The 144,179-nt window shown below is 45.4% G+C and overlaps 4 protein-coding genes across 10 annotated transcripts; 1 reads left to right on the forward strand and 3 right to left on the reverse strand.

Moving 5' to 3' along the window:
* Positions 1 to 7,860: 7,860 nt before the first annotated feature.
* On the reverse strand, positions 7,861 to 81,259 carry LOC114857317 (NACHT, LRR and PYD domains-containing protein 12-like). Its single transcript, XM_055509826.1, is given in 11 exon segments — positions 7,861 to 7,873; positions 8,490 to 8,663; positions 8,906 to 9,079; positions 9,377 to 9,547; positions 30,172 to 30,345; positions 30,867 to 31,043; positions 61,139 to 61,568; positions 61,609 to 62,967; positions 63,130 to 63,314; positions 63,316 to 63,363; positions 81,171 to 81,259. Coding segments are annotated over 11 exon segments (2,994 nt in total).
* Positions 81,260 to 90,131: 8,872 nt separating this feature from the next.
* On the reverse strand, positions 90,132 to 100,356 carry LOC114857917 (NACHT, LRR and PYD domains-containing protein 12-like). Of its 7 annotated transcripts, XM_055509932.1 has the most exons (12): positions 100,303 to 100,345; positions 99,925 to 100,120; positions 99,743 to 99,836; positions 98,717 to 98,952; positions 96,666 to 98,592; positions 96,164 to 96,334; positions 95,161 to 95,334; positions 94,501 to 94,674; positions 93,141 to 93,314; positions 92,237 to 92,410; positions 91,329 to 91,499; positions 90,132 to 90,706 (listed from the first exon to the last, which is right to left on the reverse strand). In XM_055509932.1, exons 3-12 carry the CDS (start codon positions 99,769 to 99,771, stop codon positions 90,694 to 90,696), a joined length of 3,243 nt encoding a protein of 1,080 aa, XP_055365907.1. In that variant the 5' UTR covers positions 99,772 to 99,836; positions 99,925 to 100,120; positions 100,303 to 100,345; the 3' UTR covers positions 90,132 to 90,693. The 7 variants fall into 7 exon arrangements, with proteins under 7 accessions (XP_055365907.1, XP_055365909.1, XP_055365910.1 ...); XM_055509934.1 differs by lacking the exon at positions 99,925 to 100,120 and having other exon boundaries at positions 100,303 to 100,356; XM_055509935.1 differs by lacking the exon at positions 100,303 to 100,345 and having other exon boundaries at positions 96,666 to 98,589; positions 99,925 to 100,216.
* A 10,875-nt stretch (positions 100,357 to 111,231) lies between these two features.
* Positions 111,232 to 123,751, reverse strand: LOC114857916 (NACHT, LRR and PYD domains-containing protein 14-like). The gene is given in 13 exon segments (XM_055509940.1): positions 111,232 to 113,061; positions 113,321 to 113,494; positions 114,762 to 114,935; positions 115,694 to 115,867; positions 116,596 to 116,769; positions 118,175 to 118,345; positions 118,691 to 118,752; positions 118,754 to 119,169; positions 119,252 to 120,568; positions 120,731 to 120,966; positions 121,749 to 121,868; positions 122,269 to 122,399; positions 123,667 to 123,751. Coding segments are annotated over 12 exon segments (3,156 nt in total). The 5' UTR covers positions 122,397 to 122,399; positions 123,667 to 123,751; the 3' UTR covers positions 111,232 to 113,051.
* A 2,572-nt stretch (positions 123,752 to 126,323) lies between these two features.
* Positions 126,324 to 140,124, forward strand: LOC129604247 (uncharacterized). Its single transcript, XM_055509777.1, has 2 exons — positions 126,324 to 128,580; positions 139,547 to 140,124. The coding sequence occupies exon 1, from the start codon at positions 127,617 to 127,619 to the stop codon at positions 128,529 to 128,531; it is 915 nt and encodes a 304-aa protein (XP_055365752.1). The 5' UTR covers positions 126,324 to 127,616; the 3' UTR covers positions 128,532 to 128,580; positions 139,547 to 140,124.
* The last annotated feature ends 4,055 nt before the right edge of the window (positions 140,125 to 144,179 follow it).

Below are 144,179 nucleotides of genomic sequence, written 5' to 3' on the forward strand. Positions count from 1 at the left end.
ATGACTTTGGTGCTCTGTGGAAGCACAGAAAGGTTTTAAAGTCTGATAGCAGACCTATCTTACATCATGATAAGGTTGCTGATTTGCTGGACGCTACTCTGTTACCTACAGCTATTGCTGTTTGTAAGCGCCCTGCACACACGGGGGGCACTGACCCCATTGCAGCTTAGAACGCGGGCGCAGATGCGGCCGCAAAGGCAGCTTCCTTGCTTCCCCTCCCCTCTGATCCCTGTCTTTTATCCTCCCTCCAACCCTCCCTCCCTCTCCTCCCTCATCTCTTCCTGATCTTCAGACATTCTCCACCCCACAGGAACGCAGGCTCTGGCTGACGACCACCAGTAGCCATGGCGTTTGGTGAGGGCCCAATGGCAAACCATGCCTACCGAAACACTTCTTCCCTCACTTTGCGAAGCTGACGCACGGTCTAGACCATGCGTTGAAAGGGGGGATGTTAGAAGCTCTCACAAAAAATTGGTACACAAAGGGATTTTCAATTTATGTGCAAAAATACTGTGGATCATGCATGACATGTGCTCAGCACAATCCAGGTAAGATGGTTGCCAAACCACTGGCAGCTCAAAGTATTGTTTAGTGATTGTTGATATGGTCAAAATGGGTGGAGGCCTTCCCAGCTAAACATGCTAACAGCCATGTAGTCACTAAAGCACTCTTGACAGAGATAATTCCCAAGTGGGGAATTCCAGCTCAAATCAGCAGTGACAATGGCTCACATTTTGCACACCAAGTCCTAGAGGAAGTAGGAAAATTTCTGGACATCGACATCAGAAAGCACTGCTCTTATCACCCCCAGAGCGGAAGGGGGGTTGAGAGAGAGAATGGCACTGGAATGGAAAAACAAACTGGCCAAGTGCTGCTCAGAGACTGGTCTTAAATGGACTCAGGATCCTCCCATCATGCTCTCGTACATGAGAATGAGAAGAAGGGCGAGAACAAACCTCAGCCAATGTGAAATCTTGTTTGGTAGACCTCATATGTTGGGACTCCACCCTGAAATTGAGACTAGAATTTTGATGACCCACACGGCTGTGAAGGTCACAGAGAGAGCGACTTGGATCCACTACTGGGTCCAAGTCGCAGTTGGGTCGACCCAACAGACGACCCTTCGTCTACACTGCAAAAAAAACTTCACCAGAAGTGAAGAGGAGTGAGAAGGACGATACTCGCTGTGCTCACACACACACGCACTGAGGCGAGGCTGCGTTGACCGTTCAGCTAAAGGTGTGAGCCAAGCACCGCCTGAAGCTGCGCCGGTGATTTAAAGACCAATCAGACCAACATCTACACATACGCTCCTGGGAAAACACACACACGAGCAGCCTTGAGTTGCAGACAATGAACGACGTGTAGACTCTTCACATCACGGGAGTGACAGTGACACAGACGACATTGGGAGGAAACCTGGTGGTGATAACAAATCCCAAGTGTCTCTGTGATCAGCTGATCACAACCTGAAGAACTCCAACGAACTGTCAATGCATCAACACACAGGTTGGAAACAATCTAACGCTACTGTTCAACAGGATGAAGCAGATTGTTACGAGACATCGATTGTGACACTGTCGTGTTGGGCTTCAACTTTTCTTACTCTTGTTATCACTTTGATTGTATTAATATACATGCATGTTTTTATTTAATTTTATACACTACTTTTGATAAGAAAATTGTTTTGCTTATAATTACTTTATTCACAGCTGCACCCATAGCAGCAATGTGTGCTGTCACTCTGGCATTTTGGTCAGCCCACTATACTTTTTTCGATACAGACCTAAACGTGAAATTAGAGATCTGAAGGCATGGCAGCTTGCCCAAAATGACCTGAAGCAGAACCGTACAGGAAACTTATGGCTAGCATACATCAGGTACATCTAAGTCCCTCATAAACCAGTCGTGCGTAGCATGTGCAGTCGCTAGACCCGATCTTACAGCTGTGCCCATTCCTTTCAATAGCAGTGAATGTTACAACGAACGGCAGTTAAGGAATCAATACTGTAGACCCCAGTGTTCCAAGATGCAATCCAACTTGCTGCATGCGAGCCGTACACACTTTAGGCAGTGGGATGAAGATGTTCAATCCGATAACACACGAGAGAATTGAGGTAACTGGCATCAAGGTGATGGAGAAGGAGCCTGACGCTCCCTCGTACTACACCGTATGCACTACGTGTCTGTTTGAGTGTTTCACTTCTAGCCTCAGTGGAGGAATAGACATAGGTCATTTTCCCAATTGTCATCTAACGTGGGACATCTCCAACGCACATGGGCTTGATCCCTAGAATATCGTGTTCCAGTTTGCTGTTCCAACTGATCCTGACACTGTGCCTTTACCCTCTTACACATATTACATAGGTAATGCCTCATGTTGCTCCGTTCTCCACCTCCTTAGCCCGACAGGAAAAGGTTTTGTCTGATGTGTGGTGGCTTTGCGGGGACCGTCCCAGGCCTAATTTACCATCTAACTGTTTTTTTTAATCTTAATGAGTTAATACACTTATCTTAATCACTTAATACACTTAGGTCTACAAATTTCCACAACAAGGCTCCTGGACATCCTGGGGTCGTGGAAATGCTGGAGTCAGGAGACAAGGCTCACCCTGGACAGGTCACCAGCAAACACACATTCTATCAAAGCTTGTGGCTCACAAAGAGTGAATATTAATGCATTCCTTCCTTACTAATACTGTCACTGATCACAATCTGTCTGTCTTAAGTGTAAATCCACAGTATTTTTATTGTTAAGTTGCCATTTTAAGTCATAACTCATAGTTCTAGGAGTCACAGGATGGAACTTATTGAAGTTTTAATTAGTTCAGTTCAATTCAATTTTAATTATATAGCACCGACTATATGAAATTCTGTTTGTCCTGTTGCCAAACTGAATTAAAATGTGTTTGTTTTGGGGTTTATTACTGCAAATAATTAAAGAACAGGGCTTTGGGTGTATCATACAATGAATTACTGTCATGACAGAAGAATGGCCTTCTCCATGTTCGTCCAGGCAAAAAGCGCCTCACTAGACAGGAATGAGACTTTGCTCTTACTGTACAGATAATGGCATTCAGAGAAGGAGCCTGGGGCAGTTTGCTCACGAGGAGTAAAACACCTGCTGGCCGGTGCAGTAATGCTCTTAATGACAATAAAATATGAAGTTAAGAAACCATCATTTCAGTCAAGGCCCGTTTCATTAGTTTGTTTTTTAAATTGATTCTCTCAAGCCACAATTTAAAAGAGGTCTAATTTTCAGCAAACTTTGACTTATTATTACTTTTCTCAGTTTCAGGTTTTTTCCAGGAGCTGTGAAGCTCCGTCCTGTGTCCTCTGATCACAGCTTTGACTTTGCCCTCCACTACCGTTATGCGTTCCACACGCCGCTGGAGCAGGTGGGTGCAGGTCGGTGCTCGGCCTGCGGCCGTAGCTCCACGCAGCCCAATGACACAGCGCCAGGCTGAGCAGCTCGTCCTACCGTTGTGTCCGGACTCCCGCCGGAGCGCCACGGCTCCGTCCCTGCGCAGGAGGATGGACGACGGCTCCTCCACCCGGCGGAGCGTCCCGGCCGGCGGGCGGGGCGGCCTCAGCCCGCTGCAGCACTGGTGGCACACCGCCCACGCCTGCTCCTCGTTGATGGGCTGCTCGTAGGACTTCAGCACCTCCTCCAGAGACAGTTCCCGGGGTTCGGCCAGGTCCCGCGCTTCTCCGCGGTCCGTGGGGGCGGTGACCCGCGAGTCGCCGTCCTTGGCGCTTCTGTTAGTGGATCTGGCCATGGCTGCGATGCTCTGGAGCCCATTCTTTACTCCGTGAGCAACTGGGCCATTAATGATATCCTGACTCCGGTTCGGCCCGGTCTTCCGTCCGCTTCGTCATGTCGGTCTCTTCTAACTACAGAACCGCAGCTGCACCTCTTCACCACAACGGTGTCCAAGTTACCCTCCGAAGATGTAGCACTTCCGGTCCCGACTTTTAAACCCGTTTCTTTTCCACATGTTGCCTCAGTCTGTACCTGCGCCCAATTTATAATTATATGAACGTACTGCTGCCGCTGGGCTCTGAGGCTCGAAGTGGAGCCGTCACCTGGTAGAATCTCACAGAACCGTCGGCTTAACTCGCTGTGCTTTTATTTCGAAGGTGAGCTCGCGACCGTTCCGTCATCAAGGTGACTGTCACGCGCTTTGGACGCGGCAGCTGAGAGCGACGGGCGGCTACGTCCACCTGCTGTTCACCTACCGGGGACAAAGTTGTTGGACACGAGTCGCTTCTGTAAAGAAGCAATGTTGTGTAACGTCACTAATTAAACTTCTGCGACATTTGGACACAATTTAAAACATATTGATTACTTTGGCAAAACTTTGTATTTTTGTTTGATCTTTCTTGCAGTAAGTTAAAAACACCAAGTTTTTACATTCAGGACCTCAAACCATTGAAGCCCATAAAAACTTTATTTAAAAAATCTTAAAAGAAATTGTGGGCGTGTGCTCAAAATTACAGTTTAAAGAAACTAGATTCCACTCAGTCTTCATCATCACTATTCCAACAAAGCAGAAGACACATCCAGAAAATGTGTAAACCCATTCTCATTAGATTGAGACATTTTCTCCTCCCTTTTGCAAGTCAGTTACCACTGATGTCATTGAAAAGGTCTAAACTCCATAGTTGTAGCTTTGGTGAAGAAACAGAAACTAAATATTAGAAACTAGCAAGACCTGTATGAAATCACCATGGCTGTTTCCACTTCACACAAATCTTCAGTTCACAACTGTCAGTTGTTCACTCTTCCTTGAATTTCCCCCCAAGGATAAATAAAGTTTTTTTGATTTGATTTGATTTAAACTCCACTTGTTTAAACAGTTAACAGAGGCCTAAACAGCAGCTCCAATGCCTAAGTGACACATTGTGTTTGCTAAAGGCTCTAACTGTGTCAAACTACACAACTTGCAAACAAGTACATGAACACGACTAATCAGGCATAACACAGTGGACATCAAACACTGATCTCATTGTGAATCAGTGCATCATTGATTGTCATTGTAGCCTGTTGCTATTTGTTATCTTTATATAGAAGTTTTGTCAAACTTTCCTTTTTGCAAAGAATTAGATCCAGACGAAGAAATGCTTCGATACACTTCTTACTGAATCCACGACATTCATTTTTCAAAGTGTGGCTGAAATAGTGTATGTTACAGAAATTACAAATACATTCAAATTTATTTAGTATAAGACATAGCCACTATTGATACACAGTCTCCATGTTTATCCATGCTGACAGAGAACAACACAGACCTGGCACGGTTTTTAAGGCCTAAAAACCGATGCTAATTGAAGATTTGTGTGGAGGAGTGTCAAACAGGCGCTTCAGTGATTTTATTCTGATGTGGATAGTTTCCAATATATTTAGGAATAGATTGTTTCTGTTTGGTTATTAAAGCTAAAACTATGGAGTTTGGACAGCTCTAATATGGTATTTACCAGGTTTTCTGAACAAAATATTAAAATAAGTTGTTATAATAATGTTGCATTCTGGATTGTGGACAAAACACAATGTTATGAGAGATCCGTAGTCTAAAGCACAGGACCAGACAACTAGTTAGACAGTGGCGTTCCAACAAAATAAATGTAAACTGCATTGCATTGAAGGACAGTCTAATAAAATATAAAAAAGCACTTTGTCCTGCTAGAAAATCATATTATTCCTCAATAATTGAGGAAAACAAAAACAACCCCAGGTTTCTTTTCAGCACTGCAGCCAGGCTGACCAAGAGTCATAGCTGTGTTGAGTCTACTATCCCCTTAAATCTCAGCAGCAATGACTTTATGAACTACTTTACTAATAAAATTATCACCATTAGTAAAGACATTCAGCAGCAACTTCTTCCAAATGACAGAAACTACTGTCTAGATCCATCAACTTTAAATTTAACAAATCTTCTGTCTTACCTAGACAGCTTCTTCCCCATAACTCATATGGAGTTAACCTCAATAATCAACTCTTCCAAGTCGTCCACTTGTCTTTTAGATCCAATCCCAACCAGATTACTTAAAGAAGTTCTACCTTTAATCTGCTCTTCCATATTAAATCAAATCAACCAATCTTTACAATTAGGCTATGTACCACAGGCTTTTAAGTTGGCTGTGGTCAAACCTCCATTGAAAAGAACAACCCTGGACCCTGGAGAACTAGCCAACTATAGGCCCATTTCAAATTTACCCTTTATTTCCAAGATTCTTAAAAAAATGGTGGCTAAACAATTATCTGACCACCTGATTGGGAATAACCCGTACGAAGATTTTCAATCAGGATTTAGAAAACATCATAGCACAGAAACAGCTCTGGTTAGAGTCACTAATGATCTTCTCTTAGCTTCGGACAATGGTCTAGTTTCTGTCCTTGTCCTGTTAGATCTTAGTGCTGCATTTGATACAATTGATCATAACATTCTATTACAGACACTAGAACAACCAAATGAAACAGGTCAACTAGTCAAAATTCAGGGTTGTTTAAAATACATCAAATCCTGGATGTCCCAAAACGTCCTTCAACTAAATTCAAATAAAACTGAAATTCTTATTGTTGGGCCTATAAATCTGAGAGAGGCACTACTGAGTCAGATAGCCACCCTGGATGGCATAACATTAGCTTCAGATTCTACTGTGAGGAACCTTGGTGTCATCTTTGACCAGGATCTCTCTTTTACATCATACATTAAACAAATCTCCAGAACCGCCTACTTTCATCTTAGAAATATAGCTAAAAGCAGAAGCATCCTCTCTCAGAGCGATGCAGAGAAACTGATCCATGCATTTGTTAAGCTACCAAGCTCATCTCCTCTGGAACCAGCTCCCTCTTCAGGTTCGAGAAGCTGACACACTCGCCACCTTTCAGATTAGGCTTAAAAACTTCCTTTTTGACAAATCTTATAATTAGAGATGGTTCAGGTCACTGGCAATGATTGTTAGTCACAGGAACCATATCTTAGTTAAGCTGCAATAGACATAGACTGCTGGGGGACTTAATTTATACACTGAGCTCCTCTGTTTCCTTCTACCTCTTCTGTCCAATAACCTCCCATCATTGTTCTATGTTCAACTAACCTTGTTGTTGATGTGCTTTTCTCTCTCTCTCCCCTCACCCCAACCGGTCGAGGCAGATGGCCGCCCACATCCAGTCTGGTTCTGCTGGAGGTTTCTTCCTCGTTAGAGAGGGAGTTTTTCCTCTCCACTGTTGCTGTCAAATTAAATGTTTGCTGTATGTGGTATTTGTTGGGTTTAGTTGTGTGAGGTCTTAAACCTTACTTTGTAAAGTGCCTTAAGATAACTTTGTTGTGATTTGGCGCTATATAAATAAAATTAAATTGAATTGAATGGGCATGTGGCGCCCTCTTGTGGCGAAAGCAGCAGTGACACTACATCACCAGAAACTGGACCTCAAGTTCCCACATACATGAATGAAGGAAACAGAACCAGTGATTGGAGAAGTCCACCCAGAACCAGACCACACATTCTGTATTCTGACAGAATGGTTTGGAAATTAGTTCATTATATGAAACAACAGCTTTTTATCGTTGGTCCTAAAGGAAGGATGTTAAAAAGCAGAAAGATCCAAGTTGTATTCAAACACTACATGTCACTGTCCTCGATATCGACTGTAACTAATGCACCACACACTTCATTTCCCACATGATCCTGAAGGACTGAACCACAGAGCAACTGGTTTCAGATCAGTTCACACAGAGTTGTTTCCACTGGTTCTGGTTCCTCAGTCAGTCAGTTGTGGATGAAGCTCTGCTCCCAGTAACATGGATCAGTCAGAACCTCTACACACACACTGCTGCTGCTTCTACATCAATATCATCACCACCTCCAACTGCAGAGAGAATGAGAGAGCAGAGAGCAGATCAGTGAGTGTCTACAGAGACTCCCTTCATCATCTGTCACATCCAGGACAAAGAGCAGCAGGACTTCAGTCGTGTTCAGAGCAGAAGTGGAGCAGCTTCCTTTCACCTCATCTTAACGTCTTGGACTGAAGCATCAAGTGTGCTGACTCTACACATTTCACTCCAGTCCACAGTGAAACAAACTGCTGAGTCATGGCTTTAGAGACGACTTCCTGTTGGTCCATTACAGACAGAGTCGCTGTGTGGTGACCAACATCTTCTCTGCTTTGAAACATCAGCTGACACAGAAACATGAGAAGCTTTGGAGCAAACTAATGACAGAAGGACACAGACAAAGATGTGATGACTGGACTTCAGCAGAGGTTCTGCTTTGGACCAGCACCACATGGTCACTACATGGAACCAATCAGCCAGACTGATCTCAGAGCTGTGACACATGAAATTGATCAGTAGTTAGTGTTGATGCTACGACACTTTGATGAGTGACGACCACTGTCTCACTGGAGCTTTACTGGGAACACTGGATCTCTGCTGTGACACTAACTGGGTTTTGTCCAATACAGACTGACTCCAACCTCTACTGACCATAGAATATACAGTCGACAGTCTGGACTCTGCTCCAGGTCACGAAGAGGCTTCACTCCTGAATCCTGTAGCTTGTTCTCACTCAGGTCCAAATATTTCAGATGTGACGGGTTGGACTTCAGAGCTGAGACCAGAGAATCACAGCTGATCTCTGATAAACTGCAGCTCCTCAATCTGAATAAAGAATCAAAGATGTGGATCAAAGCATTAATAATGAGTCAGATTTGTCCTGATCACTGATCACTGATCTATTTTAAACCATCGTCAAAACTTAATGATGTTTTGACTTCCTTCCTTTCAGTTATTGAACAATTACTGTAAATGTGATCAGTCCTGAAGGGGATCTGACCTCATGATAAACCTGCTACAGTTCACGTCACATTAAACTCAGACTGAACTAAAACATGGAGTCTGACCCCAGAGTCTCCAGTCGACAGTGACGACTCTCCAGAAAACCACACATATGCTTCACTCCTGAATCCTGGAGTGTGTTCCAGCTCAGGTCCAGTTCTTTCAGATGTGATGGGTTGGACTTCAGAGCTGAGGCCAGAGAATCACAGCTGATCTCTGACAAACTGCAGTAACTCAATCTGAATGAAGATGAAACAGTAGAAAACAAAAGTCAGTTGGATCCGTTCAGTGTCTCATGGTATCGTCATGATTTCCTCTCAGGTTCTTTAACATCTTTGTCTCTTTATTGTGATACATTGGTTTGTTCCATGTGGTCTTGATGGAGACAGAACCAACAACATGATCCTGACTGAAATGTTTCTGTCTAAACTAACAGTTCGAATGTGATCAGTCCTGAAGGTAATTTGACCTCATGATTAACCTGCTACAGTTCACATCATATTAAGCTCACACTGAACTAAAACATAGAGTCTGACCTCAGAGTCCCCAGTCGACAGTGAGGACTCTCCAGTCCAGCACACAGAACCTTCACTGAGTCCTGCAGGTTGTTGTGACTCAGGTCCAGATATGTCAGATGAGACAGGTTGGATTTCAGAGCTGACGCCACAACTTCACAGTGAGTCTTTGTGAGTCCACAGCCAGAAAGTCTGAGATGAAAGAAAATATAAAGTCTATAAATGTGAACTGACTTTATGATTGTTGACGCTGAAGCAGCTGTAGCTCAGTTGGTCTCATCCATCACAAAGTGTGTGGTGTGAACCGTGTGTCAACGTGATGAATGTGATGAAGAGCAGATAGTTTGGACAGAAGCGTCTGTCACATCACTGGAATGTCAACGTGTCCAAATGTGGTGACAGGAAGCTCTGATGTGTGTTTAATGTGATGAGGCTGTAGCTGCTCTCATATCAACTGGATGTGTTGCTCTGTGTGACAACGTAGGTGAGAGCTCCACTCGTCCACAGCTGTTTAGCTTCACATTAACGTTGGACTTACTGAGCCTTTCTGCAGTTCCTCACAGCTGGGATCAGTCTCCATTGTCCCTCCAGTGATGTGTTGTACTTCTTCAGGTCCAACTCATCCAGAACCTCCTCTAACATCTGCAGCATGTAGGCCAGAGCTGAGCACTGGAACAGAGAGAGTTGCTTCTCTGATCTGTTCTTTGACTTCAGGAACTCTTGGATCTGCTGATGGACTGAGTGGTCTTTCATCTCCATCAGACAGTGGAAGATGTTGATGCTTCTGTCTGGAGAGATTTTATCACTCTTCATCTCCTTCAGGTTGTTGATGATTGTCTGGATGGTTCCTGGACTGTTCTCTGTGTGACCCAGCAAACCTCCTAAGATTCTCTGGTTGGACTTCAGACAGAGGCCATGAAGGAAGCGAACAAACAGGTCCAGGTGGCCACTTGGACTTTGGAGGGATTTCTTCATGGTGCCTTTTAGAAATTCATATAGAGATAAGAAGGTTTTAGGATGAAGCTCATCACTGTGTTGTTGTTTTTTACTTACAAACAACTTGATCTTTGTAAATATTGATTTTCTGTGTTTGGATTCTTTCAGGAAGTTTTTCAGTTCCTTCTTCTTTCCCCTAATGTAACAGTGCATCATGTAAACAGCAGCCAGAAACTCCTGAACGCTCAGATGAACAAAGCAGTAGACTGTTTTCTGGAAGATCACACTCTCTCTCCTGAAGATCTCTGTACAGACTCCTGAGTGAACCAAGGCCTCTGTGACGTCTAGACCACACTGCTCCAGGTCTTCTTGGTAGAACATGATGGTTCCTTCCTCCAGATGTTTGAACGCCAGCCTCCCCAGCTTCAGGAGAACTTCCTTGTCAGCCTCCGTCAGCTCCTGTGGACTGGTCTCATGTCCCTCATGGTACTTGTTCCTCTTCCTCTGGGTCAGGACCAGCAGGTTGTGTGAGTACAGGTCCGTCAGGGTCTTGGGCAGCTCTCCTCTCTGCTCTGTAGTCAACATGTGCTCCAGAACCGTAGCAGTGATCCAGCAGAACACTGGGATCTGACACATGATGTGGAGGCTCCTGTACGTCCTGACGTGTGAGATGATTCTGCTGGACAGCTGCTCGTGGCTGGATCTCCTCCTGAAGTACTCGTCCTTCTGGGCGTCGGTGAAGCCTCGTACTTCTGTGACCCTGTCCACAAACGTAGGAGGGATCTGATGGGTCGCTGCGGGTCGGGAAGTGATCCAGACCAGAGCCGAGGGTAGCAGGTTCCCCTGGATGAGGTTGGTCAGCAGCACGTTGACCAATGACGTGTGTGTGACGTCAGACACAACCTTCCTGTGGCTGAAGTCCAGTGAGAGTCTGCTTTCATCCAGGCCGTCAAAGATGAACAGAAGCTTCAGGACAGCGAGCTGCTCTGCTGGGACCTTCTGGAGCATTGGATGGAAAACATGGAGCAGCGTGAGAAGACTGTGCTGCTGATCTCTGATCAGGTTCAGCTCCCTAAACGACAGCAGAACCAGCACACCGAGGTCTGGGTTTTCCCGGCCCTCGGCCCAGTCCAGAGTGAACTTCTGCACCGAGAAGGTTTTTCCAACGCCAGCGACGCCGTTGGTCAGAACCAGTCTGATGGGTCTGTGTGGGTCAGAGGAGGCTTTAAAGATGTCGTGGACCTTGATGGGAGCCTCATGGAGGGTCTTCTTCTTGGAAGCTGTCTCCAGCTGCCTCACCTCATGTTGGGTGTTCACCTCTTCACTCTGTCCCTCTGTGATGTAGAGCTCAGTGTAGATGCTGGTGAGGAGGACTCCACTTCCTGTTTCACCTCCTTCAGTCACTCGTTCACATCTGCTCCTCAAACTGAACTTATGTTCATCTAAAGCCTCCTGCAGAGCAACATCTGCTGAAAGAAGAAGAAACAACAGAAACCCACTTGTTCTATTTTTGACCCACAAATGATTTAGTTATTTAGAAAATGTTCAGTCTCACTTTGGACGGTGCTGGTCTGTTTCATACACTGAGGACAGGAAGAGTCTCCTGATGGACCAGACTGGTTCCAGTATGAGGTGAAGCACTGTCTGCAGAACCAGTGTCCACAGCTGCTAGAGACTGGATCCTTCAGAACCTCTTGACACACATCACAGCAAGATGGCTGCTCCTCCTCAGGAACACAATGCTTGTTCTCTCTGTCAACACATTAGTACAGAACCAAACTGATGAGTCCAACACTGTAGAAGCTCAGATGGTCCAGAGACCAGGAAACGTGACCCACTGCTCTGTCTGGACTCAGCATCAGTCTGGTCCCTCTGGCTTCAACTCTCCTGCTGCACAAACACTAATCAGCTGCTTTTCCTGTCTCACATTTACTGATCTGCTGGGGTTCATACACACTTAGCACTTCCTGCAGCTCCTTCACAATCAAAGCCTCCACTACAGACAACAGCTTCTGGCCTGTACTGTTCTTCAGTTGAGCACGGATCAGTCGGGTCTGAACTGAAGTAATAATAGCTCTAAAGACTGTGGTAGAGCAGCATCTCACACATGGAACATTGGTGTCACAAGTTCTACACCAGACGGTTCCTTCCTTTATGTTTTCTGTCCGTCTCTACTGTCGTCTGTCAAATGAAGGAGAACATATAGAACAATCATTGTGGAGAAGGGAAGTGGTCTAAATCTACACTGACCAGTTTCTGTCCCTGTTTGTCCACACAGAACGTTTCCATCAGAACCATCCATAGATGTTTGTTCTGGACCTTTAGGAACAACATGTGGTGGAGAGAACCTGATCTCAAAGCTCCACTTACTAATGAGTCAGAGCTTTCAGACGCTGAACAGTTCAAATGTTCCTAGTGACGTGAGCATCAGGACAAAGAGATGTGAAGATTCTGTTGAAGTGTAATTCTAACATGGAGGTTCTGAAGTGTTTCACTACAGAACCAACATCAGTAGTTGGAGGATAGAAAACCCAGACCAAGATCCATTTCAGTCTGAAACAGTCTCTACATCATAAATAGAAATCTATGAACAGAACATTTTGTCTTCATCCTCCATCAGGTCAGTTCAGTAGAAACTGTCTCTTACTTTGTGTCTGAGGCTCCAGGTTCATTACTGAAGGTTAGAGGCTCATGTCTGGACCAGTCACTTTTCATAGACAGACAGCTGGGTCCTGGAGGTTCTGCTCTTTGTCTGTGGTTCTGAACTCTGTAAACACAAACATTTTTTCAATCATCACATCAGTCACTGATCAGTTCTCTGATCAAAGTCATTTCTGTGGCTCTAAACACAAACTACTGCTGCTGCAAATCATCAGGACGTTTCACACTTTGGATCAGATCTCAGATCAGATTCCAGCTGTTCTGTGATTGACAGCTGACACTGAGACCCAACAAATCATCAGTCGTTTTTCATGATTTGATCACGTCTACACACGTGAAGTTCATCCAGACGAATGCGAGCATCCTGGATGATCACTGTCAGGTTCATATAGAAACACAGTCAGTTTATAAGATCAGAGGTGAAACTACTAGACACAGAGAATAAACTAACAATGATTCATATCAGTGAGTTTGGATCAGTTCTTACTTTGTGTCTGAGGGTCCAGGTTCAGGACTGAATGATGGAGCCTCACATCTGGACCAGTCATTCTTCATAGATACACATCTGGATCCTGGAGCCTCTGCCCCATCCTCTTCCTCCACACAAACACTCATCTTCTGAAAAAGCCAAAGATCCAGAGCTAAACACCTGCTGTGACTTGTATTAAAGTGAATCTGAACCCAGAGTCTCACACACTTTGTGCCTTTGTTCAATAGGACTCTGATGTCAAACGGATCTGAAACCTGAGTTTCATGTTGTGGTTCTAAAGTCACTGGGCTGTTTAGATCCTGTAGTGAAGGAGAAGCCAACGAGCTGCTTCCTGCTTCCAACAGCTGAACGACGAGCAACCAGTCAGTCACCAGTTTACGTGTTATCTGGAAAACTCAGAACACTGACAGGGAAGAAGAAAAACAGCCCATTTCTGGACCTCAGCCAGTCTAAATAGTCAGTACCACCGACTGTGAGCTCAGAACCAGAACCAGGACAAATAACAACCTAGCCAGACCCTGAACACCATCAACTCCTCACATCCAGTTCCTGTCAGTGTTAGTTTGGCAGAGGTCGTGTCTCTTTTTGCTCTACATTAACACTAACAGTAATGTTGTTAAACACTCACCTCCTCAACTTTTCCTCCTTTTGCTCTGTTCTCTCAAAATTGATTCACTCACTGAACACCTTCAGTGTTTGCTCCTAGATCACCTAGGTCCTAGGCCCTGCCCCCTCTCTGTTTAGAGCAAACCAGATGAGTTTAGGGGAAATATTTCGTCTGATGCAGCACATAAACAGGGAACATTCCATAAAACCTGTTAAAGCAGTTTTAAAGCAGCAGCAGTTTTTCTGTGTCTCCAGCTGCTTGTTTCAGTATGTAGACTAGTAGTAGTAGTACTGTAGTTATCAAGCTGTAATTTCCCTCCACTGATCTGCCTAATGAGCTGTGATTTATACGTTCTGAGCAGAAACAAAGGTCAACTAAAGATCTGTCACTAGTCGTTTACTCATTCATCCTCTATTTATTCTGTTCTTTAATGTGATTTCTATTCTTTAAGGCACTGAGTCCTTTGTTTTAGTGTATATACTCACACATGACATTTCAGACACTGCAGCCCCAAAAAATAACATGAGACCTAAATGCTACATGAGACCTGAGGAGAAACTTTAGCAGAGCCCTTTAGCAGCTTGATGGAGAGCAGAAGTGACTCAAACAGAGCTGAACTCAGTGTCAGGGAACATGTGTCTGTGGCAGTGTTACGCCCGGGCGATCTACTACTAAAACTGGTACCCAAAAGCAGGACAAGAGGCTGAGCACAGTTGAGCGGATTTAATAGACACATTCAGCAAGACAACAAAAAACTCTGCAACAACACTGGCAGGAATCACGTAGCATATAACGGTTGCTCATAAGACAGGACAAATGTAAAATAGAAATAAATAATATAGGAATAGCAGCACGCTCCTCTAACGGCGGTATGGGAATAACCAAAACACCGCTTTAACGGCAGGACCGATGTAAACATAAACACTGCTTAATAGCAGGACATATGTAAACAAAAATGCTGCTTTGACGGCAGGATAGATGTAAACAAAACCGCTACTTTAACGGCAGGATAGATGTAAACAAACCGCTGCTTCAACGGCAGGAGGGTGGGTGGGTGTACGCGTCTGTGTTTGTGTGAGTTTGTATGCGTGTGGTGCGGTTGGAGTGTGGGGGGTCTGGTTTTCCGCCCGGGGTACGATGATCGTCTGCCTGGGTGGTCTCTTTTCTGCTGACCCCCACCAATTGCTGGCCTTGTGCTGCAGGCCGGTGTGGTGCCAGGGGATGAGGTCGGGCCGATGGGGTAGGCCCCGCTTCTCTCGTGTGGGGGTGGTGGACTGGGGGCGGGTCCCACTCTGGGCACGGGGGCATCTCCTAGCGGGCTCCCTATGGACCGTGGGTCCCCGGGCTCCACTCTTTCAGGCTGACCCTCTCACCGGGGGGAGTGTTTGCCCCTGGTTCTCATGGGGCGAACAGCGTTGACCCACGGTGGCCCACTCTGACCTCGGGTGCTGTCTCTGTGGCTGCTGCAGCTCTGCCTGGGGGGCTCTGTGTGGGGGGCTTGGGTCGCAACACCTGCCCTCCTGGAACTGAAGGTGTGTGGGCTCCCTGGCTGCTAGGATTCTTTCCTTTGCTTGCTGGATAGGCGTAGTGGCCGAGCCCCTCACATCACCCTGGCTTCCACAAGTGGCTTAGAAGTGGCCAGCTTAGAGCCTATAAGACAAGGAGAAATTAAAGCGAACAAGGCCCACCGGGACTGTCGAGCGTTTAACCTGTGAGCTGTTCTGATGTGCTCCAGGTTACGGTGATCAGTCCAAACTATGAAAGGTTGCTGGGCTCCCTTCAGCCAGTGACGCCACTCCTCTAACGCCATCTTGACAGCTAAAAGTTCCCGGTTGCCAACATCATAATTCCTCTCGGACAGTGAGAGGCGCCGAGAGAGGAAGGCACAGGGATGAACCTTCCCATCACCCCTCTGTTGCTGTGACAGTACGGCCCCCACTCCGGTACAGGATGTGTCCTCAGAACAGTTATCGTAACTGCTGGAAAGCGGCCCTCGCTTCCTCAGTCCAGAGAAAGCGAGTGTTGGTGGACGTGAGCCCGTGTAAGGGAGCAGCCACCTTACTAAAACCCCGGATGAACTGTCTATAGAAGTTAGCAAACCCTAGAAATTGTTGCAGCTGCTTACGGTCCCTGGGTTCTGGCCACTCTGCGACAGCCGTCACCTTAGCGGGGTCCATTGCCAGGTGACCGGGCTGAAGGAGGAACGCGAGAAACGAAGTCTTAACCGTATGGAACTCGCACTTCTCTGTCTTAATAAACAGTCGGTTCTCTAACAGTCTTTGTAGTACCTCCCGCACATGGGACACGTGTTCTCTCATATCCCTCGAAAAAAAACAGGATGTCCTCCAGGTAAACAAACACGAACCTGTTGACCATATCCCGCAATACATCATTAACCATTCCCTGGAATATTGCGGGGGCGTTAGTGAGGCCAAAAGACATGGCTAGATACTCATAATGGCCTGTGGGAGTGTTGAAAGCAGTCTTCCATTCATCGCCCTCTCGGATGCGCACCAAATGGTATGCATTTCGTAGGTCCAACTTTGTGAATATAGTAGCCCCCTGCAGCAGTTCAAAGGCCAAGGACATTAAGGGTAATGGGTATTTGTTCCGCACCATCACACTGTTCAAACCCCTATAGTCTATGCACGGTCTCAACCCTCCGTCCTTCTTTGGGACAAAGAAGAACCCCGCCCTGGCTGGTGAGGAGGAAGGCCGTATGATACCAGCCTTCAGGGACTCCGCAATGTAATTCTCCATAACCTCCCTCTCCGGTTGCGACAACGGGAAAATCCGACCGCTAGGTGGTGATGCCCCAGAGAGAAGATTGATCGGGCAGTCGTAGGGTTCCAACGAAGCATGGAGGAGATGTTAGGGCCTCTAAGGGATGAATGTTGCATCCCATATCTGGACGATGTGCTTTGCTATGCAAAGACCTTCGATGATCATGTTTGGACTCTACGAAAAGTTCTTTAGATGCTCCAACAACATGGACTAAAGCTCTTGTGGTGGAAATTTTCCATAAAGAAGCAGATGAGAGAGTTGTCCTTTTGTGCGATTTTCTGTGGTGGAAATTTTCCATAAAGAAGTAGATGAGAGAGAGTTGTCCTTTTGTGCGATTTATTGAAATAATAAAGAAAATAAAAATAATGGGGAAAGCAAATAAAAAGCATGGATGTTGATCGTGCACATCAACAAACCAAAAACCAGCTGGGGAGATCAGTGCACACACCACGGAGGTGTGATGCAAAGAGCCCACGATCCTCAAGTTGCTTCTGCCTTTTAGCTTCTCTGTCCGACTAGGGTGGAATGTCTTTCTAACCCAATCAAATTACATGCACCATCTCCTCCCTGTCACAGTGTGTGTGAAGATATTTACATTCTCACACCTGAATCGCTGACGTCCAACTATCTGTGAGAAAGGAGCACCAAGTCTCAACAGACAGAGACACAACTCCCCGACCTTGGGTTTGGGAGCTAGAGTTGAGAGTCTATCAGGCAGAGACAACCATTGAACAATGTAGGTCAAATGTCAAATGCATACAGTAAGACAAAACATAAGATATTAATTGCAGAACATAAGTCATAAATCGTATAATAACTGCATAGAAATGCATAGAAATAAGGAAGACACATAGAAATAAGGAAGAGACAATTTTTCCCATAACACTCCCCCCTTTTGATTACACATTAATCAAACCATAAAGGAATAAAAATTGTCAACATCACATTCTGTAATAATAAAAGATCCTTGCAAATGAAACAATAAGGGTATTAACTCATCAAGATTCAAAATACACCTTCACATAAAATGCAAGTAACTTAGGGACAAAAGGTTGGGAGCTGTTTTTGGTGGGTAGTTATACAAGAATAACTTCTGTATTGGCATGTGAAGAAAATAAGCTCATAATCATATTTGTATCATATTATATTCTGTGATCCAATAGCCTAAGATCATCGTCAAAGTCATTAAGTGAATTAGAGTTGGGGTTTTTGAACATTGACATTGTGTCATTTGATACAAGAGTGTTGCTGAGGTCGCACGCATGATGAGACCTCTAACCAGTGGGATAACGCAAAAACCAAACAAGAGAATCACAGCCATCTCAATGATAAAGGAAACAGCTGCGGACATGAGAACAGATTTCCATTTTCCAGACATTTCGTCTAGCCAATTCCAAGGGAAAGAACCTATACCAGAGTTAGCTGAGATTCTGAAGGCCGTGGAGCGCCTTCGCCACACTACCATTAGAATCAGTGTTATTCAGGCTGTAAGTACAACATGCGTCTCCAAACATAAAACAAACGCCTCTTTTCTCTGCTAACAACATGTCTACGGCCATTCGATTGTAATGTAATAAAGACAATTAATGTATGATAGCCATAGGTTTCCGATGGGGTTCTGTATCATATACTCTTAAGATAGATTTCATGCTTTCGGATCTTTAATTGTACATTTGCGTCTAGAGCGAATAGGAGATTCAGGGATTTAACCAGAATGATGATGCGTTTTGTCTCATAACCTCTGTCATCTGTAGATGAAGGATAAAAACTAATTGTAGCAGTGAATAAGTGATTGTGAGCAAATTAAACACCAAATCAACTTTAGGATATTTAAACTCAGTGTTGTGAATTATGTGAAATTTTCTCATTCAAAAGTAGTGTGTAAAGTTACATAGAAACATCATGTGATAAAGGCAATAATCAGAGTAACATAAAATGTCTAACGCATCGAGGTTACAATTGATGTCTTGTAACAATCTGCTTCTTCCTGTTGAACAGTAGCGTTAGATTGTTTTCAACCTGTGTGTTGATGTATTGACAGTTCGTTGGAGTTCTTCAGGTTGTGATCAGCTGATCACAGAGACACTTGGGATTCGTTATCACCGCCAGGTTTCCTCCCAATGTCGTCTGAGTCACTGTCACTCCCGTGATGTGAAGAGTCTACACGTCGTCCAGCGTCGGCAACTCAAGGCTGCTCGTGTGTGTGTTTTCTCAGGAGCGTGTGTGTAGATGTATGGTCTGATAGTGTGATTCACCGGTGCAGCTTCAGGCGGCGCTTGGCTCACACCTTTAGCTGAACGGTCAACGCAGCCTCGCCTCAGTGCGTGTGTGAGCACAGCAGGGGTCGTCCTTCTCAGTTCTTTTCGTTAGTGGTGGTTTTCTCCGTGGGATGTAGATGGAGGGTCGTCTGTTGGATCCAGGACCTTCCTGGATGGAGTGGATCCAAGTCGCTCTCTCTGCGATCTTTACAGCCGTGTTGGTCGTCAGAAGGACTTGGAAGGGGCCTCGCCACTGTTTGGAGGTCCAGTGCTTCCTCCTGAAGTCCTTAACGATCGCCCAGTCCCCTGGTTGGATGGTGTGATGGTTCTGTCGACTGTTTTCACCTGTTGGGAAATCTGAATTATGGGGAAAAGGTGTTTGGGCGGCACGGCTGCCATCAGGCACAAACCAGACTCCATGGCTACAGGTGGAACCATTCGTCTGCCAGAGTCTGCATTCCTGTGAGGTAGAAAATGTTTAAAGCACAGGGAGAGAGGAAGAAAAGGATAGAGAGAGTTGGAGAAAGGGAACAAGGATCAGGAGAGGAAACGAGGATCAGGAGAGGGAGGGGTTGTTGGGCAGCGACCTTCGCAGCAGTGTCTGCAGCTGCATGTTGGCAGAAACAAAGTCGTCACTGATATTGTGAGTCGGACAGTTACAAACAGCATTAGCTGTAGGCAGCAGGACAGCGTCCAGCAAAGCAGAACCTAATCATGATGTGAGATAGGTTTGCAATCAGACTTCAAAAGCTTCCTATGCTTCCACAGAGAACCAACATGTGGAGTCTGTGTAGATGGTAACAGACTCTCCTTCTGCTAGTTAACCAGCTTCAGTCAATACGATCAACTCTGCAGCCTGAGCAGAGCAGTGTCTTAGCAAAGAGCCAGACTTCAAAGCAGCCTCTTGATAGTAACGTTCAGCATGTTGAGCAAGGTGGTGTTGCATCTAAGCCGTCGGGCTGTAGAAAGATGTGATCTATTCCAAAAGAATCAAAGACAGTATGAGGACAAAAGAACAGAAGTCGTACAACCTGATTTCTCATCCACTGTTTAAGTGAAAGGTCGCGTAGGGTCAGATCAGGGAGACCCAAAATAGGAGCCGATTGAAGAGCAAGCTTGAGGTAAGTGAACGCTGTTCAGCCTCAGACGTCCACGTGAGACAAGAAGTGGACGATGAAGACGTCTGCATCAGAACCCTGAGTGGGGCCTCAAAGACAGTAAAGTTAGGAATGAAGTTCCTACAATAAGAACAAAGACCTAGAAAAGACATCAGCTGTTTTTACGTGCACGGTTTAGGCAGGTCTCAAATTGCTTTAACTCTGTTGGGTGAGATGGATTTGCCATCAGCTGTAATTACAATGACCCAGAAAATAACCTTTGTCTGAACAAACTGTAATTCAGACAGGCTCTTTGTGGCCTGTAGCATCCAATGATTCAGTAGCTTAGTGGTGTCTGCAGTAACACCATGTGGCTTCCTTTAAGAGGGTGTTGTTGTTTACATGGTCTGTGGTCAGATTTAGGTGTAATGACCACTGGTTCACATCCTCTGATCAAACCTACGTCATGTCTGTGTGTGAGCCACAGGGAAGCAGGGCTTCCTGTGAGGCTGAGTGTTGGTCAGAGCGTCCTCTGAAAAATGAAAATAAAAACAAAAGCATGTAGTGTGTCATTAGAATGTGGAGGTACCCAGTTCACTGTTTGCTGCACATGACGGCAGAATAAAAAAAAAAGTTTTCTAAAAGTATGCAAAGTAGGTGAATACGTCACATGGGGTCAGAAGTCGTTCACCAGTCTCCACCTCGTTGACATCTGTTCACAAAAGGATCCACGTCCTGTCATCTGTCTCCATTATGTTTTCACAGAGGGACGTGTGGAACTGTAGAATAAACATCAAAAATCTTTTTGTTCGTTAGTAAAAGAAATCGCAAGCGCAGACCTGTGTTCATCCCAAAAGAGGGAAGTTGAGGTCAGTTTGTTTGTGTGTGTGTGTGTGAAATCATTAACAAGCTGTGATGCAGCCTGTGTGAGGGCCTCAGTTACAGCCCCCCCTCAGCAGCCAATGATAAGAGCACAGCTGAGCTGAAGTTAACACCAACAAAAGAGGGATTATTTAGAATGTCTGTAGATGTGACCTGCACTCCGTCTGGAGTGGAAATACATCAAATACCTAATTTACACATGAGATCTCTTCCTAAAAATTTCACTGGGCATAAGTTTGAAAGCAAAAATGAATGTTAAGGTGTCTTGCTGCAGATGTTGCACAAGACAGTGAAACAGTAAGTTTTTCTTAATAGTCTGGTACGTACAGTCATTATTATTACTTCTCTCTAATAGTCGTCTTCCCTTTAATAGTCATTAATAGTCGGTTTCAGTCGGTTTCAGTCTTCCTATGGTCTGGTTTTGTTTTTGTTTTTCTACAGTCTGTTTTGTTTTTCTATAGTCTGGCCAGACAAACCTATATTGTGCACAAGTATTTTTAGAAACATGAAGGATTTTATTACTGAATCTGTTGCAAGTTAAAATAGTTTAAACCCATCAGACTGCAAAGTCATGCAGCAGTTTTCATTTAGCTATTTGTCATCATTTTAAAATCACTCTGTGGCTTTTTTTTCGAGCAAAAAGCGATTCTTCATTGCGAGCAGATAAGCATGAACATGAATTTGAGCGTGTATCAGCTGTAAGCGTGTTTCTTCATTGCGTGTATGAATGTGTGTGTGTATGTTTGCGGTACCGTCTTGTACGTCACGTGAAAAGGAACCGTCACCTTCCTCCTTCCCCAACCATCAGTCTGATGTGAGCGCCAGTGGGTGAAGCCTTTCAATGGGACAGTTGTTCCTCGATGACAGACCTTTCCTGGATCCTCGGATGCAGCTCTTTTGGGCCGATCACGTCTGAAGCCTCTCCTGTTGTTTCAACCAGTGTCTGTGTCAGAGCACGTCTTCTCTGCTGTTGCTCTGTCCTTGTTTTCCTTTGCTAATTGTCATAAGCAGGTGTCTGTCAGACACACACGCTTGTAGTAGCTGGTTCATCTGATGAGCCCAGAACGTGATGGCTGCAGACGTTGTGGGAGTCAGTGAGGCGTCCATGCTGTGGTCTGTGTCCTCCAGCGGCTGTGGTGTCAGAGCTTCCACCCTGTTCTGGTTGTTGGTTGGCGCTTCTTCTCCTTCGGTTCTTCTGCTGACGGTGGGAAAGGAGTCCAGATCCGGATTTACCCTCATCGCGCTCAGTTTTGCATTAGAATAGAGAGCAGAAACAATGGGAGCATTTGCTCTTGGCATGATATGTGTGTGTGTGGTGTATGTGTGGCAGAGTGCAAACAATTCTTCCCCAGAGTTGTTATCTCCTTTTTTCCTGTTACTCTCATCTCTCTTTTGTTTCTTTTAGGGCTTTAGTTTTGATAGTTATGCTTTTTCAGATCTTTTCTTTTGTCTCTAATTTTTTTCTTTTAAGGTGCGTATGTCCTTTTACACTAAGCGATTCTCCTTTGAACCCATAACCAGTTTCCCACTCATGGAAACATGAAACGCACTAATAACCATATTTACTTTTTACTTTTAATTACCTTTAGTTTTGTACGGTTGCTGTCTGGTGGTGGAGACTCAAATTGCCCCGAACCCGTCTTTAAGAGTCCAGCGGTTTCCTGCCTTAGATTTTTTTGTGTGTTCCGGCCGGAACCTTCCCAAAAAGCCTTTTTATCGGACGTCTCCGTAAAAAGGGAACCAACCTGATCTGGCGACAGAGTCTTTCACGAAGTATTTCCTCAACGTTAGGCCCCTCTAGGCCCGGGTCCCTCGTATCTTGAAAAATACTTCACTCTGCAAACGCACTCCATCTTTCAGAAGCCGTCTTTTATACTCAGTCCCCCACATGTGGACCACGCACAGATCAAAAAACATGTCTGTATCCTCAGTACAGACGGAAGCTCGGTTCCACGAGCCAACCCTTAGCAACCGACGTCTCACCACCCAGAGCAGACTTTCACCTAATTAATAACATGTATTATTGGGATTTTTTTCTCTCGATCTAATTAATTTTCCTAATCAAATTTAATGTTTCAACCAAATAGAATATTTCTTTTCTTTTTTTCTTTTACCAATTGAAATGTTTCAGCTAAATAAAAAAAAAAAGTTCCAATCTTTTTGTTTTTTCCCAAATCAAAGGAATCTCTCTCACCGAGCCGAGCCAAATTAGGATTTGAGTTTGAATCTGAGTTCGTGGATCTCGTCAGAGGCGACCCAGACGGGTGAGCAGTCCTCCCAGCTCTGAATGTCTGTAGAGGTTTGGAGGCTGAGCGACCCTAGTCCTCAGGACTATCGTCCCTGGTCACACCGTCCAGACGACCTGCCGCGGGATCCTGCCGACAACGCCAGTTTCTGTGGTGGAAATTTTCCATAAAGAAGTAGATGAGAGAGAGTTGTCCTTTTGTGCGATTTATTGAAATAATAAAGAAAATAAAAATAATGGGGAAAGCAAATAAAAAGCACGGATGTTGATCATGCACATCAACAAACCAAAAACCAGCTGGGGAGATCAGTGCACACACCACGGAGGTGTGATGCAAAGAGCCCACGATCCTCAAGTTGCTTCTGCCTTTTAGCTTCTCTGTCCGACTAGGGTGGAATGTCTTTCTAACCCAATCAAATTACATGCACCATCTCCTCCCTGTCGCAGTGTGTGTGAAGATATTTACATTCTCACACCTGAAACGCTGACGTCCAACTATCTGTGAGAAAGGAGCACCAAGTCTCAACAGACAGAGACACAACTCCCCGACCTTGGGTTTGGGAGCTAGAGTTGAGAGTCTATCAGGCAGAGACAACCATTGAACAATGTAGGTCAAATGTCAAATGCATACAGTAAGACAAAACATAAGATATTAATTGCAGAACATAAGTCATAAATCGTATAATAACTGCATAGAAATGCATAGAAATAAGGAAGACACATAGAAATAAGGAAGAGACAATTTTTCCCATAACACTCTGACCTGAAAAATGTGAACTTTTTTAACAGGAAGTTACAGTAGGTACGTAGGTTGCATTGTTTCAGCTGAAGGGGTCAGAATAGATTCACAGGCTCTTGAAGTTGTACAAGCCTAGGCTAGAAAGACACCACAGACAGTTGTTGATGTGAGGAAGCTGACGGGCTTCCTGGGCTACTACCGCACGTAAACCCATTTATGAGTTGCTGCAGGCTAAGCCAGGTAGAGACCAGCCTACCATGCAGAGAAAGAAAACAAAAATGTCCACAACTACCATCTAGAGAGCCTGTTGACTAGACTGTTGAACATCAGAGAGCAATGGAACAGCTTGTCACCCTTCTGACAAACCCACCGATATTGGCATACCCATATTTCAACCTACCTTTTACACTACACATTGATAAAAGACATCTCCTAGGCCATGATCTGATGCGTCAATGTCAGAATGGCAAATTGAGAGTCATTGGCTATGGTTCAAGGACGTTGACACCACCTGAGCGCAATTACCATCTGCACAGTGAAAAACCGGAGTTACTTGCATTGAAATGGGCTGTTCGTGAAAAGTTCCGGGATTACCTATATTATGCCCCTCACTTTACCATCTATACCGACAACAACCAATTGACCTATGTCATGAGTACAGCAAAGCTTAACACTGTGGGCCATCAAGAGGTTGGGAAACTCTCAGATTTTCGATTTGATGTGAAGTACAGGCCTGGAAAATCTAATGTCTATCTCGTCTCCCCTTGAATATGGAGAAATCTGAAATGACATGTACGGAGGAGTTTTCAGATGAGGCAGTTCGTGCTACATGGGATTGAAGCCAGGCTGCAAAGGTGAAAGACGTAGACTGGGTGGCAGCATTGAACATTGTTTCTCCAGCTCCAGATCCCCTTCAGCAGTCACACCCTCACCTACTGTACCAACTCTCAGTCATCATGAACTCGTACAGGCCCAGAGAGAGGATGAAGCTATAAGCAAGATAAGCAATCAGACAAAAAACTAACAGAAGATACTTGTGAAATGGTAAAAGGAGCTGCTTGCAAGCTATTTCTTGAGTGGAGCAAATTACAAGCTAACGATGATCTCCTTTACAGACACACAAATGAATACAAACAACTAGTCCTCCCTGTCAAGTATAGAATGCTTGCCTTGAAACATCTCGACAATGAAATGGGTCATGTTGGCACAGAATGGGTGCTCCGTCTTGTGAGAGAGAGATTTTACTGGCCCGATATGGGTAAAGAAGTGTCAGAGTGCGGCAATGAACGGACCCACATGCACAGCGATGAGACGATAGACAAGGAGATGCGGTCAAACTGATATTTAATCCAAAAATTCAGGTCACAACGGTCCGGGGTCATACACAGGTAACAGCAGTTCTTAGGTACAAGACAGGGATCAGCTTACTCGGGTCCAGACAGGCAGAAGGTAATAACCGGGAAAAGGCTCAGGTCTCAGAATCCCAATCGACAGGCTTAGACAGGTCATAAAACAGGCAGTGGTCAATAACGGAACGAAGACTTACAGGATCGGTAAGGAGCTGCGGGAACGTGAGAGTCAGGAATCAGTAAACAACGATCTGGCAGAGAACTGATGTGACAGGTGGTGGTTAAATACACGGAGTAGATCACTGATACAAAACAGGTGTGACTAATGGGGACCGGAAGTAAAGCTGGAGCCGAAAACAGAAACCGGGAGACTACCAAAATAAAGACAGTCATATCATCAAACATGATGATATGACAGAAAAACAAGGTGCCTTCAAAATAAACCTGATAACAGAGCCAGAACCTGACAAAGAAGTAGAGGATTACGTTACCCGAAGATGCCCATGCCTCAAGTCCAAAAACCTGCAACACACAACCGAGCCCCTATGGGAAGCATCACAACTACTGTAGTTGCACCACCTCTGGCCAAAGCAGACATTTGTGCCTGTCTGATCCTAATACAACAGTAAGATTGTACAGTACAGTAAGAGATGTTGGTACTGTGTGTTTTCATGTCTCCATGAGAGGGAAGTCCTTCAAGGAAAGAAAAATGCTGAAACTCCTAGTGGTAACAACACTTTACTTCACAGGTTGGGTCTTTTGTGGTCTCCTAATCCTTTCTTCATGTCTAACAGTTCAGATGTTATTTACTACAGGTGAAGGAGCTGTTTAGTTCTCATTTGCAGCTTAAATATCCTGCTGCTCAGACAACCATGCTGGTTTGTTGTAGTGCTGGTCACTGCTCTGTGACTGAACACTCATCTGGTGTTCTGTCAGGCATGACACATGAGCATTAGTGGAATAGGTTTGCCTCAGATGCTCTCTTCTCTCTGTCAAAGGTTTTTACACCAATAATATTGCAAAATCACCTATTTGGGCGTCATATGCAACATCGCGGCGTCTCCCTCACATCTACCTGCCATCATCTGAAAAAGTAGCTTGACACTCACGTTGCCCTTTTTTTCCTTTTTCTCTTGTCGTATATTTCTCTTCTTTTCAATCACGGCAGAGAATTCACACAAACTCAACTTTGAAGTTTAAATCAATAGCATACAAATTTATTATACATGACAAATTAAATAATAATAATTACAAAAGAGTAATAACAAGAGAGGCAGAGACCGAATTCACCTGCTTGTTCCTCTGCAGAGAGAACTGAGAGGTCGGAAAAGGTCCGCTGTGTGCTACCAGCGGACCCTCTGCGAAGCGCTCTGAAAACCCTAGCCTGTGCAGGCCTGCTTTTAACCACCACCTAAAATCTTTCCACATGTCCAAATAAGGACGTGTAGATGTTTTTCTCGGCTACTCGGAAAGTCCTGGCGCTGGGCCGTGTTATCTGTCCAGCTCCCGGATCCATCTGGCCCACCATCAACCTCTTAGTTCTTTTCCCAGGTCGGCGTGACATTTTGTCTATTTCCTTAAGAACAGCTTGGATAAACATTGTTAGGCAGATTCTGCGAACACAGATTCTGCGAACCCAGTTTAAGCAACTCTCTAACCCCAGTCACTGAGGACAGTTTAAGCAAACTCTCTAACCCCAGTCACTGAGGATACACGAACCCATCTACTCTCTGTATTTCTCTCATAAGCAATGATCAATTTTACTACTAAAGTAATTGTAAATGTCTGTTTCCTGGAGTCTATCCCAAATGCTCCACAGACAACGACCCTGCCAACCTACAAGGGTTGCGGAACAGTCACTGCATCTTAACCTGACCTCACTACCTATATAATAATATGATATGATACATACATATACTACAAATAATATATGATATGATACATAAATACACTACACTCTTTTTCGTTCAGTTTCTCCACATCATTTCTTCAGAAAGTGTCTTTTCTGATGAAATGACATCATTGTTTCAAAATGCAGCTGGGGTATTACAAAACCCTCATTGAACTTGTAAATTCAGCATCTATTTTAAAATCATACTTTCACTCATTTGTGATGTAACATTGTCAAGCTTCGGCAGATGTCGGACCCACATGCACAGTACACTCGAGGGCTTGATGAGTAAACAGTGTTTTTTATATTGGCGTAGTCAGGCAGTCCGGGTCATACACAGTGTATCTCAGTTCTTCAGGTACAAAGAGGGACAGGCAAGATCAGATCCAATAGACAGAAAGAGATTCGGTTCACCGATAGGCTCGGCAAAGGTACAGGCAAGGGCTAGGCAAAACTCAATGGTCAGACGGTCAGACAATTTACCACAATCCAAGGCGACGGTACAGACAAGGGTCAGGCAGGAATCGGAGGTCTATGACAGGCGAGATCAGCAAACAAGGTACTGTAACTATACAAGAAGGCTGGAATGTGGTGCTAGGACTCAACAATCTAGCAGCTAGAGTGTGTAAGAGGTGGAGACTATATACTGGTGTGGATTACTAATTGCAGACAGGTGTGGATAATGGGAATCGGTAATGACAGAGAAACAGCTGAGATGAGATGTGAACAGGAAGTCCTTTCAAAGTAAAACAGGAACTGACATAGAACGTGACAAACGTACTGTATGAATCGGAAACCTCCAAGAAAGTCTGATCAAAAGGTCTTATTACTGTTTTCCCTAGAACATTTCTTTACATCTACCTGTTGTTGTTTATATCAACATTTACACTAAGGAGGGAGTTTAACATTTAGATATAGATTTGTCTGTTAATGAGTATTTATGTTGCATTAGTTATTGTAAGGATCCTAAAGGACTAATAAAATGTTTTAAGTTCTTTCCCATCGCTGCGTCACCCTGTTAGCAGATGTGATGGGTTGGACTTCAGAGCTGAGGCCAGAGAATCACAGCTTATCTCTGACAAACTGCAGCTCATCAATCTGAATAAAGAATCAAAGATGTGGATCAAAGCATTAATAATGAGTCAGATTTGTCCTGATCACTGATGTTTTGTCTAAAATGAGCAGAGTGACTTTGTGTTTGTGTTGTTGTGTCGTCATGATCTCAGCTTCTACACATCATCCACATGTCAGCACAACATTCATACACTGTCAGCACTGATTCACAAGCTGCTGTTGACCTCAGCCACATCTAGAATCAGTAGAAAAGCTGATGGTTGGTTTCAATTCATCATTTTATCACAAGAATCAAAGAAAACCATGACAACTAATACAGTATTCGGCTTTAACTAAGTTTCAGTCCAACACTGGACCTTTTCACCAGCTGCAGACGACATGACCGTTGTTGTGCTCATCCAGGACGGTGATGAGTCTGCATACAGACGGGAGGTGGAGCAGCTGGTCCAGTGGTGCAGTCAGAACCAGCTGGAGCTCAACATGCTCAAGACTGTGGAGATGACGGTGGACTTCAGGAAGAACCACCTGCCCCCCTCCCCCTCACCATCCACAACAGGGTCCACAATCTCAGAGGACCTGAAGTGGGCCCCCACATAGACACTGTCCACAGAAAGTCCCGGCAGAGGTTTTACTTCCTGAGACAATGCTTCTGTCTAAACTCTGATAAACACCACTGAACTTCAGGCTTCATCACCAGCAGAGAACAGAGAAACTGACTCCACACATGCTTTAGTGTGGACCAAAGTGTCTCCATAGGATCCAAGCTGTCAGTGACCTTTGACCTTCTTCACTCCTCTGGAACAGCTGTGCTTCCTGCTGCAGGTGATGGTGGTTCTGTGATGTTGCTAGGATTCATTTCCTCTTCTCTGCTCCTCCTCCAATCAAACACCATCTACTGTCTGTGGTGTTTGATGATCATTAATGAGCTTCAATCAACTATTTAGTTCTGTGTCCTGTTTGGAAACTGCTGCTAATTCTCTACTGCTTCTATTTGCTTTAAGCAGATTCTCTGTAGCTGCTTTATACACGTGTCTTCATTTAGTCTCAGTCAGTTTAGTCACAATCAAACATTTAAATCACATTTTCTCTTTTAAACCATTGTTTCACTTACTGACTTTCTTCCTTCCTTCCTTTCAGTCATTGAACAGTTGATTGTGATCAGTCCTGTGTCATGTTTGTATCTGTTGTCACAGTTTTGTTATCATTTCCAGTGTTATTGTGTAGTACTTCTAATTCTGTTCAGCCCATGCTCAGTGCTAACATTACTTCCAGTCTTAATTACATCAGCTGTTGGTAATCAGTAATCAAGATAGGTATTTAACATCCAGTACTCACCATTGACCTCAGCCAGATTGTGGTAGATTCATTTCCGCTTTCCAGCACGTGTCCTAGTTGCCAGTCCTGTCTGTTCCTGACCTCGCTTGTAGCCTAGCGCTTCTTGTACATCAGCCGAGCTTGATTTGTTGCTGACTTTGCCTGAACCTTGACCCTGATACATGCTAGTCCTTTTGTACTGTTACCGAGCCATCCTGTTGCCGACCTCACTTGTCTTGCCACCGCTGTTTGTCTGCTCTTCTAATGGAGACCTGTACTTGAGTCAAGCCTGTCCTGTACCTGCAACTGAAGCCTTGTGAACATTAAAGCTCTTTTGTACTAACCTGCTGGTCTCAGTTGCCATGCATGTGGGTCCGCTTTGTCAAACCATGCGCCAACCCTGACATCCTGGAGCTGATTTGACCTCATGATAAACCTGCCACAGTTCACATCACATTAAGCTCACAGAACTAAAACATGGAGTCTGACCTCAGAGTCTCCAGTCGACAGTGACGACTCTCCAGAAAACCACACAGAGGCTTCACTCCGAAATCCTGCAGCTTGTTGTTCCTCAGGTCCAGTTCTGTCAGATGTGACGGATTGGACTTTAGAGCTGAGGCCAGAGAATCACAGCTGATCTCTGACAAACTGCAGTGTATCAATCTGGATAAAGACGAAGCAGTAAAAAACAAAGAGTCAGTTGAAACCATTCAGTGTCTCATTGTGTGTTTGGACCTGAAGATGCTTCAGAAAGTAGAAGTTTAGAACCCAGAAGGTCCAAACATCAGTAGTAACAAACAGTAACAAAGACTCATTAATGTTAATGACAACATGCTGCTGCTTCAGCTCAGACGTCGTGACTTTAGCTCTTCAACTCTACATTTCCACCACTGGCTCCATCTGGACTCACTGATGTTGTGCTAACACATTTATCTGAGCTTCTACTAAAGATCCTTATGAGTCCGACTCAGGTTCTGGACGCATGCCACATTTATAGAAATGCACTGAAAATGTTTTATTAACAAAAAAACTTCACCACAGAAACATTTTATACTGAGCATTTAATGGAGTCAAACTGATGGAAAGAGTCAAACAAGCAGATCAGAACGTCTCATTACGGAATCTTGGGTTCGCAACGTTCACATCACATTAAGCTCAAACAGAACTAAAACATGGAGTCTGACCTCAGAGTCTCCAGTCGACAGTGACGACTCTCCAGAAAACCACACAGATGCTTCACTCCTGAATCTTGCAGCTCGTTCTTATTCAGGTCCAGTTCTGTCAGATGTGACGGGTTGGACTTCAGAGCTGAACTCAGAGAATCACAGCTGATTTCTGACAAACTGCACCAACTCAATCTGAATAAAGAATCAAAGATGTGAATCAAAGCATTAATAATGAGTCAGATTTGTCCTGATCACTGCTTGTGTTGATGTGTCGTCATGATCTCAGCTTCTACACATCATCCACATGTCAGCACAACATTCATACACCTGTTGATGTCAGCACTGATTCATAACCTGCTGCTGGAACTACTAGAAACCCAAACTTTTTTTTTTTTCGTTCTGTCCAGCAGTTCATCAAGCAGCATGTATTAGGCTAAATGCCATATTGTGATGGACAGCTTTGCTCTTACAAGGGGAGTACTGTACTATATCCCCCCAACACACACACTTTAGCACCTACACATGTTGGACATTGCTGTGTTGGTGGACAGGTTGAGTTTTTGCTTTGGGGTGTGTGCAGGAGGGGGTAGGTGTGCAACCAACTGCTGAAACCAAGAAAATCAGTTAAGCAAATAATCGGTGCAAAATAAATAAGCAGGGATGTACCTTAGGCTAACACATTCATAACTAAACAACTGCTGTACGATGGTTTACCTTTGAGATTAATACTAATACCAATAATAGTGTTAAGGTATGTGCACATACTTATACATATATCACATACATACACGTACGCATAGTTCTACATAATGTTATACTACTTAATAATAGACATGATGTACAATATCACAATTTCCATATTCACACATTATTGATATTGGTAGTGATAAGTATCAGTACTACTTACAGCTACTGTAAGTTTAGAAAGCCTGTTTATCAGCTCAGGTGTTGAGTGTCCCACTACAAGGTTAGTAAAGCTGTAGCTTAACATTGTTCACCCAAAGGGTGAGGCAGAAGTTGGTGCATGAACAATGCCACTTGTAAAAGCCAGGGTGATCGGAGGAGCTCAGCTGCTACACCCAGCCAAACGAGTGGAGGAGAGGAACCCACATCTGGTTCCTTTCATTCATCGTCTTCTCTCTAAACCTGAACTATTCTGTGTTGTCTGACGGAAAATGTTCAGACTAATGTTTGGATCAAACTCCAAACTGACCATTATTGATGAAGTGAATCATCTTTAGAACTGATCCCAGTCAGATAGATGTTCTCTCCTCTGGTCCTAGATGGAACCTAGAACCTTCTGTAGCAACATGTCTGCAGCCTCATACTCATGCTCCTGTTTGCTGCTTGTGTCTCTACAAAGTGACATCATTGTCTGACAGGAAGCATCACACACAGGTTGAAGTGTCGCCTGTTGATGGACACGAATCAGACGCCACTAAACATCCTTCAAACATGTGGAGACATGATTTACTCTGAGTCTCTGCTGCTGTGTCAAATTTAAAGTGTGACTTTGGTAGAAAACACGTCACAAACTTCTGTTCATGAGCTTCATAGACTTTATAGAGTCACAACAAACAGTCAATCATTCCTGCAGGTTTCTGACACGAGTCTCTTTTCATTCTAGATTCAAGTGGAGACATTTGAAGTGACAGGGTGAAAAAATGCTGCTGAGACATGAACCAGGAAAAACACTGACCTCAGAGTCTCCAGTCGACAGTGAGGACTCTCCAGCCAGCACACAGAACCTCCACTGAGTCCTGCAGGTCGTTGTTACTGTTATGGGAAAAATTGTCTCTTCCTTATTTCTATGTGTCTTCCTTACTTCTATGCAGTTATTATATGATTTATGACTTATGTTCTGCAATTAATATCTTATGTTTTGTCTTACTGTATGCATTTGACATTTCACCTAGATTGTTCAATGGTTGTCTCTGCCTGATAGACTCTCAACTCTAGCTCCCAAACCCAAGGTCGGGGAGTTGTGTCTCTGTCTGTTGAGACTTGGTGCTCCTTTCTCACAGATAGTTGGACGTCAGCGATGCAGGTGTGAGAATGTAAATATCTTCACACACACTGCGAAAAGGAGGAGATGGTGCATGTAATTTGATTGGGTTAGAAAGACATTCCACCCTAGTCGGACAGAGAAGCTAAAAGGCAGAAGCAACTTGAGGAACGTGGGCTCTTTGCATCACACCTTCGTGGTGTGTGCACTGATCTCCCCAGCTGGTTTTTGGTTTGTTGATGTGCACGATCAACATCCATGCTTTTTATTTGCTTTCCCCATTATTTTTATTTTCTTTATTATTTCAATAAATCGCACAAAAGGACAACTCTCTCTCATCTACTTCTTTATGGAAAATTTCCACCACAGAAAATCGCACAAAAGGACAACTCTCTCATCTGCTTCTTTATGGAAAATTTCCACCACAAGAGCTTTAGTCCATGTTGTTGGAGCATCTAAAGAACTTTTCGTAGAGTCCAAACATGATCATCGAAGGTCTTTGCATAGCATAGCAACTCTCTCATCTGCTTCTTTATGGAAAATTTCCACCATAGAAATTGGCGTCTACGCACAGGATCCGCTGCAGGTCGTCTGGACGATGTGACCAGGGACGATAGTCCTGAGGACTAGGGTCGCTCAGCCTCCAAACCTCTACAGACATTCAGAGCTGGGAGGACTGCTCACCCGTCTGGATCGTCTCTGACGAGATCCACGAACTCAGATTCAAACTCAAATCCTAATTTGGCTCGGCTCGGTGAGAGAGATTCCTTTTGATTCGGGAAAAAACAAAAAGATTGGAACTTTTTTTTTAATTTAGCTGAAACGTTTCAATTGGTTGAAAAGAAAAAAAAAAGAAAATAAATATTCTATTAGGTTGAAACACTAAATTTGATTAGGAAAATTAATTAGATTGAGAAAAAAAAAAATCCCAATATTACATGTTCTTAATTAGGTCAAAGTCTGCTCTGGGTGGTGAGACGTCGGTTGCTAAGGGTTGGCTCGTGGAACCGAGCTTCCGTCTGTACTGAGGATACAGACATGTTTTTTGATCTGTGCGTGGTCCACATGTGGGGGACTGAGTATAAAAGACGGCTTCTGAAAGAGGGAGCGCGTTCGCAGAGTGAAGTATTTTCAAGATACGAGGGACCCGGGCCTAGAGGGGCCTAACGTTGAGGAAATACTTCGTGAAAGGCTCTGTCGCCAGATCAGGTTGGTTCCCTTTTTACGGAGACGTCCGATAAAAAGGCATTTTGGGAAGGTTCCGGCCGGAACACACAAAAAATCTAAGGCAGGAATCCGCTGGACTCTGAAAGACGGGTTCGGGGCAATTTGAGTCTTCACCACCAGACAGCAACCGTACAAAACTAAAGGTAATTAAAAGTAAAAGTAAATATGGTTATTAGTGCGTTTCATGTTTCCATGAGTGGGAAACTGGTTATGGGTTCAAAAGGAGAATTACTTAGTGTAAAAGACATATGCACCTTTAAAAGAAAAGTTAGATACAAAAGAAAAGATCTGAAAAAGCAAAACTATCAAAACTAAAGCCCTAAAAGAAACAAAAGAGTGATGAGAGTAACAGAAACAAAGTAGATAACAACTCTGGGGAAGAATTGTTTGCACTCTGCCACACACCACACACACACACACACCACACACACACTTATCATGTCAAGAGCAAATGCTCCCATTGTTTCTGCTCTCTGTCCTAATGCAGAACCGAGCGCGATGAGGGTAAATCCGGATCTGGACTCCTTTCCCACCATCAGCAGAAGAACCGAAGGAGAAGAAGCGCCTGAGCAACAACCAGAACAGGGTGGAAGCTCTGACACCACAGCAGCTGGAGGACACAGACCACAGCATGGACGCCTCACTGACTCACACAACGTCTGCAGCCATCACGTTCTGGGCTCATCAGATGAACCAGCTACTACAAGCGTGTGTGTCTGACACAGACACCTGCTTATGACAATCAGCAAAGGAAAACAAGGACAGAGCAACAGCAGAGAAGACGTGTTCTGACACAGACACTGGTTGAAAGAACAGGAGAGGCTTCAGACGTGATCGGCCCAAAAGAGCTGCATCTGAGGATCCAGGAAAGGTCTGTCATCGAGGAACAACTGTCCCATCGAAAGGCTTCACCCACTGGCGCTCACATCAGACTGATGGTTGGGGAAGGAGGAAGGTGACGGTTCCTTTTCACGTGACGTAGAAGACGGTACCGCAAACATACACACACACATTCATACACGCAATGAAGAAACACGCTTACAGCTGATACACGCTCAAATTCATGTTAATGCTTATCTGCTTATTGCAATGAAGAATCGCTTTCTGCTCAAAAAAAAAAAAAAAAATCCCACAGAGTGATTTTAAAAATATGACAGCTAAATGACAACTGCTGCATGACTTTACAGTCTGATGGGTTTAAACTATTTTAACTTGCAACAAATTCAGTAATAAAATCCTTCATGTTTCTAAAAAGATGTGCACACTATAGGTTCGTCTGGCCAGACTGTAGAAAAACAAAACAGACTGTAGAAAAACAAAACAGACTATAGGAAGACTGAGACTGACTGAAACCGACTATTAATGACTATTAAAGGGAAGACGACTATTAGAGAGAAGTAATAATAATGACTGTACGTACCAGACTATTAAAGAACAACTTATTTTTTCACTGTCTTGTGCAACATCTGACAGAAAGACACCTTGAGATTTATTTTTGCTTTCAAACTTGTGCCCAGTTAATTTTTAGGAAGAGATCTCATGTGTAGTTTAGGTATTTGATTGGTTTCCACTCCAGACGGAGTGCAGGTTACATCTACAGACATTCTAAATAATCCCTCTTTTGTTGCTGTTAACTTCAGCTCAGCTGTGCTCTTATCATTGGCTGCTGAGGGGGGGGCTGTAACTGAGGCCCTCACACAGCCTGCATCACAGCTTGTTTCCATGTGATACGACCTCCAGAGACGCATCTGACCTGTCCTGTACAGCACATGTGTCTTCTGGTCCTGATGAGTTTGAAGAGTTATGATTTCACACACACACTGACAAACTGACCTCAACTTCCCTCTTTTGGGATGAACACAGGTCTGCGCTTGCGATTTCTTTTACTAACGAACAAAAAAGATTTTTGATGTTTATTTTACAGTTCCACACGTCCCTCTGTGAAAACATGATGGAGACAGACGCAGGACGTGGGTCCTTTCGTGAACAGATGTCAACGGGGTGGAGACTGGTGAACGACTTCCGACCCCATGTGACGTATTCACCTACTTTGCATACTTTTAGAAAACTTTTTTTATTCTGCCCGTCATGTGCAGCAAACAGTGAACTTGATCCCCCCACATTCTAATGACACACTACATGCTTTTGTTTTTATTTTTATTTTTCAGAGGACGCTCTGACCCAACACTCAGCCTTACAGGAAGCCCTGCTTCCCTGTGGCTCACACAGACATGATGTAGGTTCGATCAGAGGATGTGAATCAGTGGTCATCACACCTAAATCTGACCACAGACCATGTAAACAACAACACCCTCTTAAAGGAAGCCATAGATGGTGTTACTGCAGACACCACTAATCTACTGAAACATTGGATGCAACAGGCCACAAAGAGAGCCTGTCTAAATTACAGTTTGTTCAGACAAAGGTTATTTTCTGGGTCATTGTAATTACAGCTGATGGCAAATCCATCTCACCCAACAGAGTTGAAGCATTTTTAAACCTGCCTAAATCGTGCACGTAAAAACAGCTGATATCTTTTCTAGGTCTTTGTTCTTATTGTAGGAATTTCAGTCCTAACTTTACTGTCTCTGAGGCCCCACTCAGGGTTCTGATGCAGACGTCTTCATCGTCCACTCACGTGGACGTCTGAGGCTGAACAACGTTCACTGACCTCATGCTTGCTCTTCAGTCGGCTCCTACTTTGGGTCTCCCTGATCTGACCCTACGCGACCTTTCACTCAAACAGTGAATGAGAAATCAGGTTGTACGACGTCTGTTCTTTTGTCCTCATACTTTGATTCTTTTGGAATAGATCACATCTTTCTACAGCTCGATGGTTTAGATACAACACCACCTTACTCAACATGCTGAACATTACTATCAAGAGGTCGTCTTGAAGTCTGGCTCTTTGCTAAGACACTACTCTGCTCAGGCTGCAGAGTTGAGCGCGTTGACTGAAGCTGGTAAACTAGCAGAAGGAGAGTCTGTTACCATCTACAGACTCCACAGACGCTCTGTGGAAGCATAGGAAGCTTTTGAAGTCTAATTGCAAACCTATCTCACTTCATGATTAGGTTCTGCTTTGCTGGACGCTGTCCTGCCACCTACAGCTAATGCTGTTTGTAACCGTCCGACTCACACCATCAGTGACAACTTTGTTTCTGCCGACATGCAGCTGCAGACGCTGCTGCGAAGGTCGCTGCCCAACAACCCCTTCCTCTCCTGATCCTTGTTCCCTCTCTCCAACTCTCTCTATCCTTTCCTTCCTCTCTCCCTGTGCTTTAAACATTTTGTACCTCACAGGAACGCAGACTCTAGCAGACGAATGGTTCCACCTGTATCCATGGAGTCTGGTTTGGGCCTGATGACAAGCAGTGCCGCCCAAACACTTTTTCCGCACAATTCATATTTACTAACAGGTGAAAACAGGCGACAGGACCATCACACCATCCAACCAGGGTACTGGGCGGTCGTTAAGGACTTCAGGAGGAAGCATTGGGACTCCAAACGGTGGCGAGGCCCCTTCCAGGTCCTTCTGACGACCAACACGGCTGTAAAGATCGCAGAGAGAGCGACTTGGATCCACTCCATCCAGGAAGCTCCTGGACAACAGACGACCCTACATCTACATCCCACGAAGAAAACCACCACTGACGAAAAGAACTGAGAAGGACGACCCTCGCTGTGCTCACACACGCACTGAGGCGAGGCTGCGTTGACCGTTCAGCTAAAGGTGTGAGCCAAGCGCCGCCTGAAGCTGCGCCGATGAATCACACTACCTGACCATACATCTACACACACGCTCCTGAGAAAACACACACACGAGCAGCCTTGAGTTGCGGACGCTAGACGACGTGTAGACTCTTCACATCACGGGAGTGACAGTGACTCAGACGACATTGGGAGGAAACCTGGCGGTGATAACGAATCCCAAGTGTCTCTGTGATCAGCTGATCACAACCTGAAGAACCCCAACGGACAATCAATACATCAACACACAGGTTGGAAACAATCTAACGCTACTGTTCAACAGGAAGAAGCAGAATGTTACAAGAAATCAATTGTGACCTTGTTGCGTTAGACATTTTATGTTACTCTGATTATTGCCTTTATCATATGATGTTTCCTTGTAACTTTACACACTATTTTTGAATGAGAAAATTCACAACAACAACAACACTGAGTTTAAATATCCTGAAGTTGACTTGGTGTTTAATTTGCTCACAATCACTTTATTCACTGCTACAATTAGTTCTATCCTTCATCTACAGATGAAAGACAACACAAGCGGAAATATGCATCATCATTCTGGTTAAATCCCTGAATCTCCTATTCGCTCTAGACGCAAATGTACAATTAAAGATCCGAAAGTTATCCCACTGGTTAGAGGTCTCATCATGCGTGCGACCTCAGCAACACTCTCGTATCAAATGACACAATGCACTATGTTCAAAAACCCCAACTCTAACTCACTTAATGACTTTGACGATGGTATGGGCTCAATTTCTTCACATGCCGATAGAGAGGTTATTCTTGTATAACTACCCACCAAAAACAGCTCCCAACCTTTTATCCCTAAGTTACTTGCATTTTATGTGAAGGTGTATTTTTGAATTTTGACTTAATACACTTATTGTTTCATTTGCAAGGATCTTATATTATTACAGAATGTGATGTTGACAATTTTTATCCTTTTATGGTTTGATTAATGTGTAATCAAAAGGGGGGAGTGTTATGGGAAAAATTGTCTCTTCCTTATTTCTATGTGTCTTCCTTACTTCTATGCAGTTATTATATGATTTATGACTTATGTTCTGCAATTAATATCTTATGTTTTGTCTTACTGTATGCATTTGACATTTCACCTAGATTGTTCAATGGTTGTCTCTGCCTGATAGACTCTCAACTCTAGTTCCCAAACCCAAGGTCGGGGAGTTGTGTCTCTGTCTGTTGAGACTTGGTGCTCCTTTCTCACAGATAGTTGGACGTCAGCGATGCAGGTGTGAGAATGTAAATATCTTCACACACACTGCGACAAGGAGGAGATGGTGCATGTAATTTGATTGGGTTAGAAAGACATTCCACCCTAGTCGGACAGAGAAGCTAAAAGGCAGAAGCAACTTGAGGATCGTGGGCTCTTTGCATCCACCACAGTTACTCAGGTTCAGTTGTGTCAGATGTGACGGGCTGGACTTTAGAGCTGAGGCCACAACTTCACAGTGAGTCTTTGTGAGTGCGTATTCAAGAAGTCTGTGATGACAGAAAATATGAAGTCTATAAATGTGAACTGACTTCATGAATGTTGATGTTGAAGCAGCTGTAGCTCAGTTGGTCTCGTCCATCACAAAGCGTGTGGTGTGAACCTTGTGTGGATGTGTTGCTCTGTGTGACAACGTAGGTGAGAGCTCCACTCGTCCCCAGCTGTTTAGCTTCCTTCCGGGAACATCATTAACTGAGGGACTATTTAAGTGGAGGATGGAGACTCCTCCAGTTGTCAGTGTGTTATGGTGGACTCTCAGTTTGCATCTGGCTTCCTGTATGACGGTTGGTTTTTGAGTTTAGTTTGGATCGTGAACAGCCCTGTTACTCCTAATTTGGCTACTCAGTGCAGCGACCTTGGGCAAAACACGGCCGAACTGGAGGCTGGGCAGCGCGCGGCTGAACTGGAGGCTGGGCAGCGCGCGGCTGAACTGGAGGCTGGGCAGCGCGCGGCTGGACTGGAGGCTGGGCAGCGCGCGACTGGACTGGAGGCTGGGCAGCGCGCGACTGGACTGGAGGCTGAACAGCGCGCGTCTGGACTGGAGGCTGAACAGCGCGCGTCTGGACTGGAGGCTGAACAGCGCGCGGCTGGACTGGAGGCTGAACAGCGCGCGGCTGGACTGGAGGCTGACCAGCGCGCGGCTGGACTGGAGGCTGACCAGCGCGCGGCTGGACTGGAGGCTGGACTGGAGGCTGACCAGCGCGCGGCTGGACTGGAGGCTGACCAGCGCGCGGCTGGACTGGAGGCTGACCAGCGCGCGGCTGGACTGGAGGCTGAACATGGCTTGACTGACCTGACTGAGATGTGGGACATGGTGTAGATGCTGGCTGCAGGCCTGGAAGTTGCAGGACCTCACGCAGGGCAGGTTCCCTCAGGACGAGAGCGGCAGCCTCCTCAAACAATTGTTCTCTCGTGCCCTGGTCTGCTGCCGACTCGGCGGTGTTCATGAAGTGGGCGAAGAGGAACGTAACCGGAGGAGAACAGTAGAGGTGGATCTGCCGTGCGACGCCCTCTGGGATGCCTGCTATAAACGGAACACAGTCAGTCGGAAAACCAAGGGACTCTTCCGCCGGAGAGGAGGGCTGCTCGGTTCCCGCGACCGAGATCTCGGGACCCGGGGTTCTGGAACCGCGCCGTCGCCGACGTCGTCCGGAGCGGCTGCGACTGACCGTCGTTAGAGATGCTGGGAGCGGCGGGGCCCGGATCTCTGTACCGGGGTCCGCGTGGTGAACCGAGCCGGCGGCGTCTGGAGCTTGGGCTGGAGCCGCCGGCGCGGCGACGGAAACGGAAACCGCCAGAGCGGCGACAGGAACGGGAACCGCCGGGACGGCGACAGGAACGGGAACCGCCGGGACGGCGACAGGAACGGGAACCGCCGGAGCGGCGACGGAGGCGCGGCCAGGCGATACGCGCAGAGCACGTATCAAGTCCCTCCGCGTTAGTCGGAGCCCATCGAAATACGCTTGCACTCCGGGGTACTCACGCCACCAGTATTCGTCCTCCAGTATCTCGATGGCCAGTTCTACCACGGAGAGCCGAACCTGGGGGCTGGGTGCTTCCACATATTTCCTGGCTAAGCCCTGGAGATCGCCACGGATGTCCTCCGGTAAACTTAGGCAAACGAGATCCATTGCTCCGGTGAGCGGCTTGTACACGGAGCCGAGCAGAGAGGGAAAAAAAAGGAGAGACAGCGGCGACTGACCGGGGTGAAGGCTGGGCGCTGGCTGGGTCCATGTCTGGCCAGATTGTTCTGTCAGGCTTGGGGCAGGCGGCGGACCCACATGCACAGCGCAGAGGCAAGGTGACGATTAACACAGGTTTATTTTAGAAAACAGAGTCAGACGGTCCAGGTCATACACGAAAGGGTCCAGTGAAGTAGTACACAAGGGAGCAGGCAATCTCTAATCCAATATCCAGGCAGGGTTCGCTACACAGGCAGTCTCGGCAAAGGTACAGGCAGGGATAAGACAAACTCACGGTCAGATAATCAGTCACGGTTCTCTCACAGGCAGCGGTACACACGAGGTTCAGGCAGGAAGCAATGGTCAAGGCGATCAGGGTCAAACATGAGAAGCTATACAAGAGATGCTGGAAAGAGTACGGAAACTAAGGAAACTCGACAATCTGGCAACATGAGTCTGTGAACGGTGGGGCTATCAATCCATGTCTGGACTGAGGTAACCTGACCTACATGTGAACTTAACTCCCTCCTTTGAAGAGCCCCTACGTCCCTTTACTCCCCAGAGATAAGGGACCCTGAACCTTTCTCCACAACAGGAGACTGGCTTCTATCACCACAGGCACCAATTGACGCCAACATCTCAAATGTCCATATCAAAGAACCATGAGTCCACTTTGTTGATCTACCTGTAAATCCCTCAGGATTCTACCTCTTCTTATCATGCCAAAAGGAGAGGCTGTCACATTTATCACCAAGAAGCTGTCTCTCCCAGAACTGGGACCACCAGCCATAAAATGTGAAATGTGCTCATCAAAGAGAACGAGAGACTTCATTTGGACACAAGTTCTGGTTCAGACACACCAGAGCTTTCAACCTCCATGAAACAGATGTCATTGTATTCTGTGGACAAAATGTTTTCTCTTGATATTAGATTGGTTTCTGTGTGATGTTCAAGGCCTGATCTACAGATTTGCCAGGAAATTCCTAAAGTTACAAAGGGACTTCAACTCATCACCATGCTTTCCTTTGTGTGTAGACACAAAGTTGAAATAGAGAGACTCACCTTCTTTACTACTTTTAATCTGTGCAACATACACATGGACTATTTCCACCAGCTCCAATTCGGTAGCCTCATTATTGTATCACATTTTTAAGTGTTACAATTGTTTAATTAGTAATGTCCAGATTAGGTCATTTATAATTTGATTTTGCTTGCATTTATTATTCGTGTATGTTTTAGTGTTTACTGGGTGTTGCATAAGACAAGACCAGGCATCATGAATAACATTTAATTTGTTACAGCGTTGTAAGGGACCACATATAAGACCTTAATATTCTATGCATTTAATATTGATGTTTAACCATTCTGACCTCTCTGCTTATTTGAATGTCAAAGTGATCATTACATATTTATTGCGTTATGGTGTGATGGAACTTTGAGCTTGATGAAAAGAGGAAAGCTTAGTTATCCCAGATTTAGGAGCGATCCAAATCAAATAGTTTGATTCCTGATGTGAAGAGGTGGAACTCTCCACCACTGGTTGAACTCATTTCTCCGCCCTGCAGTGACCACTGCCCCAGGGGTATTTAAACCAGTGACACCCTAGTGGAAATCGGATTTCCCTCTATCTTCAAACTTCTTTCACCTTTTCTTTTTGCGTCGCATTACTTTTCTTTTAATTTTCCTTTGTTCTTAAATTTTGTAAACCTAAGTTAAACTTAGAAACACGAACGAACAACGACCAGTATTTTCAAAACACTATTTTGCTTCCAGTCTTCCTTTCTTATGTTATGTTAGAAAGTCATCAAGAAACTCCGCGAAACTGAAACTATCACAACCAGTCCTTAATTGACTCGCTATTTTTGATCGAACTAATTAAATTAGTTTCCAGCCCGTTTGCTTTTTGGGCTAGTTTAAGTAGCGCTGACGCTTTGAAACACCTTGGAAGTCCAGCCTGGCTGACTGTTACTTCGCTGACCCCGAGCCGTCATCAATCGCGAACCGAGCCGGCGGCGTCTGGAGCTTGGGCTGGAGCCGCCGGCGCGGCGACGGAAACGGAAACCGCCAGAGCGGCGACAGGAACGGGAACCGCCGGGACGGCGACAGGAACGGGAACCGCCGGGACGGCGACAGGAACGGGAACCGCCGGAGCGGCGACGGAGGCGCGGCCAGGCGATACGCGCAGAGCACGTATCAAGTCCCTCCGCGTTAGTCGGAGCCCATCGAAATACGCTTGCACTCCGGGGTACTCACGCCACCAGTATTCGTCCTCCAGTATCTCGATGGCCAGTTCTACCACGGAGAGCCGAACCTGGGGGCTGGGTGCTTCCGCATATTTCCTGGCTAAGCCCTGGAGATCGCCACGGATGTCCTCCGGTAAACTTAGGCAAACGAGATCCATTGCTCCGGTGAGCGGCTTGTACACGGAGCCGAGCAGAGATATATACTGGTGCTGATTACTAACTGATAACAGGTGTGGATACTGGGAACCGGTAAGTGACAACTGACTGAACAGGAAGTTTAACAAAATAAAACAGGATATGGTGTGACAACAAGACATGGCGTGAAACATGACATTACCATGACGTGGGGGCCGTCTTTGATAAGGCTCGTGCTACTTCGCTTCCGCCTCATCGACCGTATGACTGTGCGATCGACCTCCTGCCGGGTTCCACACCACCGAGGGAAAGAATCTTCTCACTGACTAAGCCGGAGCGGGAGGCTATGGACCAGTACATTGCGGAGGCGCTTCGCACGGGGCTCATCCGTCCGTCATCATCACCCGCGGGAGCGGGGTTCTTTTTTGTAGGGAAGAAGGACGGTGGTCTCCGTCCCTGCAGACTATAGGGGTCTTAATAAGATTACTGTACGTAATCGCTATCCACTCCCCCTCATTGCGTCCGCTTTTGAGCTTTTAGAAGGTGCTACTATTTTTACTAAGTTGGACTTACGTAACGCTTATCATCTTGTCCGTATAAGAGAGGGAGATGAGTGGAAGACTGCATTTAATACTCCCACGGGGCTTTACGAGTATTTGGTCATGCCTTTTGGTTTGACAAACGCACCTGCGGTGTTCCAAGCTCTGGTAAATGATGTCCTGCGGGACATGGTCAACAGGTTTGTCTTCGTAATTTAGATGATATTCTTCCATCCATTTTCTTAACCGCTTACTCCCTAGTGCGGGGTCACGGGGGTGCTGGAGCCTATCCCAGCTAGCTACGGGCGAGAGGCAGGGTACACCCTGGACGGGTCGCCAGTCCATCGCAGGGCAACACATAGACACACAACCATTCACACACACTCACACCTACGGGCAATGGAGAGAAGCCAATCAACCTAATGCACGTCTTTGGACTGTGGGAGGAAGCCGGAGAACCCGGAGAGAACCCACGCAAACACGGGGAGAACGTGCAAACTCCACACAGAAAGGCACCAGGGCCGCCTCCGGGAATCGAACCCAGAACCTTCTTGCTAGTAAAAACTGGCACACACAAAAACTGTGTGAAACTTGCTAGTTTTGATGAGACTCTTGGAGAACCAACTATTCGTGAAGGCTGAGAAATGTGAGTTTCACACAGCTAAGACTTCGTTCTTAGAGTTTTGTTTGGAACCAGGGAAACTGGCGATGGATCCAGGAAAAGTGGGGGCTGTGACAGATTGGCCGGAGCCGAGGGATCGTAAGCAGCTGCAGCGGTTTCTGGGGTTTGCCAACTTTTACAGGCGTTTCATAAGGAACTTCAGCAAGGTGGCGGCTCCTCTTCATGCCCTCACCTCCTCTAAGGCTCTGTTCGTTTGGTCGGCGACCGCGAAGGGAGCCTTTGAGCTACTGAAGTCCCGATTTACGTCGGCACCCATCCTCTGCCCCCCCGTCCTCAGAGGCAATTCATAGTGGAGACGGATGCCTCCAGTACCGGAGTGGGGGCAGTGCTCTCACAATGCAGCGAACAGGATGGTAAGGTGCATCCGTGTGCATTCTTTTCCCGCAAATTGAACTGTGCAGAGAGGAACTATGATGTGGGCAACCGGGAGCTGCTGGCAGTTAAGCTGGCATTGGAGGAGTGGAGACATTGGTTGGAAGGGGCAGAACAACCTTTTATGGTTTGGACGGACCACAGGAACCTGGAATATATCAAGACGGCCAGGCGGCTTAACGCGAGACAGTCCAGGTGGGCTTTGTTTTTTGCTCGTTTCAATTTTACCCTGTCGTATAGGCCCGGCTCCCAAAACGGGAAGCTGGATGCTCTGTCGCACCCAGGTTCTACACTGGGGACATGATTCGCGGCTGGCATGTCATCCGGGGGGGTCCCAGATGCTGGCGCTGGTCTTGCAGCGTTACTGGTGGCCCTCAGTGACACTGGACGTTCGACGTTATGTGGCAGCATGCGGCGTGTGCGCAAGGAACAAGACGCCACATCGCGCACCCGCAGGGCTGTTGCGTCCACTGCCAGTACCGTACCGGCCATGGTCACACGTCTCCATTGACTTTGTGTCAGGTTTGCCGCCGTCTGAGGGTAAGACTGTCATACTTACCATTGTGGATTGCTTCTCCAAGCTCATCCACCTCGTTCCTCTGACCAAGTTGCCCACGGCTAAGGAGACGGCGGAACTACTAATTGTCCATGTGTTCCGTGAACATGGCATTCCAGAGGACATTCTGTCTGATCGCGGTCCGCAGTTTGTCGCAGCAGTTTGGCAGGATTTTTGTGCAGCGCTGGGTGTTTTCGCCAGCTTGTCGTCTGGTTTCCATCCTCACTTTCATATCCTACTGGATATATGAATAACATAATATGGAAATACTCAAATAAACAGAACAGAAAATGAGAGAACGATCAGAATGGGATGATGAACAGTGAATGAATCAATGAGTGAAACCCAAAGAATGGTCAAGACCTGAGTGTGTGATGGCTTTGATCAAGCGAAAAGAGTATTTGTCTCTTAACTAGTTCGAATCTAAAGATAACTAATGAATTTGGGATGTTCAATTTTAGAGCTTTGAGAAACACCAGAATTCTCAAAGGATTAGAGATGTTCGTCTTGCCTTAGTTTGGAGCTGTAGCCGCTGTGCAGCGTCTCCCGTTACCGGTTGGTTGAGCAGGCGTGCCCTCTCTGGTCCAGGTACCACGGCCTCTGGGCCAGGAATCGTCGCCCGCGATTGATGACGGCTCGGGGTCAGCGAAGTAACAGTCAGCCAGGCTGGACTTCCAAGGTGTTTCAAAGCGTCAGCGCTACTTAAACTAGCCCAAAAAGCAAACGGGCTGGAAACTAATTTAATTAGTTCGATCAAAAATAGCGAGTCAATTAAGGACTGGTTGTGATAGTTTCAGTTTCGCGGAGTTTCTTGATGACTTTCTAACATAACATAAGAAAGGAAGACTGGAAGCAAAATAGTGTTTTGAAAATACTGGTCGTTGTTCGTTCGTGTTTCTAAGTTTAACTTAGGTTTACAAAATTTAAGAACAAAGGAAAATTAAAAGAAAAGTAATGCGACGCAAAAAGAAAAGGTGAAAGAAGTTTGAAGATAGAGGGAAATCCGATTTCCACTAGGGTGTCACTGGTTTAAATACCCCTGGGGCAGTGGTCACTGCAGGGCGGAGAAATGAGTTCAACCAGTGGTGGAGAGTTCCACCTCTTCACATCAGGAATCAAACTATTTGATTTGGATCGCTCCTAAATCTGGGATAACTAAGCTTTCCTCTTTTCATCAAGCTCAAAGTTCCATCACACCATAACGCAATAAATATGTAATGATCACTTTGACATTCAAATAAGCAGAGAGGTCAGAATGGTTAAACATCAATATTAAATGCATAGAATATTAAGGTCTTATATGTGGTCCCTTACAACGCTGTAACAAATTAAATGTTATTCATGATGCCTGGTCTTGTCTTATGCAACACCCAGTAAACACTAAAACATACACGAATAATAAATGCAAGCAAAATCAAATTATAAATGACCTAATCTGGACATTACTAATTAAACAATTGTAACACTTAAAAATGTGATACAATAATGAGGCTACCGAATTGGAGCTGGTGGAAATAGTCCATGTGTATGTTGCACAGATTAAAAGTAGTAAAGAAGGTGAGTCTCTCTATTTCAACTTTGTGTCTACACACAAAGGAAAGCATGGTGATGAGTTGAAGTCCCTTTGTAACTTTAGGAATTTCCTGGCAAATCTGTAGATCAGGCCTTGAACATCACACAGAAACCAATCTAATATCAAGAGAAAACATTTTGTCCACAGAATACAATGACATCTGTTTCATGGAGGTTGAAAGCTCTGGTGTGTCTGAACCAGAACTTGTGTCCAAATGAAGTCTCTCGTTCTCTTTGATGAGCACATTTCACATTTTATGGCTGGTGGTCCCAGTTCTGGGAGAGACAGCTTCTTGGTGATAAATGTGACAGCCTCTCCTTTTGGCATGATAAGAAGAGGTAGAATCCTGAGGGATTTACAGGTAGATCAACAAAGTGGACTCATGGTTCTTTGATATGGACATTTGAGATGTTGGCGTCAATTGGTGCCTGTGGTGATAGAAGCCAGTCTCCTGTTGTGGAGAAAGGTTCAGGGTCCCTTATCTCTGGGGAGTAAAGGGACGTAGGGGCTCTTCAAAGGAGGGAGTTAAGTTCACATGTAGGTCAGGTTACCTCAGTCCAGACATGGATTGCTACACAATACTCTTCCTTCCCAGGTGCTGGGATGTTCCCCTTTTGAGGCTGGCTATGGCTATCAGCCCCCGTTGTTTCCTTCTCAGCAGGTCCAGGGGCTGGACGGGTCGGTGGGAGCCTTCATCCGGCGGTGCAAGGCGGTTTGGACCAGGACCCGCAACTTCCTTCTCCGCGGCCAGACAAGAGCGGCCATATGGGCTAACCGCCGTCAGTCTCCAGCTCCGGAGTATCGAGTCGGGGACAAGGTCTGGCTTTCCACCTCGAACCTGCAGCTGAAGGGGGCTAAGTGGAAATTGGCACCCAGGTTCATTGGACCGTTTGAGGTGACCAGGGTGGTCAACCCTGCGGCGATGAGACTGGCCCTCCCTCCCTCCCTCCCTGCACGTTCATCCTGTCTTCCATGTATCCTGTTTGAAGCCGGTGGTGGACTGTGATCTGGCGCCCACCTCCGACCGCCCTCCGCCCGCCTGGGTAATCGACGGGGGTTTGGCTTATACGGTGCGGGAGTTGTTGCACTCCAGACGGCGGGGCAGGGGGCTGCAGTACCTGGTGGAGTGGGAGGACTATGGCCCCGAACACCGGCAGTGGGTGGCGCAGAGGTTCATCTTGGACAAGGGTCTCATCAGAGACTTTCATCTGAACCATCCTGCGGAACCCTCCTAGGTCGCCGGGGGACGACCGTTGGGGGAGGGGCTCTGTTGTGAGTCTCCTCCCAACCTCAGAGGGCGGCACTGAGTAACTGTTTCCTTCCGGGAACATCATTAACTGGGGGACTATTTAAGTGGAGGATGGAGACTCCTCCAGTTGTCAGTGTGTTATGGTGGTGTTACAAACACCCCTAGACCAGACAGGACAGAACCCAAAAGCAGTAACAGGCGAGGATGGCAGAATACAAAACGATATGTTTATTATACTACACAAAACAAAGGGTCACTACAGAGTAGGTAAAAGGTTCATAAACTAAACTGAGGCGCACTGCGAAGCAGGGCCAAACAAACTAGACAGAGGAATAATACAAAACAGAAGCCACTACCAAACAAAACTAGGACACAATATGTCGCTGCACTGAGTAGCCGAATAAGAAGTAACAGGGCTGTTCACGATCCAAACGAAACACAAAACCAACCGTCATACAGGAAGCCAGATGCAAACTGAGAGTCCACCATAACACACTGACAACTGGAGGAGTCTCCATCCTCCACTTAAATAGTCCCCAAGTTAATGATGTTCCCGGAAGGAAACAGTTACTCAGTGCCGCCCTCTGAGGTTGGGAGGAGACTCACAACAGAGCCCCTCCCCCAACGGTCGTCCCCCGGCGACCTAGGAGGGTTCCGCAGGATGGTTCCGATGAAAGTCTCTGATGAGACCCTTGTCCAAGATGAACCTCTGCGCCACCCACTGCCGGTGTTCGGGGCCATAGCCCTCCCACTCCACTATGAATTGCCTCTGAGGATCGGGGAGACAGAGGATGGGTGCAGACGTAAATCGGGACTTCTAAGCTAATCCAGCTGCTCTAAAGGGAAGGTCTGGATCAGAGGTGAATTAACTAGCATGCCTGGATTTTTTTTACTCCCCTCATGAACCTACAGGGCAGTCAAAACTCTGCGAAGGTATACCTGACATCCTAACTCAGGTGTGAATTGCTCCCTTTGTTACGTAAAGGGCCACCACAGGGGGGAGCTGGGAGCTGTGGTGGGGGGAACTGACCGACTTCAACAAAACCTGTGTGAACCTCTGTTTCACTTTGCCATCTCAGAGAGACATCAACACACCTGAGGTGTTTTCTTTTGGGACATTTGTTAATAAAAAAAACATTTTTACACAAATGCAAATAATAAAAGGCATGTGACCCAACCAAAAACACACACTAAATAAACATGACAACAGAAAACCCTGGAAGCAGCGGATGAATAAGTTAAAATTAATAATACAAAGTGAGTAAATACATTTCAATTACTTACTGCTTCAATTACTTAGAGACATCAACTCACATAAGGTGTTTTCTTCTGGGAGATTTATTGATCGAAAAACATTTTTACACAAATGCAAATAATAAAAGGCAAGTGACACAACCAAACATGCACTAAAAAACTGAATCTGGGAGGAAAACATGATACTAATACTACAAAGTCCCTAGTTTATCAGATTGACAAGCAGCACAAAATCAGTTGCAAAATGAATTGCTTTGGCAACAACTTCCCAGAACTGGCTCTAGACCTACTGCTGTGGCAGTGCCTGAATTGTAGCTCCCAAAATAAATGTTGGTACTGTGTGTTTTCATGGGTTCATTTCATGGGTTTCATGGTTCATGAGAGGGGGCTTGGATCACCTCATAACATCACAAAAGCCTGCATGCAGATTAGATTTGATTGAGCAGCACAAAGCCTGAATGCAGGTTGGCCAAGGTGTTATACACACCTGCAATCCTGAACATAATGGGGCCCACATAATCAATGTTAGTAATGTGTTCATGAGAGGGGGCTTGGATCACCTCATAACATCACAAAAGCCTGCATGCTGTTATGGGAAAAATTGTCTCTTCCTTATTTTTATGTGTCTTCCTTATTTCTATGCATTTCTATGCAGTTATTATACGATTTATGACTTATGTTCTGCAATTAATATCTTATGTTTTGTCTTACTGTATGCATTTGACATTTCACCTACATTGTTCAATGGTTGTCTCTGCCTGATAGACTCTCAACTCTAGCTCCCAAACCCAAGGTCAGGGAGTTGTGTCTCTGTCTGTTGAGACTTGGTGCTCCTTTCTCACAGATAGTTGGACGTCAGCAATGCAGGTGTGAGAAAGTAAAAATCTTCACACACACTGCGACAGGGAGGAGATGGTGCATGTAATTTGATTGGGTTAGAAAGACATTCCACCCTAGTCGGACAGAGAAGCTAAAAGGCAGAAGCAACTTTAGGATCGTGGGCTCTTTGCATCACACCTTCGTGGTGTGTGCACTGATCTCCCCAGCTGGTTTTTGGTTTGTTGATGTGCACGATCAACATCCATGCTTTTTATTTGCTTTCCCCATTATTTTTATTTTCTTTATTATTTCAATAAATCGCACAAAAGGACTCTCTCATCTACTTCTTTATGGAAAATTTCCACCACAGAAATTGGCGTTGTCGGCAGGATCCCGCGGCAGGTCGTCTGGACGGTGTGACCAGGGACGATAGTCCTGAGGACTAGGGTCGCTCAGCCTCCAAACCTCTACAGACATTCAGAGCTGGGAGGACTGCTCACCCGTCTGGATCGCCTCTGACGAGATCCACGAACTCAGATTCAAACTTAAATCCTAATTTGGCTCGGCTCGGTGAGAGAGATTCCTTTTGATTTGGGAAAAACAAAAGGATTGGAACTTTTATTTTTAATTTAGCTGAAACATTTCAATTGGTTGAAAAAAAAAGGGAAAGAAATCTTCTATTTGGTTGAAACACTAAATTTGAAAAAGGAAAATTAATTAGATCGAGAAAAAGAGAAAAAAAAAATCCCAATATTACATGTTCTTAATTAGGTGAAAGTCTGCTCTGGGTGGTGAGACGTCGGTTGCTAAGGGTTGGCTCGTGGAACCGAGCTTCCGTCTGTACTGAGGATACAGACATGTTTTTTTTGATCTGTGCGTGGTCCACATGTGGGGGACTGAGTATAAAAGACGGCTTCTGAAAGATGGAGTGCGTTTGCAGAGTGAAGTATTTTCAAGATACGAGGGACCCGGGCCTAGAGGGGCCTAACGTTGAGGAAATACTTCGGGAAAGGCTCTGTCGCCAGATCAGGTTGGTTCCCTTTTTACGGAGACGTCCGATAAAAAGGCATTTTGGGAAGGTTCCGGCCGGAACACACAAAAAATCTAAGGCAGGAAACCGCCGGACTCTGAAAGACGGGTTCGGGGCAATTTGAGTCTTCACCACCAGACAGCAACCGTACAAAACTAAAAGTAATTAAAAGTAAAAGTAAATATGGTTATTAGTGCGTTTCATGTTTCCATGAGTGGGAAACTGGTTATGGGTTCAAAAGGAGAATCGCTTAGTGTAAAAGACATATGCACCTTAAAAGAAAAATTAGATACAAAAGAAACGATCTGAAAAAGCAAAACTATCAAAACTAAAGCCCTAAAAGAAAGAGTGATGAGAGTAACAGGAAAAAAGGAGATAACAACTCTGGGGAAGAATTGTTTGCACTCTGCCACACCACACACACACCACACACACACCACACACACATACACCACACACATATCATGCCAAGATCAAATGCTCCCATTGTTTCTGCTCTCTATTCTAATGCAGAACTGAGCGCGATGAGGGTAAATCCGGATCTGGACTCCTTTCCCACCATCAGCAGAAGAACCGAAGGAGAAGAAGCGCCGACCAACAACCAGAACAGGGTGGAAGCTCTGACACCACAGCAGCAGGAGGACACAGACCACAGCATGGACGCCTCACAGACTCCACAACGTCTGCAGCCATCACGTTCTGGGCTCCTCAGATGAACCAGCTACTACAAGCGTGTGTGTCTGACACAGACACCTGCTTATGACAATCAGCAAAGGAAAACAAGGACAGAGCAACAGCAGAGTGAAAAGACGTGCTCTGACACGGACACTGGTTGAAACAACAGGAGAGGCTTCAGACGTGATCGGCCCAAAAGAGCTGCATCTGAGGATCCAGGAAAGGTCTGTCATCGAGGAACAACTGTCCCATTGAAAGGCTTCACCCGCTGGCGCTCACATCAGACTGATGGTTGGGGAAGGAGGAAGGTGACGGTTCCTTTTCACGTGACGTACAAGACGGTACCGCAAACATACACACACACATTCATACACGCAATGAAGAAACACGCTTACAGCTGATACACGCTCAAATTCATGTTCATGCTTATCTGCTCGCAATGAAGAATCGCTTTTTGCTTAAAAAAATCCCACAGAGTGATTTTAAAATGATGACAAACAGCTAAATGACAACTGCTGCATGACTTTACAGTCTGATGGGTTTAAACTATTTTAACTTGCAACAAATTCAGTAATAAAATCCTCTATGTTTCTAAAAGGGTTTGTGCACAATATAGGTTTGTCTGGCCAGACTAGAAGACTATAGGAAACAAAACAGACTATAGAGAAAACAAAAGAGACTGTAGAAAAAGAAACAAAAAAACAGACTATAGGAAGACTGAGACTGACTGAAACAGACTATTAATGACTATTAAAGGGAAGACGACTATTAGAGAGAAGTAATAATAATTACTGTACGTACCAGACTATTAAAGAAAAACTAATTCTTTCACTGTCTTGTGCAACATCTGACAGCAAGACACCGTAACATTCATTTTTGCTTTCAAACTTATGCCCAGTTTAAATTTTTAGGAAGAGATCTTGTGTAGTTTAGGTATTTGATTGATTTTCACTCCAGACGGAGTGCAGGTCACATCTACAGACATTCTAAATAATCCCTCTTTTGTTGGTGTTAACTTCAGCTCAGCTGTGCTCTTATCATTGGCTGCTGAGGGGGGGCTGTAACTGAGGTCCTCACACAGGCTGCATCACAGCTTGTTTATGATTTCACACACACACTCAAACTGACCTCAACTTCATTCTTTTGGGATGAACACAGGTCTGCGCTTGCGATTTCTTTTACTAACGAACAAAAAGATTTTTGATGTTTATTCTACAGCTCCACACGTCCCTCTGTGAAAACATGATGGAGACAGATGCAGGACGTGGGTCCTTTCGTGAACAGATGTCAACGGGGTGGAGACTGGTGAACGACTTCTGACCCCATGTGACGTATTCACCTACTTTGCATACTTAAAAAAAAAAAAAAACTTTTTTTTTATTCTGCCTGTCATGTGCAGCAAACAGTGAACTGGGTACCTCCACACTCTAATGACACACATTACACGCTTTCGTTTTTATTTTTATTTTTCAGAGGACGCTCTGACCCAACACTCAGCCTTACAGGAAGCCCTGCTTCCCTGTGGCTCACACACAGACATGATGTAGGTTTGATCAGAGGATGTGAACCAGTGGTCATCACACCTAAATCTGACCACAGACCATGTAAACAACACCACCCTCTTAAAGGAGCCAAAGATGGTGTTACTGCAGACACCACTAAGCTACTGAAACATTGGATGCTACAGGCCACAAAGAGAGCCTGTCTAAATTACACTTTGTTCAGACAAAGGTTATTTTCTGGGTCATTGTAATTACAGCTGATGGCAAATCCATCTCACCCAACAGATTTGAAGCAATTTGAAACCTGCCTAAACCGTGCACGTATAAACAGCTTATCTTTTCTAGGTTTTTGTTCTTATTGTAGGAACTTCATTCCTAACTTTACTGTCTTTGAGGCCCCACTCAGGGTTCTGATGCAGACGTCTTCATCGTCCACTTCTTGTCTCACGTGGACGTCTGAGGCTGAACAACGTTCACTGACCTCAAGCTTGCTCTTCAGTCGGCTCCTACTTTGGGTCTTCCTGATCTGACCCTACGCGACCTTTCACTCAAACAGTGGATGAGAAATCAGGTTGTACGACTTCTGTTCTTTTGTCCTCATACTGTTTTTGATTCTTTTGGAATAGATCACATCTTTCTACAGCCAGATGGCTTAGATACAACACCACCTTGCTCAACATGCTGAAAATTACTATCAAGAGTCCGTCGTGAAGTCTGGCGCTTTGCAAAGACACTGCTCTGCTCAGGCTGCAGAGTTGATCGTATTGACTGAAGCTATTAAACTAGCAGAAGGAGAGTCTGTTACCATCTACACAGACTCACAGACGCTCTGTGGAAGCATGGGAAGCTTTGAAGTCTGATTGCAAACCTATCTTACATCATGATAAGGTTCTGCTTTGCTGGACGCTGTCCTGCTACAGTACCTACAGCTAATGCTGTTTGTAACTGTCCAACATCAGTGACGACTTCGTTTCTGCCGACATGCAGCTGCAGACGCTGCTGCGAAGGTCGCTGCCCAACAACCCCTCCCTCTCCTGATCCTTGTTTCCTCTCCTGATCCTTGTTTCTCTCCAACTCTCTCTATCCTTTCCTTCCTCATCTCCCTGTGCTTTAAACATTTTGTACCTCACAGGAACTCAGACTCTGGCTGACGAATGGTTCCACCTGTAGCCATGGAGTCTGGTTTGGGCCTGATGGCAGCCGTGCCGCCCAAACACCTTTTCCCCACAATTCAGATTTCCAACAGGTGAAAACAGGCGACAGGACCACTACACCATCCAACGAGGGGACTGGCGATCGTTAAGGAGTTCAGGAGGAAGCATTGGGACTCAAAACGGTGGCGAGGTCCCTTCCAGGTCCTTCTGACGACCAACACGGCTGTGAAGATCGCAGAAAGAGTGACTTGGATCCACTCCATCCACTGCAGGAAGGTCCCGGATCCGACAGACGACCCTCCATCTACATCTACACCACACGAGAAAACCACCACTGACGAAAAGAATTAAGAAGGACGACCCTCGCTGTGCTCACACACGCACTGAGGCGAGGCTGCGTTGACCGTTCAGCTAAAGGTGTGAGCCAAGCGCCGCCTGAAGCTGCGCCGGTGAATCACACTATCAGACCATACATCTACACACACGTTTCTGAGAAAACACACACACGAGCAGCCTTGAGTTGCCGACGCTGGACAACGTGTAGACTCTTCACATCACGGGAGTGACAGTGACTCAGACGACATTGGGAGGAAACCTGGCGGTGATAACGAACCCCAAGTGTCTCTGTGATCAGCTGATCACAACCTGAAGAACTCCAACGAACTGACAATACTTCAACACACAGGTTGGAAACAATCTAACGCTACTGTTCAACAGGAAGAAGCAGATTGTTACAAGACATCAATTGTAACCTTGTTTTGTTAAACTTCATTTTATGTTACATGGATTGTTATCTTTATCATATGATGTTTCTATGTAACTTTGCACACTACTTTTGAATGAGAAAATTTCACATAATTCACAACACTGAGTTTAAATATCCTAAAGTTGATTTGGTGTTTAATTTGCTCACAATCACTTATTCACTGCTACAATTAGTTTTTATCCTTCATCTACAGATGACAGAGGTTATGAGACAAAACGCATCATCATTCTGGTTAAATCCCTGAATCTCCTATTCGCTCTAGACGCAAATGTACAATTAAAGATCTGAAAGTATGAAATCTATCTTAAGAATATATGAAACAGAACCCCACCGGAAACCTATGGCTATCATACATTAATTGTCTTTATTACATTACAATCGAATGGCCGTAGACATGTTGTTAGCAGAGAAAAGAGACGTTTGTGTTATGTTTGGAGACGCATGTTGTACTTCATCCTGAATAACACTGATTCTAATGGTATTGTGGCGAAGGCGCTACACGGCCTTCAGAATCTCAGCTAACTCTGGTATAGGTTCTTTCCCTTGGAATTGGCTAGACGAAATGTCTGGAAAATGGAAATCTGTCCTCATGTCCACAGCTGTTTCCTTTATAATTGAGATGGCTGTGATTCTCTTGTTTGGTTTTTACGTTATCCCACTGGTTAGAGGTCTCATCATGCGTGCGACCTCAGCAACACTCTCGTATGAGATGACACAATGCACTATGTTCAAAAACCCCAACTCTAACTCACTTAATGACTTTGACGATGGTATGGGCTTATTTTCTTCACATGCCAATACAGAAGTTATTCTTGTATAACTACCCACCAAAAACAGCTCCCAACCTTTTGTCCCTAAGTTACTTGCATTTTATGTGAAGGTGTATTTTGAATCTTGATGAGTTAATACCCTTATTGTTTTCATTTGCAAGGATATTTTATTATTACAGAATGTGATGTTGACAATTTTTATTCCTTTATGGTTTGATTAATGTGTAATCAAAAGGGGGGAGTGTTATGGGAAAAATTGTCTCTTCCTTATTTTTATGTGTCTTCCTTATTTCTATGCATTTCTATGCAGTTATTATACGATTTATGACTTATGTTCTGCAATTAATATCTTATGTTTTGTCTTACTGTATGCATTTGACATTTCACCTACATTGTTCAATGGTTGTCTCTGCCTGATAGACTCTCAACTCTAGCTCCCAAACCCAAGGTCAGGGAGTTGTGTCTCTGTCTGTTGAGACTTGGTGCTCCTTTCTCACAGATAGTTGGACGTCAGCAATGCAGGTGTGAGAAAGTAAAAATCTTCACACACACTGCGACAGGGAGGAGATGGTGCATGTAATTTGATTGGGTTAGAAAGACATTCCACCCTAGTCGGACAGAGAAGCTAAAAGGCAGAAGCAACTTTAGGATCGTGGGCTCTTTGCATCACACCTTCGTGGTGTGTGCACTGATCTCCCCAGCTGGTTTTTGGTTTGTTGATGTGCACGATCAACATCCATGCTTTTTATTTGCTTTCCCCATTATTTTTATTTTCTTTATTATTTCAATAAATCGCACAAAAGGACTCTCTCATCTACTTCTTTATGGAAAATTTCCACCACAATGCAGATTAGATTTGATTGAGCAGCACAAAGCCTGAATGCAGGTTGGCCAAGGTGTTATACACACCTGCAATCCTGAACATAATGGGGCCCACATAATCAATGTTGGTAATGTGTTCATGAGAGGGGGCTTGGATCACCTCATAACATCACAAAAGCCTGCATGCAGATTAAATTTGATTGAGCAGCACAAAGCCTGAATGCAGGTTGGCCAAGGTGTTATACACACCTGCAATCTGCACGCCCACTTGTATTCATGGCATGTAAAGGTGCCTGCCCACCCCAGTCTGTAGCTTGTGGATAAATACCTGACTGCCCATAGCCTACTACTTCAGTGCCCTTGAGAACTCTCTTGTGTAAGGACCTCCTTTCCACGATGCGACGAGCAAGGATGCAGAGAAAGTACAACACTCAGCAGGCGTTGGACATGCTCATGAGCAAACTCAACCCATGTGACTCAGATGGAGATGACATCGACCTCCAGCCGAACTCGGATTCTGAGCCAGAGCTCTGTTCAGGTTAGATATTTCAGACTCATACTCACATATAGATTTCTATCAATGCATGCATTTTTGATATTTTCTGACTTTAAAATTGCTTACAATTTGAATTTTTTCATATTGCAGATGAGGAGACCAGCAAGAGAGCTGGCTAACGCTCATGTGTGCGCTAAGTTGGCAGAAAAAGAACGGTTGTTTCGCCAACAACCCCCCACACCTGGCCCTGGAAAAAGAGCCATGTGTCAGGTGAAGAATCGCTGCAATAACAATCGTGCTACTGCGCGATGTGTTGACTGCTACCGCTACACATGTGGAAAATGTACATAGGGGAGATGCCCTGGCAGTGCCAGGGCTGTGGAAAATAAAAGCACCTTTTATCGTTTACTGACATATGGAAAAGCTTCTTCTATGCTCTCATTTTTATCAATAAATCTCCCAAAAGAAAGAAAAATCATGTGTTGGTCTCTTGTATTTTGAAAAATGAAACAGGGTGGAAGGAGCGGATGAATTAATAACAAATAATAATATAAAGTGAGTAAGTACGTTTCAATTAGCTTCACTATCTCTGTGGGCCCCACAGTACCAGTGTTGGTTCTGTGTGTCTCATGTCTCCATGAGAGGACCACAGCACAGCCTGTGGCAGGGCTGGTGAACACATGCTCACACACAAGATTCCATGCTTCCTTCTGACAGACCTCAGACCTATTGGGCCTTATTTGGGCCCCACAGTACCAGTGTTGGTTCTGTGTGTTTTCATGTCTCCATGAGAGGACCACAGCATCTGTCAGGCCTGTGTCAGGACTGAGAAACACAGACTCACACAGGTTTTGTTGAAGTGGCTTAGCGTGCCTCCCCCCTGTGGTGCGCAGGTAACGGCCCCGTTAGCAGAACAATGGCAGCCGATCAGGTAAGGCAGCGTACGAATCGACTGCCTCGTAGGTAGTCCTCCCAAAGTGAGAGTTGGCTGCTCCGTAGGCAGTCTAGTGTTAACTGGAACACGCAGAGAATCAACTTCATCCAGGGCGCAGCCCGTAGTTCTGGAACACGCAGCAACCAAGGAACTCGCCAACAAGGCCTTTAATTTCACACAAGCGTACGGCGACGCTCAGTTATAACAATGTTTTTAAACAAGCTTCAATCAAAACAATATTCTTCTTCTACGTATTTCTGACTTCGTCAGCAACGCTTAATTATCTGCGAGCCCCTCTCGGCTGGAGGACTTGCGCGGCGCGGACTTAAACAACAACACTCCACAGCGCACGGCCGTGTCCACTCGTTTTATTGTAAACCAACTAAGCTTCAAATCAAGCTTTTTCGAAAGTCAAACAAGAAATGCACCAACAACTGATTCTATTCAACCGAACTATGGTTCGCAACGTTCTCAGACAAGCAAAGGTATGAAATAGCGCCTCACGCGGACGGCACCAATAATATGTAGCGGATTCAAATTATTAATAGTTTGATATTAATGTAGAAACATTATTATACCTCGAAGTTGGGGCACCAGGTTTGTTTTAAAGCTGAAACCACGCTTGTGTCAATCTAGTCAACGCCAGATATCAATTCAATGAGTTACCACTCATGAACAACAATAACCACTTTCTTGTGATAAAACCAAATCAGTCTCTTATGCCGTAAATTCTTGTCGCGGTTCAGTGACCTCTGCTTAAATCTGAAGAGCAATGCACACAAAACCAGATTCCTTTTAACGTTTTATTAATCTAACACTAGTCCAAGGATGGAGCATGTCTAAAGAGCCACAATAAACTGTAATAAATCACTGTTTAGAATACTTGCAAAGATCGGCACAACATTAGAGCATCTTCCTGGGCATAAGAGCATCAACCGGCCAAGCAGGAGGACGCGATTTCAGTCTCATCATAAACTGAGAATCACCGGAACACCGCAGATGCGCTAAATTCTTCCTCATCAGGTGTCGACAAGGTCGTGATATCGCTGCAGTCTAATGAAGCAGGATGTCCCTAAAACTTAGCTTTGTTGGCAGGTGATTCTGTAAGTGACCCGACGGTGGCGAGCTGACTGACCTGTCATTCCTTTAGCAAACGCCATGAGTCGTAACGTAATCGACAGTTAGCGTCAGCACTGAGACGGGCTAAATAAATAATTGTTACGTTGATTAATGTTAACAATGTGAGTCTCATTGTGTGTCGAACACGACCGCAATCCTTCAAGAGTTATAAATGTTTGCCGATGTTACGCTTCAAATGATCTTGGGCGTTTTATTGTGAAAGTCCAGCGACTGGCCCCGCCCCAGGTTTCCCTTTTTCTTATTTCGTTTTGAAAGTGGAGAAAAGGAGAATGAGTAAATCAGTATATCGCAAATGTCTTTTACCGATTTACGGAAGCGAAACACAGCATAAAAAGACGTTATTCAATTTCATTTTACACATGAATGATGAATTGCACTTCATGCACGGACCGTTTCAAAGCGTCCGCGCTACTTAAACTAGCCCAAAAAGAAAACGGGCTGAAATCTAATTTAATTAGTTCGATTAAAAATAGCGAGTCAATTAAGGACTGGTTGTGATAGTTTCAGTTTCGCAGAGTTTCTTGATGACTTTCTAACGTAACAAAAATCGTTGTTCGTTCGTGTTTCTAAGTTTAACTTAGGTTTACAAAATTTAAGAACAAAGGAAAATTAAAGAAAAGTAATGCGACGCAAAAAGAAAGGTGAAAGAAGTTTGAAGATAGAGGGAAATCCGATTTGCCTTGGGTGTGTCAGACTTGGGGCTGGCGGCGGACCCACATGCACAGCGCAGAGGCAAGGTGACGATTAACACAGGTTTTATTTTAGAAAACAGAGTCAGACGGTCCAGGTCATACACAACGCTTGGTAGGGAATCACAAAAGGGAGAAGGCAGTCTCAAGTCCAGTAAACAAGAAATAAGAAGTAACAGGGCTGTTCACGAACAGGAAGCCAGATGCAAACTGAGAGTCCACCATAACACACTGACAACTGGAGGAGTCTCCATCCTCCACTTACAGTAAATAGTCCCCAAGTTAATGATGTTCCCGGAAGGAAACAGTTACTCAGTGCCGCCCTCTGAGGTTGGGAGGAGACTCACAACAGGTGGACTCTCAGTTTGCATCTGGCTTCCTGTATGATGGTTGGTTTTTGTGTTTAGTTTGGATCGTGAACAGCCCTGTTACTCCTAATTTGGCTACTCAGTGCAGCGGCCTATTGTGTCCTAGTTTTGTTTGGTAGTGGCTTCTGTTTTGTATTATTCCTCTGTCTAGTTTGTTTGGCCCTGCATCGCAGTGCGCCTCAGTTTAGTTTATGAACCTTTTGCCTACTCTGTAGTGACCCTTTGTTTTGTGTAGTATAATAAATATATTGTTTTGTAATTTGCCATCCTCGCCTGTTACTGCTTTTGGGTTCTGTCCTGTCTGGTCTTGGGGGTGTTTGTAACACACATTAACGTTGGACTTATTGAGCGTTTCTGCAGTTCCTCACAGCTGGGATCAGTCTTCGTCGTCCCTCATCTGATGTGTTGTACTTCTTCAGGTCCAACTCATCCATAACCTCCTCTGACATCTGCAGCATGTAAGCCAGAGCTGAGCACTGGACCAGAGAGAGTTCCTTCCCTGATCTGTTCTTTGACTTCAGGAACTCTTGGATCAGCTGATGGACTGAGTGGTCCTTCATCTCCATCAGACAGTGTAAGATGTTGATGCTTCTGTCTGGAGAGATTTCATCATTCATCATCTCCTTCAGGTTGTTGATGATTGTCTGGATGGTTTCTGGACTGGTCTCTGTGTGACCCAGCAAACCTCCTAAGCTTCTCTGGTTGGACTCCAGACAGAGGCCATGAAGGAAGCGAACAAACAGGTCCAGGTGGACTTTGGAGGGATTCATACATGGTTCTACACAAAAACTCAACACAACAGTGTTGATTTTTTTTACTCACAAACAACTGTTTAATCTTTGTAAAGATTGGTCTTCTGTGTTTTGATTCTTTTAGGAAGTTCTTCATCTCCTCCTTCTTCTCATTGGTGTAACAGTGCATCTTGTAAACAGCAGCAAGAAACTCCTGAACGCTCAGATGAACAAAGCAGTAGACTGTTTTGTGGAAGATCACACTCTCTCTCCTGAAGATCTCTGTACAGACTCCTGAGTGAACCAAGGCCTCTGTGACGTCTAGACCACATTGCTCCAAGTCTTCTTGGTAGAACATGATGGTTCCTTCCTCCAGATGTTTGAACGCCAGCCTCCCCAGCTTCAGGAGAACTTCCCTGTAAGCCTCCGTCAGCTCCTGTGGACTGGTCTCATGTCCCTCATGGTACTTGTTCCTCTTCCTCTTGGTCAGGACCAGCAGGAAGTGTGAGTACAGGTCCGTCAGGGTCTTGGGCAGCTCTCCTCTCTGCTCTGTAGTCAACATGTGCTTCAGAACCGTAGCAGTCATCCAGCAGAACACTGGGATCTGACACATGATGTGGAGGCTCCTGGACGTCTTGACGTGTGAGATGATTCTGCTGGGCAGCTGCTCGTGGCTGGATCTCCTCCTGAAGTACTCGTCCTTCTTGGCGTCGGTGAAGCCTCGTACTTCTGCGACCCTGTCCACACACATAGGAGGGATCAGATGGGTCGCTGCGGGTCGGGAAGTGATCCAGACCAGAGCCGAGGGAAGCAGGTTCCCCTGGATGAGGTTGGTCAGCAGCACGTTGACCGATGACTTGTGTGTAACGTCAGACACAATCTTCATGCTGCTGAAGTCCAGTGAGAGTCTGCTTTCATCCAGGCCGTCAAAGATGAACAGAAGCTTCAGGACAGCGAGCTGCTCTGCTGGGACCTTCTGGAGCATTGGATGGAAAACATAGAGCAGCGTGAGAAGACTGTGCTGCTGATCTCTGATCAGGTTCAGCTCCCTGAATGACAGCAGAACCAGAACACTGAGGTCTGGGTTTTCCCGGCCCTCGGCCCAGTCCAGAGTGAACTTCTGCACCGAGAAGGTTTTTCCAACGCCAGTGACGCCATTGGTCAGAACCAGTCTGATGGGTCTGTGTGGGTCAGAGGAGGCTTTAAAGATGTGGTGGACCTTGATGGGAGCCTCATGGAGGGTCTTCTTCTTGGAAGCTGTCTCCAGTTGCCTCACCTCATGTTGGGTGTTCACCTCTTCACTCTGTCCCTCTGTGATGTAGAGCTCAGTGTAGATGCTGGTGAGGAGGACTCCACTTCCTGTTTCACCTCCTTCAGTCACTCGTTCACATCTGCTCCTCAGACTGAGCTTATGTTCATCTAAAGCCTCCTGCAGAGCAACATCTGCTGAAAGCAGAAGAAACAACAACAGAGACTGAAATAAAAGACCTTCTTGTTCTGTTTGTGACCAACAAATGATTCAGTTATTTAGAAAATGTCAGAAATATGAAAATATCAAAGTCAGTCTGGCTGACACGATGACATCATCAGACACGTGTTCAGTCTCACTTTGGATGTTGCTGGTCTGACGGCCCGTCTGCAGTCCAGTTCTGGTCCTGGATTGTTTCACACACTGGGGACAGGAAGAGTCTCCTGATGGTCCAAACTGGTCCCAGTATGAGGTGATGCACTGTCTGCAGAACCAGTGTCCACAGCTGCTAGAGACTGGATCCTTCAGAACCTCCTGACACAGCACAGCAGGACAGCTGTTCCTCCACAGGAACATGACTCCTCTTCTTATCTCTGTCAACACATTGGTTCAGAAACAATCTAATGAGTCCAACACTGTAGAAGCTCAGATGATCCAGAGACCAGGAAACGTGACGTACTGCTCTGAGATTCACATACACGCAGCACTTCCTGCAGCTCCTTCACAATAAAAGCCTCCACTACAGACAGCAGCTTCTGTCCTCTACTGTTCTACTGCTGAGCTTGAAGCATCTCACACATGGAACAGTGGTGTCACAGGTTCTAGACCAGATGGTTTCTTCCTTTATGTTTTCTGTCCGTCTCTACTGTCGACTGTCAAATGAAGGAAAACAGGCAGAACAAACGCTGTGGAAACAAGAAGTCATCTAAATCTACACTGACCAGTTTCTGTCCTTGTTTATCCAAACAAAATGTTTCCATCAGAACCGTCCACAGATGTTTGTTCTAGACCTGTAGGAACAACGTGTGTCACGTCTACGAGTCACATCCTGTTTTATTGCATAACATTTCCGGTTTCCTGCCACTTCGCATTAGTTTCAGCTTTACTTCCGGTCATCATTAGTCTCACCTGTTCCGTATCAGTAATCATCCTCAGTATACTTAAGCACCATCAGCCCCAGAACACCTTGCCAGATCGTTGTATGCCAGACTACACTTTCCAGCACTTAGTTATCCTGTTCGCGTGTTTTGATCCTGCTCCGTTTTCTGACTCCTGATTCTCGCCTGCTCCCTGATCTGTACTATTGCTTGGATAGCTCTGGAATAACGAATCTGACCGCCCGACTACGAGACAGCCTACTCCCTTACAGTACTGTAAACTGCGATCTTCCGTTACTGAACCTCTGCCTGCCCCTGGATCTGAACCAGCCTGCCCTGCCGGTACCGAAGCCCCGTGATTGACTGTGCATGACCCGGACTGTCTGTGATACTGAATAAACTGTTAAACTCTACGATCTGCCTGTGGTCTCTGTGCTGTGCATGTGGGTCCGAGCTCTGCCAAAACCTGACAACGTGTGGTGGAGAGAACCTGAACCAAAAGCTCCGCAAAAGACATGAAGATTCTGTGAAGAACACGGAGGTTTTGAGGTGTTTCACTATACAAAGGTGTTTTATTGTTTATTTTAATGATCACGTCTACACACATGAAGTTCATCCAGAGGAAAATGAACATCCTGGATGATCACAGTCAGGTTCATATAAAAATTCATACAGTCAGTTCAAAAGATCAGACATGAAACTAAAAGACACAGAGAATAAACAAAAATTATTCATATCAGTGAGTTTGGATCAATTCTTACTTCGTGTCTGAGGCTCCAGGTTCAGGACTGAATGATGGAGGCTCACATCTGGACCAGTCCTTCTTCATAGACACACATCTGGATCCTGGAGACTCTGCTCCGTCCTCTTCCTCCACACAAACACTCATCTTCTGTAAAAGCCAAAGATCCAGAGCTAAACACCTGCTGTGACTTGTATTAAAGTAAATCTGAGCCCAGAGTCTCACACACTTTGTGTATTTGTTTAATAGGAGTCTGTGTCAGGTTTTGGGTTAATTTCCTGTTTTATTTTGTAACATTTCCGGTTTCCGTTCTCATCCTGTTAGTTCCAGCCTCACGTCTGTTTGTCATTACACACACCTGTCTTGGATTAGTCATTACTCACCTGTTTATTTAACCACCACCAGCCACCATAGCCAGTTGCCAGATCGTCATATGTCAACCATCGCGTTCCCGCAGTTTCTTTGTCTAGCTTACCTTGTGTTGATCCTGTTTCGTGTCCCGGACCACCGACTTCTGCTTACTCCCAAACAGTACTGTTGCCTAGAAAGAACTTTGGATGCCGACTGGACTGTCTGACCTCGAGCTCGCCTGTTCCCTCCCGGTACTGTAGCCTGATTGATTCTGTTACCGAACCATTGCCTGTTCTTTGAACCTGATCCAGCCTGCTCCCTTGTACCAAAATCCTGAAATTCTCTGTGTATGACCTGGACCGTCTTGTACTAAGATTTACGGATTAAACTTGATTTTTGCCACCTATCCTGTCTCCTCACACTGTGCATGTGGGTCCGATCTCTGCCTAAGAGTGTAAGACAGGGTGATGACACTAAAGCTAGAAATCGAAGGAATGATGGTGAATGTAGTCAGTGGGTATGCTCCACAAGTAACTGTGAGTTAGAAGAAAAGGAGAAATTCTGGAGTGAGTTTGATGAGGTCATAGAGAGTATCCCCAGAGGAGAGAGGGTAGTGGTTGGAGCAGCCTTCAGTGGGCATGTTGGTGAGGGAAACAGAGGTGATGAGGTGGTGATGGGAAGGTTTGGTGTAATGAAAAGGAACCTAGAAGGACAGATTGTGATGGACTTTGGTAAGAGGATGAAAATGGCTGTAGCCAACACTTACTTCCAGAAGAGAGAGGAACACAGTGACATACAAGCATTTTGAGGAGCTGATGAATTAGGAAAATGACAGGGAAAGAAGAGAGGGAGATGTGGATGTTGTGGAGCAGTAAATAGCAGAAATTAGAGAGGATGAGGCGAGGGAGCTCTGAAAAGGATGAAGAGTGGAAAGGTTGTTGGTCCTGATGACGTACCTGTGGAAGTGTCCTGTTTGTTTTACAGGATTCTAGAGAGTGAGATCCCTAAGGAATGGAGGAGAAGCGTTCTGGTGATTAACTGCAGCAACTACAGTGGAATAAAGTTGATGAGCCACACAATGAAGCTGTGGGAAAGAGTAGTGGAAGCCAGGCTTAGGAAGAAGGTGGAGGTTTGTGAGGAGCAGCACGGTTTCATGCCCGTAAGAGCACCACTGATGCCATGTATGCTCTCAGAATGTTGATGGAAAAGTACAGAGATGATTGGAAGGAGCTGCATTGTGTCTTTGTGGATTTAGAGAAGGCCTATGACAGGGTGGAGGGAGGAGCTGTGGTACTAAATGATGTTGTCGAGAGTGGCAGAGAAGTACGTCAGAGTAGTTCAGAACATGTATAAGAGGAGTATGACGATGGTGAAATGTGCTGTAGGTCAGACAGAGGAGTTTAAGGTGGAGGTGGGACTACACCAGTTTGAGTCCTTTCGTGTTTGCTAGGCTAATAGACAGGCTGACAGACGAGGTCAGACATGAATCTCCCAGGACAATGATGTTTGTGGATGACATTGTGATCTGAAGTGAGAGTAGAGGGCAGGTGGAGGAACAGGTGGAGAGGTGGAGGTTTGCTCTGGAAAGAAGAGGCATGAAAGTCAGTCGTAGTAAGACAGAGTACATGTGTCTAAACAAGTGAGCAAGGTAGAACAGTGAGGCTACAGGGGTCTGAGATGAAGAAGGTGCAGGAGTTTAAGCACTTGGGGTCAACAGTTGTGATTGCGAGTGTGGAAAAGAGGTGAAGTGGTGAGTGCAGGTGGGTTGGAACAAGTGGAGGAAAGTGGAGTGTTGTGTGACAAAAGAGTGTCAGTAAGACTGAAAGGCAAGGTGTAAAGACAGTGGTGAGACCAGCTCTGCTCTACGGGTTAGAGACGGCAGCAGTGAGAAAGAGATGGAGGCAGCAGAGATGAAGATGCTGAGGTTCTCCTCAGTAGTAACGAGATTGGACAGAATCAGGAACGAGCTCATCAGAGGGACGGCTCACGTTGCCTGCGTCAGTAACAAAGTCAGAGAGGCCAGACTAAGATGGTTTGGACATGTGCAGAGGAGGGATAGTGAATATACTGGTAGAAGGATGTTGGAGATGGAGCTGCCAGGCAAGAGGACGAGAGGACGACCGAGGAGAGGGATGTGCTCACAGACGACATGAGGTTGGCTGTAGTGATGTGTCGTTCGTGAACCATTCGTTCAATATGAACTAATCAATTATATGACTCGGCAGTCCTCTCAGTGAACGACTCGTTCAGTTCCATGCAGTACCTTCTCTCGCCACATGGACGCAGATGCTTAAGCTCAGTCAGCAGGACAGGAAATAGAAATGATTTGTTCAGGACTCACTCAACTGAGCGTCCTTCATCAGGGAGTCGTTCTTTTGTCACGTGACAGCCGAGCCGTGCCGGCGCTGTAGCGAGCAGCAAGCGCTCCAGTTTGTTCCTGATTCGTTCCTACGGATCCTTATGGATCGTTCTTTCGTTCTTTTGTTACGTGACAGCTGTGGCTCAGCTACGGTGTTGTGTGGACTGATAAACAAGGAAATGAGCGATGTCTGACATTTATTTATTTGTCACCTGACAGCTGGCATACATTATTTATTCATGAAATCATAATTAATTTGTGGTCTCTGATTCTTGTAGACGTGTGCAGGTTTATTGTGTGTATATAACGTAAAGTGTGTTTGTAAATCAATACTTTCAAACATTTTATCAACATATTAATTTTTTTGGGTCCTTTATACTCCACGCCACAATCATAAAACATAATAATAATAATAATAATAATAATAATAATAATAATAATAATAATAATAATAATAATAATAATAATAATAATAATCTTTCTTTATTTTAGTATTTTAATATAATGCTACTTGCTACTGCTTTAAAAGTCTGACTAATTGTCAAAACAAGTTTTTCTTTCTTTCCGTCACGTAAAAGGCAGCTCGGGCTGCACGGTTTAGTTCATCATTCTCGTTCATCGTTCACAGTTCAGGCTCTGTGGTGAACACTACAGTTTGTTCCTGATTTGTTCATATGGATCATTCGTTCACTCGTCATGTGACAGCCACATGCTTGTGGCATTTTGTGATTATAATTTTTCCGCTGAAGCAAACCATGTTGTTTTCAGTATGTAGTGTTTGAGAACCTCGGCCATTATTACAACGCCCACAGCGCTGCCTGCTGTAAATGAACAAGATGAATGAATGACCCAAAATGATTTGTTCACTTTACTGAACAAGACTTAAAGATCCGAGTCAGTTAAAAGAACCGATTTTCCCATCTCTAATTCTGATGTGTCACAGCCTGACAACCATTACAGGGTCAGGAAGTCACTAGTTAACGTAGTCGTGACTTAATACTGAACACTCCATTCTCCTCCAAACCGTACTGGGAGATATAGTGTGGTAAATTCTGTTCCTCCTATGGAGTTATTTCTGTCCATTGCAACAAATGTCAAGTTGACCGTGGTGTCAGGTTGGCCACTAAAACAAATAAACTGCTGCAGCTGAGTAAACATGGACTTTCGATGGACACGTAGGCACTCGCTGGTTGCATAAACAACACAGCTTTAAAAAGTGGGCATTGGGAGATGTTTCTTAGAGTGCTTCGCAGAGGGTCTGCTGCAGACACCCAGCTGACCTTTTTCGACCTCTCAGTTCTTTCTGCAGAAGAACAAGCGGGTGAATTCGGCCACCACCTCTCTCATGATTATTCTGTGATTGTACTATTTCATTCTATGTAATAAATTCATGTGTTAATTTGAGCATAAAAGTTGAGTCTGTGTGAACTCTCTAACAATGTCGGAACATCAAAATACACGACAATAGCAAATGTTAAATCTTAATAATGTTTCTGATATGTTAAACAGCACAAAAGTCCTTAGTGCTGCATTTGGAATTTCAAGACGTCAGACGGCAGACAAAACAGTTCCTCTTGTGCAAATTCCACTTGGACACAAGGCTCAAATAGTTGAAAATCAGCGTCATCATTGTGAACATATACTGTACATTCCGAGCATTTCAAAAACATTACCAAATCGACTCAAAACAGTATCTGCTGGCAAATGACTGCTAGTTGGTGCATTAAATCAAGGAGGACTTCACTCATGTCCGCCATTTCTAACCACACAACCTCTCACAGGTGTCCAGGAAAACGAATCGGTGTGAAAAGATCAGCTGATGTGCGTGCAGGTCCCACCCACCAGCACTGATTGACAGACAACTCATTCTGCTGAAAAGTGGCATTATGAAATAAATACGGTAAAAACTTTTGGATTTAAATAAAAAGGCAGATGGAATAAATGGTGTCATTATGAAAATAATAAGATGAAATAGAATTTCATAATAATGAGCAGATCTTACTATACTATATACTATAAAATGTATTTTATAATAATTTGGAAAGCTTAGTCTAATTTGGAAAATGTTTTTAGTGATTATTACATAATTTCATGGTCAGTGTACATAATTATCTCTCATTTATTTATATATGTATTTATTTCATGACGTCCTAGTGACTAATTTAATTATGAACACTTTGAAGTTCCATACTCCTCACATCCGTTTTTTGTCAGTGTTAGTTTGACAGAAGTGGATCTCTGGTCGCTTCTTCCTCTACCAAACATACAAACATACTCTGTAACAGTAATGTTGTTAAACACTCACCTTCTTAACTTTTCTTCTTCTTGGTGTTTATATATTTTTCCTCCTTCTGCTCTGTTTTCCTAAATGAGGAAGTTAAACTAAGTGCTTTCAGTTTCACTGGCTCCTCCCCCTCTTTATGAGTTCATCATGTCATGAACCCTTGATTAAACTATATGTTGAAAGTCCATACAAAAAAACAAATGTCTCAGTAAAAAATAAACAATATTCAATATAAACATGTCCATTGTTTCCTTCAGCTCATCGGTTGTATAATAAAGACAAAACTCCCTTGTAGCTGCACGTCACACAAACTTTCCTCTCTTTCTATGAACCCATGTGTCACTGACTCACGTTGTCCACAAGAGAACGGCATTTAAACCAAACATCTTCAAGTTGATTTCATTATTAAATTAAATATTAAACAATTTTTTTCACCAACAAATAAACATATATCTATTTGAAACACATGTGCAACAGACACAGTATATATAATAATATATAATATGGCACATAAATATACCACAGAAATTACTCCTCATGGACATTTTACAGTTTTTATTGGACGCAGCCGTCCAATGAAACAACACATTCTCTTAACAGTTCACACACAGGTCTAAACAGCTGCTCCAATGTCACGTTTTGTTTGCAAAAGGCTCTGTGTCAAAACACTGGAAATATACTGATACTAATACTCCTTGTTGAACACCAAAGGCCTGGTACCTTAAGGCCTAAGAACTGATAGCAAATTAAAGATTTTTGTGGAAGAGTGTTAAATAGGTGCTATGGTGACTTCATACCAGTCTTGTTTTTAATAGGTAGGTACAGATGGTTTCTCTTTGGTCACCAAAGCTAACAAAATTTGTACTGTGTGAATGACATCAGTGTTAACTGTTTTGCAAAATGGAGGAGAAAATGTGTCAATCCAATGAAAGCGGGTTTACACATTTTCTACATGTGTCTGACGCTGTGCTGTAATAGTGATGATGAAGACTGAGTGGAAACTAGTTTCATAAAACAGGTGTAATGGGGAAAAATTGTTTCATTCTTATTCTGTGCAGTTATCATGTGGTTTATGACTTATGTTCTGCAATGAATATCTGATGTTTTGTCTTACATGTTTTTTATGTATTTGACATATCACCTAGATTGTTGAATGGTTGTTTCTGCCTAATAGACTCTGGACTCTAGCTCCTAAACCCAGGGATCATGAAGTTGTCTGTTGAGACTTAGTGCTCCATCTTCTCTGACAGTCAGACGCCAGTGATGCAGGTGTGAGAATGTAAACATCTCTATCTTGCCTTTGTTTATCTATGGAGAACGTAAAGCCCCACTTGCTGCCCCATCATACCCAGCAGGCACACAATCGACCTTCAATGTTAAAATAAGAAATAATGCCAGTTGTTAATGTGATGTTGATACAACATTTAATGCTAATGGTTGTAAAATTGCCTAGAAAAATACATATAAATGAATGTTCACATATGGTTAAAATAATGTCAGTTGTTTTCGTGACGTTGACAAAACGTTGAAACAATGTTTTTGCCTATTGCTTACACACATTTTGCAAAATTTGGCCCATTGTGTCAAAACTCTACACACAAACAAATCAGACATCAGCACTTAGAGATTAAAAACTCACATCTCTACCAAAATGAAACACTGCAATCAAAACTTAACACTCCTTTCTAAAAATAGAATTGTTGCAACAAAACCTTACACACAACCTCCATTTGAATTATTCTTCCATATCACCAGCAACACACTGATGAACTTCATAAAAAACACTCCAGTCTTTGTGTTTCCATTTTTATTGATGCAGGACTCCTTGGACACTAATTGCAGCTCACAAGGTGAAGTTTCTCCACAGTGGCCAGGGACAACAGCCCTTTGACGTCTGGTTTTGGCCATATTGAAGCCTGCCTCATCCAGCAGCATCAAAGTACAGAACAGCCTGCACATATTGAATAGTATTACTGAAAACACATACAGTAACTAGATTGTCTATATTTTCACACACAGGGGCTGGGTTGGGGCAATAGTGACGAAAAGTACCTGCTCATAATCATGACGCAGTGTCAAAATCCGCCACACAAGATGGCGGATGGAGGCTGTGGAAGTCCACACAAACACAAAGCACTCCTTCAAAACTAAACAAAATACACCAGGAGGCAAAACACTCAATGAACAGAACAATGACTGGACAAACTAAAAAGACAAGCACAAAACGTGAGCTAGGCTGAATGTGGCTCAGGCACGGCATGAGCCAACGTGGCTAAACAAAAGGCCAGCGGTACTACTGCATGTCTTACATGCAGTGCATTGAGTGGCTAACATGGGCAACCTAGGCATGAACAAACTGAAAGCTACAACATGGCATGAACAAAGGAAGCTACTGTAAAGCATGAACGAAAAGACAGGTGCCTTTTCACGTCTTTCACGCCGAGCAATGCATGACTAACCGGCAACAGTACCCATCAATAGTCCACGTCTGAGTTGCAGGCTTCTTGGTCAGAGTCAGAGGAGATGGTATCATGGTTTGAGCTACCTGAATGGTGACACTGACCCAGCACAGAGTGAAGGGCTGGGGAGGTACATGAAGGTAGCACGGGTGTGAGAAATTCAACCGATTGCCAAGAGTTTACTGAGGGAAGGAGTGGGAGTGGGCGTGGTCCAAAGCAGAGGCGGGCCTAGTGAGGGAATCAGAATGTTCTGGTGGAGCCAGTCCAGGAGCATGACACGCAGAGCCTTGATTCTGACACTGTTCCTTTCAAATGGAACCCTGTACAGCTGCTTCATTCTGAAGTGATGTTTCTGGAGGAGGCGACTTACAGTAGTGTGTAAATGCTGACCCTGTTGATATTAGTGAATGTATTTCCACCTGAAAATATGCCTTATTGCAACTCACAAAGTCAGATTGTGTTATTTTGTCGCACCATTTCAGTAAAGGCCAGCTTTTGTTTTAGAGTGAAGAGCCGCTGCCTTCCACCTTAAAGGTCGTCCAACCATTCTGTGGAAAATGCCACAACAACATGTCATTGGTCGTGTTCTTTTCCACATATGTACTTGCAAGTAAAACTAAGTTGTAGCTTGTTGTGCTTTGTTGTCTTTTTTGATGATTTCTCAATTACTAATTCTATCTCATTCCTCAATTAGATCCACCTGCAGCCGCTAACGGATTAACCCTCCAACCACATCTCTGCCTCCTCCACCTCTCCATCGGCTCCGACACCTGCCCCGGACTCCCGGCAGCTCCTCTCCTCTTTGGACTCCTTAGCTCCCTGATCTGAGCTTCCATAGATCCAGTTTCTCCAGACTCCAGCAATAAATATTGCCTGTTCTGCAACCAGTCTCTGAGTCTGCTCACTCACACTTGATACACAGCCATGTTTTAACAGGTTGTGCTGCAATTTCAATGTTTTTCATGTGTACTGAACCATTAGCAGGGTGTTCACATACACACTGTTCATACTGTCTGAGGATGGATGTCTGTATTGATCACTGTGCTGCTTGTGTTCTCCTTCTTCTCCACCTGCTCAGCAGTGACTTTGACTTAGTGCCATTTTCATCTTGTGACGCAACTTTAGTGGCATTTTGTGTAACGTCACATGACGTGAGCTGTCAATCATTATCTGCACTGACTCAGCTCTTGGCCTTTCTGTCTGTGAGTCATCTAAGTTTCATCAGGACTCTCTTTCTCCTCACTGCAAACAGCTTCAGCTTTAGAACAGGAGTCCGGTCCTTGTGCATGTGACGTCCTCTGGTGGCGACAGGCAGCAGTGACACTACATGACATCACATTCACAGCACAAACGATGAAGGACACGAGGAAACAGAACCCGTGATTGGAAGAGTCCACCCAGACCCAGCTCACATTCTGGATTCTGACACGTTGGTTTGGAAATTAGTTTATTATATAAAACAACAGCTTTTTATCCTTGATTCCAAATGAAGAATGTTAAAAAGCAGAAAGATCCAAATTGTATCAAACACTACATGTCACTGTCCTCGATATCCACTGTAACTACTGCACCACACACTTCATTTCCCACATGATTAGATTAGATCAGATCTCATCATTGTCATCTAAGAATGGGTGGGAGTTGTTTTTCAACTGTGTGTGTATAGTGTGAAAGGGGAGATCACTGTCACCTGAGGTGCCCCCGTGCTGCAGACTACCACATCAGACACACAGTCACGCAGTGGGTTGTTGGGGGGGTCCCTTTGCTGCAGTCAGAGGAAGGGCAGAGGGAACTGCCCCCACAGATGATAATCAAGGCGTTTGGGTGCTCTGTCTGCAGCTTGGCTGCGGTGCTATGCACGCGCTCACACTCAACTGGGGCATCAGCTGACGGAGGGATGTAAGCAGTTACTACTAACACATGGGAGAGCTCCCATTGAAGGTAGTACGGTAACGCTGACTGCCACCAGTTCAATGTTGTTTAACAGTGATGCGGTCTCTGTCATTCACTAACACCACCAGTCCCCCACCCTTTCACTTTCTGCTGCTCTGCGCCACGTTCTGGTCCGCCCGCACCAGCGTGAATCCATTGATGGAGGCACAGAGTCCAGTGTGTCCTGGTTGAGCCATGTCTTGGTAAAACACAGCAGGCTGCTTTCCTGGTACATGTGCTGCAGACGCATAAGTGCCGTCAGCTCGTCCAGCTTGTTAGAGAGAGAGCAGGCGTTTTCTTCTCTAACGGCGCTGAACTCCAGCTCTGCAGCATCATTGCTTTCCAGCATGAAGAAACTCCACTCGGCTGAGAGCTAACAGCTGGTCCCAAGTGTAAACAATGGAGTCACGTCTTGAAGGGTCCCCCGAGGCTGGCTCAAAAAGTTGATAAAACATAATAAAACAAAATGCAAAACTAATGACGTTTTTGCCCTTAGTTGCACGACTCCATATGGATTTATAGAAAAAAACAAAAACACAAACATGATGGAAAAAAACATTAAAAAACGCAAAGGAAAGAACACAAAGGGAAGGAGCTGCTAAAACTTGTGGCCACACACGCGGCCCCACTTTGATTGATCCTAGTGGACTGGAGACAGAGCAGCTGGTCTCAGATCAGTTCACACTGAGGGTTGTTTCCACTGGTTCTGCTTCCTCTGTCAGTCAGTTGTGGATGAAGCTCTGCTCCCAGTAACATGGACCAGTCAGAACACACACTGCTGCTGCTTCTAGACCTGGATCATCTCCAGCTGCACCTGCAGAGAGAATGAGAGAGCAGAGAGCAGATCAGTGAGTGTCTACAGAGACTCCCTTCATCATCTGTCACATCCAGGACAAAGAGCAGCAGGACTTCAGTCGTGTTCAGAGCAGAAGTGGAGCAGCTTCCTTTCACCTCATCTTACCGTCTAGACTGAAGCATCAAGTCTGCTGACTCTGCACATTTCACTCCAGTCCACAGTGAAACAAAGTGCTGAGTCATGGCTTTAGAGACGACTTCCTGTTGGTCCATTACTGTTACATTCAGCCTTCGCGCCGCTAGAGGCGCTCCTGGGGTTTTGATGGGGGTCTGTTTTGAGTTTTCATTTCCTGTGTAATTTGTTGACCCACCTGTTTTGGTTGTATTTAAGGGATGTCTTTTGTTTCACACACTTGGTGTGTACGCGGGCGTAGCTGGATGCTACACCATTGTTACGTTTTAAGAAAGTTTTGATGCAGAGGAGTTCTAATTTTGTTTGATGTCCTGTCTCACCACGTAAGGTTGGAGTGTCTTGTGTTTATGTTCCTTGTTTAGGATGTTGCCCATGTTACGGAATGTGTTTTGTTTAGCCTGACAGTGCTGTTGTTTAGGTGTTAGTTGTCCAGTGTTATGTATTGAGTTCATATTTAGGTACTTTACCCATAGTTTATGGAGTGTTTAGTATTAGTAGTGAGTTTAGGTTATTAATAACTACGATTTATCTACGATTTTTACGATCTAACGATTTTTAGTTCTTACCTGTGTCGTTTGAACTGAATCTTGCCACGCAGTGAGTTTATGTTGTGTGTGTGAATGTCGAATAAAGTCCTTTAATGTTAATTATTAGCTTCTGTGTTTGGGTCGTGCATTTGCCCCCCCCCTCCTGTGTTCCCTGCAACTGGTCTGACGCTTGCGGGCAGGTGTCTGTGTGAGGGATTAGACAGGGAGCTGTGTGTGGAAAGCACGTCGGCTATGGTGCCTGAAGCCTCCGCTCAGTGTGAGCACCTCTCCTTCCGGCTCCGTGAGAGCCATAGCTTTCCCTAATGACAGAAGGACACAGACACAGATGTGATGACTGGACTTCTGGGTTCTGCTCTTGACCAGCACCACATGGTTACTACATGGAACCATTGTTCTATCAGCCAGACTAATCTCAGAGCTGTGACACATAAACCTGATCAGTAGTTAGTGTTGATGCTACGACACTGAGTGACGACCACTGTCTCACTAGAGCTTTACTGGGAACACTGGATCTCTGCTGTGACACTAACTGGGTTTAGTCCAATACAGACTGACTCCAACCTCTACTGACCTCAGAGTCTGCAGTCGACAGTCTGGGTGCTGCAGGTCACAAAGAGGCTTCACTGATGAATCCTGCAGCTTGTTTCCACTCGGGTCCAGTTGTGTCAGATGTGATGGGTTGGACTTTAGAGCAGAGACCAGAAAATCACAGTTGATCTCTGACAAACTGCAGCGACTCAGTCTGAATAAAGAATCAAAGATGAAACAACAAAAAACAAAGAGTTAGTTGAAACCATTCAGTGTGTCATGGTGTCATCATGATTTTCTCATCAACATCTTTGTGTCTTTATTGTGATTCATTGGTTTGTTTCATGCCGTCTTGATGGAGACAGAACCAACAACATGATGCTGACTGAAATGCTTCTGTCTAAACTCTGATAAACACCAGTGAACTTCAGGCTTCGTCACCAGCACAGAACAGAGACACTGACTCCACACATGCTTTAGTGTGGACCAAAGTGTCTCCATAGGATCCAAGCTGTCGGTGACCTTTGACCTTCTTCACTCCTCTGGAACAGCTGTGCTTCCTGCTGCAGGTGATGGTGGTTCTGTGATGCTGCTAGGATTCATTTCCTCTTCTCTGCTCCTCCTCCAATCAAACATCATCCACTGTCTGTGGTGTTTGATGATCAATAATGAGCTTCACTCAACTATTTAGTTCTGTGTCCGGTTCTGAAGCTGCTGCTGATTCTCTCCTGCTTCTATTTGCCCTAAGCAGATTCTCTGTAGCTGCTTTAAGTGTTTTCATTTAGTCTGAGTCATTTCAGTCACAGTCAAACATCATCAAATATTTAAATTGCATTTTCTTTTTAAACCATAGTCAATACTTACTGATTTTTTTTACTTCCTTCCTTTCAGTTATTGAACAGTTGAATGTGATCAGTCCTGAAGGTGATTTGACCTCATGATAAACCTGCTACAGTTCACATCACATTAAGTTCACAGAGAACTAAAACATGGAGTCTGACCTCTGTCACAGTCTCTGGCCCTGTTCCTTGTTTTATTTTGAGTTCCTTACGTTCTGCAGTGTCTGGTTCTAGTCCCTGGTTTTATTTTGAAGTCTTCCTGTTGGTCACGTTTTGGTTCTGATCTCCGCTCTCATCTTGTAAGGACTCAGGTTGTCATCCACGTCGTATTTTGGTTCCAGTTTCCATTTCCGGTTTTTTTTTGGTAGCACTCCCGGTTTCTGTTTCTGTTCCCGCTTTACTTCCTGCTACGTCACATCACAGCTGTTCCCTGTCAGTTAGAGATGTTCAACTCGAGACCTCCCACTCGACTCAGCGTCGATCTTTTGAAGCGGAAGTGTCGTCAAGCAGAATCTCGAGCGCGTTCCGAATCACGTGATCAATGAGAGCGAGAGGTGTCGATACGTCACGTGACTGCCGAGCGGCTTAAGTGCACTTTGAACGGACGGTTGTTTTAATATGGCAGAGCTTTATAAACGTGGCAAGCGGTCCGGAGATGATCTATAAGATGATATATGATCTATAAGATACACAGGTTTCACATTACAGACATCTGTAATCTATTTATGACAAGTTCAAAATGTAATTAAAGACTAAAACTACATTTTGACAAGTCGCAATTCCAATACAAATATCTTTATTAGTCAGACATCAGTGCCGTGCAAACGGCTCTTCTCCAAAGAGTATGTGATTAAAGTCATGTTCTGTGGAAAAATAAAATGAAATAAAGGTCTTTGATTAAACTAACTGACAAACATGTCTCCTCAATGTAGTAATAAACATAGTTGCAGAAGAACAAATACAGCTCTAATAACATTGGACATCAAACATGTTTGCCACATCAAGGCCACTTATACATTATTATCCAGAGAGAAACACAATTACACACCTTTGATTAAATAAGTTTTATTTGACAATAAAACATAGACTGTGATCCTGAACAACAACGTATCAGAGAGGGTTTGATGGTCAGTCTGCTCAAGCAGTTCTCACGCACAACCAGCAGATGTCGTTGTTCTGACTGTGTCATGATGGTGTCGAGCAATGTGTCGATTTCAGCCCAACTGTGTCATAGTTGCTCAGTGATTCATGAGGCTTCGATTTCGCCATCTCTACTGTCAGTACCGGTCCTCATTATCCACACCTGCACTTCATCTGCGATTAGTTCACCTTGTATTTAAGTTCCACCTCTCACCCTCGTAGTTTGCCAGATCGTTGTTTGTGTGTTCCCGTCATAGTCCTGTTCGTTGTTCTAGCCCTGCCGTATATCGTGTACCCTATTTTGTTCGTTGATTCCGAGCCTGCCTTATCCCTGCCTGTCCTGTCCGCCTTGATTTTCTACTGCTGCCTGTTACTGACCTTGCCTGCTTGACCACGATCCGACGCCCGACGATTTGGTATTGTAACCCATCTCTCGTGTATGACTTTGCCTGTCCCTGACGCCGTCTCTGCCTGAGCCTGTTTAAACCCCGTATGATCTCCCGTGTATGACGCTGCCTGAAGTGGATTCTGAACCTGGAATAAACTGTCCTATTATCACCATCAACGCTGTGTTGCGCTGTGCATGTGGGTCCTCATCCGTGCGATCGTGACAACCTCAGAGTCTCCAGTCGACAGTGACGACTCTCCAGAAAACCACACAGATGCTTCACTCCTGAATCCTGCAGCTTGTTCCAGCTCAGGTACAGTTGTGTCAGATGTGATCCGTTGGACTTCAGAGCTAAACCCAGAGTCCAACTCAGGTTCTGGACACGTTTATAGAAACGCACAGAAAACGTTATATTGACGGAATGACACATCACATTTTAATTTTAAGGAAATATGATTGAACAAATCGAAACCAACCAACAATAGACATTTTCTGCAACTGCTTCACAAACATCAGTGAGAAATGCAAGTTTGTAACTGGACTTTGTGTTAATGTGAACTGGCTGTGTGGTGGTCACAGCTGGATGGACCTGGGTTCAGCAGGAGCCGTTCTGTGCGGGCTTCTCATGTTCTTCGTATGTGGGTGGGTTCTGTTCAGGTTCTGCAGCTTCTCCTGAAGCGTTTGATTTGCTTTTCCCATTATCTTTTATTTTTTCTCTGTTATTACAATAAATTTCACAAAAAAACAACTCTCTCATCTGCTTTTTATTTTAAACTTCCACCACATTTTTGGCGTCGCGAACAGGATCTTTGCTGAAGGTCACTGCATACAACACACACAGAGGAGTTCAACCTCCCGCGGAGGGAATGCGAGGGCCTGTTTGTTCACTGTATGAGAGCCACCTGTGTGAACTTATGATAAAACGCTTACTCCCTGAAGTTTCAGAGGCTGTGAAACATTCATACATCGGATGGAAGGAAGATGTATGTTTGTCTGATCTCACCAGACAAATCCAGGGAATATTTGCCATTTCTGAACCAGGACATTGGAAGAAGAACTGCCCTTTGCTACGTCAGGCTCCACCCCTCTCTTCAGACTGACTAGGGGTCAGTGAAGGCTTCCTTTCACATGATGACGTAGACGGTCCCGCACAGATACACAAACACATGCTCACACATATATGCTCCATTGATTCAAATTCATACTTATCTGCTTGCAATGAAGACTCGCTTTTTGCTCAAAACATTTCAGAGTGATTTGGTAAATGGTAACAAAAAGCATAATGACATCTGCTGTATGACCTTGCAGTCTGATAGGTTTAAACATTTTCCTGAGTTTACTTTAACCATTCAAGGTGAAAGTATGTTGTTTTGGGTTGATTCAGGTGCAACAAATTCAGTAATAAGATCTTCTATGTTTTCCAATCCACCTAAACTGAGTGGAAGCTTTGACGCTGAGAGCAGGGCCTATAACTGAGGCCCTCGTGCTCATTCCCCAGAAAATCAGAGACAAAGGACAGCCAACAGAATGGAGGTTTTTCCAGGATCTGCAAGCAGTAAATGCGCTGGTCCAACCATGCGCGCCTACGGTACCGAACCCTTACCCAATTCTCTCTCAGGTTCCGCCTAAGGCTACATTTTTTTTCAGTGATCGATTTGTCCAATGCTTTTTTCAGTGTGCCTGTGTGTCATTAAAACAGCCAGTTCTGGTTTGCCTTTGAATTTAATGGAAAATCGTAAACATTTACAAGATTGTGTCAGGAATATTCAGAAAGTCCCACGATCTACAATATGACACTAAAAGACAGCTTGGATCATCTTGTTTTGTCCCCAGGCACCGCCCTGCTGCAGTACGTTGACGACTTGATGATCTGGAGTGAGGATCAGGAAACTTGCACAGCAGACACGATCAAGCTGCTCAAACACCTGCATGCTGCAGGCCATGAAGCGAGCCTGTCTAAATTATAGTTTGTACAAACAAAGGTTATGTTCCTAGGTCACATCATTACCGCCGTAGGGAAATACATTTCATCTAAAAGAGTTGAAGCGATTCATAACTTGCCTAAACCATGCACATATAAATAGCTTATGTCCTTTCTAGGCATGTGTTCTTATTGCAGGAATTTAATTCCTAATTGCGCCGTCTTGGAAGCTCCACTCAGGGTTCTGATGCAGACGCCTTCATCATCTACTTCTTCTCTCACATGGACGTCTGAGGCTGAACAACGTTCACTGACCTCAAACTTGCTCTTCAGTCGGCTCCTACTTTGGGTCTGCCTGACCCTATGTGACCTTTCACCCAGACAGTGGATGAAAAATCAGGTTGTATGACCTCTGTTCTTCTGCAGGATCACGGATGTCGGTTACGCCCTGGAGCCTATTTTTCTGCTAAGCTTGACCCATTCGCTGCTGGACTCCCACGGTGTTTACGAGCAGTGGCTGCGCCAGAGAAAGCCGCGCTGTCTTTATGTGGCATACTGTAGTTGGCTACTCTGACGTCACCTTGTTGGTTCCTCATGCTGTGTCTTTGATCCTTTTCAACAGAAAACTTCACATTTTTCTGCAGCCCGATGGCTTAGATACAACACCACCTTGCTCAACATGCTGAACATTACTATCAAGAGGTGCAATGTGCTAAATCCAGCCACTCTTCTTCCAGGCCCTGACGATGGCGAGCCTCACAACTTTGTTTCAATTCTGTACCAGGTTTGCACTCCATGCCCAGATTTGTCTGAAGTTCTAATACCTAACTCTGATCTTGTCCTTTTTGTTGATGGCTCTGCCTCCAGGGACTCTCAGAAATCTCAGGTTGGTTATGCAGTCTGCACTTCTCATACCGCGAAGTCTGTGGCTTTACCAGGCCACTACTCTGCTCAGGCTGCAGAGTTGATCGCATTGCCTGAAGCCTGTAAACTAGCAGAAGGAAAGTCTGTTACCATCTACACAGACTCCAGATATGCTTTTGTCATCACACATGACTTTGGTGCTCTGTGGAAGCACAGAAAGGTTTTAAAGTCTGATGGCAAACCTATCTTACATCATGATAAGGTTGCTGATTTGCTGGACGCTACTCTGTTACCTACAGCTATTGCTGTTTGTAAGCGCCCTGCACACACGGGGGGCACTGAGCCCATTGCAGCTGGGAACGTGAGCGCAGATGCGGCCGCAAAGGCAGCTTCCTTGCTTCCCCTCCCCTCTGATCCCTGTCTCTTATCCTCCCTCCAACCCTCCCTCCCTCTCCTCCCTCATCTCTTCCTGATCTTCAGACATTCTCCACCCCACAGGAACGCAGGCTCTGGCTGACGACCACCAGTAGCCATGGCGTTTGGTGAGGGCCCAATGGCAAACCATGCCTACCGAAACACTTCTTAACTCACTTTGCGAAGCTGACGCACGGTCTAGACCATGCGTTGAAAGGGGCGATGTTAGAAGCTCTCACAAGACATTGGTACACAAAGGGATTTTCAATTTATTTGCAAAAATACCGTGGATCATGCATGACATGTGCTCAGCACAATCCAGGTAAGACGGTTGCCAAACCACTGGCAGCTCAAAGTATTGTTTAGTGATTGTTGATATGGTCAAAATGGGTGGAGGCCTTCCCAGCTAAACATGCTAACAGCCATGTAGTCACTAAAGCACTTTTGACAGAGATAATTCCCAAGTGGGGAATTCCAGCTCAAATCAGCAGTGACAATGGCTCACATTTTGCACACCAAGTCCTAGAGGAAGTAGGGAAATTTCTGGACATCGACATCAGAAAGCACTGCTCTTATCACCCCCAGAGCGGAGGGGGGGTTGAGAGAGAGAATGGCACTGGAATGGAAAAACAAACAGGCCAAGTGCTGCTCAGAGACTGGTCTTAAATGGACTCAGGATCCTCTCATCATGCTCTCGTACATGAGAATGAGAAGAAGGGCGAGAACAAACCTCAGCCAATGCGAAATCTTGTTTGGTAGACCTCATATGTTGGGACTCCACCCTGAGACTGAGACTAGAATTTTGACGACCCACACGACTGTGAAGGTCACAGAGAGAGCGACTTGGATCCACTACTGGGTCCAAGTCGCAGTTGGGTCGACCCAACAGACGACCCTTCGTCTACATCGCAAAAAAAACTTCACCAGAAGTGAGGAGGAGTGAGAAGGACGATACTCGCTGTGCTCACACACACACGCACTGAGGCGAGGCTGCGTTGACCGTTCAGCTAAAGGTGTGAGCCAAGCACCGCCTGAAGCTGCGCCGGTGAATCAAAGACCAATCAGACCAACATCTACACATACGCTCCTGGGAAAACACACACACGAGCAGCCTTGAGTTGCAGACGATGAACGACGTGTAGACTCTTCACATCACGGGAGTGACAGTGACACAGACGACATTGGGAGGAAACCTGGTGGTGATAACAAATCCCAAGTGTCTCTGTGATCAGCTGATCACAACCTGAAGAACTCCAACGAACTGTCAATGCATCAACACACAGGTTGGAAACAATCTAACGCTACTGTTTAACAGGACGAAGCAGATTGTTACGAGACATCGATTGTGACACTGTCGTGTTGGGCTTCAACTTTTCTTACTCTTGTTATCACTTTGATTGTATTAATATACATGCATGTTTTTATTTAATTTTATACACTACTTTTGATAAGAAAATTGTTTTGCTTATAATTACTTTATTCACAGCTGCACCCATAGCAGCAATGTGTGCTGTCACTCTGGCATTTTGGTCAGCCCACTATACTGCTATTCGATACAGACCTAAACGTGAAATTAGAGATGGCAGCTTGCCCAAAATGACATGAAACAGAACCCTACAGGAAACTTATGGCTAGCATACATCAGGTACATCTAAGTCCCTCATAAACCAGTCGTGCGTAGCATGTGCAGTCGCTAGACCCGATCTTACAGCTGTGCCCATTCCTTTCAATAGCAGTGAATGTTACAACGAACGGCAGTTAAGGAATCAATACTGTAGACCCCAGTGTTCCAAGATGCAATCCAACTTGCTGCATGCGAGCCGTACACACTTTAGGCAGTGGGATGAAGATGTTCAATCCGATAACACACGAGAGAATTGAGGTAACTGGCATCAAGGTGATGGAGAAGGAGCCTGGACATCCTGACGTGTGAGATGATTCTCCTGGACAGCTGCTCGTGGCTGGATCTCCTCCTGAAGTACTCGTCCTTCTGGGCGTCAGTGAAGCCTCGTACTTCTGTGACCCTGTCCACACACGTAGGAGCGGGTCGGGAAGTGATCCAGACCAGAGCCGAGGGAAGCAGGTTCCCCTGGATGAGGTTGGTCAGCAGCACGTTGACCGATGACTTGTGTGTGACGTCAGACACAACCTTCCTGTGGCTGAAGTCCAGTGAGAGTCTGCTTTCATCCAGGCCGTCAAAGATGAACAGAAGCTTTAGGACAGTGAGCTGCTCTGCTGGGACCTTCTGGAGCGTTGGATGGAAAATATGGAGCAGCGTGAGAAGACTGTGCTGCTGATCTCTGATCAGGTTCAGCTCCCTGAACGACAGCAGAACCACAACACTGAGGTCTGGGTTTTCCCGGCCCTCGGCCCAGTCCAGAGTGAACTTCTGCACCGAGAAGGTTTTTCCAACGCCAGCGACGCCGTTGGTCAGGACCAGTCTGATGGGTCTGTGTGGGTCAGAGGAGGCTTTAAAGATGTGGTGGACCTTGATGGGAGCCTCATGGAGGGTCTTCTTCTTGGAAGCTGTCTCCAGCTGCCTCACCTCATGTTGGGTGTTCACCTCTTCACTCTGTCCCTCTGTGATGTAGAGCTCAGTGTAGATGCTGGTGAGGAGGACTCCACTTCCTGTTTCACCTCCTTCAGTCACACGTTCACATCTGCTCCTCAGACTGAGCTTATGTTCATCTAAAGCCTCCTTCAACATCTGCTGAAAGAAGAAGAAACAATAACAGAGACTGAACTACAAGACCCACTTGTTCTGTTTGTGACCCACAAATGATTCAGTTAGAAAATGTCAGAAATATGAAAACATCAAAGTCAGTCTGGTTGAAACGATGACATAATCAGACACTTGTTCAGTCTCACTTAGGACGGTGCTGGTCCAACGACCCGTCTGTAGTCCAGCTCTGGTTCTGGATTGTTTCACACACTAAGGACAGGTAGAGTCTCCTGATGGTCCAGACTGGTCCCAGTATGAGGTGAAGCACTGTCTGCAGAACCAGTGTCCAAAGCTGCTAGAGACTGGATCCTTCAGAACCTCCTGACACACAGCACAGCAGGACGGCTGCTCCTCCACAGGAACACAACTCCTCTTCTTCTCTCTGTCAACACATAGTTCAGAAACAAACTGCTGAGCTTGAAGCATCTTACATATGTAACATTGGTGTCACAGGTTCTGGACCAGACGGTTCCTTCATGTTTTCTGTCCGTCTCTACTGTCAACTGTCAAATGAAGGAAAACAGGTGTCTGCGGCTCTAGGTTCATTACTGAAGATTACAGGCTCTTGTCTGGACCAATTACTCTTCATAGACAGGCAGCTGGGACCTGGAGTTTCCGAGCTTTGTCTGTGGTTCTGAACTCTGTAAACACAAACATGTTTTCATTCATATCACATCAGTCACTGATCAATTCTCTGATCAAAGTCATTTCTGATCAGATCTCAGATCAGATTCCAGCTGTTCTCTGTGATTGACAGCTGTTAGAGACACCGAGACCCAACAAATCATCAGTCGTTTCATTGTTCATCTTAAGGATCACGTCTAATCACATGAAGTTCATCCAGAAGAACATGAACTTCCTGAATGATCAAGTCAGGTTCATATAGAAATTCATACAGTCAAGAGATGAAGCTACAAGACACAGAATAAACTAACAATGATTCATATCAGTGAGTTTGGATCACTTCTTACTTTGTGTCTGACGCTCCAGGTTCAGGACTGAATGATGGAGGCTCACATCTGGACCAGTCCTTCTTCATAGACACACATCTGGATCCTGGAGACTCTGCTCCATCCTCTTCCTCCACACAAACACTCATCTGCTGAAAAAGCCAAAGATCCAGAGCTAAACACCTGCTGTGACTTGTATTAAAGTGAATCTGAGTCCAGAGTCTCACACACTGACTTCATGTCTTTGTTTAATAGGACTCTGATGTTGGACAGATCTGAAACCTGAGTTTCATGTTGTGGTTCTAATGTCACTGGGCTGCAAACACTGACTCATGTTGAACACTTTGCTTCTCTACAGTTTTACATCATGTGACAAACAGTATCAGACAGTGAAGCTCTTTAAATACAGACACTGTGATCACAGGCTGCTCAGAGTCTGTCTGACTTCACAGGAGTCACTGAGGCTGAAACAGGAGCTGCTCCATCGCTGGTTCAGAGGCTTTGAGTCTCAACATGTTACTACAAAAGCAGAAAAACTAAGAGTTCAACTCATGTACTGTAGTGATGCAGAAGTGACATGTTTTCACAAATCAAGCATCAGTGTCCTGTTTAAGTCGAGTTTACTGTTCAAGTTCTGTTCGAGTGTAAAGACTCTGGCAGTAATAACGTTTTCCCCTATAAGGGTCGTGGAAATGCTGGAGTCAGGAGACAAGGCTCACCCTGGACAGGTCACCAGCAAACACACATTCTATCAAAGCTTGTGGCTCACAGAGAGTGAATATTAATGCATTACTTCCTTACTAATACTGTCACTGATCACAATCTGTCTGTCTTAAGTGTAAATCCACAGTATTTTTATTGTTAAGTTGCCATTTTAAGTCATAACTCATAGTTCTAGGAGTCACAGGATGGAACTTATTGAAGTTTTAATTAGTTCAGTTCAATTCAATTTTAATTATATAGCACCGACTATATGAAATTCTGTTTGTCCTGTTGCCAAACTGAATTAAAATGTGTTTGTTTTGGGGTTTATTACTGCAAATAATTAAAGAACAGGGCTTTGGGTATATCATACAATAAATTACTGTCATGAAAGAAGAATGGGCTTCTCCAGGTTCGTCCAGGCAAAAAGCGCCTCACTAGACAGGAATGAGACTTTGCTCTCACTGTACAGATAATGGCATTCAGAGAAGGAGCCTGGAGCAGTTTGCTCACGAGGAGTAAAACACCTGCTGGCAGGTGCAGAGATGCTTTGATTGCAGTGATTGCAACAAAATATGAAGTTAAGAAACCATCATTTCAGTCAAGGCCCGTTTCATTAGTTTGTTTTTTAAATTGATTCTCTCAAGCCACAATTTAAAAGAGGTCTAATTTTCAGCAAACTTTGACTTATTACTTTTCTTAGTTTCAAGTTATTTCCAGGAACGCTGTGATTTTTTGCTGAACAGGAATTGTTTTGTCTACTGCTCAACTCTCCTTAACTAGGATTCATTTGGCCAAACAAACAAACAAACATGTCAATCTACTGTAGCTACAAAAATGAAGCTGAAAGACTGTGATTATCAGAGAACAAACCATCGCACGCTACAACAATAAAGCATAATCTTTTATGATACTATAGTATCTCTAAGCAAAACGCTGTTAACACTGTACAAAATAGTACTAAAGTTAAAACTACATGTGTGGGAACGATTTAAGGTTTAATCTAAATGAGAAATTATGTTGACAGTCACCAGGTTTCAGATTATACCAAAATAAGTCAAAGTCCCCTCGGGTTTAGTGACGCTGTTGGTGACCAGTGTCTCCATGAGCCACACTGATGGGAACAATCTGTTACTTTTATGTAGTACTTTTAGTTGTCAGATTACAGCTGTCCCACACAGGGAGCGGTACCACGTCTACTAGTCCTCATACAGAACTTATTGATTGGGTCAAGCCCACAGGCGGAACCCTGGGACATAATACAGGTCCAGATACACTCAGTGGGAGACTGCACCATTGTCCTTTCCTCTGAAGAGGCCAAAGCTGAGTAATGAATAATGAACAAGTTACCGGCATCACACAGCGCTGCAGTGCTTGTACTCAGCCTTAGTACTAATACTGCAGAAGCTCCGTCCTGTGTCCTCTGATCACAGCTTTGACTGTGCCCTCCACTACCGTTATGCGTTCCACACGCCGCTGGAGCAGGTGGGAGCAGGTCGGTGCTCGGCCTGCGGCCGGAGCTCCACGCAGCCCAATGACACAGCGCCAGGCTGAGCAGCTCGTCCTACCGTTGTGTCCGGACTCCCGCCGGAGCGCCACGGTTCCGTCCCTGCGCAGGAGGATGGACGACGGCTCCTCCACCCGGCGGAGCGTCCCGGCCGGCGGGCGGGGCGGCCTCAGCCCGCTGCAGCACTGGTGGCACACCGCCCACGCCTGCTCCTCGTTGATGGGCTGCTCGTAGGACTTCAGCACCTCCTCCAGAGACAGTTCCCGGGGTTCAGCCAGGTCCCGCGCTTCTCCGCGGTCCGTGGGGGCGGTGACCCGCGAGTCGCCGTCCTTGGCGCTTCTGTTAGTGGATCTGGCCATGGCTGCGATGCTCTGGAGCCCATTCTTTACTCCGTGAGCAACTGGGCCATTAATGATATCCTGACTCCGGTTCGGCCCGGTCTTCCGTCCGCTTCGTCATGTCGGTCTCTTCTAACTACAGAACCGCACCTGCTTTCACCTACCGGGGACAAAGTTGTTGGACACGAGTCGCTTCTGTAAAGAAGCAATGTTGTGTAACGTCACTAATTAAACGACATTTGGACAAAATTCATTGAAAACATATTGATTACTTTGGCAAAACAGTGTCTTTTTGTTTGATCTTTCTTGCAGTAAGTTTAAAACACCAAGGTTTTACATTCAGGACCTCAAACCATTGAAGCCCATAGAAACTTTATTTTTAAAAATCTTCCACGAATTTAAATAAATTGTGGGCGTGTGCTCAAAATTACAGTTCAAAGAAACTAGACTCCATTCAGTCTTCATCATCACTATTCCAACAGAGCAGAAGTCACATCCAGGAAATGTGTAAACCCATTCTCATTAGATTGAGACATTTTCTCCTCCCTTTTGCAAGTCAGTTAACACTGATGTCATTGAAAAGGTCTAAACTCCATAGTTTTAGCTTTGGTGAAGAAACAGAAACTAAATATTAGAAACTACAGTAGCAAGACTTGGATGAAGTCACCATGTCTTTTTCCACTTCACACAAATCTTCAGTTCACAACCGTCAGTTGTTCACTCTTCCTTGAATTTCCCCCCAGGGATGAATAAAGTTTCTTTGATTTGATTTGATTTAAACTCCACTTGTCTGAACAGTTAACAGAGGCCTAAACAGCAGCTCCAATGCCTAAATGACACATTGCGTTTGCTAAAGGCTCAAACTGTGTCAAACTACACAACTTGCAAACAAGTATATGAACACGACCAATCAATCATAACACAGTGGACAACAAAATACCAAACACTGATCTCAGTGGGAATCAGTGCATCATTGATTGTCATTGTAGCCTGTTGCGATTTGTTGTCTTTATATATAAGTTTTGTCAAACTTTTCTTTTTGCAAAGAATTAGATCCAGATGAAGAAATGCTTTGATACAATTCTTACTGAATCCACGACATTCATCTTTCAAAGTGTGGCTGAAATATTGTAAATGTTACAGAAAATACAAATGGGGGGAGTGTTTGCCCCTGGTTCTCATGGGGCGGACAGCGTTGACCCCCGGTGGCCCACTCTGACCTCGGGTGCTGTCTCTGTGGCTGCTGCAGCTCTGGGGGGCTCTGTGTGGGGGGCTTGGGTCGCAACACCTGCCCTCCTGGAACTGAAGGTGTGTGGGCTCCCTGGCTGCTAGGATTCTCTCCTCTGCTTGTTGGATGGGCGTAGTGGCCGAGCCCCTCACATCACTTTCACAAGCGGTATTGTTCATGCACCAACGTCTGCCTCACCCTTTGCGTGAATAATGTTAAGCTACAGCTTTACTAACCTTGTAGTGGGACACTCAACACCTGAGCTGATAAACAGGCTTTCCAAACCCAACTGTAAGTATTACTGATACTTATCACTACCAATATCAATAATGTGTGAATATGGAAATTGTGGTGTTGTATGTCATGACTATTATTAAGTAGTATGGGATATGTATAACAATGCATATGTATATGTAAATGATATGTATATGTTTGTATGAGTATGTGCGCATACTGTACCTCAACACTATTATTGGTATTAGTATTAATCTCCATGGTAAACCACAGTTCAACAGTTGTTTAGTCATGAATGTGTTAGCCTAAGGTTCATCCCTGCTTATTAATTTTGCACCGATTGTGTACTTAACAGATTTGCTTGATTTCAGCAGCTGGTTGCACAGTCACCCACCACCCCCCTTCCCGCACACACACCCCAAAGCAGAAACTTAACCTGTCCACCAACACAGCAACATCACACATATTTAGGATTAGCTAAATAAAACATTAAATAAAAAGTATATATATTTTATATTTACCCCTGTTGTAAAAAGCAAAGCTGTCCATCACAGTATGGCATACAGCGTAATATATGCTGCTTGTTAAACTGCTGGACAGAACAAAAAAAAAGAAAAAATTATATATATTTAGTTTAAGACATAGGCACTATTAATACACAGAAGATTTGTGTGGAGGAGTGTCAAACAGCCGCTTCAGTGATTTTACACTGATCTGGCTAGTTTCTAATAGTTAGGAATATATAGTTTCTGTTTGGTTATCAAAGCTCAAACTATGGAGTTTTGACAACTCTAATATGGTATTTACCAGATTTTCTGAACAAAAACAGAAATAAAATAAGTTTATTGCATTATGGATTGTGGACAGAGTTGTGCATATGGCGCCCTCTGGTGGCGACAGGCAGCAGTGACACTACATGACCAGAAACTGGGCCTCAACTTCCCACAATCCATCTATGATATTCACAGCACAAACGAGGAAGGGGACGAGGAAACAGAACCAATGATTGGAAGAGTCCACCCAGAACGAGACCCCACATTCTGGATTCTGCCAGATTGGTTTGGAAATTAGTTCATTATATGAAACAATGGCTTTTTATCCTTGGTCCTAAATGAAGGATGTTAAAAAGCAGAAATATTCAAGTTGTATTCAAATACTACATGTCACTGTTCTCGATATCCACTGTAACTACTGCACTACACACTTTTTTCCCACATGATCCTGGTGGATTGAACACAGAGCAGCTGGTTTCAGATCAGTTGACACAGAGTTGTTTCCACTGGTTCTGGTTCCTCTGTCAGTTACTTGTGGATGAAGCTCTGCTCCCAGTAACATAAACCAGTCAGAACCTCTACACACACACTGCTGCTGCTTCTACATCAAATTCATCACCAAATGCACCTGCAGAGAGAATGAGAGAGCAGAGAGCAGATCAGTGAGTGTCTACAGAGACTCCCTTCATCATCTGTCACATCCAGGACAAAGAGCAGCAGGACTTCAGTCGTGTTCAGAGCAGAAGTGGGGCAGCTTCCTTTCACCTCATCTTAATGTCTAGACTGAAGCATCAAGTCTGCTGACTCTGCACATTTCACTCAAGTCCACAGTGAAACAATGTGCTGAGTCATGGCTTTAGAGACGACTTCCTGTTGGTCCATTACAGACAGAGTCGCTGTATGGTGACCAACATCTCCTCTGCTTTGAAACATCAGCTGACACAGAAACATGAGAAGCTTTGGAGCAAACTAATGACAGAAGGACACAGACACAGATGTGATGACTGGACTTCAGCAGAGGTTCTGCTCTGGACCAGCACCACATGGTTACTACATGGAACCATCGTTCTATCAGCCAGACTGATCTCAGAGCTGTGACACATGAACCTGATCAGTAGTTAGTGTTGATGCTACGACACTTTGATGAGTGACAGCCACTGTCTCACTGGAGCTTTACTGGGAACACTGAATCTCTGCTGTAACACTAACTGGGTTTAGTCCAATACAGACTGACTCCAACCTCTACTGACCTTAGAGTCAACGGTCCACAGTATGGACACTGCTCCTGGTAACAAAGACGCACTGAATATCGATCTCGGACGTTTCCTCTCAGGTCCAGTTGTGTCAGAAGTGACGGGTTGCACTTCAGAGCTACGCCCAGATAACACCAGCTGATCTCTGACAAACTGCAGTAATGCAATCTGAATAAAGATGAAACAGTAGAAAACAAAAAGTCAGTTGAAACCATTCAGTGTCTTATGGTGGCGTCATGATTTTCTAGACCACATATTTGTCTCCTTATTGTCTATTCATTGGTTTGTTCCATGTCGACAGGGCAACATCATGATCTTGACTGAAATGTTCCTGTCTAAACTCTGATAAACACCAGTGAACTTCAGGCTTCGTCACCAGCAGAGAACAGAGACACTGACTCCACACATGCTTTAGTGTGGACCAAAGTGTCTCCATAGGATCCAAGCTGTCAGTGACCTTTGACCTTCACTCCTCTGGAACAGCTGTGCTTCCTGCTGCAGGTGATGGTGGTTCTGTGATGCTGCTAGGATTCATTTCCTCTTCTCTGCTCCTCCTCCAATCAAACATCATCTACTGTCTGCGGTGTTTGATGATCATTAATGAGCTTCACTCAACTATTTAGTTCTGTGTCCGGTTCTGAAGCTGCTGCTGATTCTATCTTGCTTCTATTTTCTCCAAGCAGATTCTCTGTAGCTGCTTTATACAAATGCCTTCATTTAGTCTCAGTCAGTTCTAAGAGTCAAACATGATCAAACATTTAAATTGCATTTTATTTTTTAAACCATTGTTACACTGACTGACATTTTTACTTCCTTCCTTTCAGTTATTGAACAGATAAACCTGATAAACCTGCTATAGTTTACATCACATTAAGCTCACACAGGACTAAAACATGGAGTCTGACCTCACAGTCTCCAGTTGACAGTCACGACTCTCCAGACAACGACACAGATGCTTCACTCCTGAATCCTGCAGCTTGTTGTCACTCAGGTCCAGATGTTTCAGATGTGACGGGTTGGACTTCAGAGCTGAACCCAGAGAATCACAGCTGATCTCTGACAAACTGCACCAAGTCAATCTGAGTAAAGACGAAATAGTAGAAAACTGTTCAGCTGAAACCACTCAGTGTCTCATCGTGTGTTGGGAGCTGAAGAAAGCAGAAGTTTAGAACCTAGAAGGTCCAAACATCAAAACCAACAGGATGCAAGTTAGGACAGTACAAAAGGCTCATTAATATTAAGGACAACATGCTGCTGCTTCAGCTTAGACGTCGTGACTTCAGCTCTTCAACTCTGCAGCTCCGCCACTGGCTCCATCTGGACTCACTCATGTTGTGCTGACACATTTATCTGAGCTTCTACTAAAGGTCCTCATGAGTCCGACTCAGGTTCTGGATACGTGACATTTATAGAAACACACAGAAAATTTTCTATTGACAGAACGACATCATCACAGAAACATTTTACACTGAGGAAACATTTAATGGAGTGAAACTGATGGAAAGAGTCAAACAAGCAGATCAGAATGTCTCAATACGGAATCTTGGGTTTTGGCTCAGAACCAACATGATGGAGCCTTAGAAAAGTGTTGCAGCATCTGCTACTGATCATAGATTTGATATTTTCTGACTCATTAAACTTGGTTTTGCTTTTAAACTCAGTGATAAAATAAAATAAACGACTGAATCAAAGAAAAAAACAGACTTTACCATGAAGACCCTCAGGGTTCATCAGCAGAACATCAGCCTCATGTGTCAGTACAACATTCACATCACATTAAGCTCACAGAACTAAAACATGTAGTCTGACCTCAGAGTCCCCAGTCGACAGTCACGACTCTCCAGAAAACGACACAGATGCTTCACTCCTGAATCCTGCAGCTTGTTATGACTCAGGTTCAGATGTTTCAGATGTGACGGGTTGGACTTCAAAGCTGAACCCAGAGAATCACAGCTGATCTCTGACAAACTGCAGCGACTCAATCTGAAAAAAGAATCAAAGATGTGGATCAAAGCATTAATAATGAGTCAGATTTGTCCTGATCACTGATGTTCAGTCTAAAATGAGCAGAGTGACTTTGTGCTTGTGTTGTTGTGTCGTCATGATCTCAGCTTCTACACATCATTCACATGTCAGCACAACATTCATACACCTGTTGATGTCAGCAGTGATTCACAAGCTGCTGCTGGAACCGGAAGAAAAGCAGACATGTTGGATCAATGATTCTGGCTTAATGATTCTGATTCTTGTGATATTGTGAAGTGACGAATTGAAACCAACCAACACTGGACATTTTCTGCAGCTGCTTTACAAACATCAGTGAGAAATGCAGTGTGTAACTTGAGCAGGTTTCATCTTAGTCAACAAAGACTTTGATGACAACTCACTGAAATGAAGTAAAACTGCAGAAGAAGAATTTAATGAATGAGTTGCCAACCAGGATGGACCTGCCTGGTCCCACTGGGAACAAACACACACTTACTGACTGGCTCCTGTTTGGTGCCACCTTGTGTTTCTGTGCAGTGGTTGGGTTCTGATGAACTGGACTTTGTGTTGATGAACTGACTGTGTGGTGTTCACAGCTGGAAGGACCTGGGTTCAGCAGGAGCCTTTCTGTGTGGGTTCTGTTCTGGTTCTCCTGCCACAGTCCAAAGACCTGAATTTCGGCTGCTTAGCTGCTGACTCTGAGCTTCCATAGGTCTGATTGTCTGTCTCTGTGTGTTGGACCTGTGATGGACTGGTGACTGGTCCAGAATAGACCCTGTCTCCTGCTGAGTGACAGCTGGGATCAGCTCCAGAGCCATGCAGACCCAAACAGGACAAGTTGTTGGGATGATGGATGTATAGATGCAGAGGGAACCACTGTGCAAACCAAGACTGGACCTTTGGACTGGGACCAGTTCTGCCAGTTTCATTAGTCTGTTATGAAATAACTTTAGGACTTTAGGGTTTCAGAAACAATTTGGGCTCCAAGTATAAAGAATATAGTTTTATATTGTTGTTTGTATTTTAATGTTTAATATTCATTCAGTGGAACCAAAGTGATCAAAATATATGTAACCAAAAAAAAAACAAACTATTGACTGTCAGGGGAGAAACCTGCTGGTTTCTTGAAGCAGAACCACACTCAAAACCTAGAACATAAAACAGTAACAGTCAGTGAACTGACCTCAGAGTCTCCAGTCGACAGTCACGACTCTCCAGAAAACGACAGAGATGCTTCACTCCTGAATCCTGCAGCTCGTTCCAGCTCAGGTCCAGTTCTTTCAGATGTGACGGGTTGGACTTAAGAGCTGAACCCAGAGAATCACAGCTGATCTCTGACAAACTGCAGCTCATCAATCTGAGTAAAACGAAACAGTAGAAAACTAAGAGTGAGTTGAAACCATCCAGCGTCTCAATAAGACAAGATCCTAGACGGTCCAAACATCAGTAGTAACAAACAGTAGCAAGGACTCATTAATATTAATGACAACATGCTGCTGCTTCAGGAATCAATTAATAGAGTCAAACTGATGGAAAGAGTTAAACAAGCAGATCCAGAACGTCTCATCACGGAATCTTGGGTTTTGGCTCAGAACCAACATGATGAAGCCTTAGAAAAGTGTTGCAGCATCTGCTACTGATCATAGATTTGATGTTTTATGACTCATTAAACTTGGTTTTGCTTTTAAACTCAGTGATAAAATAAAATAAACGACTGAATCAAAAGAAAAAAACAGACTTTTCAATGAAGACCCTCAGGGTTCATCAGCAGAACATCAGCCTTGTGTGTCAGCACAACATTCACATCACATTAAGCTCATAGAACTAAAACATGGAGTCTGACCTCAGAGTCTCCAGTCGACAGTGACGACTCTCCAGAAAACCACAAAGATGCTTCATTCCTGAATCCTGCAGCTCGTTCCAGCTCAGGTCCAGTTCTGTCAGATGTGACGGGTTGGACTCCAGAGCTGAACCCACAGAATCACAGCTGATCTCTGACAAATTGCACCAACTCAATCTGAATAAAGAATCAAAGATGTGGATCAAAGCATTAATAATGAGTCAGATTTGTCCTGATCACTGATGTTTAGTCTAAAATGAGCAGAGTGACTTTGTGCTTGTGTTGTTGTGTCGTCATGATCTCAGCTTCTACACATCATCCACATGTCAGCACAACATTCATACACCTGTTGATGTCAGCACTGATTCACAACCTGCTGCTGGAACCAATAAAAAAACAGATGTGTTGGATCAAAGACTTCATCTGGTTCCTTTCATTCATCGTCTTCTCTCTAAACCTGAACTGTTCTGTGTCGTCTGATGGAAAATGTTCAAACTAATGTTTGGATCAAACTACAAACTGACCATTGTTGATGAAGTGAATCATCTTTAGAACTGATCCCAGTCAGATGTTCTCTCCTCTGGTCCTACATGGAACCTAGAACCTTTGTAGCAACATTTCTGCAGCCTCATATTCATGCTCCTGTTTCCTGCTTGTGTCTCTACAAAGTGACATCATTGTCTGACAGGAAGCATCACACACAGGTTGAAGTGTCGCCTGTTGATGGAGACGAATCAGACGCCACTAAAGATCCTTCAAACATGTGGCGACATAATTTACTCTGGGTCTCTGCTGCTGTGTCACATTTAAAGTGACAGAAAAGACAAGACAGACACAAACTTCTGTTCATGAGCTTTATAGACTTTATAGAGTCACAAGAATTATACATCAATGATTCCTGCAGGTTTCTGAAACTAGTCTCTTTTGATTATAGATTCAAGTGGAGACGTTTGAAGCGACAAGCTGAAAAACTGCTGCTGAGAAACAAACCAGGAAAAACACTGACCTCAGAGTCTCCAGTCGACAGTGAGGACTCTCCAGTCCAGCACACAGAACCTTCACTGAGTCCTGCAGGTTGTTGTGACTCAGGTCCAGATGTGTCACATGTGACGGGTTGGATTTCAGAGCTGAGGCCACAACTTCACAGTGAGTCTTTGTGAGTCGACAGTCAGAAAGTCTGTGATGACAGAAAATATAAAGTCTATAAATGTGAACTGACTTCATGAATGTTGATGCTGAAGCAGCTGTAGCTCAGTTGGTCTCGTCCATCACAAAGTGTGGTGTGAACCTTGTGTCAATGTGATCAATGTGATGAAGAGCAGATAGTTTGGACACATCACTGGAATGTCACGGTGTCCAGATGTGGTGACAGGAAGCTGTGATGTGTGTTTAATGTGATGAGGCAGTAGCTGCTCTCATATCAACTGGATGTGTTGCTCTGTGTGACAACACAGATGAGAGCTCCACTCGTCCCCAGCTGTTTAGCTTTACATTAACGTTGGACTTACTGAGCCGTTCTGCAGTTCCTCACAGCTGGAATCAGTCTCCGTCGTCCCTCCAGTGATGTGTTGTACTGGTTCAGGTCCAACTCATCCAGAACCTCCTCTGACATCTGCAGCATGTAGGCCAGAGCTGAGCACTGGATCAGAGAGAGTTCCTTCTCTGATCTGTTCTTTGACTTCAGGAACTCTTGGATCTGCTGATGGACTGAGTGGTCGTTCATCTCCATCAGACAGTGGAAGATGTTGATGCTTCTGTCTGGAGAGATTTTAAAACTGTTCATCTCCTTCAGGTTGTTGATGATTGTCTGGATGGTTCCTAGACTGGTCTCTGTGTGACCCAGCAAACCTCCTAAGATTCTCTGGTTGGACTCCAGACAGAGGCCATGAAGGAAGCGAACAAACAGGTCCAGGTGGCCACTTGGACTCTGGAGGGATTTAAACATGGTTCTACACAAGAACTCATCCAGAGATGAGGGAGTTTTAGGATGAAGCTCATCACTGTGTTTTGATTTGATTGTTGTTGTTGTTTGTTTTGAAATGTGATTTGTTTTACATACAAACAACTGTTTGATCTTTGTAAAGATTGATCCTCTGTTTTTGGATTCTTCTTCTCCTTCTTCTTCTTCTTCTTGGAAGTTCTCCAGTTCCTCCCTCTTCCCGTTGGTGCAACAGTGCATCAAGTAAACAGCAGCCAGAAACTCCTGAATGCTCAGATGAACAAAGCAGTAGACTGTTTTGTGGAAGATCACACTCTCTCTCCTGAAGATCTCTGTACAGACTCCTGAGTGAACCAAGGCCTCTGTGACGTCTAGACCACACTGCTCCAGGTCTTCTTGGTAGAACATGATGGTTCCTTCCTCCAGATGTTTGAGCGCCAGCCTCCCCAGCTTCAGGAGAACTTCCCTGTCAGCCTCCGTCAGCTCCTGTGGACTGGTCTCATGTCCCTCATGGTACTTGTTCCTCTTCCTCTGGGTCAGGACCAGCAGGAAGTGTGAGTACAGGTCTGTCAGGGTCTTGGGCAGCTCTCCTCTCTGCTCTGTAGTCAACATGTGCTCCAGAACCGTAGCAGTGATCCAGCAGAACACTGGGATCTGACACATGATGTGGAGGCTCCTGGACGTCTTGACGTGTGAGATGATTCTGCTGGACAGCTGCTCGTGGCTGGATCTCCTCCTGAAGTACTCGTCCTTCTGGGCGTCGGTGAAGCCTCGTACTTCTGTGACCCTGTCCACACATGTAGGAGGGATCTGATGGGTCGCTGCAGGTCGGGAAGTGATCCAGACCAGAGCCGAGGGAAGCAGGTTCCCCTGGATGAGGTTGGTCAGCAGCACGTTGATCGATGACCTGTGTGTGACGTCAGACACAACCTTCTTGCGGCTGAAGTCCAGTGAGAGTCTGCTTTCATCCAGGCCGTCAAAGATGAACAGAAGCTTCAGGACAGCGAGCTGCTCTGCTGGGACCTTCTGGAGCTTTGGATGGAAAACATGGAGCAGTGTGAGAAGACTGTGCCGCTGATCTCTGATCAGGTTCAGCTCCCTGAACGACAGCAGAACCACAACACTGAGGTCTGGGTTTTCCCGGCCCTCGGCCCAGTCCAGAGTGAACTTCTGCACCGAGAAGGTTTTTCCAACGCCAGCGACGCCGTTGGTCAGAACCAGTCTGATGGGTCTGTGTGGGTCAGAGGAGGCTTTAAAGATGTGGTGGACCTTGATGGCAGCCTCCTGGAGGGTCTTCTTCTTGGAAGCTGTCTCCAGCTGCCTCACCTCATGTTGGGTGTTCACCTCTTCACTCTGTCCCTCTGTGATGTAGAGCTCAGTGTAGATGCTGGTGAGGAGGACTCCACTTCCTGTTTCACCTCCTTCAGTCACACGTTCACATCTGCTCCTCAGACTGAGCTTGTGTTCATCTAAAGCCTCCTGCAAAGCAGCATCTGCTGAAAGAAGAAGAAACAACAGAAACCCACTTGTTCTGTTTTTGTCAGAATAAATGTCAGAATTATGAAATATGAAGTCAGTCGGTCGAAACCATGACATCATCAGACACATTTTCAGTCTCACTTTGAACGGTGCTAGTCTGACGGCCCGTCTGCAGTCCAGTTCTGGTCCTGGATTGTTTCACACACTGAGGACAGGAAGAGTCTCCTGATGGTCCAGACTGGTCCCAGTATGAGGTGATGCACTGTTTGCAGAACCAGTGTCCACAGCTGCTAGAGACTGGATCCTTCAGAACCTCCTGACACACAGCACAGCAAGACGGCAGCTCCTCCACAGGAACACGACTCTTCTCTTTCTCTCTGTCAACACATCAGTACAGAAACAAACTGATGAGTCCAACACTGTAGAAGCTCAGATGGTCCAGAGACCAATAAACATGACCCACTGCTCTGTCTGGACTCAGCATCAGTGTGGTTTCTCTGGCTTCAACTCTCCTGCTGCACAAACACTAATCAGCTGCTTTTCTTTTCTTCTCACATTTGCTGATCTGCTGGGATTTATACACGGTCAGCACTTCCTGCAGCTCCTTCACAGTAAAAGCCTCTACTACAGACAGCAGCTTCTGAGCTTGGCTCTGCCAGGTGTGACTCGACTCTAAAGACTGTGGTAGAGCAGCATCTCACAGGTTCCTTCCTTTATGTTTTCTGTCCGTCTGTCAACTGTCAAATGGAGGAAAACATGTAGAACAATCATTGTGCAAAAGAGAAGTTGTCTAAATCTACATTGACCAATTTCTGTTCCTGTTTGTCCAAACAGAATGTTTCCATCCACAGATGTTTGTTCTAGACCTGTAGGAACAGGTAGGAACTGTAGATCAGCTCTTAAACAGACCCGATTTGTAACTTGGGCAATGCAACAATTTGTTAGACTCTTCAATGTAAATCACCTACATTAAAGAAGAAATTTGTACTACATACACTATAGTGTTTGGACATGGACAACATGGAAAAACATTTTCTTAAAGAGTTGAATCTGTAACACAAAGCATAAACGTGAAGGAAAGCAAAACAAAACTATCTGCAGCTCAACCACGGAGGTAAATACAGTACTATGTGTGTACATTTAACTCAGTAAAGTTAAAACACTCACCTTATCACTGATATAGTGTGTTTGTCCATGTTATTATTCAGTTTGTTTGGAAGTTATGGGCTTATTTAGTACTTGTCCAGAAAATATGCGTCACCTGGATTCGAAAGAAAACATGGTTAAAAAACATGTACTGTAGTGGGTGCGGCTAAATTTTAAAGACACACTGTGACACATAACATTACTAGTCTGCAGGTACTGTCGAAGTCCAGTATTGAAGGATCCACAGGATTTATTACAGTTTTTATCAGTCGCTTTGACGCAGCCGTACAGTGAAACAACACATTCTCTTAACAGTTCGCAGTCATGTACTGCGGTCACGTGAACCGTCGTTCGTTCATCCGTCGTTCAGCCAAAAACGTCTTGCGCCCGTATTTTGCCCTTTACAGCAGAACACAAAACACACTCGTCGCGACTTCCTCTTTTCATAACGAGACGTCTGGTCTGTTCAAAATATGGAAAACTACGAAACAAAACATTGCATACATAGAAAAAGCTTCGCCTAATAAAGATCGGTGTACTTTTACTGTAAAATTGAGTATTTATTAGTATTGTATACATACATAGTTTGGTTGACCGTTCCAGTTCGTGTTGTGTTATGTGGCTCTTTTATTTTGAAGCGCAGATATTTGCGTGACGTCAGGTGTGCTTCCGGGACCCGGGAGAAAGAGGCGTTTTTTGTTTTTTGTTCTGTAGTAATTCCGAGTGATTGAGGACTGTTTGAGACCTGTTGTCACCCCGTGTTGTAATAAAGAAAATAAAGGAGTGCTGTTCACACCGAGGCTCGTAACAGTATTTAAAACTACCATGGTATTCTGTAATACTGTATGGGCCTCATAGTAAACGTTGATGATTAATAACTTGACTTTGGTGCAGACCACTTTCTCCTTGTTCTACTAGATGTGTACTATCACCCCACAAAGATCTGTTTGCTTTTACTGTATAGTTTAGGATTTATTAATATTTAAAGCCACAATACCAACTACAAACAGTGTAGTGTTTAACTATGTATTGTTTTACTATTGTGTCTGTATTGCAAAGAGAGGATAATTGCATTAAATCTAATACTGAATATGTTGTTATATACATTTTGTATGTACATTTTAGTGTTCAACACTAAATATTGTAATGTGCAAAAACGGAGACGGCAATAACTATGATAAAACAAACTCCATCCTTTAGGTGGCCTGGTAGCTCAGCTGGTAGAATGGTACAGTAGATCGGCCTCGGGAAGGCAAAAAGGTCTGCGGTTCAAAAATGCAGAGAGCCCCACTGTGGGACTAATAAGGGACTTTCCTTACCTCCGGTGTCCAGCACCGGGTTTGGGGATTACCACCACGACAGGCACCGGAGACCTTGCGTCCACAGCACAGAACGGCCGCGTTGACAATGGAGGCGGAGAACACGGTCCACTCAGACTCTATGTCTCTATGACTGTCTCCAGCCTTCCCTCGGAATCTGTAATTTAAAGATCCTTCTGACAAAGGGTTCAGCCAGACGTTCCCAACAGACCATACATTTGGGCCTGCCAAGTAGTTCCAGCCTTTTTCCCTGCTAGGGGATGCTGATCCGTTGACAGCTCAGCCCCGTCTTAACTCGGGTGTCCAAAACATATGGCTGAAGGTCAGGTGACACGACTAAAAAGTTTATCATCAACCTCTGGCCTAGGGTGTACCGCTCAACCTCCTGCACAAGCTCAAGCTCCCCCCCAGTGACGTAACAGTCCATGTTTCGATAGCCAGAATGGTTGTCCTGAGATTGGGTCGTCGAGGCTCTCGCATTCGACTGTTGACCACCACTGGGTTTGGCTCGAGGGTTAGTTCTTAGTCTGGCCCGTGGCCCAGGACCTGTTTGCCTTGGGAGACCCTACCAGGGACATTTCGCCCCCGACAACATAGCTCCCGGGTCATTCGGGCACACAAACTCCTCCACCATGTTAATGTACTGTATGTTTCACACAAAAATATTCAGTTTTTGACTGTTCCATGACTTATATACTATATTAAACAATAAACATTTAGTTTTGAATTTTAAAAGTCATACTTTGGAGTCCTAACAGATGCTAATAAAAGGATTTAATGTGTGTATGCCTAGCCTTACTCGCAGTTCTTTATATGAAAAGGTGACATATAATCTGGGCCTGGCATTATGCACTAAAGTCAAGTTATTAATCATCAAAGTTAACTATAAGGCCCATATGGTATTACAGTATGAAATTGTATGTTTGAATACTAATAAATCCTAAGCCATACAGTAAAAATACACAAATCTTTGTGGGATTATAGTACACCTCTAGTAGAACGAGAAGAAAGTGGTCTGGGTCTGGAAATATGCACCAAAGTCAAGTTATTAATTATCAAAGTTGACTTTATTACAGTATGACATAATACTTTCAAGTACTGCAAAGACCTAAACTGTACAGTAAAAATACACAGATCTTTGTGGGGTGATAGTACACTTTTAGCAGAACAAGGAGAAAGTGGTCTGAGCCCGGAACTATGCATCAAAGTCAAGTTATTAATCATCAAAGTTGACTGTATTACAGTGTGACGATTTCAACCCAACTGTGTCATAGTTGCTCAGTGATTCATGAGGATTCGAGTTCGCCATCTCCACTGTACTGTAGCCGAGCCTGATAGATGTGTTGCCAACCTGCTAGCCTTTGTTTCTTCCCCTTGCCTGCTCCTTACCTGTACCTCTGCCGATCGTCGTCCCGTGTACTGAGCCCCAACACAACGACCTGCCATTAAACCTGTTTCACACCTACCCGAATGTCTCAGCGCTGTGCATGTGGTTCCGCCATATCCGAGTTTTTTGACACTCCCATATCTGTATTCCTCTTCACACACACGCACACACACACACAAACATATATATATAACAAGACAAGAACATGAAGAGCAAAGTCTTATAAGAGGAAGCTTTGTTATTAGGTGCTTTGTAAGTGAGGATAATTTTGGAATTCTGTTCAAGGAGACAATGTAGCGAAGATAATGTAGGAAAATATATAATCTCTCCATCCATCCATCCATTTTCTTAACCGCTTACTCCCTAGTGCGGGGTCACGGGGGTGCTGGAGCCTATCCCAGCTGGCTACGGGCGAGAGGCAGGGTACACCCTGGACGGGTCGCCAGTCCATCACAGGGCAATAATCTCTCTTACATTTTTTATTAATCACTTGTTTTAAGAAACTATTTTCCACTCAGTCTTCATCATCACTTTCCAGCATAGCATCAGACACATCTAGCAAATTTGTAAAACTGTTCTCATTAGATTACAGTTTTTATCGGTCACTTTGACACAGCCGTCCAATGAAACTCCACATTTTCTTGACAGTTCACACACAGGTCTAAAGAGCAACTCCAATGTCATCACGACATGCTTTGTTTGCAAAAGGCTCTAACTGTGTCAAAACATTGAAAATATGCTTCAAAACATAATTTTGCCTTCAATCAATACAACCTACAACCAAGTATATGAACACGTCCAATCAGTCATAACACAGTGGACAGCAAAATACAAACCACTTCATTGATCGACATTGGAGCCTGTTGCTATTTGCTGACTTTGTAGTTTAGGTCAAATTTACCTTTTATGCAAAGAATTTGATCCAGATAAAGAAATGTTTTAATGCAGTTTTTTATTAATGTCACGGACTCGAAGCAGGCAGACGGCGAACCCACATGCACAGCACGGAGGCGATATTATAATCCACAAAAGGTTTATTCTTAAAGGCACGGTCAGACGGTCCAGGTCATACACGAAAAGGCTCGGCGAAGGTACAGACAGGGAACAGGCAAAAAACTCACGGTAAGTAGACAATCCAGGGTCGGGCAGGATACATGATACAGACAGGAACAGGACACGGGAAACACGAACACTCAGGGAACTCAACTCATCAAACACGAACACTCAGGGAACTAGAATACGACAATCTGGCAGGGAACTAAGGACACAGGTGGTGGTTAAATACACAGTGACTTGATGACTAACAGAGTGCAGGTGTGGGTAATGAGCAGGGACAGCTGTGACAAGACAAGAAACCGGAAGTAAAGCTAGAACACAAAACAGAGACCGGGAGACTACCAAAATAAAACAGGAAACGGAAACTGGAACCAAAATAAGACAAGCAGGACATGACGTGAAAACAGGGAACAACTAGAAACAAAGACACGGATCATGACAGTACCCCCCCCCCTATGGCGCCTTCCACGGCGCCTACGGAAGCCTCCCCCCCCAAACCAGGGCGGGCGGAGGGTGGTCCCAGGCGGAGGGACCGAATCCCTACCCCTCAAGGTACATGAGCAGGGTGGGTGGAGGGAGGACCGGAGGAGGGCCAAAACAAGAGTCCACAAACACTACAAAAGTCCATGACCAAGAAAACATGAAGTTCAGGGATTCCCTCACGGAGGGTGATGGCGTGGCGAGACCCTGCCCAGCAGCCGCTGAGCCAGGATGGCACTCTTAGTGCCCTTGAGCTGGGACGATGTCCCCGGGGACCACCCCGCATGGCAGCGTCCTCCAGGCGGACGCTGATCCAGGCGGTTGAGGAGTCGAGGCGGACGACGCCGCAGGAGGCAGCGCCATCCCAGCAGCAGGATGCGCCGAGGGCGAGGCCACCAGTCCGGCAGCAAAGGCAGAGACGAGGCAGGAACCAGCGGCGTCCTCCTTGGACCACCGCGACGAGAGACGTGAACCAGCGGCGTCCTCCTTGGACCACCGCGACGAGAGGCAGGAACCGAAGCAGATGCGGCCGGAGCCGGACCGCCAGGGACCGATGCAGATGCGGCCGGAGCCGGACCGCCAGGGACCGATGCAGATGCGGCCGGAGCCGGGCCGCCAGGAACCGATGCAGATGCGGCCGGAGCCGGACCGCCAGGAACCGATGCAGATGCGGCCGGAGCCGGACCGCCAGGAACCGATGCAGATGCGGCCGGAGCCGGACCGCCAGGAACCGATGCTGGTGCGGCCGGAGCCGGGACGGGAGCGACCCCCTCCTGGAGGTCGGCAGGAGCTACGACGGGAGCGACCCCCTCCTGGAGGTCGGCAGGAGCTACGACGGGAGCGACCCCCTCCTGGAGGTCGGCAGGAGCTACGGCGGGAGCGACCCCCTCCTGGAGGTCGGCAGGAACTACGACGGGAGCGACCCCCTCCTGGAGGTCGGCAGGAACTACGACGGGAGCGACCCCCTCCTGGAGGTCGGCAGGAACTACGACGGGAGCGACCCCCTCCTGGAGGTCGGCAGGAACTACGACGGGAGCGACCCCCTCCTGGAGGTCGGCAGGAACTACGACGGGAGCGACCCCCTCCTGGAGGTCGGCAAGAACTACGACGGGCGCGACCCCCTCCTGGAGGTCCGCCGGAGCTGCGACGGGAGCGACCCCCTCCTGGAGGTCGGCAGGAACTATGACGGGAGCGACCCCCTCCTGGAGGTCGGCAGGAACTATGACGGGAACGACCCCCTCCTGGGGGTCGACAGGAACTGCGACGGGAACGACCCCCTCCTGGGGGTCGACAGGAACTGCGACGGGCGCGACCCCCTCCTGGGGGTCCGCAGGAACTGCGGCTGGCGCGGCCTCCTCCTGGAGGTGCGCAGGAACTGCGGCTGGCGCGGCCTCCTCCTGGAGGTGCGCAGGAACTGCGGCTGGCGCGGCCTCCTCCTGGAGGTGCGCAGGAACTGCGGCTGGCGCGGCCTCCTCCTGGAGGTGCGCAGGAACTGCGGCTGGCGCTGCCTCCTCCTGGAGGTGCGCAGGAACTGCGGCTGGCGCGGCCTCCTCCTGGAGGTGCGCAGGAACTGCGGCTGGCGCGGCCTCCTCCTGGAGGTGCGCAGGAACTGCGGCTGGCGCGACCTCCTCCTGGAGGTGCGCAGGAACTGCGGCTGGCGCGACCTCCTCCTGGAGGTGCGCAGGAACTGCGGCTGGCGCGACCTCCTCCTGGGGGCCGGCGGGCGCTGCGGCTCCGCGGGTGACGGGGACTGGAACGACCGCTACAGGGCCGACAGGAACGGGGACTGGAACGACCGCTACAGGGTCGACAGGAACGGGGACTGGAACGACCGCTACAGGGCCGACAGGAACGGGGACTGGAACGACCGCTACAGGGCCGACAGGAACGGGGACTGGAACGACCGCTACAGGGCCGACAGGAACGGGGACTGGAACGACCGCTACAGGGTCGACAGGAACGGGGACTGGAACGACCGCTACAGGGTCGACAGGAACGGGGACTGGAACGACCGCTACAGGGTCGACAGGAACGGGGTCAAAGACAGGGGTGACCTCTGCTTGGCCTACGGGAACGCCCTCTACTTGGCCTACGGGAACGCCCTCAACTTGGCCTACGGGAACGCCCTCAACTTGGCCTACGGGAACGCCCTCAACTTGGCCTACGGGAACGCCCTCAACTTGGCCTACGGGAACGCCCTCAACTTGGCCTACGGGAACGCCCTCAACTTGGTCGACAGGGACAGGAACTGGAACGACCTCAACTTGGTCGACAGGGACAGGAACTGGAACGACCTCAACTTGGTCGACAGGGACAGGAACTGGAACGACCTCAACTTGGTCGACAGGGACGGGGACTGGAACGACCTCAACATGGCCGACAGGAACTGGAACGACCTCAACATGGCCGACAGGAACTGGAACGACCTCAACATGGCCGACAGGAACAGGAACGACCTCAACATGGCCGACAGGAACTGGAACGACCTCAACATGGCCGACAGGAACTGGAACGACCTCAACATGGCCGACAGGAACAGGAACGACCTCAACATGGCCGACAGGAACAGGAACGACCTCAACATGGCCGACAGGAACAGGAACGACCTCAACATGGCCGACAGGAACTGGAACGACCGCAACATGGCCGACAGGAACTGGAACGACCTCAACATGGCCGACAGGAACAGGAACGACCTCAACATGGCCGACAGGAACTGGAACGACCTCAACATGGCCGACAGGAACTGGAACGACCTCAACATGGCCGACAGGAACAGGAACGACCTCAACATGGCCGACAGGGACAGGAACGACCTTTAACGGATCGACAGGAACTGGAACGACCGCAACATGGCCGACAGGGACTGGAACGGCCTCTACTTGGCCGACAGGAACTAGAACGGCGTCCTCCTCTGAGGAGCCGACAGGAACTGGAACTAGAACGGCCTCAATATGGCCGACGGGAACAGGGACGGCGTCCTCCTCTGAGGAGCCGACAGGAACTAGAACGGCCGCAACATGGCCGACAGGGACTGGAGCGGCGTCCCCTCCGGAGCTGGCATGACAGCTTACAGCTGCCGAGCTCGACGGGGGAGACGTCGGGCCTGATTGGGTGGGGTTAACAGTCGTCAGACGGACGGCGCCCTCTGACGGGGACAAGGACGGAACTGGGGTCAGGGCAACACACGACTGATCTGGGGTCTGGGCAACACACGGCTGATCTGGGGTCTGGGCAACACACGGCTGATCTGGGGTCTGGGCAACACACGGCTGATCTGGGGTCTGGGCAACACACGGCTGATCTGGGGTCTGGACTAGGTTCGACTGGGCTGGGACCTGGAGACGACAGGGCTGCACCGGGGCATGAGTAACACACGGCTGACCTGACTGAGAGGTGGGGCATGAAGCGACCGCTGGCTGCAGGCCCGGGAGTTGCAGGGCCTCACGCAGGACAGGCTCCCTCCGGACGAGAGCGGCTGCTTCCTCGAACAGTTGTTCTCTCGCGCCCTGGTCTGTAGCCGAATTGGCGGTGTTCATGAGGTGGGCGAAGAGAAAGGCAACTGGAGGAGAGCAGAGGAGGTGGACCCGTCGGGCGACGCTGTCTGGGATGCCTGTTATCAGAGGGACACAGTCAGTCAGAGAATTAAGGGGCTCCTCTGTCGGGGAAGAAGGCTGCTCAGTCCCCATGACCGAGACCGCGGGACCCGGGATCCTGGACCCGCGCCGCCGCCGTCGCCGTCCGGAGCAGCTGCGACTGTCCGTCGTTTGAGGCGCTGGGCGCGGTGTGGACCGGACCTCTGTACCGGGATCCGCATGGTGAAACGGGGCCGCGGCGTCTGGAGCTTGGGCTGGAGACTGGGGAAAACACGATTGAGCAGGAGACTGGGCAAAACACGATTGAGCTGGAGACTGGGCAAAGCACGATTGAGCTGGAGACTGGGCAGCGCGCGGCTGATCTGGAGACTGAGCAGCGCGCGGCTGAACTGGAAACTGAGCAGCGCGCGGCTGACTTGGAGGCTGAGCAGCGCGCGGCTGAACTGGAGACTGAGCAGCGCGCGGCTGACTTGGAGGCTGAGCAGCGCGCGGCTGAACTGGAGACTGAGCAGCGCGCGGCTGAACTGGAGGCTGAGGACCGCGTGAGAGCAGGAAATCCTCCCAGGGAAATAACCATGGAGCTGGGCAGGTTGGTGCAGGCACGACGATCCGACGAGGCGGAGAGGATGAAACCGAAACCATACTTCCGCGGGGGAGTTATATTTGCCGTAAAAAACAAGGGGAAACACAGTCACTGACCTGACCGGAGGCTAAGTGCTGGCTGGGTCCAAGTGTGGCCAGATTGTTCTGTCACGGACTCGAAGCAGGCAGACGGCGAACCCACATGCACAGCACGGAGGCGATATTATAATCCACAAAAGGTTTATTCTTAAAGGCACGGTCAGACGGTCCAGGTCATACACGAAAAGGCTCGGCGAAGGTACAGACAGGGAACAGGCAAAAAACTCACGGTAAGTAGACAATCCAGGGTCGGGCAGGATACATGATACAGACAGGAACAGGACACGGGAAACACGAACACTCAGGGAACTCAACTCATCAAACACGAACACTCAGGGAACTAGAATACGACAATCTGGCAGGGAACTAAGGACACAGGTGGTGGTTAAATACACAGTGACTTGATGACTAACAGAGTGCAGGTGTGGGTAATGAGCAGGGACAGCTGTGACAAGACAAGAAACCGGAAGTAAAGCTAGAACACAAAACAGAGACCGGGAGACTACCAAAATAAAACAGGAAACGGAAACTGGAACCAAAATAAGACAAGCAGGACATGACGTGAAAACAGGGAACAACTAGAAACAAAGACACGGATCATGACAATTAAATCCATGATATTCATTTTTTAAACTGAAAATTGAAATTGAAAACTGAAATATTGTAACATGTAAACCAAAACATAAAAGACATGGCTGCTATGGATAATGAGTCTCCTCTGTCTTGATGATGGAGCCACAGAGCCTCATCTACATCACATTCAATATTCTCCCTTGCAATGCACCTACTGTAGGGAAAAATCTTCTTGCATGCCTTATCCAACCTTGACATTCCTCTGCATCTATTTGTTGTGCAGCAGCAGTCATTGCATTTAGCAGGGACATTTGTTCATGGGGATGGTGATCGTAAACTTTCCACCTCCAAGCACTGAAGAAATCCTCTATGGGGTTCAAAAATGGTGAATATGCTCAGAGAAACAGCATCATCATACTCCAAACCACTCACTAACAAGGCGATGGTGGTGGAACGCCACATTGTCCCAGATAATGATGAAGAGTGGCATCCCAGATCTCAGCAGCCCTCGCTCCTACGGTAGATCAGCCTTTCATGAAGTACAGTCAGGAATGATATGATGGGAATACGGCACAGAACACCATCATTTGAGAAGGCAGCACACATGGTTATGTTGCCACCTGTCTGTCCTGGAATTGTTCAGGATTGGTTCAACAACCATAGGCAGTTCACAGTTTTATACCTGCCCCATTACAGCCCCTTCCTAAATGCAACTGAGGCGGTGGAAAGTATATGATCAGCAACCATACACCCATATGAGAAAGAAGTGATCTGGTAGATTTTATCACTGATGAAGAACACTGCATTTTCATTTTTATTATAATGTGCTGGACAGTGTACAAATATGTAAATATGCTTTATTAACCATGTTCTTTTAAACAAAAGCACGATTAATTTCAACTTGAATAAAAGAAGAAAAGACTCACTTTACCAATAATCCCCCCACTCTCGCCTTCCCCACCACCACCTCTCCCATCATCCCAATAAGCAGTAAGCAGGGCAGATTAAACCAAAATCACTCCTTTTGACAATTGTCAAAAACAGCAAACCTGGAGGCCTAAAAATTAACGCGTAGCGAAGCACAGCAAATACATGACAGCCTGACAAAAAGGTGGGAGAGGTGTGTCCAGGTGTGGTCCAGAACAGGAGGTGTGTCTATGGCAAGAAAGCCAAAGAAACAGCAGGATCCTGACATCCTGCTGCATTATCCCTACTTCCTCCTTACACCACATTTTACCTTTCCCATCACTAAGATTTGTGTGTCTGTGTGTGTGTAAGTACTTCTGGAAGAAGTTCATGCATGGGCAGCAGACTACAACTCTCATCTCCCACTTTAAGACCTCAAACCTCCCCATCATATGTCACATCCCAGTCTTCTGCTGCATCAGTGCTACGATTCTGGAGGATCAGAGAGGGAGGAGAGCAGCCCAGGACCCTGACTGGGATGCACATTCACATCCTGGTTGTATGATGGAGGAGCAGAGACAGATCCACACTGGAGTCCAGACAGAAGAACAATGATCGAGTCTCTGGGAAAAGGGGCTTTGGAGCAGCTGCAGGAAGGAAACCTGATCTTCTATGAGTCAGACCTGACAGAGTGGCATTGATTTCAGAGTCTCAGTTTATTCAGGAGCGTTCGGAGAGAGGCGTTCTGCTTCATCCATCTGAATGTTTCTGGGAGTTTCTGGTTGCTCTTCACATCCATCTGACCTTCATCAACTCTGGTATCATTCTGCTGTCAGATCACTTTTTACCTTAGTTTGTTTTTTAAATGTATTTCTAATTTGAAGATTTTGACAATCTGGTTACAAATTCTCAAACAAGATTTTTAAATCCCCGTCCGTTCCGGGGTTCTTACTGGACGAGGTGAAAACCACATGTGCTGATCTTCTGCTGTACAAGTCAGGTCTGTCTCTGTGTATGTGGATGGTCCTGCTGGAACCGTGTCCTTCTAGTATTGCGTCTGACAGACGAGTCCACCTCCACACCCTCAACAACAGATTCACTGGACCTCATCTCCTGGTTTTGGAGTCTGGATCCTGGTTCTTCTGTGTCTCTGTGCAGTGTGCGGTTTTGACAAAGAGGAGGCCTGTGCATGTCGGCCTCTTTGACTCAGAGTAATGAAATCAACCAGTCTCTGTGATGACCTGCAACCTCCTTATGTGCATTTGTTCTGGTCTGAGCTGTAGGTGGTGGAGGATAAGAACAGGGCAAGACGCAGGTAACCTATATACCTACTGTACATATTTCGAATGGCAACGAGTGGCAGAAAGTCTTAAGAAACCAGAAGGAAAACTACAGACAGAGGTGTGCAGCTCTTCAGGTGGAGCAGATGTTTAAAGACTCTTTAAAGGGAGCGAGGTTCTGGCCAAACATAATGTATCCATAGAATAAACAAGACAATAGGGGGAGACAGAAACCACTCTATAACATTCCTCCCATCTGTTTATCACCAGACTGATAACACGTCTATATCAATACAGAAAAATGAAACTGAGCCACACTCTGATATAAACTCAAATTAGTATTTGAATTATATTTTAGCTTAAGATGCGACAGAGATGAGATGGTGCATGTAGTTTGATTGGGCTACACGGACGTTTCCACCGTAATGGCACAAACAGGTCCAATATACAGACGTTGGTCGGTACACAGATAGGTCATAGGCAGCAGTACAGACAAGGATAAGGCAGGCGCATGTCAAAGGCAGGCAATGGTCAAAACTCACACAGACTGACAGGATAAACAAGGGCTGGGCTGGAGACGTGGTCTGGTACAAAACAGGATCAAAAGCACGGCAAGGTAACAAGATAAGAACGCTGGAAAGAGGTGAAACACGCAACAATCTGGCAATGTTTCGGGTGAATATTGGAGCCTAAATAACAAGAGACTAATGATGAATTAACTGCAGCTGGAGGAGTCACATGACTGATGGTACAGTAAGTGAACACAGAGCCTAGTGGAAGTAGCTGGGAAACAGTTTGTGAGTCTGGTGTTGTGACAGTCTTGACCTGTGGGGGCTCCAACAGTGGATGGTTGGACCCTGGATGGACTCATGCATTATTTTTCATACATTGTACAGCAGGACTCTAAGTCTTCGTCGTCACCCACATACAGCTGGTTGAGGAAAAAAATAAGCAATGTGTCTCAGATGCTACATGTCACTGCAGAATGAAGCTGGTTGCGATTCTAGTTCTATTGGTTTCATACAATTGAAAATACTGAACAATAAAAATGTTCCTCTTGTTCCTGGTCTTTGAGTGTTCCATGTTTTCAGTATTACACTGCCAGAAGCCATAAACAGGGTCAGAAACCTCGAAATCAACAGTAAAAGAACCCCAATCTCAGGGAGGTGGAACTGCAGACCCTCTACTACATTGAGAAATAGTTTCACTGTGGAAGAATAAGCATTTTTATTCAGTATTAATTTAGACTAAAATCATGTGAACAAAAAGGGTCTCAGGAAACAGGAAACATGTGTGGGTTGTAGTTAAAATTCATGACTGAGCCAAATAGATTTGGTAAAGAATCCAACTCCCTCCACAGGTGAACACAGCACAGGAGTAGGTGGGTCTGGATCAGGACACTGTACTACTAGAGCCTCAGTGTGGATTTAGGGCTCCTCCCTAGAAATGAGAGCCATCTAGTGACCCCTGACGCTGTTTATTGCACCAGAACACAAAGTAAAGGCACTTGGTCACAATGAAGTGACAGACTAACTTTAGCAACTATTAAGTCTTCACTGACTGTGGTGAACGTGGAAGTAGTGAACCTGCAGACTGATCCATGGTCTTTGATAGAGATAAACATTCTCTGACCAGGGTTTCCATTAGAGAAGCAGAGCCGTGAGCCTGGTCTCGCTTTGATCTGATTGGGCCAATGGTTCTACAAGCTAAAGTCCATCTGTTCTCCTGTAGCTCTTTGAGCTCAGGATGGTTAGAAAACAACAAAGCTCCAGCTGGTAGAAAGTCCTCATTCACTGACCTCTAGAGGAGCCTGAAGAAGAATTACAGTCAACACTGCCCCCGATTTCTAACTACTGCACCACACACTTCATTTCCCACATGATCCTGGTGGACTGGACACAGAGCAGCTGGTCTCAGATCAGTTCATACTGAGAGTCGTCTCCACTGGTTCTGGTTCCTCTGTCAGTCAGTTGTGGATGAAGCTCTGTTCCCAGTAACATGAACCAGTCAGAACCTCTACACACAAACACTGCTGCTGCTTCCACATCTGGATCATCTCCAGCTGCAGAGAGAATGAGAGAGCAGAGAGCAGATCAGTGAGTGTCTACAGAGACTCCCTTCATCATCTGTCACATCCAGGACAAAGAGCAGCAGGACTTCAGTCGTGTTCAGAGCAGAAGTGGAGCAGCTTCCTTTCACCTCATCTTAACGTCTTGGACTGAAGCATCAAGTCTGCTGTGAGCTTTACTGGGAACACTGGATCTCTGCTGTGACACTAACTGGGTTTTGTCCAATACAGACTGACTCCAACCTCTACTGACCTCAGAGTCTGCATCCGACAGTCTGGACACTGCTGCAGGTCAAGAAGAGGCTTTACTGATGAATCCTGGAGGTTGTTCTCACTCAGGTCCAGTTCTGTCAGATGTGACTTGTTGGACTTCAGAGCTGATACCAGAGAATCACAGCTGATCTCTGTCAAACTGCAGCTCTTCAATCTGTATAAAGAATCAAAGATGTGGATCAAAGCATTAATAATGAGTCAGATTTGTCCTGATCACTGATGTTTATTCTAAAATGAGTAGAGTGACTTTGTGCTTGTGTTGTTGTGTCGTCATGATCTCAGCTTCTACAAATCATCCACATGTCAGCACAACATTCATACACCTGTTGATTTCAAGACTGTTTTACAAGCTGCTGCTGGAACCAGTAGAAAACCAGATGTGTTGGATCAAAGACTTAATGATTCTGATTCTTGTGATAAAGTGACGAATTGAAACCAACCAACACTGGACCACATGTCAGCAAAACATTCATACACCTGTTGATGTCAGCACTAAGGAGGACATTTTCACACTGGACATTTTCTCCAGCTGCTTCACAAACATCAGTGAGAAATGCAAGTGTTTAACTTGTTAAGATTTCACCTCAGTCAACAAACACTTTGATGATAACTCACTGAAATGAAGTAAAACTACAGAAGAAGAAAAATGTTATGAATGAGTTTCCAACCAGGATGGACCTGCCTGGTTCCACTGGGAACAAACACACAATCACTGACTGGCTCCTGATTGGTGCCACCTTGTGTTTCTGTGCAGTGGTTGGGTTCTGATGAACTGGACTTTATTTGTTGATGTGAACTGACTGTGTGGTGTTCACAGTTGAAAGGACCTGGGTTCCACAGGAGCCTTTGTGTGTGGGCTTCTCATGTTCTCTCTGTTTGTGTGTGGGTTCTGTTCTGGTTCTGCATCTCCTGCCACAGTCCAAAGACCTGAATTTCGGCTGCTTAGCTGCTGACTCTGAGCTCTGATTGTCTGTCTCTGTGTGTTGGGCCTGTGATGGACTGGTGACCGGTCCAGACTGGACCCTGTCTCCTGCTGAGTGATGGCTGGGATCAGCTCCAGAACCATGCAGACCCAAACAGGACAAGTTGCTGAGATGATGGATGTATAGCTGCAGAGGGAACCACTGTGCAAACCATGACAGGACCTTTGGACTGGGACTAGTTCTGATTATTTCATTAGTCTGTTATGAAATAACTTTAGGACTTTTGGGCTTCGGAAACAATTTGGGCTCCACGTATAAAGACTATTGTTTTATATTGTTGTTTGTATTTTAATGTTTAATGTTCATTTAGTGGAACCAAAGTGATCAAAATATATGTAAACAAAAAAAAAAATATTGACTGTCACGAGAGAAACGTGTTGGTTTCCTAAAGCACACCCAGAACCTAGAACATAGAACAGTAACAGTCAGTGAACTGACCTCAGAGTCTCCAGTTGACAGTCACGACTCTCCAGAAAACCACACAGCTGCTTCACTCCTGAATCCTGCAGCTTGTTGTAGCTCAGGTCCAGTTGTGTCAGATGTGACGGGTTGGACTTCAGAGCTGAGACCAGAGAATCACAGCTGATCTTTGACAAACTGCAGCAACTCAATCTGAATAAAGAATCAAAGATGAAATAGTAGAAAACCAGAAGTCAGTTGAACCCGATCAGTGTCTCATGGTGTTGTCATGACTTTGTCAACAACATCTTTGTGTCTTTATTGCGATTCATCGGTTTGTTCCATGTCGTCTTGATGGAGACAGAACCAACAACATGATCCTGACTGAAATGTTTCTGTCTAAACTCTGATAAACACCAGAGAACCTCAGGCTTCGTCACCAGCAGAGAACAGACACTGACTCCACACATGCTTTAGTGTGGACCAAAGTGTCTATATAGGATCCAAGCTGTCAGTGACCTTTGACCTTCACTCCTCTGGAACAGCTGTGCTTCCTGCTGCAGGTGATGGTGGTTCTGTGATGCTGCTAGGATTCATTTCCTCTTCTCTGCTCCTCCTCCAATCAAACATCATTCACTGTCTGTGGTGTTTGATGATCATTAATGAGATTGACTCAACTATTTAGATCTGTGTCCAGTTCTGAAGCTGCTGCTGATTCTCTACTGCTTCTATTTGCTCCAAGCAGCTTCATTTAGTCTCAGTCAGTTCAGTCACATTCAAACATCATCAAACATTTAAATCACATTTTCTCTTTTAAATCATTGTCAACACTTACTGACTTTTTTACTTTCTTCCTTTCAGTTATTGAACAGTTAAATGTGATCAGTCCTGAAGGTGATTTGACCTCATGATAAACCTGCTACAGTTCACATCACATTAAGCTCACACAGAACTAAAACATGGAGTCTAACCTCAGAGTCTCCAGTCGACAGTGACGACTCGCCAGAAAACCACACAGATGCTTCACTCCTGAATCCTGCAGCTTGTTGTCCATCAGGTCCAGATGTTTCAGATGTGACGGATTGGACTTCAGAGCTGAGACCAGAGAATCACAGCTGATCTCTGACAAACTGCAGCAACTTAACCTGAGTAAAGACGAAACAGTAGAAAACTGTTCAGCTGAAACCACTCAGTGTCTCATCGTGTGTTTGGAGCTGAAAATGCTTCAGAAAGTAGAAGTTTAGAACCTAGAAGGTCCAAACATCAGAACCAACACAATGCAGATTAAAGCAGTAACAAAGACTCATTAACATTAATGACAACATGCTGCTGTTTCAGCTCAGACGTCGTGACTTCAGCTCTTTAAATCTGCAGCTCCGCCACTGGCTCGCCATCTGGATTCACTCATGTTGTGCTGACACATTTATCTGAGCTTCTACTAAAGATCCTCATGAGTCCGACTCAGGTTCTGGACACGTAACATGTTTATAGAAGCAAACGGAAAATGTTCTATTGACGGAACGACATTATCACAGAAACATTTTATACTGAGGAAACATTTAATCAAGTCAAACTGATGGAAAGAGTGAAAAAAGCAGATCCAGAACGTCTTATTACGGAATCTTAGACGCCAAGCCTTAGAAAAGTGTTGCAGCATCTGCTACTGATCATAGATATGATGTTTTCTGACTCAATAAACTTAATTTTGGTTTTATACTCAGTGATAAAATAAAATATACGACTGAATCAAAAGAAAGACAACAGACTTTACCATGAAGACCCTCAGGGTTCATCAGTAGAACATCAGCCTCGTGTGTCAGCACAACATTCACATCACATTAAGCTCAGACAGAACTAAAACATGGAGTCTGACCTCAGAGTCTCCAGTCGACAGTGACGACTCTCCAGAAAACCACACAGATGCTTCATTCCTGAATCCTGAAGCTTGTTTCCACTCAGGTCCAGTTCTGTCAAATGTGACGGGTTGAACTTCAAAGCTGAACCCAGAGAATCACAGCTGATCTCTGACAAACTGCAGCAAATCAATCTGAATAAAGAATTAAAGATGTGGATTGAAGCATTAATAAATAAGTCAGATTTGTCCTGATCACTGATGTTTAGTCTAAAATGAGCAGAGTGACTTTGTGCTTGTGTTGTTGTGTCGTCATGATCTCAGCTTCTACACATCATCCACATGTCAGTGGTGTTCATACACCTGTTGATGTCAGCACTGATTCACAAGCTGCGGCTGGAACCAGTAGAAAATCAGACGTGTTGGATCAAAGACTTAATGATTCTGATTCTTGTGATAAAGTGACGAATAGAAACCAACCAACACTGGACATTTTCTGCAGCTGCTTCACAAACATCAGTGAGAAATGAAAGTGTGTAACTTGAGCAGGTTTTATCTCAATCAACAAACACTTTGATGACAACTCACTGAAATGAAATAAATCTGGATGGACCTGCCTGGTTCCACTGGAAACAAACAAACACACACTCACTGACTGGCTCCTGATTGGTGCCACCTTGTGTTTCTGTGCAGTGGTTGGGTTCTGATCAACTGGACTTTGTGTTGATGAACTGACTGTGTGGTGGGGGGGGTTCTATTCTGGTTCTGCACCTCCTGCCACAGTCCAAAGACCTGAATTTCGGCTGCTTAGCTGCTGACTCTGAGCTTCCATAGGTCTGATTGTCTGTCTCTGTGTGTTGGGCCTGTGATGGACTGGTGACCGGTCCAGAATGGACCCTGTCTCCTGCTGAGTGACAGCTGGGATCAGCTCCAGAACCATGCAGACCCAAACAGGACAAGTTGTTGGGATGATAGATGTATAGATGCAGAGCTTCTACAGCTTCTACACATCTTCATCTAGTTCCTTTCATTCATCGTCTTCTCTCTGAATGTGAACTATTGTGTGTTGTCTGATGGAAAATGTTCAGACTAATGTTTGGATCAAACTCCAAACTGACCATTATTGATGAAGTGAATCATCTTTAGAACTGATCCCAGTCAGATAGATGTTCTCCCTTCTGGTCCTACATGGTACCTACAGTAGAACCTTCTGTAGCAACATGTCTGCAGCCTCATATTCATGCTCCTGTTTCCTGCTTGTGTCTCTACAAAGTGACATCATTGTCTGACAGGAAGCATCACACATAGGTTGAAGTGTCGCCTGTTGATGGAGACGAATCAGACGCCACTAAAGACCCTTCAAACATGTCGAGACATGATTTACTCTGAGTCTCTGCTGCTGTGTCACAATTAAAGTGTGACTTTGGTAGAAACAATGTCACAAACTTCTGTTTATGGGCTTTATAGACTTTATAGAGTCACAAGAATTATACAGTCAATTATTCCTGTAGGTTTCTGACACAAGTCTCTTTTCATTCTAGTTTAAAGTGACGAGCTGAAAAAAACTGCTGCTGAGACATGAACCAGGAAAAACACTGACCTCAGAGTCTCCAGTCGACAGTGAGGACTCTCCAGTCCAGCACACAACACCTTCACTGAGTTCTGCAGGTTGTTCAAACTCAGGTACAGTTGTGTCAGATGTGACGGGTTGGACGTCAGAGCTGAGGCCACAACTTCACAGTGAGTCTTTGTGAGTCCGCAGCTAGAAAGTCTGTGATGACAGAAAATATAAAGTCTGAAAATATCAACTGACTTCATGAATGTTGATGCTGAAGCAGCTGTAGCTCAGTTGGTCTCATCCATCACAAAGTGTGTGGTGTGAACTTGTGTCAACATGATCAATGTGATGAAGAGCAGATAGTTTGGACAGAAGCGTCTGTCACATCACTGGAATGTCAACGTGTCCAGATGTGGTGACAGGAAGCTGTGATGTGTGTTTAATGTGATGAGGCTGTAGCTGCTCTCATATCAACTGGATGTGTTGCTCTGTGTGACAACGTAGGTGAGAGCTCCACTCGTCCCCAGCTGTTTAGCTTCACATTAACGTTGGACTTACTGAGCTTTTCTGCAGTTCCTCACAGCTGGAATCAGTCTCCGACGTCCCTCCTTTGAAGTGTGAAGTTTGAGTGTACTTGTTCAGGTTCAGCTCATCCAGAACCTCCTCTGACATCTGCAACATGTAGGCCAGAGCTGAGCACTGGATCAGAGAGAGTTTCTTCTCTGATCTTCTCTTTGACTTCAGGAACTCTTGGATCTGCTGATGGACTGAGTGGTCGTTCATCTCCATCAGACAGTGGAAGATGTTGATGCTTCTGTCTGGAGAGATTTCATCATTCCTTATCTCCTTCAGGTTGGTGATGATTTTCTGGATGGTTTCTGGACTGGTCTCTGTGTGACCCAGCAAACCTCCTAAGATTCTCTGGTTGGACTCCAGACAGAGGCCATGAAGGAAGCGAACAAACAGGTCCAGGTGGCCACTTGGACTCTGGAGGGATTTAGACATGGTTCTATACATGAACTCATCCAGAGATGAGGGAGTTTTAGGATGAAGCTCATCACTGTGTTGATTTTTTTTTATTTACAAACAACTGTTTGATCTTTGTAAAGAGTGATTCTCTGTGTTTGGATTCTTTTAGGAAGTTCTCCATCCCCTCCTTCTCGTTGGTGTAACAGTGCATCATGTGAACAGCAGCCAGAAACTCCTGAACGCTCAGATGAACAAAGCAGTAGACTGTTTTGTGGAAGATCACACTCTCTCTCCTGAAGATCTCTGTACAGACTCCTGAGTGAACCAAGGTCTCTGTGACGTCTAGACCACACTGCTCCAGGTCTTCTTGGTAGAACATGATGGTTCCTTCCTCCAGATGTTTGAGCGCCAGCCTCCCCAGCTTCAGGAGAACTTCCCTGTCAGCCTCCGTCAGCTCCTGTGGACTGGTCTCATGTCCCTCATGGTACTTGTTCCTTTTCCTCTGGGTCAGGACCAGCAGGAAGTGTGAGTACAGGTCTGTCAGGGTCTTGGGCAGCTCTCCTCTCTGCTCTGTAGTCAACATGTGCTCCAGAACCGTAGCAGTGATCCAGCAGAACACTGGGATCTGACACATGATGTGGAGGCTCCTAGACGTCCTGACGTGTGAGATGATTTTGCTGCACAGCTGCTCGTGGCTGGATCTCCTCCTGAAGTACTCGTCCTTCTGGGCGTCGGTGAAGCCTCGTACTTCTGTAACCCTGTCCACACACGTATGAGGGATCTGATGGGCCGCTGCGGGTCGGGAAGTGATCCAGACCAGAGCGGAGGGAAGCAGGTTCCCCTGGATGAGGTTGGTCAGCAGCACGTTGACCGATGACTTGTGTGTGACGTCAGACACAACCTTCCTGCGGCTGAAGTCCAGTGAGAGTCTGCTTTCATCCAGGCCGTCAAAGATGAACAGAAGCTTCAGGACAGCGAGCTGCTCTGCTGGGACCTTCTGGAGCGTTGGATGGAAAACATGGAGCAGCGTGAGAAGACTGTGCTGCTGATCTCTGATCAGGTTCAGCTCCCTGAACGACAGCAGAACCAGCACACTGAGGTCTGGGTTTTCCCGGCCCTCGGCCCAGTCCAGAGTGAACTTCTGCACCGAGAAGGTTTTTCCAACGCCAGCGACGCCGTTGGTCAGAACCAGTCTGATGGGTCCGTGTGGGTCAGAGGAGGTTTTAAAGATGTGGTGGACCTTGATGGGAGCCTCATGGAGTGTCTTCTTCTTGGAAGCTGTCTCCAGCTGCCTCACCTCATGTTGGGTGTTCACCTCTTCACTCTGTCCCTCTGTGATGTAGAGCTCAGTGTAGATGCTGGTGAGGAGGACTCCATTTCCTGTTTCACCTCCTTCAGTCACACGTTCACATCTGCTCCTCAGACTGAGCTTGTGTTCAACTAAAGCCTCCTGCAGAGCAACATCTGCTGAAAGCAGAAGAAACAACAACAGAGACTGAACTACAAGACCCAGTTGTTCTGATTTTTGACCATAATTGATTCAGTTATTTAAAAAATGTCAGAAATATGAAAGTATCAAAGTCAGTCTGGTTGAAACGATGACATCATCAGACACATGTTCAGTCTTACGTTGGACGGTGCTGGTCCGACGGCCCGTATGTAGCCCAGCTCTGGTTCTGGATTGTTTCGCACACTGGGGACAGGAGAAGTCTCCTGATGGTCCAGACTGGTTCCAGTATGAGGTGATGCACTGTCTGCAGAACCAGTGGCCACAGCTGCTAGAGACTGGATCCTTCAGAACCTCCTGACACACAGCACAGCAGGACGGCTGCTCCTCCTCAAGAACATGACTCCTCTTCTTCTCTCTGTCAACACATCAGTACAGAACCAAAGTTTTGAGTCCAACACTGTAGAAGCTCAGATGATCCAGAGACCAGGAAACGTGACCCACTGTTCTGGGATTCATACACACAGAGCACTTCTTGCCCCTCCTTTACAATAAAAGCCTCGACTACAGAGAGCAGCTACTGTCCTCTACTGTTCTAATGTTGAGCTTGGTTCAGTCGGATCTGAACTGAGGTTAGAACAACTCTAAAGACTGTGGTAGAGCAGCATCTAACACATGAAACATTGGTGTCACAGGTTCTAGACCAAACGGTTCCTTCTTTTATGTTTTCTGTCCGTCTCTACTGTTGACTGTCAAATGAAGGAGAACATGTAGAACAATCACTGTGGAGAAGGGTAGTGGTCTGAATCTAAATCGACCAGTTTTTATTCCTGCTTGTCCAAACAGAACTTTTTCATTGGAACAGTCCACAAATGTTTGTTCTGGACCTGTAGGAACAACGTGTGGTGAAGAGAAACTGAATTCAAAGCTCCACTGAGTCAGTGCTTTCAGACATTTTAAATGTTTACAGTGACGTCAGCATCAGGACAAAAAGACGTGAAGATTCTGTTGAAGTGTAAATTCTAGCATGGAAGTTCTGAGGTTTCACTACAGAACCAACATCAGTAGTTGGAGGACAGAAAACCCAGATTAGGATCCATCTCAGTCTGAAACAGTCTCTGCATCATCAATAGAAATCTATGAACAGAACATTTTGTCTTCATCCTCCATCAGGTCAGTTCAGTAGAAACTGTCTCTTACTTTGTGTCTGAGGTTCCAGGTTCATTACTGAAGTTTAGAGGAGGAATTCTGGATTGGTTACTCTTCATAGACACAGAGCTGGTTCCTGGAGGTTCTGCTCTTTGTCCGTGGTTCTGAACTCTGTAAACACAAACATGTTTTCATTCATATCACATCAGTCACTGTTCAGTTCTCTGATCAAAGTCATTTCTGTGGCTCAAAACTAAAACTACTGCTGCTGTAGATCATTAGGATGGTTTACACTTTGGATCAGATCAGATTTCAGCTGTTCTCTGTGATTGACAGCCGTCAGAGACACTGAGACCCAACAAACCATTTCTCTGTCATCAGTCATTTCATTGTTCATCTTAATGATCACGTTTATTGGCATGAAGTTCATCCAGAAGAACATGAACTTCCTGGAAGATCACAGTCAGGTTCATATAGAAATTCATACAGTCAGTTTATAAGAGATGAAGCTACAGGACAAAGAAGATAAACCAACAATGATTCATATCAGTGACTTTAGATCACTTCTTACTTTGTGTCTGAGGCTCCAGGTTCAGGACTGAATGATGGAGGCTCACATTTGGACCAGTCCTTCTTCATAGACACATATCTGGATCCTGTAGACTCTGCTCCATCCTCTTCCTCCACACAAACACTCATCTTCTGAAAAAGCCAAAGGTCCAGAGCTAAACACCTGCTGTGACTTGTATTAAAGTGAATCTTTGTTTAATAGGAGTCTAATGTTGGACGAATCTGAATCCTGAGTTTCATGTTGTAGTAAAGTCACACTTTGCTTCTCTACAGTTTTCTATTATGTGACAAAAAGTATCAGACAGAAGCTCTTTAAATACAGACACTGTGCTCACAGGCTGCTCAGAATCTGTCTGATGTCACAGGAGTCACTGAGGCTGAAACAGGAGCTGCTCCATCGCTGGTTCAGAGTCTCAACATGTTACTACAACAGCAGAAAAACTCCAACTCTAAACACTGATTACATCAATTTCTTTAGATCCTATAGTGACAGAGAAGCCAACGATCTGCTTCCTGCTTCCAACAGCTGAACAATGAGCAACCAGTAGGTCACCAGTTAACGTGGTGACTGGGAAACTCAGAACACTGACAGGAAAGGAGAAAACCTCCACATTTCAGTCAGTCAGTTTGAGAGTTTGCTCCTGTACCTGGATCAGCTGATCACTGAGGCTCCGCGCCCTCTATGTTTACAGCAAATCGGGGCTTCATGTACGAGACTAGTGTAGATTTCTCAATATTAGTGCTTAATCAGCTAATGAGGAAGCAGCTTCACTGAATAAGATGTCTCTTATTGTGAAGGTCTGCTCCTGTTTCCTCCTTCCTACCTGTTCCAGGTGCAGCCCAGCCTCATTCCAGGAACCAGCTCACCTGTGTCAGTTTAACTGTTTGTCTTTGTCTTTAGGAACTTTCTATGAACTGTGTCTGTGTTAGTTTCAGTTCTTTAACTGCTGCAGTTGTGGACTAAAGTATCAGATTAAACACAAAGCTACTTGTAGCATCAGCAGATATTAAATAACTGGTTTATTAAGAAGCTCAGTTTAAAAAAAAAACCAATTGTAGTTGGTGAATGTCTCCATACATAATAATACTGGTTTTATCATTTTTCTTGTTAGTTGGTTTCAGTGATTAATGTTGTTTGCTTCTTACTTCATTACGTGTACACTATGAATAATGACAGTTTGTGTTTTTAATCTCTGATGCAGCACATAAACAGGGACTATTGCACAAACCTGTTTTAAATTGCAGAAACACTTTGTCTGCAACTACAGTTGCTTGATTCAGTATCAGGCTTCAAGCAAACACTAACATCCAGTGTCAGTCACCAGGTGACGTGGTCACTGGAAAACTGGAAACACAGACACTAATGAAGAAACTCAGCAGTATGTTGTTAAACACTCACCTCAACTGTTTTTCTTGGTGTCTTCTCCTGCTTCTGCTCTGTTCTCTCAAAGTGGACTCTGAACTCACTGAACACCTTCAGTGTTTGTGCCTACACCTGGAACATGTGATCACTGAGGTTCCCCCCCCTCTCTGTTTACAGGAAACCAGGTAAGTTTAGAGGAAATAACTCTTAATGTCTTATGCAGCACATAAACAGGTAACATTCCATAAAACCTGCTAAAGCAGTTTAAATCAGCAGCAGTTTGTCTCCAACTGCTTGTTTCAGTATGTAGACTAGTAGTAGTCAGTATCAAGCTGGTTCCCTCCAGCTGATCTCTTTCAGCCGAATTAGCTGTGATTCATACGTTCTGAGCAGTAACAAAGTCCCCCTGTCTCTGGTTGTTACAAGTAAAGTGTCATAAACAACGAGGAGAGGGACCAGAGCCACAGAGCCGTGTACAGGTGAGCAGAGCTTTACCATCATCATGCATCTCCATCAATCATCTGACAGCAGACATCATCACCTCAGCTTCTGTCTCACACACACAACAAACCTCATGGACTGTACAGAGCTCATTAGCATTGGGATGCAGTAGAACTGGCAGGAGTCACTTCCACCCAGCGTTCATGCTCACACATGATTTCAGACCCTGCAGCCCCAAAGAAGAACAGAACTTGCTAACTGCTAACTTCTTCAGTCAGTTATTTCATCCATAAGTCTGATATGTGACACAGTTGTGGAGAATCTCTACAGGTTGGATATAGTGACACAAATGAGATGTGTGAAGCTCAGCGCTTAGAACTCAACAGAGCCACAGCCTCTAGTTAGGAACGGACTGAGATCAGATCTGGGGCCTGACTACACAGAGTTACAGTCAGGCTTTGCTAGTTCTTACTTGAACTTACTAGAAGGTTTTCCAGGTTCACTAGATCGTGGTTATGTTGAGGGTTGCCAGCCCTCTGGACCACACCTGCTCCCTCACCACACCCCCCTGTTTCTTTTGACCACGCCCACTCAGGTCAATTTTCCACACCTGTGCCTTTTCCTCTGTTTCCCTACATGTACCTGCCCAGCCCTTCAGTCTGTGCTGGGTCATTGTTACTTAATGCTGCTCGCTGCTGACACTCACCATGGACTATCTCTGTATGCCGGAACCTTTGAGTTTTATTGCCATCATTATGCCATGTTAATGCTCTTGCTTAGCCGTGTTTCACCATGTCTAGCCTATGCTCCTGCCTAGCCTTTTGTTTAGCCCTTCCCATGTTAGCCACACGTTGCTCTGCATTGATGCTCTGCATGTGCATTGATGCCTTTCTTGACCTGTCACTGTTCCTCCCAAAGTAATATGACCCTCAGTTTTAATTGTGTTAGTCATCCAGGACTCTGGATCCTGCCTCCCTGGGGGACCAGTTGATAGGGCATTCTCTTAGGTAGCTCTGTCTGCTGGGCTCCTCTGTGAACTGGTGGTTTTCCAAGGTTCCTCGAGCTTAAGCACATACACATTTAGGGCCGGGCAGCAGGCTTTTTTACTGGGGCCTGGAGATGGGGGCCAGCCTGGGGTCCCTCAGATAGTTTCAAACTGGTTTCCACATTAAATTATTTCTCAGGCACAGTCATGCAAGCACAAGGAGATCATTCCAAGAAATGTCTGAAGGTTGAGTTATGTCAACTGGACGTTTTACCACCAATCCAAGTGGCTTCTTCTGTTGTGACTCGGCTTCCACGCCACCAGGGGCAGCCTGGTTTCACCCTTTTGGTTTTGTGTCCTTGTTTCCTGTATTAGTTTGATTGGGTTCACCTGTCTTGTCTGGTATTTAAGGTCTCAGTTTGTGCACAGTCTTTGTTGGTGCATTACTTGTTACTTGTTACTTGTTACTTGTTACTTGTCACATTATGTGTTACTTGTTACCGTGTCAGCGTGCTCTGTCCAGGTTTGTGTGTTTGTTTGCTGATTACGTTTGATACTGTTGTTTGCATGTTTTGTGTTTTAGGATAGTTATTTAGTTTCCTGCTCTGCAGCGATCTTTAGTTTACCTGTGAGTTTTATGTGTTAGTTTGCATGTTTTGTTTTCTGGTTTATCCTGCATATGCAGCGTCCTTAGTTCGTGTTGTCCTCTGTCTACATGTTTAATATATTAAATCATTATTTGTCAGTCCTGTCTATGGGTCGTGCATTTGGGTCCTACCTCCAGTTTGTAGGGCATTGTAGTCTGTCTCCCCGCTCTAGGAGCGTGTTTTAGAACCTTGTTCAGTCCGGTTTGACCCTCGTCTGTAACATCTTCAGTCTAAAGGAAGTTGTCTGAAGGCCACACAATTATTCCCCTCACTCTTCACCAGCATACCCACCAGTGATGCTGTAACAGCATTTAGAAAGACACTGGAGGAGGACAGCTCACTCAGCACCAGAAGCAAACTCAACCCAGACCAAATATGTTCACTACTGAAACTGCACTACTGTGCCTTAACATCACATGCAGTATTTCAGCTACAGAGGTGACTTTTACAGACAGTGGTATGGTTGTGCTATGGGCTTTCCAGTGTCACCCATTGTTGCTAACCTGTACATGGAAGAAGTGGAGAATGAGACTCAATTCAATTCAATTTAATTTAATTTATTTATATAGCACAAATCTATCTTCCTCTCAAGGTTCTATTGCACATTTGCGGCATGGTAGCTCAGTTGGTAGCGCGTCGACCTCGGAAGGCAAAAGGTCTGCAGTTCGATCCCCCCGCCTCGGCATCAGGTGTGTCCCTGAGTCCCTTCGCGCTAGCTCCCCGAGCGCCGCTCATGTGGCAGCTCACTGCTCCCCCAAGGGGGATGGGTCAAATGCAGAGAATGAATTTCCCCACTGTGGGACTATTAAGCGTTAATTTCTTCTTCTTCTTCTTCATTAAGTGCTGACATCTAATGTTGTGTTTGACTGACCGATTGTTTATGGCCTGTGTTTGCCTTTTACCCCTGGTCTCTGGCTCCTTTCTATCTGATGCCTCACCAGACCCAAGGCTGAAGACCTTGTGTATTCCCTGTGTAACGTAAACATCTTCACCCACAGTATGATAGGGAGATTCCACCAGGTCCCGGGAGAAGGGTTAAAAGGCAGAGACAACCTCAGAACGGTGTGATTTTTGCATTATACCTCTGTGGTGTATGTTCAGATCTCCCCAGCTGGCTTTTTGATTTGCTTTCCTCATTATTTGTTATTTCCTTTATTATTTTAATAAATCACACAAAAGGACCACTCTCTCTTATCTGCCTTTATTGCAAAATTTCCACCACAGAAATTGGCGTCCACGAACAGGATCCCGCGGCAGGTCGTCTGGACGGCGTGATCAGGGACGGCGGTCCTGAGGACTAGGTTCGCTCAGCCTCCAAACCTCTACAGCTGTTCAGAGTGGGAGGACTGCTCACCCGTCTGGATCGCCTCTGACGAGATCCAACGAACTCAAAATCCATCCTCTACTCGGCCCGGTGAGAGCGATTCCGTTTTGTTGCGACTGAAATTGGTTTCAGGTATTCGGGTCTTGGAGGGGCCTGACGGTGAGGGAGCACTTCCGAGAACCCTGTCACTGATCTGAGCGGTTCCCTTTCTACGGAGACGTCCGTGGAAGAGAAATTTCGAAAAAAGGTTCCGGCCGGAACACAAAAAAGTCTAAGGCAGGAAACCGCCGGACTCTGAAAGATGGGTTCGGGGCGATCTAAGTCTCCACCACCAGACTGCAGCATTACAAAATTAATGAGACGTAAATATGGTGATGAGTGCGTGTCATTTCTTCACGACTGGACAAAACATTATGGGTTTCAAGAAGGTGGTTCACTCAGTGTGAAGGACATACGCGCTTTAAAAGAAAAATTAGAAGAAAAGGAGAAACAGCTTCGTAAAAGTAGAACGATCAAAGTTAAAACTTTAGAGGAAATTGAATTAAACAACAGATGCCTTGAAATTTAGGTTAAAGAAATTAGCTTGCCCATGGTGGAAGTGGCCGGCCCTGAAGGATGCATGTTAGTGCACAGACCATGGACTAGCGCTGACATAGCTGACTTTGCTCACACTCTTCCAGACATCACTGTATCAGGAAAGACATTCGGTGCCAACCTTCAGGCTTTCTGCCAGGAGTACAGACCCACTGGAGCTGAGATTCGTCGCATCCTGGCCAAACGCCTTGCACCTTGTGAATACCAAAAGCTGGCTAGACAATTGCCTGATGTGACACTTGCTCTCAAACACAAAGACTGGACAAGCAACTTAAATGATGGATTCGTTGCCGCAGTGAGGACGCTTGTTGCCCACCTCGAAACTGCGTTCCCTGATAAAGTCTGTATGATTAAAGTCACTACGTGCAAACAACAACCAGAGGAATCAGTTGATGACTTTGTTCACCGCCTCACCACCGCATACAATACACACGGAGGAGCTCACCCTCCCCCTGAAGGAGTGGGAGGACTCATCTGTTCAACATACGAGAGTCACCTGTGTGAACTGGTGATGAAAGGCTTACTCCCTGAAGTTTTTGACGCCGTGAAGCAGTCATACATCGGATGGAAAGAAGAAGCGCGTCTGTCTGACCTCACAAGACACGCATGCCATGCTTATGACACTCTCCAGCAGAAGAAGATGGCGAAGAAGGAAAAACAACAGAGCGAACTGTATCTGCCATCCTTGGAGATGTTCTCTGCAATGCATAACAACAACAGAGGAGCAGGCAGGTATCGCGGGCGAGGACGAGGAAGAGACTTCAGACGGAATTGGCACAACAGAGTCACAGGAGGCGCATCTGGAGATCCAGGAAACGCTTGCCACATCTGCGGCGAGATGGGACACTGGAAGAAGCACTGCCCCCGGCTACGTCAGGTTCCACCCTCCCGGGCACTCTCGTCAGACTGACTAGAGGAGGAGCCCAGCGAAGGTTTCCGTTCACATGATGACGTAGACGGTACTGCGCAGACACACACACACACACACTCACACTTGATACATGCTCAATTGATTCAAATTCATGCTTGCCTGCTTGCAATGAAGACTTGCTTTCTGCTCAAAACATTCCACAGAGAAAAGAATAACAAACAGCTAAATGACAACTGCTGCATGACTTTACAGTCAAATGGTTTCAAACTATTTCCTGAGGTTGCTCTGACGGTTCCAAGTGAACGTATGATGTTCTTAGTAGACTCAGGAGCAACAAATTCGGTAATAAAATCTTCCATGTTTTCCAATCCACCTAAAATGAGTGGACGATTTGTGCACACTATAGGTTCGTCTGGCCAGACAATAAAAGAAAAACTTACTGTTCCTCTGTCTTGCACAACATCAGACGGCAAGACACTCAAACATTCATTTTTGCTTTTAAACTTATGCCCAGTTAATCTATTAGGAAGAGATCTCATGTGTAGTTTAGGTATTTCATTGATTTCCACTCCGGAGGGAGTGCAGGTCACAACCACGGACAATGTAAATAATTTTTCCTTTGTTTGTGTTAATTTCAGCTCAGAGCAGCTGCTCTACTCTTATCAGTGGCTGCTGAAGGGAGAGGCTGTAACTGAGGCCCTCATACTGGCTGCTCGACAGCTTGTTTCCTGACAAAATACGACCTTTAGAGACGCATCTGACCTGTCTTGTACAGCACATGTGTCTTCTGGTCCTGATGAGAAGTTTGAAAAATCATGGTTACGCACACATGCGGACAAACTGACCTCAACCTCTCTATTCTGGGATGAACATAGGTCTGCACTTGCGATTTCTCTCACTAACGAACAAGAAAGATTTGTTGATGCTTATTCTACAGATCCACATGTCCTTCTGTCAAAACATGACGGAGACAGATGTGGACAGATGTCAACGGGAAGGAGACTGGCAAACGACTTCCGACCCGAATGTGATGTATTCACTTACCTTGCATGCTTACAAAAACTTTTTCAGTCTAACTTTCATGCGCAGCGTACAGTGCACTTGGTACCACAACATTCCACACACACTCCACACCACGTGTTTTTGTCGGAGGATGCTCTGACGCAGTATCCAGCCTTACAGGAAGTTCCAGCTTCCCTGTGGGCCACACACAAATATGATGTAGGTTTGATCAAAGGGTGTGACCCAGTGGTCATCACGCCAAAATCTGACCACAGACTATGCAAACAGCAATACCCTTTAAAGAGAGAAGCAATTGAAGGAATAACACCGGTGTTTAACTCTCTGTTGAAAGCAGGAGTCGTCGTTCCATGTGACAACTCTCCAGTAAGGACTCCACTCTTCCCAGTTAAGAAAATCAGAGACAAAGGACAGCCAACAGAATGGAGGTTTGTCCAGGATCTGCAAGCAGTAAATGCGGCGGTCCAAACACGCGCGCCTACGGTACCGAACCCCTACACCATTCTTTCTCAGGTTCCGCCCAAGGCTAAATTTTTTTCAGTAATTGATTTGGCCAATGCTTTTTTCAGACAAAGACAGCCAATTCTGGTTCGCTTTTGAATTTAACGGAAAGTCATACACCTTTCCCAGACTGTGCCAGGGGTATTCAGAAAGCCCTACAATCTACAATATGGCACTGAAGGACAGCCTGGATGATCTTGTCTTGTCCCCAGGCACCGCCCTGCTGCAGTACGTTGACGACTTGATGATCTGCAGTGAGGATCAGGAAACTTGCACAGCAGACACGATCAATCTGCTGAAACACCTGCATGCTGCAGGACACAAAGCAAGTCTGTCTAAATTACAGTTCGTTCAGACAGAAGTTACCTTCCTAGGTCACATCATTACCGCTGAAGGGAAATCCATTTCACCTAAAAGAGCTGAAGCCATTCAGAACCTGCCTAAAACGTGCACATACAAACAGCTTATGTCCTTTTTAGGCATGTGCAGGAATTTCATTCCTAACTGCGCCGTCTTGGAGGCTCCGCTTAGAGCTCTGATGCAGACGTCTTCTGCATCCACCACCCGCCTCACATGGACATCTGAGGCTGAACAGGCATTCACCGACCTCAAACTTGCTCTTCAGTCGGCTCCTACTTTGGGTCTGCCTGACCCTATGCGACCTTTCACTCAAACAGTGGATGGGAAATCAGGTTGTATGACCTCTGTCCTTCTACAGGATCACGGAGGGCGTCCACGCCCTGTAGCCTATTTCTCTGCTAAGCTTGACCCAGTCGCTGCCGGGCTCCCACGATGCCTCCGAGCAGTGGCTGCGACAGAGAAAGCCGTGCTGGCATCACGTGACATTGTTGGCTATTCTGATGTCACCCTGCTGTTTCCTCATGCCGTGTCTTTAATCCTTTTGGAACAAAAAACATCACATCTTTCTACAGCCCGATGGCTTAGATACAACACTATCTTACTGGAAATGCCAAACATTACTGTCAAAAGGTGCAATGTGCTTAACCCAGCCACTTTGTTTCCAGGCCCTGACGATGGTGTGGTGGAAATTTTCCATAAAGAAGTAGATGAGAGAGAGTTGTCCTTTTGTGCGATTTATTGAAATAAAAAAGAAAATAAAAATAATGGGGAAAGCAAATAAAAAGCATGGATGTTGATCGTGCACATCAACAAACCAAAAACCAGCTGGGGAGATCAGTGCACACACCACGAAGATGTGATGCAAAGAGCCCACGATCCTCAAGTTGCTTCTGCCTTTTAACCCCTTTCTCTGGCTCTGGTGGAATGTCTCTCTGCAGCAATGGAATTGTTTGCGCCACCTTATCTCGCTGTGAGTGAGAATGTTTGCTTTCTCACTTCTGCATCGTCATGTCTTGTTATTCAAAGGAAGGAACACCGAGCTTCCAAGACAAGATGCATTTGCTTTAACAGCCTTGGGTCTGGTGGGGAGTCAGATAGGATGGAGCCAGAGTCCGGGTGTAAAAGACAAACATATATCAGAAATTATTAGACAGTCAAATGGAGCATCAGATGTTTAGACTTGATGTACGTCAGGGCACAAGAGATTATTTGTTTGTGTAAGAATGTTCAGTATTGCACCTAACCAGCACATGACGAGTGTGTTGGATAAGAAACAGCACAAGGCAAAATTTTTCCATTACATTCCCCCCTTTTGATTACACATTAATCAAACACTAAAATAATAAATTTTTTCAAACATTGCATTTTGTAGTAACAACCCTTACAAATGAAACAGTAAGTGTATTAAGTCAAAATTCAAAAATACACCTTCACATAAAAATGCAAGTAACTTAGGGATAAAAGGTTGGGAGCTGTTTTGGTGGGTAGTTAAACAAGAATAACCTCTGTATGAGCATGTGAAGAAAATAAGTCCATAATCATATTTGTACCAGATTATATTTTGTGATCAGATAGCCATCGTCAAAGTCATTACGTGAATTAGAGTTGGGGTTTTTGAACATAGTTCATTGTGTCATTTGATACGAGAGTGTTGCTGAGGTCGCACGCATGATGAGACCTTTAACCAGTGGGATAACGCAAAAACCAAACAAGAGAATCACAGCCATCTCAATTATAAAGGAAACAGCTGTGGACATGAGGACAGATTTCCATTTTCCAGACATTTCGTCTAGCCAATTTCCAAGGGAAAGAACCTATACCAGAGTTAGCTGAGATTCTGAAGGCCGTGGAGCGCCTTCGCCACAATACCATTAGAATCAGTGTTATTCAGGATGTAAGTACAACATGCCTCTCCAAACATAACACAAACGTCTCTTTCCTCTGCTAACAACGTGTCTACGGCCATTCAATTGTAATGTAATAAAGACAATTAATGTATGATAGCCATAGGTTTCCGGTGGGGTTCTGTATCATATAATCTTCAGATAGATTTCATGCTTTCGGATCTTTAATTGTACATTTGGGCCTAGAGCGAATACGAGATTCAGGGATTTAACCAGAATGATGATGCGTTTTTTCCGCTTGTGTTGTCTTTCATCTGTAGATGAAGGATAAAACTAATTGTAGCAGTGAATAAAGTGATTGTGAGCAAATTAAACACCAAGTCAACTTTAGGATATTTAAACTCAGTGTTGTGAATTATGTGAAATTTTCTCATTCAAAAGTAGTGTGCAAAGTTACATGAAAACATCATATGATCAAGGCAATAATCAGAGTAACATAAAATGTCTAACGCAACGAGGTTACAATTGATGTCTTGTAACAATCTGCTTCGTCCTGTTGAACAGTAGCGTTAGATTGTTTCCAACCTGTGTGTTGAAGTATTGATTGTTCGTTGGGGTTCTTCAGGTTGTGATCAGCTGATCACAGAGACACTTGGGATTTGTTATCACCGCCAGGTTTCCTCCCAATGTCGTCTGAGTCACTGTCACTCCCGTGATGTGAAGAGTCTACACGTCGTCCAGCGTCGGCAACTCAAGGCTGCTCGTGTGTGTGTTTTCTCAGGAGCGTGTGTGTAGATGTATGATCTGATAGTGTGATTCACCGGTGCAGCTTTAGGCGGCGCTTGGCTCACACCTTTAGCTGAACGGTCAAGGCAGCCTCGCCTCAGTGCGTGTGTGAGCACAGCGAGGGTCGTTCTTCTCAATTCTTTTCGTCAGTGGTGGTTTTCTTGTGTGGTGTAGATGTAGATGGAGGGTCGTCTGTTGGATCCGGGACCTTCTTGCAGTGGAGTGGATCCAAGTCGCTCTCTCTGCGATCTTCACAGCCGTGTGGGTTGTCAGAAGGACCTGGAAGGGACCTCGCCACCGTTTGGAGTCCCAGTGCTTCCTCCTGAACTCCTCAACGATCACCCAGTGCCCTGGTTGGATGGTGTAATGGTCCTGTCGCCTGTTTTCACCTGTTGGGAAATCTGAATTGTGGGGAAAAGGTGTTTGGGCGGCACGGCTGCCATCAGGCCCATACCAGACTCCATGGCTACAGGTGGAACCATTCGTCAGCCAGAGTCTGCGTTCCTGTGAGGTACAAAATGTTTAAAGCACAGGGAGAGAGGAAGGAAAGGATAGAGAGAGTTGGAGAGAGGGAACAAGGATCAGGAGAGGAAACAAGGATCAGGAGAGGGAGGGGTTGTTGGGCAGCGACCTTCGCAGCAGCGTCTGCAGCTGCATGTCGGCAGAAACAAAGTTGTCTATGATGTTGTGAGTGGGACAGTTACAAACAGCATTAGCTGTAGGCAGCAGGACAGCGTCCAGCAAAGCAGAACCTTATCATGATGTAAGATAGGTTTGCAATCAGACTTCAAAAGCTTCCTATGCTTCCACAGAGAACCAACGTGTGACAAGCATCTGTGGAGTCTGTAGATGGTAACAGACTCTCCTTCTGCTAGTTTACTAGCTTCAGTCAACGCAATCAACTCTGCAGCCTGAGCAGAGTAGTGTCTTAGCAAAGAGCCAGACTTCACGACGGACTCTTGATAGTAATTTTCAGCATGTTGAGCAAGGTGGTGTTGCATCTAAGCCATCGGGCTGTAGAAAGATGTGATCTATTCCAAAAGAATCAAAGTATGAGGACAAAAGAACAGAAGTCGTACAACCTGATCTCTCATCCACTGTTTGAGTGAAAGGTCGCATAGGGTCAGATCAGGAAGACCCAAAGTAGGAGTCGACTGAAGAGCAAGCATGAGGTCGGTGAACGTTGTTCAGCCTCAGACGTCCACGTGAGACAAGAAGTGGACGATGAAGACGTCTGCATCAGAACCCTGAGTGGGGCCTCAAACAGTAAAGTTAGGAATGAAGTTCCTACAATAAGAACAAAGACCTAGAAAAGACATCAGCTGTTTTTACGTGCACGGTTTAGGCAGGTCTCAAATTGCTTTAACTCTGTTGGGTGAGATGGATTTGCCATCAGCTGTAATTACAATGACCCAGAAAATAACCTTTGTCTGAACAAAGTGTAATTTAGACAGGCTCTCTTTGTGGCCTGTAGCATCCAATGTTTCAGTAGCTTAGTGGTGTCTGCAGTAACACCATCTATGGCTTCCTTTAAGAGGGTGTTGTTGTTTACATGGTCTGTGGTCAGATTTAGGTGTGATGACCACTGGTTCACATCCTCTGATTGAACCTACATCATGTCTGTGTGTGAGCCACAGGGAAGCAGGGCTTCCTGTAAGGCTGAGTGTTGGGTCAGAGCGTCCTCTGAAAAATGAAAATAAAAACATGTAGTGTGTCATTAGAATGTGGAGGTACCCAGTTCACTGTTTGCTGCACATGACAGGCAGAATAAAAAAAAGTTTTCTAAAAGTATGCAAAGTAGGTAAATACGTCACATGGGGTCAGAAGTCGTTCACCAGTCTCCACCCCGTTGACATCTGTTCACGAAAGGACCCACGTCCTGCATCTGTCTCCATCATGTTTTCACAGAGGGAAGTGTGGAGCTGTAGAATAAACATCAAAAATCTTTTTTGTTCGTTAGTAAAAGAAATCGCAAGCGCAGACCTGTGTTCATCCCAAAAGAGGGAAGTTGAGGTCAGTTTGTCAGTGTGTGTGTGTGAAATCATAAACAAGCTGTGATGCAGCCTGTGTGAGGGCCTCAGTTACAGCCCCCCCTCAGCAGCCAATGATAAGAGCACAGCTGAGCTGAAGTTAACACCAACAAAAGAGGGATTATTTAGAATGTCTGTAGACGTAACCTGCACTCCGTCTGGAGTGAAAATCAATCAAATACCTAAACTACACAAGATCTCTTCCTAAAAATTTAAACTGGGCGTAAGTTTGAAAGCAAAAATGAATGTTACGGTGTCTTGCTGTCAGATGTTGCACAAGACAGTGAAAGAATAGGTTTTTCTTTAATAGTCTGGTACGTACAGTAATTATTATTACTTCTCTCTAATAGTCGTCTTCCCTTTAATAGTCATTAATAGTCTGTTTCAGTCGGTTTCAGTCTTCCTATGGTCTGGTTTTGTTTTTTCTACAGTCTGTTTTGTTTTCCTATAGTCTTCTAGTCTGGCCAGACAAACCTATATTGTGCACAAACCCTTTTAGAAACATAGAGGATTTTATTACTGAATTTGTTGCAAGTTAAAATAGTTTGAACCCATCAGACTGTAAAGTCATGCAGCAGTTGTCATTTAGCTGTTTGTCATCATTTTAAAATCACTCTGTGGGATTTTTTTAAGCAAAAAGCGATTCTTCATTGCGAGCAGATAAGCATGAACATGAATTTGAGCGTGTATCAGCTGTAAGCGTGTTTCTTCATTGCGTGTATGAATGTGTGTGTGTGTGTGTGTGTTTGCGGTACCGTCTTGTACGTCACGTGAAAAGGAACCGTCACCTTCCTCCTTCCCCAACCATCAGTCTGATGTGAACACCAGCGGGCGAAACCTTTCAATGGGACAGTTGTTCCTCGATGACAGACCTTTCCTGGATCCTCGCATGCAGCTCTATTGGGCCGATCACGTCTGAAGCCTCTCCTGTTGTTTCAACCAGTGTCTGTGTCAGAGCACGTCTTCTCTGCTGTTGCTCTGTCCTTGTTTTCCTTTGCTGATTGTCATAAGCAGGTGTCTGTGTCAGACACACACGCTTGTAGTAGCTGGTTCATCTGATGAGCCCAGAACGTGATGGCTGCAGACGTTGTGAGAGTCAGTGAGGCGTCCATGCTGTGGTCTGTGTCCTCCAGCTGCTGTGGTGTCAGAGCTTCCACCCTGTTCTGGTTGTTGATCAGGCGCTTCTTCTCCTCCGGTTCTTCTGCTGATGGTGGGAAAGGAGTCCAGATCCGGATTTACCCTCATCGCGCTCAGTTCTGCATTAGAATAGAGAGCAGAAACAGTGGGAGCATTTGATCTTGACATGATGTGTGTGTGGTGTGCGTGTGGTGTGGCAGAGTGCAAACAATTCTTCCCCAGAGTTGTTATCTCCTTTTTTCCTGTTACTCTCATCACTCTTTTGTTTCTTTTAGGGCTTTAGTTTTGATAGTTTTGCTTTTTCAAGTATTTTCTTTTGTCTCTAATTTTTCTTTTAAGGTGCATATGTCCTTACACAAAGCGATTCTCCTTTTGAACCCATAACCAGTTTCCCACTCATGGAAACATGAAACGCACTAATAACCATATTTACTTTTTACTTTTAATTACTTTTACTTTTGTAATGCTGCAGTCTGGTGGTGGAGACTTAGATCGCCCCGAACCCATCTTTCAGAGTCCCGGCGGTTTCCTGCCTTAGATTTTTATGTGTTCCGGCCGGAACCTTTTTTCGAAATTTCTCTTCCACGGACGTCTCCGTAGAAAGGGAACCGCTCAGATCAGCGACAGGGTTCTCGGAAGTGGTCCCTCACCGTCAGGCCCCTCTAAGACCCGGGTCCCTCGTATCTCAAAACCACTTCCCCCTGCAAACGCGCTCCGTATTTCAGAAGCCGTCTTTTATTTCCTTGTCCACACCCTTTGGACTGCGCTCAGATCTGCACACTGGTCTGTATCCTCAGTACAGACAAAACAAGCTCGGTCCCACGAGCCAACCCTTAGCAACCACCGTCTCGACCACCAGGGCAGACTTTGACCTAATTCATTTTACCCGAATATTAAATTTTTTAATTAAAAAAAATTGTTTGGTTCTAATTATTATATTTTAGATGTTTTCAGCCACATAGTCGTTTTAGAAATATTATTATCTCTAGTCCTAGTTATGTTTTCTTTTATGTTTTTTCCCAAATTAAAAGGAATCTCTCTCACCGAGCCGAGCCAAATTAGGATTTGAGTTTGAATCTGAGTTCGTGGATCTCGTCAGAGGCGATCCAGACGGGTGAGCAGTCCTCCCAGCTCTGAATGTCTGTAGAGGTTTGGAGGCTGAGCGACCCTAGTCCTCAGGACTATCGTCCCTGGTCACACCGTCCAGACGACCTGCCGCGGGATCCTGCCGACAACGCCAATTTCTGTGGTGGAAATTTTCCATAAAGAAGTAGATGAGAGAGAGTTGTCCTTTTGTGCGATTTATTGAAATAAAAAAGAAATAAAAATAATGGGGAAAGCAAATAAAAATCATGGATGTTGATCGTGCACATCAACAAACCAAAAACCAGCTGGGGAGATCAGTGCACACACCACGAAGGTGTGATGCAAAGAGCCCACGATCCTCAAGTTGCTTCTGCCTTTTAACCCCTTTCTCTGGCTCTGGTGGAATGTCTCTCTGCAGCAATGGAATTGTTTGCGCCACCTTATCTCGCTGTGAGTGAGAATGTTTGCTTTCTCACTTCTGCATCGTCATGTCTTGTTATTCAAAGGAAGGAACACCGAGCTTCCAAGACAAGATGCATTTGCTTTAACAGCCTTGGGTCTGGTGGGGAGTCAGATAGGATGGAGCCAGAGTCCGGGTGTAAAAGACAAACATATATCAGAAATTATTAGACAGTCAAATGGAGCATCAGATGTTTAGACTTGATGTACGTCAGGGCACAAGAGATTATTTGTTTGTGTAAGAATGTTCAGTATTGCACCTAACCAGCACATGACGAGTGTGTTGGATAAGAAACAGCACAAGGCAAAATTTTTCCATTACAATGGCGAGCCTCACAACTGTGTTTCGGTCTTGAACCAGGTCTGCACTCCGCGCCCAGATCTGTCGGAGGTGCCAATTCCTAACTGTGACCTCGTTCTCTTTGTTGATGGCTCCGCCTCTAGAGACCCTGCTTCGGGCCGCTGTCAGGTTGGATATGCAGTCTGCACCTCTCATACTGTTTTACAGTCTGGTGCTTTGCCAAGACATTACTCTGCTCAGGCTGCGGAGTTGATCGCACTGACCGAAGCCTGTAAATTGGCTGAAGGGAAGTCTGCTACTATCTACACAGACTCCAGATACGCTTTTGACGTCACACATGACTTTGGTGCTCTGTGGAAACACAGAAACTTTTTGAAATCTGATGGCAAACCTATCTTGCATCATGATAAGGTTGCTGATCTGCTTGATGCAATTCTGTTACCAGCTGCAATTGCTGTATGTAAGTGCCCCGCACACACTGGGGGCGCTGATCCCATCTCTGCTGGAAACACATGCGCTGATGCTGCTGCGAAGACAGCTGCCCGACTTCCCCTTCCCTTTGTTCCCTGCCTCTTATCCTCCACCTCCACCCAACCTCCCTCTCCTCCCTCTGCTCTCCCTGATCTTCAGACATTCTCTACCCCACAGGAACGCAAGCTCTGGCTGTCGAATGGCGCCACCAGTAGCCATGGCGTTTGGTATGGCTACTGGCCCGACGGCAAACCTTGCCTACCTAAACACTTTTTCCCTCATTTCGCGAAGTTGACACATGGGTTAGACCATGTATCAAAGGGGGGAATGTTAGATGCTCTTACAAAACATTGGTACACTAAGGGATTTTCAATCTATGCGCAAAAATACTGTGAAGCATGTATGACATGCGCCCAACACAACCCAGGTAAGACGACTGCGAAACCACTGGCAGCTCACCCACCACCGGAACAGGCGTTCGACCATTTAATGCTGGACTTCATCGAACTAACGCCAGCAGAAGGTAATAAGTATTGTTTAGTGATTGTTGATATGTGGTCAAAATGGGTGGAGGCCTTCCCAGCTAAACATGCTAACAGCCATGCAGTTACCAAAGCCTTGCTAACAGAAATAATTCCCAGATGGGGGATTCCATCTAAAATCAGCAGTGACAACGGCTCACACTTTGCAAACCAAGCCCTTGAGGAAGTGGGAAAGGTTCTGAACATTGACATCAGAAAGCACTGCTCTTACCACCCCTAAAGCGGAGGGGCGGTAGAGAGAGAGAATGGCACTTTGAAAAACAAACTGGCTAAATGCTGCTCAGAGACTGGTCTCAAGTGGACTCAGGCGCTTCCCATCGTGCTCTCATACATGAGAATGAGGAGAAGGATGAGAACAAACCTCAGCCCGTATGAGATCCTATTTGGTAGACCTCCTATGATGGGACTCCACCCTGAGACTGAGACTAGGATTTTACCACCTACTGAAATGTGCGAAGACGCAATGCTACAGTACTGTAAGAACTTATCCTCTGTTCTGTCCCAAATCTCCAAACAGGTGAAAGCGGCTCTGCCCAAACAGGCGACAGAACCACTGCACATCATTCAACCAGGAGACTGGGTGATCATTAAGGAGCTTCGCAGGAAGCACTGGAACAAACGGTGGCGAGGTCCCTTCCAAGTCCTTCTGACGACCAACACGGCTGTGAAGATCGCAGAAAGAGCCACTTGGATCCACTCCAGCCACTGCAGGAAGGTCCCGGATCCAACAGACGACCCTCCATCTACACCACATGAGAAAACCATCACTGACGAAAAGAACTGAGAAGGACGATCCTCGCTGTGCTCACACACGCACTGAGGCAAGGCTGCGTTGACCGTTCAGCTAAAGGTGTGAGCCAAGCGCCGCCTGAAGCTGCGCCAGTGAATCACACTACCAGACCATACATCTACACACACGCTCCTGAGAAAACACACACACACGAGCAGCCTTGAGTTGCCGACGCTGGACGACGTGTAGACTCTTCACATCACGGGAGTGACAGTGACTCAGACGACATTGGGAGGAAACCTGGCGGTGATAACGAATCCCAAGTGTCTCTGTGATCAGCTGATCACAACCTGAAGAACCCCAAAGAACTGTCAAGGTGTCAACAAACAGGTTGGAAACAATCTAACACTAATATTCAACAGGAAGAAGAAGACAATGATTGTGATCCTGTTGTTTTAATCTTCATTGTATGTTGCTTTAATATTTGCTCTAAATTGTGTGGTTGATTTACATGTATACCTCTCTGTGATTTTTATCCACTATTTTTGAACAAAACATTTTACGACAAGCATATCTAGAGTTGTTTTCCACTTGATTCACACTTTCACACAAATTTTTATCTTCCACTGACGCAAAATGACATCCACCAGACAAAACAAGATAAAAATGACGATCATATCAACCATTGCGGTGACATGTGTGACCCTCCTGTACTTCTGGAGGACTCACACATTTGTTCACTATAGATACAAGCGCGAGCCCCAGGTTTGAACAGGGCAAACATTATTTTTATTTAGAAAAAAAAGTTCACATATGGTTTGCACTGTAACGTCACCAGAAATTACAAAAAAACGACAGTACAGCCATGTAGTTTGAACAAATGTCTAAACAACATAAACAAAAAACGCTTGAAATGTTTCCGTTTTATATTCCGTTTATTTCATTATTTTTATTTACAAAAAAATCCCATACGCTTTGCACTGTAACGTCACTAAGAATTAGGAAAAAAGACAGTACACCCATCTAGTTTTAACAAATGTGCAATAAAAAATTTAAACAGAAAACGCTTGAAAGCGTTTCCGATTTATATTTCCGTTTCTTTCGTTATTTTCCCTTTTACCTGTACCACATAAAGTCATTGCAGAGCTAGAGCCATGTTCCCAAGAGGTTCACCAGCCGCTTCCAGCGGTGACACACGCATGGACGTTGTTCTGCCCGCTTTCATGTAGACACAAAACTCATCAAAGTAAAAGAGAGCTCAGTGCAGCATTTGCAATTACATGTATATGAATAACGAAATAAACGGAATGTAAAGTAAAATGCTTTATAGAGTTTGGTGTCTACATAAAAGCGACTGGTCAACTTTGTCAACATGTGGCACCAGTAAGTGGGGGAATAACGGGCCAAAGCAACAGGCTGAAAGAGGAGGCTGTAGCAGAGGAACACAGGTCTTTGTCCTGTATGTTGATGCGCCCAGCCCCCACAGTCAGCGCTTACCTTTGCTACGGGACTGATAGCCCTGCCCACTTTTATTTATCAGACACATATGAAAGTGGGAATAACGAAATAAACGGGATGTAAAGTAAAACGCTTTCAAGAATTTTGTCTACATCAAAGCGGGCAAATCACATGTGAACGTTTTAATTTTTTTGTAAATAAAAATAATGTTTGCCCTGTTCAAACCTGGGGAATAAAAATGATTCTGATAGCAGCTGATCAACTTTGTAGGAACACATTTCATATGGTACAGGTGAAAGGGACAATAACAACCCAACGCAGCCGAGGCTGTAGCAGGCAGAGAAACGCAGATCTTTGTCCTGCGTGTTGATGCGCGTTTCCCCCCAGTGTCCCTGCTCTGGGACGTGGATGGCCACGCCCACTTTCATTCACTAGACGGACATGAAAGAGGGAATAATGAAATAAACTGCTGGTTAACTTTGTAGGAACACGGCTGTAGCTCTGCAATGACTTTATGTGGTACAGGTGAAAGCAGTAATAACGAAATAAATGGAATATAAAAAACGCTTTCAAGTGTTTTCTGTTTATATTTTTTATTGCACATACTGTCATCTTTTCTGTAATTTTTGATGACATTACAGTGCAAACAATATTTGAACTATTTTTTTTGTAAATAAACAAAGCTTCGCCACATTTGAGAAGGATCTGAAACTGTCTTATTGTATTATTGATGATGATATCTTATTGCTTCCTTCGGTGAGACCGCAACAATGACACTCATCCTTTCACGTTGTAAATCCAAGCACATAGCGGTTGAACATTGTAACAGTGGATGTCACTCATAGATTCATAGGAACTGTGCAGCCTTGCAGGCAGGAGCAGGGTCAGTGAGCCCATGCAACCCACCACCTAGAGTGCTTCAGTGATGGCCCTCTTTACCTAACAAAAGCAGCTGTTCACAGATGATTCAGGGTCTCAGCTAGCCGAGCAGATCACTTGACCACCTTCTAGTGGGAATGGGTATATTTAGAAAACCCAGTAGTTCTAGTGTTAAGGACCCTAAAGCTTGGCAGCTCGCCCAAAACTATGTAAATCAGAACCCCACAGGAAACTTATGGTTAGCGTACATCAAGTACACTTCTAAAACCCTCACAAACAATTCATGCGTAGCATGTGCTGTCGCCAGACCCGATCTCATGGCTGTGCCCACTCCCTTTAACAGCAGCGAGTGTTACAACGAGCGACAACTGCAGAATAAGGTCACCGGGTGTAGATACACTGCGGACCCCAGTGTTTCGAGATGCGATCCGGCTTGTAAAATGCGCGCCTTGCACAATCTGGGCAAGGGTATGGAGATGTACAGTCCCGTCACTGTAATGGAAAAATTTTGCCTTTGTGCTGTTTCTTATCCAACACACTGGTCATGTGCTGGTTAGGTGCAATACTGAACATTCTTACACAAACAAATAATCTCTTGCGCCCTGTTGTACATCAAGTCTAAACATCTGATGTTCCATTTGACTGACTAATAATTTATGATATATGTTTGTCTTTTACACCCGGACTCTGGCTCCATCCTATCTGACTCCCCACCAGACCCAAGGCTGTTAAAGCAAATGCATCTTGTCTTGGAAGCTCTGTGTTCCTTGCTTTGGATAACAAGACATGACGATGCAGAAGTGAGAAAGCAAACATTCTCACTCACAGCGAGATAAGGCAACACAAACAATTCCATTGCTGCAGAGAAACATTCCACCAGAGCCAGAGAAAGGGGTTAAAAGGCAGAAACAACTTGAGGATCGGGGGCTCTTTGCATCACACCTTCGTGGTGTGTGCACTGATCTCCCCAGCTGGTTTTTGGTTTGTTGATGTGCACGATCAACATCCATGCTTTTTATTTGCTTTCCCCATTATTTTTATTTTCTTTATTATTTCAATAAATCGCACAAAAGGACAACTCTCTCACCTGCTTCTTTATGGGAAATTTCCACCACAGTCACACATAAGAAAGTAGAGGTGGCCGACATCAAGGTAATGGAAAGGGAGCCCGCGGCTCCCTTGTATTACACGGTGTGTACCACGTGTCAGTTTAAATGTTTCACCTCCAGCCTCGACGGAGGAATAGATTTAGGCCATTTTTCCAATTGTCACCTGACATGGGACGTCTCCAACGCGCACTGAAGACCATGTGATCCGGTTTGCGGTTCCGACTCACACTGATGCTGCCCCTTCACCCTCATATACTGTACATACAGGAACGATAATGTCTCACACGTTGCCCCATCCTCCACTGACTTAGTCGAGCAAAGGAAGCCCTTGTCCGACATGTGGTGGCTCTGCGGAGATCACCCCAGGGCCACCCTACCAACCAATTGGACCGGCACCTGTACTCAGGTAATGTTCCTCACAGGGGGAATACACCTTTTGCCCTCAGCTCCACAGAAACACTCACGCACCAGACGCAGGGCTCCAGGCGGTTCCTTGGATCCTGACCTTTACATAGATGCAATAGGCGTACCACGAGGAGTGCCGGAAGAGTTTAAGGCTCGCAACGAGCATGCAGCGGGGTGGATGAGTGCTATTCCTCTCATGGGCCCCATCATAGAGGTTAACAAGAATTCGGCCTGGATCAACTACCTTTATTACAATCAACAGCGCTTCATCAACAAAACTGCAGGCGGTATGAGAGGCATGTCTGGGCAGCTGGCTCCTACGTCTCAGATGACTTGTCAGAATAGAATGGCCCTGGACATGTTGCTAGCGGAGAAAGGAGGTGTCTGCGTTATGTTTGGAGAAGCGTGCTGTACTTTTATCCCCAACAACACTGATTCTAATGGCACTGTGACAAAGGCTATCAGGGGCCTTGAGAGTCTTAGAGACGAATGGGCTAGAAACTCCGGCGTAGATCCGTCCCCTTGGCGCTGGCTAGACCAAACTTTTGGAAAATGGAAATCAGTTTTTA

This window comes from Betta splendens, chromosome 6, assembly GCF_900634795.4.
Source record: "Betta splendens chromosome 6, fBetSpl5.4, whole genome shotgun sequence".
NCBI classification, from domain to species: Eukaryota; Metazoa; Chordata; class Actinopteri; order Anabantiformes; family Osphronemidae; genus Betta; species Betta splendens.

Bases quoted from the DNA above. Each gene is read 5' to 3' on its own strand.
- LOC129604247 (XM_055509777.1), top strand. From the start codon at position 127,617: ATGGTGGAAGTGGCCGGCCCTGAAGGATGCATGTTAGTGCACAGACCA.
- LOC114857917 (XM_055509934.1), bottom strand. From the start codon at position 99,771: ATGGACAAACACACTATATCAGTGATAAG. The intron at 96,335-96,665 runs GTAAGTCCAACG...CTGTCATCACAG, and splicing joins AGGAACTGCAGAACGGCTCA to ACTTTCTGACTGTCGACTCA. The intron at 93,315-94,500 runs GTCAGTTCACTG...TTCTTTTTTCAG, and splicing joins TGTCGACTGGAGACTCTGAG to ATTGAGTCGCTGCAGTTTGT.